At 54.8% G+C, this 138849-nt stretch overlaps 8 protein-coding genes across 9 annotated transcripts; 4 read left to right on the top strand and 4 right to left on the bottom strand.

The window, feature by feature from the left end:
• The first annotated feature begins 19826 nt into the window (after window positions 1-19826).
• On the top strand, window positions 19827-31599 carry FOXJ2 (forkhead box J2). Its single transcript, XM_038767996.1, has 11 exons — window positions 19827-19954; window positions 24465-24817; window positions 25370-25444; window positions 26169-26237; window positions 26712-26852; window positions 27204-27408; window positions 27937-28314; window positions 28589-28690; window positions 29300-29509; window positions 29917-30015; window positions 30141-31599. The coding sequence occupies exons 2-11, from the start codon at window positions 24479-24481 to the stop codon at window positions 30215-30217; spliced, it is 1695 nt and encodes a 564-aa protein (XP_038623924.1). The 5' UTR covers window positions 19827-19954; window positions 24465-24478; the 3' UTR covers window positions 30218-31599.
• A 1755-nt stretch (window positions 31600-33354) lies between these two features.
• Window positions 33355-38124, bottom strand: C3AR1 (complement C3a receptor 1). Its single transcript, XM_038767985.1, has 2 exons — window positions 38049-38124; window positions 33355-35093 (listed from the first exon to the last, which is right to left on the bottom strand). Exon 2 carries the CDS (start codon window positions 35090-35092, stop codon window positions 33728-33730), a length of 1365 nt encoding a protein of 454 aa, XP_038623913.1. The 5' UTR covers window position 35093; window positions 38049-38124; the 3' UTR covers window positions 33355-33727.
• Window positions 38125-43391: 5267 nt separating this feature from the next.
• On the top strand, window positions 43392-49219 carry NECAP1 (NECAP endocytosis associated 1). Its single transcript, XM_038767847.1, has 8 exons — window positions 43392-43500; window positions 46431-46531; window positions 46616-46720; window positions 46914-46995; window positions 47185-47293; window positions 47385-47568; window positions 47841-47940; window positions 48066-49219. Exons 1-8 carry the CDS (start codon window positions 43406-43408, stop codon window positions 48112-48114), a joined length of 825 nt encoding a protein of 274 aa, XP_038623775.1. The 5' UTR covers window positions 43392-43405; the 3' UTR covers window positions 48115-49219.
• A 14-nt stretch (window positions 49220-49233) lies between these two features.
• LOC119946456 (C-type lectin domain family 4 member A-like) lies at window positions 49234-59036 on the top strand. Its single transcript, XM_038767751.1, is given in 8 exon segments — window positions 49234-49414; window positions 51680-51805; window positions 53076-53189; window positions 54650-54751; window positions 56289-56405; window positions 57421-57572; window positions 57851-57966; window positions 58397-59036. Coding segments are annotated over 8 exon segments (1053 nt in total). The 3' UTR covers window positions 58542-59036.
• Window positions 59037-65777: 6741 nt separating this feature from the next.
• On the top strand, window positions 65778-70027 carry CLEC4D (C-type lectin domain family 4 member D). The gene is made up of 6 exons (XM_038767716.1): window positions 65778-65870; window positions 66180-66314; window positions 66786-66887; window positions 67688-67839; window positions 68913-69028; window positions 69874-70027. The coding sequence occupies exons 1-6, from the start codon at window positions 65846-65848 to the stop codon at window positions 70025-70027; spliced, it is 684 nt and encodes a 227-aa protein (XP_038623644.1). The 5' UTR covers window positions 65778-65845.
• Window positions 70028-71746: 1719 nt separating this feature from the next.
• On the bottom strand, window positions 71747-78794 carry CLEC4E (C-type lectin domain family 4 member E). The gene is made up of 6 exons (XM_038768052.1): window positions 78637-78794; window positions 77562-77654; window positions 77257-77355; window positions 76678-76829; window positions 75303-75418; window positions 71747-71921 (listed from the first exon to the last, which is right to left on the bottom strand). Exons 1-6 carry the CDS (start codon window positions 78713-78715, stop codon window positions 71750-71752), a joined length of 711 nt encoding a protein of 236 aa, XP_038623980.1. The 5' UTR covers window positions 78716-78794; the 3' UTR covers window positions 71747-71749.
• A 4544-nt stretch (window positions 78795-83338) lies between these two features.
• Window positions 83339-84410, bottom strand: LOC119946580. The gene has a single exon (XM_038767981.1). The coding sequence runs from the start codon at window positions 84191-84193 to the stop codon at window positions 83396-83398; it is 798 nt and encodes a 265-aa protein (XP_038623909.1). The 5' UTR covers window positions 84194-84410; the 3' UTR covers window positions 83339-83395.
• Window positions 84411-90956: 6546 nt separating this feature from the next.
• TSPAN9 (tetraspanin 9) lies at window positions 90957-135929 on the bottom strand. 2 transcript variants are annotated; one of them, XM_038768006.1, is made up of 9 exons: window positions 135893-135929; window positions 133418-133482; window positions 114389-114468; window positions 94890-95081; window positions 94267-94341; window positions 93754-93855; window positions 93489-93620; window positions 93253-93336; window positions 90957-92173 (listed from the first exon to the last, which is right to left on the bottom strand). In XM_038768006.1, the coding sequence occupies exons 3-9, from the start codon at window positions 114449-114451 to the stop codon at window positions 92102-92104; spliced, it is 720 nt and encodes a 239-aa protein (XP_038623934.1). In that variant the 5' UTR covers window positions 114452-114468; window positions 133418-133482; window positions 135893-135929; the 3' UTR covers window positions 90957-92101. The 2 variants fall into 2 exon arrangements, with proteins under 2 accessions (XP_038623934.1, XP_038623932.1); XM_038768004.1 differs by having other exon boundaries at window positions 133418-133544; window positions 135893-135912.
• Between the last annotated feature and the right edge of the window lie 2920 nt (window positions 135930-138849).

Here is a 138849-nt window from a genome sequence, read left to right as displayed (position 1 = left end):
ATGGGGAGGAGGAAGAGGGAGGGGCAGGGGCAGAGGTTCAGCAAAGTGAGGAGGGAGGGGGCAGAGGTATAGCAAGGCAGAGAAGGAGGGTGCAGGGTTGCTGGGGAGGGGGTGGTTTGCAGGGAGCAACGTAGGGATAGGAAATGTCCAATCCAGCCCCCAGATCCAGGTCTCTTGGTCTGCATGAAACTAGATTTGCGCCCCGGGCCTGTCAGCATTGTGGTTTGGGTCCATTGGCCTTGGACCACTCAGCCCTGTGTCCTGGGCCTGTCAGCCTTGTGCCCTTTGTCCTCCAGCCCTGGGCCACTCAGCCTCATGTCCCAGGCTCATCAGCCCCATACGCCTTGTGTCCCTTCCCAGGCTGGTCAGCCTTGTACCCTGGGTTGGTTGATTTCATGCACTGGGCTGGTCAGCCCCAGGTCTGTTAGCTTCAAAATGACCCTACCTCTCTGCCTTCCCCCTCTCCCCAGCTTACCTGCCAACCTCCCAGTTGTCCCTGACTCTTGAGTCTCCTGCCTTGGACCCCTTACACCCTACCCAATGCCTTGCTGGTGTCCCTGCCTTCTCCCTTCCCCATCTCACAGCACCCCTACCCATCTCTTGCCATCCCATTAGCACCCCTGCCCCCTTCTTCATTGTCTCGCTAATGCCCCTGCCCTCCCAATCCCTGCCCCACTGGGCCTTTGCCCCATTCTTTGACATCTCTCTAGTGCTTCTGCTCCCTCCCTTCCCATCTTGTTGGCACCTCTGCCCTCCCCTGCCCCGTCTCATTGGTGCCACTGCCTGCTGGCCCCCCTGCCCCTCCCCCACATCTCACCAACCCTCTGGCACCCTTGGTCCTTCCCTCATTAGTGCCCCTGCCACATGTTCTCCCATATAGCCAGAGCCGCTTTCCCACTTGGCCGAAGGGCCCGAGGTTGCCATGTTCGCTGCAGGCTCCTTCCCCTCTGGGGCCTGTTTGTTTTCATCTCCGATTGTTCTCCTGCGCCACCCGATCCGTTCTGCTCTTATCACCACCCCACTGGAGCCAGATAAAACGTGTTGACCGGAGGCACACCGTGCTCACCACACACCGACCCGGCCCGGAAGCTGGGCTGGGAGGGGGCAAGAAGTGGGGGATGGGGAGAGGAGATGGCCGCCCTGTAGGCAAGGCAAGATTCTTTTTGGTAAAAACCACCTGCTATGGGGGTCTGGAGGTGGGGCAGGAGCCCTGACTGCTCTTCTGAGATCTTGGAAGTGAAGGAGGTGAAACTACAAATCTGGGCCTTTGTGTGGAATGAGTTTGGAGGGTTTAGAAGGATGTTACCATCATCAATCAACCCTGCTACCTTTGTCAGACTGTCACCTTTAGGCTCACTATCACTACCATTCTCACAATCGCTGTCACCACCACCATTACAATGCTTCCTTGGCCACCATCACCACTAGCTTCATCCTCATCAGAGTTGAATGAGTGATACTTGTGTGAAAACCACTGTATTAGTACTTGGGAACATACTGTAGCAGAACTGCCAGTATTTACTGAGAGCACCTACTTGAATGTAAAACACTGTCCTAGGAGCTTGGGAAGGTAACAAAGAGGTAACTACTGTTTTATATTAGAATTACAAGGCATGATAGGTGCATCTGGATCTGTGCACGTGAGGACATGCGAGGGTCTAAAGGGGAGTTGGCAGGTGCCAAAGGTTTCCAGCTGGTCCTGGGGAGTCTGGGGGCCAGCACAAAGCCCAAGCCCAACTCCTGGGGTTAACACCTGCTGGAGAGAAGACCAGAAGACAGACAGCCCACACCTTGGGGCAGAGGGAGGACAGAGCATTGGGAGGGGCACCAGGGCACTGAGAGTTGATGGACCAGTCCCCCTCCTTATCCTCCAGAAAGTCAGCCATCACCTTCCCTATGGTGGGGACCAGCCCTGATGTGTGTCAGGGAGGGGGCCCAATCCTGGGGGAGAACCAGTGTCTCTGGGAAGATCAGGCCCTGGGGGAGAACCAGTGTCTCTGGGAGGATCAGCCCCTGGGAGAGAACCTGTGTCTCTGGGAAGATCAGGCTCTAGGGGAGAACCAGTGTCACTGGGAGGACCAGCCCCTAGGGGAGGATCAGCCCCACTGGGCAGGGACTCAGGAGCCAAAACCCAGCAAGCTGGAGTGTTAGAAGGCAGGTGCATAACAGTTCCTGAGTTCCTTCTGTGTGCAGAGCACTGTACTGAGTATCTGTGTGCAGAACACTGAACTGAGTGCTGGGGAAAAAAGGTGATGGATGAGATAGTGACATGATCCCAGTCTCCCAGGGGGCTTAAAATAAAGAGTGAGTGCCCCGGGGGCAGGAGGGAGGGAGGGAGGATGTTTGGCAACAGACACACCAGGAAAGAGGAAACAAAAACCCCAACCCCTCTCCCCCCAATCTTGCATTGCCTCCTGCCTCCAGGACATTGTTATCTGGATGTCCCACCAAAACCTCAAATTCAACATATTCCAAACAGAACTCCTCATTTTCCCACCCAAACCTTATTCTCCCCAAGACTTTCCTATCGCTGTAGATAACACCACCATCCCCCTCTCTCAAGCCTGTAATCTTGGCATTATCCTCAACTCATCCCTCTCATTCAATCCACATATTCAGTATGTCACCAAATCCTAACCGCATTACTTTTACAACATCTCCAGAATCCACTCCTTCTCCATTCAAACTGCCACTATGCTGATAATAATAATAATGATGATATTTGTTCAGCGCTTACTATGTGCCAAGCACTGTTTTAAGCGCTGAGGTAGATACAAGGTAATCAGGTTGTCCCACATGAGGCTCACAGTCTTAATCCCCAGGTGAGGTTACTGAGGCACAGAGAAGTTAAGTGACTTGCCCAAAGTCTCACAGCTAATAAGCAGCAGAGCTGGGATTAGAGCCCACAACCTCTGACTCCCAAACCCGTGCTCTTTCCACTAAACCACGCATCCCACCTTGACTGCTTTATCAGCCTCGGGTTGACCCCCTGGCCTCTAGCTTCTCCCCTCTCTAGTCCATACTAAGCACTTAGTACAGTGCCCTGCACATAGTAAGTGCTCAATGAATACCTTTGGTCGACTGATTAATTACTTTCCTCTCTGGAAAACTTTTCTAAAACATCATTCTGTGCACAACTCTCCACTCCTTAAAACTCTCCAGTGGTTAAGCACAAAATCCACACCCTAGGCTTTAAAGCACTCAATCAGATCCTTCACTCCTGCCTATCCTTACACCTCTCCCGCTGCACCTCACACACTTCCCTCCTCAAATACTAGCTTGCTCATTCATTTTCATCTCTCTTGCCATTGATCTCTTGCGCATGCTTAGAAATCCTACTGCATCACATCCAGCAGACCACAGCTCTTCCCATCCTCAGAGCCTTACTAAAATCACACCTCCTCCAGGAGAACTTTCATGATTCATTCATTGAGCACTTACTGTGTGCAGAGCACTGTACTAAGCGCTTGGAAGAGAACAATATAACAATAAAAAGATTGTTTGCCAGCTGTTAGGTAGGGACCATCTCTATATGTTGCCAACTTGTACTTCCCAAGCGCTTAGTACAGTGCTCTGCACACAGTAAGCGCTCAATAAATACAATTGAATGAATGAATGAAACTAAAAAGACACATTCCCTGCTCTCAATCAGCTCGCGGTCTAAAGGAGGAGACAGACATTAGTATAAATAAATTACAGATATGTACATAATTTCTGTGGGGCTGGGAGGGGGAATGAGTAAAGGGAACAAGTCAGGGTGATGCAGAAGGGAGTAGGAGAGGAGGAAAGCAGGGTTTAGTCAGGGAAGGCCTCTTGGAGGAGGTATGCCTTCAATAAGGCTTTTGGTGGGAGGAGAATAACTGCCTGTTAGATTTGAGGAGGAGGATGTTCCAGGCCAGAGGAAGGATGTGGGTGAGGGGTCAGTGATGAGATAGATGAGATCGAGGTACAGTGGCAAGGTGAGTATTAGAGGAGTGAAGCTGAGAGCAGACTGAGTTGTAGTAGGAGAGTAGGGAGGTGAGGTAGGAGGGGGCATGGGGATTGAGGGCTTTGAAGCCAAAGATGAGGAGTTTTTGTTTGATGCAGGGGTGGATGGGTAACCACTGGAGTTTCTTAGGGAGTGGGGAAACATGTCCTGAACGTTTTTGTAGAAAAATTATCCAAGTAGTAGAGTGGAGTATGGCCTGGATTGGAGAGAGACAGGAGGTTGGGAGGTCAGCATGGAGGCTGACACAGTAATCACGGGGGAATAGAATGGGTTCCAGTGCTTAGAATAGTGCTTTGCACATAGTAAGTGCTTAACATATACCATCGTTATTATTATTATGAGTGATTGATCACTCTCATCTCCCCATCCTATTTTCCTTTTACTGAAACCACAGTCCCTCTGAGTCTCTTAAAAATAATTTCAGAAGAACTTGGATACTCACCCCACCCTCTTCCTGAAAGCACTTTTGTGCACATCTTTAAACTTTGCCGCTTCCCTTTCCCTGTAAGTTATTTTAGCGTCCCCCCTCTGCCCCCGGCTAGCTAGAATGCGAGCTCCTTCAGGGTAGGGTTATCATATCTACCAACTTGATTGTATTGTACTAACCAGAGTGCTCAGTTCAGTACAATCAATACTGCTGATTGATTGATAAAAGGCAAGAGGCTATAGAGACAGGAGCAGTGGGACTTCAGGCTCCTCATAACTCTGACCACAGTCACAGAAGTCATTCCAGGCCAACGCTCTTCATGTGGCTGCTGCTGGCGGAGTCTTCCCAATCAATGAATCAGTGTCACATTAATTGAGTGCTTACTGTGAGCTCAGCACTGAACTGAGCGCTTGGGAGGATGCAACCTACAGAGTTGGTAGACACTTTCCTTGTCCACAGGGAGCTTGCAGGATCAGGAGCTGATGGGAATCCCAGGGACATGGGAGTGAGCAGCTTCTTCCTCCACCAGGCTGGGGGCCCTGGAACCTAGGAGCAAAGGGAGGGGTCCTCCCCTCCTCCCCCCCCCCCCCCATGCCACTCAAGCTCCAATGGGCGATGAGGCCACTGCTCCCATGTTCTAGCTTTGGGGGTGGCCCCATTTTCTCCCCCACAGCTATCTGGGCCAGACTCCAGCCTTGCTCCCCCAGGTCTACAACCAGACCTGGGGGCTTCCAAGCCAGGGGGCCTGGAAGAATTAATTATTGGGTGTTTCTGCCCCATTAGCCTAGCCCTCTCCCCCGACTTCCCCTGCAGCCTTCCCTTACCCATCTGCCTGCACCATCTCCCAGTCCTGAGGACCCCAGAGTCTCCCGGCATTTTGGCCTGCCCATCTGAGCTGGGACTCAGGAGCCCCAGTCAGTTGTGGGGAGGAGGGGTCTCCTACCTGCTCTGAGGTCCTGCTGGGTGAGGACCCGGGCCCTGACCCTGGGCAGGCAGCAGAGGGGAGGCTCAGACTCAGCGCTGGCATTGCCTGCCGGGGGCAAGGGTCAGAACAGTCTCTGGTGGGGAGTGGGGGGGAGGCTGTAAAATGGGGATTCAACATTGTTTCTCCCTTCCCCTTAGACTGTGAGCCCCATGTGGGACAGGGACGTTGTCTAACATGATTATCTTGTATGTATCCCAGTGCCCAGTACAGTGCTTGGCACATTATGAGCACTTAACAAATACCACAATTATTATTATTCTGATGGTGGTGGGGAGCCAAAGGGAGAGGGGCAGCCTGGTCAATCTGCAGCGAGCCGACTCTAAGGCCAGTCTCGAGCAAATAGCTAGTCCGGTGACCCGCCTCAACCCACAGCCACGAGCCGAGGGTCGGGGCCGGAGACCCTCCTGCTCCACCACCAGGGCCAAGTGGCCCAGAATGGCCCAGAAGTGGCCCACTTCACTTCTGTGGGCCTCAGTTACCTCAACTGTAAAATGGGGATTAAGGCTGTGCGCCACCCCCATGGGTTAACCTGATCGCCTTGTAGCCTCCCCAGCGCTTGGAACAGTGCTTTGCACATAGTAAGCGCTTAATAAATGCCTTTATTATTATTATTATTATGTCCCACCCACACCTCAATTGAATCATGTCCTAACTTGAATACTTCACCTTCCCACCCAAACGTCTTCCCCACACCTTTCCCATCTTCTAGACTGTGAGCCCGTTGTTGGGTAGGGACTGTCTCTATATGTTGCCAACTTGTACTTCCCAAGCGCTTAGTACTGTGCTCTGCACACAGTAAGCGTTCAATAAATACGATTGAATGAATGAATGAATGAATGAATGAATGAATGAATGCGGATCAAAGGGAGCTCCCCTGGAGCCACGCTGCCCCCTGGTGGTCGGGCCCCGAGCTGCCGCGCTGGACCAGATCGCCTGTAAATGCTCCGGCGCTGAGGGCGCAAGTCTCCAGCAAACAATCAATCAAAGGTGTTTATTAAGCACTTATTGTCTACAGAGCTCTGTACTTAAGCGCTTGAGAGAGTCAGTCAGTTAATCACATTTACTGAGCGCTTAATGTGTGCAGAAACTACACTAAGCACTCGGGAGAGTACAATACAACCATAAACAGACACATTCCCTGGAACGTTGGTAGACGAGATCTCTACCCACAAGGGGCTTAAAGTCTAGAGTGAGAGACAGATATTAAGATAAACTACAGAAAGGGGAAATGGGAGAGTGTAAGAATATGGACATAGGTGCCGTGGGGCTGAGGGTGGGGCAAATAATGATAATAATAATAATTGTGGTATTTGTTAAGCGCTTACTGTGTGCCAGGCACTGTACTAAGCACTGGGGTGGATACAAGCAAAACGGGTTGGACACAGTCCCTGTCCCACATGGGGCTCACAGTCTTAATCCCATTTTACAGATGAGGTAACCGAGGCCTAGAGAAGTGAAGCGACTTGCCCAAGGTCACATAGCAAATAGCAGAGTCAGGATTAGAACCCATGACCTTCTGACTCCTAGGCCTGTGCTCTATGACTACACCATAACTGCCTAAATGGTAAGTCCACAGGTGACAAAGAAGAGAGAGTAGGGTAAATGAGGGCTTAGTTTAGGAAGGTCTCTTGAAGGAGATGTGATTGTAATAAGGCTCTGAAGGTGGGGAGAGTGATGGTCTGTCTGATATGAAGGGGGAGGGAATTCCAGGACAGAGGGAGGTTGTGGGATGTGGCAGAGAAATAGATGAAATCAAGGTAGAGTGAGTATGTAGAGAAGCAGCGTGGCTCAGTGGAAAGAGCATAGGCTTTGGAGTCAGAGGTCGTGGGTTCGAATCCCAGCTCCGCCACATGTCTACTGTGTGACCTTGGGCAAGTCACTTAACTTCTCAGAGCCTCAGTTACCTCATCTGTAAAATGGGGATGATGACTGTGAGCCCCGCGTGGGACAGCCTGATCACCTTGTAACCCCCAGCGCTTAGAACAGTGCTTTGCACATAGTAAGTGCTTAACAAATGCCATTATTATTATTATTATGCTGGCATTAGAAGAATCGAAGTGCATAGCCTGGTACATCAGCGAGGTAAGCTAGGAGGGGGAAATCTAATTGCTTTAAAGTCGATGGTAAGGAGTTTATGTTTGATGTGGACATGCGTGGGCAACCATTGGCTGTCTTTGAGGAATGGGGAGACATGGACTGATTTTTTTTTTTTTAATGATCTAGGCAGCAGGGTGGAATATGGACTGAAGTGGAGAGAAACAGGAAGCAGGGAAGTCAGTAAGGCGGTTGATGCAGTAGTCAAAGCACAAGATGAATGCTTGAATCAGTGTGATTCGGTTTGGATGGAGAGGATAGGGCAGATTCTAGAGATGCTGTGAAGGTAGAATGGGCGAGATCTGGCCACAAATTGAATATGTGAGTTGAATGAGAGAGATGAGTTGAGAAGCAGCTTGGCTGAGAGGAAATATCACAGTCCTGGGAGTCATGGGTCCTGGGTTCTAATTCCAGCTCTGCTGATTGCTGTGCTGTGTGACTTTAGGCAGGTCACTTAACTTCTCTGTGCCTCACTTTGTCCAACTGTAAAAGGAGACTAAAGTATCTGCTCTCCCTCCAATTTGGACTGCGAGTCTAATGTGGGACATGGACTGTGTCCAACCTGATAACCTTGTATGTACCCCAGTCCTTAAAACAGTGCTTGACACGTAGTAAGTGCTTCACAGATATAAAATAATAATAATAATAATAATAATAATAATAATACTGAGGTTACAGACTTGAGAGATAGGGAGAATGGTATTATTGTCTATAGTGATGGCAAAGTTTAGGGGAGGGCAAAATTTGGGTGGGAAGATGAGGAGTTCTGTTTTAGACATGTTAAGTTTGAGGTGTCGAAGGGACATAAAAATAGAGATGTCCTGCAGGATGGAGAAAATGTAGGACTGCAGAGAAGGAGAGAGGTCAGGGCTGGAGAGGCAGATTTGGGAATCACCCTTGTAGAGATGGTAGTTGAAGCTGTGAAAGCGAATGGGTTCTCCAAGTCAGTGTAGATGGAGAATAGAAGGGGACCCAGAATTTAGCCTGGAGGGACTCCCACAATTAAAGGGTAGGAGGCAGGGGAGGAGCCTGTGAAAGACACTGAGAAGGAGTGACCAGAGAGATAGGAGACGAACTAGTATGAGAAACATCACGGCCTTGTGGAACCAGAGGACCTGGGTCCTAATCCCAGCTCCACTACCTGCCTGTTCTGGGACCTTGGGCAAGTCGATTAACTTCTCTGTGCCTCAGTTTCCTCAACTGAAAAATGGGGATTCAATACCTGGTATCTCTCCTACTTAGACTGTGGACTCCATATTGGATGGGGTTCTATTCAGTCTAACTTGTATTTACCCCAGCATTTAGAGCAGTGTTTGACACAGTGCTTATTAGCGCTTAACAAATACCATAAAAAACAACCTCAGGAGAACAAACCAGGCACCTCTCCCCTGGGCATTGGCCTCCTTCTGGGCACTTGGCCTCCCCCAAGAAAGGGCATGGGTTCACTCAAGAGCTTGGAGCACATGTGTGGACACAGACCAAGAATCCCAGGGTCATAGCATGGATCCAGCCCCCTTCCCATTGGGTCTCAGCCTGTAACACCAATATGGGCAGCAGCATCCCAACTCTGCGGCCCCCTCGGCGGGCCATGGCTGATGGCTGACCCTGCCCAGAGTTAAACAGCCCTGGTCCTTGGCTGGATCCTGGACTTGCAATCAGCTCCAACCAGAGTTTCAGTCCCTGACCCTCTTCTCCAATGGTATCCTAGAGCTGCGTGACCTTGCGCAAGTCACTTAACTTTTCTGTGCCTGTAGCTTATATTGGGATTAAGACAGTGAGCCCTATGCAGGACAGGGACTGTGTCCGGCCTGATTAACTATATCTACCCCAACACTCAGTACAGTGCAGTGCCCAGCACATAGTAAGCGCTTAACAAATACCATAAAAAAATCCCACACCTGGCACTGGTTGCAGGGGTGGGGGAGCCAGAAATAACCCCACTCATGACTGCAGAAATGACTTTACTGTGGTCACTAATAGACATGACTGTTGTTTTCCCCTTACTGTGTGCCAAGCAGTGAGCCAAGTGATGGGGAAGATGAAATAATCAATTTGGTCCTGGTCTCTATACCATCTGGGACTCAGATGGAGGGGAAGCGCTTAGTACAGTGCTCTGCACACAGTAAGCGCTCAATACATACGATTGATGATGACTCACAGTCTCAGAGCAGGAAAGCAGGGCTCTTATGCCCATTTAATAGAGGTGTAAACAGAGGCCTAGAGAGGGTTAGTGTCTTGTCAAGGTCACACAGCAAACCAGTGGCAGAGCTGGCACTAGAACTCAGGTCTCCTGACTTGCAGACCCATGCTCCTTCCACTGGGCTGTGTTGTCTCTTCATTATGTTGCCAACTTGTACTTCCCAAGTGCTTAGTACAGTCCTCTGCACACAGTAAGTGCTCAATAAATACGATTGAATGAATGAATGAATTACCCGGTCCAAATGTTAGTACGGTTACCATCACCCTCCTCTTCCTCCTCTATTATTATTACCTGTATTACTATTAGCAGTATCATTGTCATTATCTCCAATCATCATCATCATCATCACAATCTATTATTACCCATGTCATTATTATTATCATTTATGAGACTTGTTGAGCCTTCCTCTGTGCCAGCTCTGGTCCAAACACTGGGGATGGTTCAAGGATGCAACATCAGATGCAGAACTGCAAGCTCCTGGGGCTCCCAGGCCAGTAGAGGGAAAAAACCAGGCCTCCCAACCTAGATTCTGAGGCTTCCAGCCTAAGGAAGAGGGAGAACTAGGGTTTCCAGCCTAGGGGAGGGGGAGAGCTGGAGCTCCTGGCCTAGGGGACGGGGAGAGATGGGAGCCTGGAGATGGGGAGAGATGGGAGCTTCCAGCCTAACGGAGGGGGAGAGCTGGGAATCCTAGCCTAGGGGAGGGAGAAAGCTGGGGTCCCACCCTGGGGAAGGGGCGAGCTGGGGCTCTCAGACTAGTGGGAGAGAGGCAAAAGCTTGCACTGAGAGAATGGAACGCAGTTACTGATGGCACAGCAGACCCAGCAATGAAGCAGCAACGGCGATGACACTCCAGCCATCCTATGGGACACTGGTCTGACTGCCCGAATCCAGCCACTTTATTGGCCCATGTTGGGGAGGGGTGGTGGGGATCGTCTGGACCTCCTCATCCCTTCACCCAGTGACTGGCTCGTTGTGGGCCGGGAACGTGACAGTTTATTGTTGTATTGTACTCTCCCAAGCGCTTAGTTCAATGCTCTACACATAGTAAGTGCTCAATAAATATGATTGAATAAATGACTGATTAATTTTCCATGTATAGAATTCCAAGGTCCTGGTCAGTGCCCAGGCTCCCTCCTGGACACCCATACCCTCATGGTTAGAGATGAATCATCCCAGACCCTTGAATCTCCCCTCTCCATCCCTGACTCTCCCCTAGTGGCCCAATACGGACAACTGAACACACTTGACTCTCCTCCAGTGACCCAGTATGGACAACTCAACACACTTGACTCTCCCCCAGTGACCCAGCATGGACCATCCAACACCCCTGACTCTCCGGCAGTGATCCAGCACAGACCATCTAACACCCCTGACTCTCTTCAATTCAATTCAATCGTATTTACTGAACACTTACTGTATGCAGAGCACTGTATTAAGTCCTTACAGTGCTCTCCATCTCTGACTCTCCCCCAGTGATCCAGCACAGACCATCTAACACCCCTGACTCTCAATTCAATTCAATTCAATCGCATTTACTGAACACTTACTGTATGCAGAGCACTGTATTAAGTCCTTACAGTGCTCTCCATCTCTGACTCTCCCCCAGTGACCCAGGACAGACCATTCAACACCTCTGACTCTCTCTTCTCCAACCCTGACTCTTTCCCGGTGACCTAGCAGGGACCATCCAACACCCCTGACCCTCCCCTCTCCATCCCTGACTCCCTAAAGTGACCCTTCATGGCATTTATCCATGGATTTGAATCAAACCCCTCTGGACCTGCTGTTGTTTTTGGCTGCCCGCAGGAGAAACACATTAATTGAACAGATTCCCTTGCTCACAGCCTCTGGGAGAAGACAGGGTTTCCCACTGTTTGTTCTGACACTGCTCCCTACACCTCCAGTGGGGGGAAACAGCAGTTTGGTCCACCCCCGTCCCGGGTCTTGTACATTCCAGCCTCGGCCCCTCTCACGTCTGCGTCTGTCCACACTGCCGAGTCCTGACTCTTTCCTCTTGTGGAAGCTGCTCAGTTATTATTACCATTACTCAGATTAATTAGATGCTTGTTATGTGCAAGGCCCTGCGCTCAGCCCTGGGCAACACAAGAAAATCAGAATCAGTCATGGCCTCTGGCCAGCAAGGGGCTCCCGGCCCGCGAAGCAACATCTGGACACACGCTGGACGGAAGCCTGTGAACAACAATATAAACACGGCAGTAATCAACACACAAACTCAACAGCATCGTAGGGGGTAGTCCCCGGGCACTTTTCCCCCCTCCCTCCTCCCATGCCTGCCTCATTAATAATGATTAATAACTGTGGCATTTTTTAAGCCAGTCAGTCAAACGTCTTTCTTGAGTGCTTACTGTGTGCAGAGCACTGTACTGAGAGCTTGGGAGAGTACAATACAACAATTAGCTGACATTCCCTGCTCTCAATAAGCTTACAGTCTAGAGGGGGAGACGGACAATATAAATAAATAAATGAATTGCAGATAGGTACATAAAGTGTTTACATAAGCCAATCACTGTGCTAAGCACTGCGGTAGATACAATACAATCAGATGACACAGCCCCTGACCCACGAAGTGTTCAATCAGACTAAGGTAAGGGAGAAACAGTATTGAATCCCCATTTTACAGATGAGGAAACTGAGGCTCACCCAAGTTAAGTGACTTGCCTAAGGTCACACAGTAAACAGCAGAACTGGGATTAATAATAATAATGGTATTTGTTAAGTGCTTACTATGTGCCAGGCACTGTACTAAGCACTGGGGTGGATACAAGTAAATTGGGTTGGACACAATCACTGTCCCACATGGGGCTCACAGTCTCATTCCCCATTTTACATTTAACTGAGGCACAGAGAAGTTAAGTCTCTTACCCGACATCACACAGCAGACAAGAGGCAGAGTCAGAATTAGAATCCATGTCCCTCTGACCCCCAGACCTGTGCTCTATCTACTAGGCCATGCTGTCCTTCCTACCTTACATCTCTGATTTACTATTACAACCCAGCTAACACACTTCACTCCTCTAGTGCCAAACTATTCACTATGCCTCAATCTTGTCTAACCCATTGCTGACCCCTCACCCAAGTCCTGGCTCTGGCCTGGAAAGCCCTCCCCCTTCATATATGACAGACCATCACTCTCCCCACCTTCAAAGCCTTTTTTAAAGCATAGCTCCTCCAAGAGGCCTTCCTAAGTCCTCAGTTCCTTTTCTCCCACTTTCTTTGGCGTCACCCTTGCACTTAGATTTGCATTCTTTATTCATCCCACCCTCAACCCTAAAGCACTCATGCACATATCTGTAATTTATTTATATTAATGACTATCTCCCCCTCTAGACTGTAAGCTCTTTGTGGGCAGGGATTGTGTCTACCAACTCTTGTTATATCGTACTCCCCCAAGGGCTTAGAACAGTGCTCTGCACACAGTAAGTGTTCAATAAATACAACAACTCAGAACTCACTACATGCAGAGCATTGTACTGGCTGCCTTCTGTGTGCAGAGCACTGTACTGGCCACCTACTGGGTACAGAGCGCTTGCCACCTGTGCACAGACCACTATATTAGGCTCCTACTACATGCAGAGAACTGTACGGGACACCAACTGTGCACCAACTTTGCACGGTAGAGGGAACACAAGTTTCTCTCTTCTCCCTTCCGCCTGGCCCCTCCTTCTCCCACACTCTCCTCCATAGTATCTGGCGCTCTACTTCTGCCTCCACCTCCCCACTTGTGTCATTTCCCCAGTCCAGATCCAATCAATCAATCAATGGTATTTTATCACATTCCCTGCCCACAACGAACTTCAGTCTAGAAGGGGAGACAGACATTAATATAAATAATTTATAGTACAAAAATTACACCGCACCATGGTCCTCCCTCATCTTCAAGCCTTCTCAGACCCAGCCTCATCCTTGTCCAGGAAGCCTTCCCTGATTAACTCCCAACATGCCAGGCGCGTCGGCACCACAAAGGCTGCTAGGAGCTTTGTGCCCATGGGCAGCTATTTCTACATTCACCTGTGCACTCAATTATGTGCCTGGCTGCTTTGTCCTGATGCACGCTTGCGCCGGTTCCTGCTTCCCCAGCATACTTCCTGCTTCCCCCTCACCTTTCCTGCCTCTCCCTGCCTGCAGATAACGAGGGTGGTAGCCTCATGAGGGAAGAGAGCATTCCTCTAGTTGCCGTCAGCCTCTCCTGAGCTCCCTGCACAAAGTCCCACACAGCAGATGCTCAGCACAGGCCCTTGATCCCAGATGCTGATGTCAGGGGCCAGCTGGTAGTGGGCGGGGGCAGGCCTGGCTGTGGGAGTGGTAACTGGTGGGGGAAGCTCACACCCTCTGGCCTTGGCACTGGGCGCCCTGAGTGGTGAGGGGATCCAGGAGTCCATGGGGGTGATGACACATAACGATAATTGTGGTATTTGTTAAATGCTCACTATATGCCAAGCACCGTTCTAAGTGCTGGGGTAGAGGCAAGATAATCAGGTTGGACTGCGTCCCTGTCCCACAGTCTTAAACCCCATTTTACAGATGAGGTAACTGAGGCAGAGCCAGGATAAGAACCCACAACCCCCAGGCCTGTGCTCTAACCACTAGAACACACTGTTCATCCAATCCATCCCTCAGTCTCTCCAAGGAACAGGTTGTCCATGCAGCCCATCAGGTTGTGGGAGACTTGTCCCTTGGAGCCAGCCCCATAATAGGAGGTCCTCATAGGTGTGTATGTGTGGGGCTTGGACACCCCACTGCTTAGTCAGGTCTTCCCTAAGCCCTCCTTCCATTCCCGTCTGCGTCACCTTGACTTGCTCCCTTTATTCATCTCCCCTCCCAGCCCCACAGCGCTCATGTACATATCTGTAATTATTTATATTACTGTCTGTCTCCCCTCTAGACTGTAAGCTCACTGTGGACACGGAAAGTGTCTAATTCTTATACAGTACTCTTAGGAGCACTTAGTACAGCACTCTGACCATAGTAAGTGCTCAGTAAATACGATTGATTGACTGACTGACTGACACGTGCCCTAGCACTCCCTTTCCCAGCTGGGGGCTTTAGAGCCCAGGGGAGGAGGCAGGTTCAACTGTCCTAAGTAGGAAGAGTTGGTAACAGATCTGGGCTGGACCAGTCCAACCCGGTTCACCGGTGCGGAGGCTACCCAGAGAAGGGCTTCACGCAGGAATCAATCAATCGAATTTATTGAGTGCTTACTGTGTGCAGAGCACTGTACTAAGCGCTTGGGAAGTTCAAGTTGGCAACATATAGAGACAGTCCCTACCCAACAGTGGGCTCACAGTCTAAAAGTGGGCTCACAGTCTAAAAACGTTTGGCACCCCACATTTCCAAGACCACAGCCCCGGCCGTTTGGAAACGGGGCTGCAGCAGCCGTGGTCCCTGACTCAGTGCTCTCCTCTGCATCCCTCCAGGACCCCGCCTCCTCGGCGGGAGAGCCCCGCGATTACCCCGATTTACGAGAAGGTGGGGGAGGAACCCCGGCCTTATCCCTCGGCTGATTCACCACCCCCGACGCCCTGGGGCGGCCTCAGGAATCAGGGCTGTCAGAAGGGCCAGTACCTTGGCACCTGGGGGCGGAATTGGTCCTGGACCGGCGACCCTCCTGCCCCTCTGCCCCCGACCCCTCCTGCTCCAGCCCCCGTGGGGGTCAATCCATGCTCTTCCAGTTTGCTTTCTAAATCCCTACTGCTTCTGCAGGAATGACCCACTCCCCAGACCCTGCCCCTATTAGAGACCGGCAGACGCTCAGTCCCCGCCGCAGGGAGACAGGCAGCCCCTCAGGGGGGAAAACAAGGCACAGGGACCAGGGGAGGGGCAGGCCCCATCCCGCCAGGCGCATACCCCCAAGTCCCCTTCCCCCACTTGCTCTGCCAAACCCGTCTTCCCGAGCCAACCCAACACCCAGAGGGGCCCCGGCTCGCCTGTGCCTCAGTTTCCCCCTGCCCCTCCCCGCAAAGCGCGGGAAGGGGTTCTGCGAGTCTTGGGACCCCCCGAAGGGGAGGGGGCGAACGGGGCTTGCGACCCCTGGTCATTCTCCCGGGCCACGGATCCCGACAGGATATGACTCCTTCCGAGAAGGAGTGGGAGGGCCCAGGGCATTCCCTCCCATCCCCTCTCCCGCAATACAGTTTCCGGGTTTTCCGGGACAGCTGGGTCGGGCCAGGCCCGCCTCCTCGGGGCAGCCAATGGAAACCCCGGCCCTCAATTCTGACCAATCATCCGGCGATAAGGGAGGGGGACGATACACTCACAACCCCCTCCCCCAATTCCATCGCGGCCTCTTGTGACAGATCGCAACGCTGACCAATAGGAGACCCGAACGGGGCCCAACCTACCCTTCTCCCTGCCAATCAGCGGGCGGCGCTGGGAGCGGGTCAGAGAGAAGGCGGGAAGGGATAGGAGAGTTAAGGGAGGTGAGGACCGGGGTCATTAATAATAATAATAATAATAACGATGGCATTTGTTAAGCGCTTACTATGTGCAATGCACTGTTCTAAGCGCTGGGGAGGATACAAGGTGATCAGGTTGTCCCACAGGGGGGTTCACAGGCAATCCCCATTTTACAGATGAGGTAACTGAGGCACAGAGAAGTTAAATAATAATAATAATAATAATAATAATGATGGCATTTGTTAAGCGCTTACTATGTGCAATGCACTGTTCTAAGCGCTGGGGAGGATACAAGGTGATCAGGTTGTCCCACAGGGGGGTTCACAGGCAATCCCCATTTTACAGATGAGGTAACTGAGGCACAGAGAAGTTAAATAATAATAATAATAATAATAATAATGATGGCATTTGTTAAGCGCTTACTATGTGCAATGCACTGTTCTAAGCGCTGGGGAGGATCCAAGGTGATCAGGTTGTCCCACAGGGGCATTCACAGGCAATCCCCATTTTACAGATGAGGTAACTGAGGCACAGAGAAGTTAAGTGACTTGCCCCAAAGTCACACAGCTGACAATTGGCAGAGCAGGGATTTGAACCCATGACCTCTGACTCCAAAGCCCGTGCTCTTTCCACTGAGCCACGCTGCTTCTCTTCAGAAGCAGCGCTTAAGGGGTGGGGGCTGCCCCCATCCCCCTCTCCATCCCCCTCATCTTACCTCCTTCCCTTCCCCACAGCACCTGTATATATGTATATATGTTTGTACATATTTATTACTCTATTTATTTTACTTGTACATATCTATTCCATTTTATTTTGTTAGTATGTTTGGTTTTGTTCTCTGCCTCCCCCTTTTAGACTGTGAGCCCACTGTTGGGTAGGGACAGTCTCTATGTGTTGTCAACTTGTACTTCCCAAGCACGTAGTACAGTGCTCTGCACACAGTAAGCGCTCAATAAATACGACTGATTGATTGATTGATCTGGGGGCCACCTCTGCCCCCGCCCTACCCCTCAAGCCTGTTAGGTCTCTGACCCCAGTTGCATCCGAGATGAGTCGGACTTCTACCACCCCCCAACCCAGGGCCGTTCTGCACTGCCACCTCTGCCACCGCTGTTAGAGCTGGCCTCTCTCCCCGGCTCTTATCAATCAGTGGTATTTACCGAGTGCTTACTGTGGGCAGAGCACTGTATTAAGCGCTTGGGAGACCACTATAGAGTTGGTAGTCACGTTCCCTGCCCACAAGGATCTTACACCAATGTACATGTCTCCGTGTTCCATTGCTTTTCCTACCTGTAATTTATTTTAGTGTTTGTCTCCTCTGGAGACTTAAGCTCCTCCAGGGCAGGAATCCAATCTAGCTTTACTGAGCTCTCTCAAGGACCTAGTACAGTGCTCTTCACACAGACGGGACTCAGTAAACATGGTTGATTGATTTGATGGGCATCCTCACCCCTAACTCACCCCCTTCCATCTCTGAGCCTCTCTCTAGAGACCCAGCATGCACCATCCAACACTCCTGACTCCCCTCTCCATCCCCGAGTCTCCTCCCAGTAACCTCCCATCTCACCTGGCCATAACATTGCCTTCATGTTTCTCTCTCTCTTCCAACCCCTATATTCACTCAATCACCAAATCCTGTCAGATATATCCTCAAAACATCTCCGGAATCCATCCGAATGCCCACCGTGCTGGTCTGAGCACTGGCCTCACTGTATCAGCCTTCTGGCTGACTTCCTGCTTCCAGCCTCTCTCCACTTCAGTCCATACTTCACTCTTCTGCCCGGATTATTTTTCTTAAACATTGTTCTGCACATGTTTCCCCACTCCTCAAACACCTGCAATGGTTGCCTATTCATTTCTACATCAAACAGCAATTTCTGACTATTGACTTCCTGCTACATGTAATTTATTTCAGAGTCTATCTCCCTGAATAGATAGTAAACTCCTGGAGGGCAAGGATTGTGCCTACTCACTCTTAATTTTCCCAAACGTTTAGTTCGGTGGGGCTCAATAAACTGCTACAACTACGACTATTTCTAAGGCACCTGGGAACAGTTCTTGGACTTCGGCAAGAGGATTTGGGGGGGGAGGGGTTGGCTCCCTGCCCAGAGCCCCTCACCATGGAAGACTTGTTACAACAGCCCGGAGCAAGGATGAGGTGGGGAGACACTCTTTGGCCCCCGAGTCTTGCCCCCAGGGCTATACAACCGATGCAAACACCCACGGCTGGCGTTTCTCTCGGTTCGATGCACATTATCGGCCCGATCGGCCCAAAAGAGGAGGGGAGGGGGCTGGGAACAGGGACGATTATCCCTGGGCTCCCCCGGGTCGCTACAGTGGGTGAGGGACTTTGGCGCTGGGTTATTGTGGGATGGGAGATCCCGAGGGTCCGGGGTGATGGTGAGGTCCTGCGGGTCCAGGATGGTGGTGAGATCCCGAGGGGCCGGGTTGATGGTGAGGTCCCGAGGGTCCGGGTTGATGGTGAGGTCCCGAGGGTCCGGGATGGTGGTGGTGAGGGCCCGAGGGTCCGGGATGATGGTGGTGAGGGCCCGAGGGTCCGGGATGATGGTGGTGAGGGCCCGAGGGTCCGGGATGATGGTGGTGAGGGCCCGAGGGTCCGGGATGATGGTGGTGAGGGCCCGAGGGTCCGGGATGATGGTGGTGAGGGCCCGGGGTGATGGTGAGGTCCCGAGGGTCCGGGATGATGGTGAGGGCCCGAGGATCCGTGGTGACGGTGAGGTCCCGAGGGTCCGGGGTGGTGCGGCTGGGAGCTATGAGCTGTGCCCCGAGCAGCAGCTGCTAAAGCTGCCGCTGGCTCCGTGCGTTGGAGCCCTCAGTTGCAGAAGAGGATCCCCGTGCGGGCGATTTTGGCGGCGAGAGGCTGAGGGGTCGCCCCGAGTCCGGGCCGCGGGGGTGCCGGAGCCTCCTTAACCAGGCCGGGGTTGGGGCTGGGGCGGGGGCGGAGCCGGGGAGCCAGCGGGGCGGAGCCGGGGCCTGCAGCCGCCGCGGAGCCGAGCGAGGAACCCCGGAGTCCCGGAGCCCCGGAGTCCGCAGCCTGCTCACCCGGAGCCCGAGCGGAGGCGGCGGCGTCGTCGCGGGGAGCAGGGGCCGGGGGAGAGGAGCCCGGCGGGCCGGACCGGACCGGACAGGGGACCCGACCGGATCGGATCGGACCGGACAGCGGGGGCGGCGGCCTTGCGCCCCTGCAGCCCGTGGCGGCCGGACCGGCGGGGGACACCTCTCCCCGGGACCCCCAGGCCCCCGCCGCCCGGCGCCTCCCCTTCCCTGGGCCGGAGCCTCCGGCCCGACAGGACCTTTCCTCTATGGGGGAAAAGCGATCCTCCCCCTGGGCCGGGATTTAGGGGTCGCCCTGAAGGTGGGAGGAGAGAGAGAGGGGAGCTAGGGCCTCCCTTCCCCCGCAGCGCAGACCGGGGGACAGGGACCTTCTCCCAGGCCCAGTCCTGAGGCAGCCCCTCCCCTCGGAGCCCCCGGATCTGTGGGGAGGGGAGCTCGGTCCAGGTTGGCAGAAGCTTCTCCACGTCCTCCTTCTCCTCTTCCTTTTCCCTCCCCCCCCCCTTCCCCTCCTCCTTCTCCTCCTCCTCGCCCCCAGCATAGCAGCCAGGGTGTGGGGGGCGGGTCACCTGCCCCAAGTAGGACCTCCCTCCCCTCCTCCTCCCCCTCCCCCTCCCCCTCCCCCGCCCTCCCGGGGACACCCACCTGGCCCCGCCCCGGGGGCCCAGCCCACTGGGCGCGGACCAGGCTCCGAGGATGGGATCCTCGGCCGGCCGCTGAGCCGGGCCCCCTGCCCACCCCGAGTCGTCGCTACCCGCGGGCCCCCGGAATCAGGTAAGCGGTGCCGCCTGCCACCCTCCCTGGTTCCGGCCCCCTGTACGGGGGGCGGGGGTCCAGTTGCCCGGAAGAGGGGCTGGCAGATGCCCCAGCTGGGCGCCCTGGGCCCGGGGACCAGAGGAGGGCAACCCTTGCCCGGGGAAGGAGGATGGGAAGATGCAGGCCGGAGGGGAAGCCTCCCCCTACCCGCCTTCCTCGCAGCCCCAGGACACGAACCTGGGGAGGGGAGGTCAATCAATCAATCAATCAATCGTATTTATTGAGCGCTTACTGTGTGCAGAGCACTGTGCTAAGCGCTTGGGAAGTACAAGTTGACAACCTATAGAGACCGTTCCTACCCAACAGTGGGCTCACCGTCTAGAAGGGGGAGACAGAGAACAAAACATATTAACAAAATAAAATAAACGAGCTGTGCCCCGAGTCCCCCCGTTCTCTGCTCCCGGCTAGTCCCCAATCAATCAATCAATCAATCAGTCGTATTTATTGAGCGCTTACCGTGTGCAGAGCACTGTACTAAGCGCTTGGGAAGTACAAGTTGGCAACATACAGAGACAGTCCCCACCCAACAGTGGGCTCACAGTCTAAAAGATCCTGCATGGCTGCGTTGGAGGGAGGGACTCCCCTGAGAGGGACGCCCCAGCATCCAGCCCAGGGACGCATCCAGCCCAGGGAGACCGCCCCCCCCGCCCCCCCGCACCGCTGGCCAGCAGCCGTCACAGGTCAAGACATGTAGGGGGAGGGTCCATGGAGAGGGATCCCCATGGGCAGGGCCAGGACCCCATCCCTTCCAGCCCAGAGGTCGCGACCCCTACCAGCTCATGTTGGGCAGAGGATTCTGGTCTCCCACGGTCCCTCGGTTGACTGGCCGGTGGAGGAGGCTCCTTATCTTCTCCGGCCACCCTGGGCTTTGCTCTTCCACCCCCGAACAGTCCCGCGCCCCCTGACCCTTCTGCCCTGCCCCCCCATCCTGCACCACCCCCTTACGGGGCCACAGCCACACGGGTGTGGGAGTCTGGGAATATGTGTGTGGGGAGGGAGGTGTGTCCGTGTTTGTGCAAAACAGGTGTGAGGAGCTACATGTGTGTACGTAAGAGTGACAGGCCGGTGTGTGCGCCTATATTAACAGGCAGGCATGTGAACTACATGTGTGTGGGTGGAGTCACAGACAGGCGTGGGCAGCTCCATGCATGGGGAGCTCTCTGCAGGGTGGTAACTACAGTTGCTGGCTGTGGGATTCGGGTGGGGTAACCCCCAGAGGGGCACAGACAGGTGCCAAATGAGTGCCCTGCAGCTGGGCCTTGATCCTAGAGAGGGCTCTGGGCCAGTATTGGCAGAAGTCACCCTGCTGGCTCCCCTTGCCCATGAACCACCCAACGAAGGCATTGGGTGGCCCATATTGGGTCACTGGGGCAGGGATGGAGAAGGGAAAGTCAAGGATTGTTGGATGTTCTCTGCTGGTGTACCGGGAGGGCAGGGATGGAGAGGGGAAAGTCAGGGGTATAGGATGGTCTGTGCTAGGTGACTGGAGGAGTCAGGGATGGAGAGGGAAGCGTCAGGGGTGTGGGATGGTTCCTCCTGGGTCACATTGGGTCACTGGGAGAGAGTCAGGGATGAAGAGGGGAGAGTCAGAGTTGTTGGATGGTCTGTGCTGGGTCAACCGGGGGAGGATCAGGGATGGAGAGGGGTGAGTCAGAGGTGTTGGATGGTCTGTGCTGGGTCACTGAGGGAGAGTCAAGGATGGAGATGACTGATCCCTATTAGGATAGGTCTCCAGGTCACCCAGCACAAAGTTCCTCCCAGTGTCCCAGTGCTACTCTTAGAGACTCTCCTGGCTGGATGGGCCGGAGGGCTGAGCCAACGGGGAGGGGCTGGTGGCAGGTGTGGAAATGAGGAAGAGTAGAATAGAGAGGTGAGGAGATTCTCCGGGCTGATCATAATCCCTGAATCTTGTTAAGATCTTTCCATCTTTGACTGACTTCTCTGGCCTGGGTCTTCGCAGTCCCTGTGCTGTCCTTTGCACCCTCCCCCCTGCCCCTCCCAACCATTCTCTGTCGTGACCCTGTCCCACCACCATCTGTGGGCACTGTAGATTCGCTCTCTGACCCCTCGCCATAGCCAACCCCAGGGGGACTGTGCCTTAACTGGGCCTGGGGCTGTGGTGGGTGATACTTGGTCTGGGCCTGGGCTGGGTTGGGGCTGAGGCCGCAGCTGGGGTTGGGCTGGAGCTGGGGCCGGGATTGGGCTGGGTTGGTGGGGGTGGGACTGGCTCTTCTCCCGCCCCGGGGCCTGTCCAGTCCTGAAGCAACATAAGCCCCTGTCCCTCCCCTGCCCTGCCACAAATGTGTAGGGAGTGTAGGGGGGCAAGGGGAGCATGGGGACATGGGAAGCTTGGGGGCTTTTGAGCATGGAGGCACAGGGGCTGGGGAGCCTGGGGACTATATATTAGGTGGGGAGTCTGGAACAAGGGGGTGAGTGGCCTGCCGCCCCCCAGCCCCCGCAACCTCCCAGAGATCATTAAACCCGGCCACTAACCCTGAGCCTGAGGCAAGGCCCGGCAGAGGCTGGAGTCAGTGCCCCATCCAACTTACCAAGCGGAGCCTGAAACATAGGTCTCCCAGGGCCTGACCACTGGGCTGATGGAGTCAATCAATCAATGGTATTTATTGAGTCTTTACAGTGTTCAGAGCACTGTACTTAATACTTAGGGAAGCATCATGACCTATTGGCAAGAGCTCGGTCCTGGGAGTCAGAGGACATGGGTTCTAATCCCCGCTCTGCCGCTTGTCTGCTGTGTGACCTTGTGCAACTCACTTAACTTCTCTGTGCCTCAGTTACCTCATTTGTGAAATGGGGATTAAGACTTTGAGCCCCTTGTGGGACAGGAACCGTGTCCAGCCTGATTACCTTGTATCTAACTCAGTGCTTATAACAGTGCTTGGCACATAATAATGGCTTAACAAATACCATTATTATTATTATTATTATTGCTACTACTTGGGAGAATGCAATACAACAGAGCCCCATAAGGAGCTTACAGCCTAGAGGGGGAGACATACATTAATATAAGTAAATAAAGAATTAAAATTTGGATATGTATGGAAGTGCTTTGGGGTTGTGTGGGGTGGTCTTGAGTGCTTACAGGGAGCAATGGAAATGAGAGCATAATGGGGGAGGCTCCTGGAGGAGATGGAAGGAAGAGGTGACCCCCCCCACACACACCCTGGGTGAGGGAGACCAGTGCTGAGACCATTGGTCAACTCGAGGGCTGATGTGGGGATGTGGTGGTAGGGGATGTGAGGGCAGCGACGGGGTGAAGGCCGGGGCGGGGGGGGCAAGGAGACCTGGCATTTCGTGATGGGCAGTTTTTGTGTGGTGACCCCCCCCCCCCCCCCCCCCCCCACACTTTGGGAGTCCTCTCCCCGCTGCGATCCCTCTAAGCCCAGTGTGGGGCGAGGATGTGAAGTGGGGACGGGGAGGGGGGAGAGGAGCAGTGGGCATGCATGTTGGCAGAGACTTTGGCACCCACCTTGTGGGGGCACGGGAGAGTGGGGGCGGATCTGGGCTCCTTCCCCAACCCGGGTCCCAAGCGAGGGGCCCCGCCGGGCCCCTGCCCGAGTCCTCCCCACGCCTCGGAGCTGCCCAGCGCTGCCCAGTGCCGCCCAGTCCTCTTTCTCCGCCCCCGCCGGGGAGCCCGGGGACCCTCGGGGAGCCCGTCAATCTGAGAGGAGGGATGGAAGGGCGGAATGGGGAGGGAAGAGGGCGGGAGGCGGGCGCGGCGCCCGGGAGGGGCTATTTTTAGCCAGACTGTCGGAGCGCTTTGCTCGCTCCCGGGGCTGCCGTCTCCGCCCGGCCAGCCCGGTCAACCCGGCCAGCCCGGCCAGCCCTGCCCTCCTCCCCAGCCCGGGGCCGAAGCGCCAGGCCCCGGACGCTGCTTTAGCCCCGGGGGGCGCGCGGAGGCGGGGTGATGGCTGGGCCCGTGCGGGGGCCTGGGCGGGCCCGGGTGGGCCCGAGTGCGGGACCTGACCCGGCCGGTTCTGTGGGCCGGGGACCGACCTCGCCGGCCTTCCCCGGAGCCTGGTTGCAGCCGGCACCCTGCAAGCGTCCTGGGCCCGGGAGTCTGCACACGCACTCGGGTGCAATGCTTGCGCGGGCCGTGCCTTGTGCGGTGCGTGTGCGGTTTAACCTCCCGGCTGGGTGAGGCGGGGCCGTCCACCTTCGCCCAGAGCGGGCGAGGATTGGAGTTGGTGACTCTGTCACAGTGACTAAAAACACTCAGCCTTGGTGGGGGGGGCGACCAACTGCAAGGGAGGGGCGGGGGTCTTTGTCATCCCGGGGAGAGGGGGTGCACTGCAGGGGTAGGGATCTGTGACACCCAGGTGGTGGGGGGCCGAAGGGGCAGGGGCGGTCGAGAGGCTCAGGTGAAAACGGGGCAGGGGAATAGACACAGGGGACAGAGACGGGGGGGGGGGTGTCTCTCCCACCCCCTCACCACCCCCATCCCACACAGAGGCCAGCGACGCCATGGCTTCGGACCTGGAGAGCAGCCTGACCTGTATCGACTGGCTCCCCCAGCTGACCCTGCGCGCCACCATCGAGAAGCTGGGGGGCTCGGCGCCGGGCGGGGCCCCGGGCGCAGGGGGAGGCCGCAAGTGCACCCCCGGCTCGCCTCCGGACCCCGGCGCCGTGCTCAGCAAGGACGAGGTGGCCGTGCACCAGGACGGGAAGCCGCGCTACAGCTACGCCACTCTCATCACCTGCGCCATCAACTCCTCCCCCGCCAAGAAGATGACCCTAAGCGAGATCTACCGCTGGATCTGCGACAACTTCCCCTACTACAAGAATGCCGGCATCGGCTGGAAGGTGGTCAGCCCCGCCCACGCCCTCCGCACGCCCCCTGCCCCCCACCCCTCCCACGGCCACATCCCTTCTTCTCCACCTTCAGACCCCTCCCCCGGTCTTGGTCAGCATCCCCTGCCCCGGTCCTCTCTCCATCCCCCCCATCCTGGTCAGCCCACTGCCCCGGACTCCTCCACCCAGCCCTGCTCAGAGCCCCAGACCCCTCCCCCCAGCTCTGGTGGGACCCCTGGTCCTGTTGGCCCAGTCCCTGGGCCTCTGCCCCTGGGGGAGCCACTGGCCAAGCAGAGGGGTGTTGGCGAGGGATCCCACGACCGTTAGTGCCCTTCCCTGTCCTGCTGATGGCCCTTTTCCCCAGGCCCTCCGAGGTTCAGCTGGTTCGGCGTGTCAGTCTCAGTGTTTTGTTCCCCCTTTCCCTCCGCAGAAGTTGGGGCGGTTACTAAAGCAGCATCCCAGACCCCCACACCTTCCCTCACCCCTTGTTCCGGGACCCCCTCCGCCCCCCAGGGCGGTAGGGTGCCCCCCAGCCCCGCCTGACCCACATCTCCCCTTCCCCAGAACTCCATCCGCCACAACCTGTCTCTGAATAAGTGTTTCCGCAAAGTTCCACGACCTCGCGATGACCCCGGGAAGGTGAGGGACCCAGCGATGGGCTGGGGAGGGGGTGAAGCTGCAGGGTTGGGAGTCTCGGGGGTTGTGGGGCCACCTCCTTCATCCCGGGCCGGAGCTTCCTGGAGTTGAGGCGGGGGGTGTGGGACCCCTCCTGACTCTCAGAGGAGGCGTTTCTGCTGGAGCCCAGGGAAGAGGACAGGGCTGGCTTTCTGTTGGGGCACAGAGAGGGCAGGGAGCCAGTTCCGAGGTGACACAGCAGCGTGGGGCCAGGAGAGCAGGGCCTGGCAGTGGGCTGAAGGGGCTGGAGGGACGGACAGGGATGGGATGGGGGCAAGGGTCGGAAAAGAGCAGGCGGGTGTGGAGGGCCTGGGGCCAGCAGACTGGGATTGGGGTCCTTCTGTACCTGCTCGGAAGTTCTCACGTGTGATTGGAGATGGGGGAGGGAGGCTGGAGTCCGGTGAGACAGCTGTAGGGGAGACAACACTCTCACCCCCATAGCTGGGATGCCCCTACAGCTGGGCCCCGGGGAGGAGGCAGGGCCGGGAGACCTTCTGCCCCCGTCCTTGGACACCCTACTCCTCTAAACTTCACCGTTGAAATGGACTGCTTCCCCCACCCAAGGAGCCCCCGGCCCCCTCCACCCAGCCTTCCCACCCTCTTCTCCCCGCCCCTCCCCATCCACCCTGGACTCCCCTCTTCCCCAGTCAATGACTGCTTACTGCCCTGGGGGTGGGGCTCCTTCCAGGGCTCGTATTGGACGATCGACACCTGTCCCGACATCTCCCGCAAGAGGCGACACCCTCCTGATGATGATGTGAGTGCAGAACCCACCCGGGGGCAGGGGAGAGGTGGGGTTCTCCAGTCGGAGGAGAGGCAGCTGGGCCCTCAGTATCTGCTGGGCCCCCCCTCTCCCTACCTCTCACCTAATCAATCAACAGCATTTTGTATTGAGTGCCAAATACTACTGAGCACTTGGGAGAGTACAGCAAAGCTGGTAGACATGACCCCCGCCCTTGAGGAGCCCATAGTCCGCCGTGTGCAGAGCACTGAACTGAGCACTTGGGAGAGGACAGTAGCGCTTGCAGACATGATTCCTGCCCTCAAGGAACTTAGTCTAGCAGGGGAGACAGACACTAAGCAGTTTACAGACGGGAGGAAGACAGAAGGGGGTCTGAACACACGTTAGTACTGAGGAAAGGGGTATGTAAGACACATTTCATTAAGTGCTCTTGGAGGTTCATGAGTGCTTCTCTACTTGCCCCCCCCAACCCCCGCCCGCTCTGGTCAGCTGTGCCAGGACTCTCCTGAGCAGGAGGCCAGCAAGAGCCCGCGAGGTGGGGTCCCAGGCAGCGGAGATGCTTCTCTGCCCCCTGAAGGGAATGCCCAGATGCCCCTGCAGTCACCTCCCACTATTGCCAGCTACAGCCAGGTGAGAGGGGAGAGGGACGATCAGAGTGGGGAGGTGGGAGGAGCAGGGGGGGTGGGCAGAGAGGAGGGGGCAGCTGGGCAGGGAGGAGGGGTGGGAGCAGGGAGGAAAGGGGCTGCTGAGAGAGGGTGGAGAAGAGAAGGAAACTGATAGGTTGGAGGGATGAGAGAGATGGGAGGGAGCATTCAGGGGGAAGGAAGAAGGGCAGGATGGTCAGCATGGGCTGGAGAGAGGTGCCAGTCCTGCTGCCCGCTTCCTCAGCCCTGCCCCTCCCTTGATCCTCCACTGCCCCACAGTCCTCGCCCCTCCCCCAACTGTTGGCTAGAGTCCCCCCGCCCCCACCCGTTGTTGCAGGGCTCCGGATCCACAGAGGGCACGGGGGTGGCTGCAGGGGGTCCTGGCCGAGATGGGACAGAGGGACCCCCGCCCCTCTACAATGCCAACCACGACCTCAAGTTCTCCTACTCGGAGATCAACTTCCAGGACCTCAGCTGGTCGTTCCGTAACCTCTACAAGTCCATGCTGGAGAAGTCTTCCTCTTCTTCCTCCTCCCAGCACGGTGAGTCGGGGCAGGGGTGGACACGGGGGTCAGTGGTAGGGTTAGCGCATGGGGGGATGGTCGGCAGGGTCTGGAAGTCCTATGTGACCTGACATGTGACCTGGAGCTAGTCACCGTGCTCTGGGGAGGCACAATAAAGGCAGGAGACGAGGCCTTCTCCCATCGGGAGCTTACAGTCTCTGGGATGTTCAGGGCTTCAGTTTCCCCATCAGTACAAAGGGGATGACAAGCTCTGCTTCGCAGGTCCCTCTGAAAGGGCCCAGGCTCCTAACACTAACCCCCTTCAGTTGGACACGTCTGTGGTCCGACCCAAAACTGGGCGTGCGGATGGGGAGTGGTCGCCGGCCCTGGAAGGATATCTGGGCTCCTCCCTGCCCCATCACTGTATGGAAACCCAGCCCAGGTTACCATGGACACCGGGATCCTCACTGACTCTCACACTGCAAGGACCCCCAGTCAAGTGGTGATGGATCTTTCACCCCTACTGGCCACCTGAGCGCCCCCGCTCCCCATCCCGCCTTCCCACAGGCTTCTCCTCTCTTCTGGGAGACATGCAGCCCTCCAGCCACAACTACTACATGTACCAGCAGCAGCCCCAGCCGCCGCAGCCACCGCCGCAGCCACCGCCGCCGCAGCCGCCTCCCCCTGGCCCATCCTCGGTGGGGGCCGCCCCCGCCCTCCACACCCCGAGCCCAGATACTTGCCCGGCGCCCGGGGGGAAGCGGTCAGGCGTGGACGGCTACGGGCCACCCCCTGTGATGGCTCTGCACCCGGGTTCCCTGCCTCACCCCCACCCAGGGGGCTTCCACCCCCACCCGCACCACCCGCACACTCACCCTCCCCAGCCCCAGCCCCAGCCCCAGCCGCCGGCCCAGCCCCAGGCCCCCATCAACAGCTCGGGCTTCGGTGAGTAGGCAGGGAAGGGGGCGGGTGTGGAGAGCGTGGAGGTGGAGGTGGTGGGTGCTGGGCCAATGAGGAAGAGGGCACAGGAATCGCTGTGACTGTGGGACCGGTCTGTGGTGTTTGGGGGTGAATGGTTTGAGGCCTTGAGGGTTGCCCCCACAATGGACCCCCCAGGGGGAGGGGCACTGCCAGGACCTGGCAGACGGCAGAGTCCCAGTGGGAAACCTGATCTCTGGCTAACTCTGCTCCCGCCCGGCTCCGCCGGCTCTCGTCCCAGCCTTCCCCCCAGACTGGTCCTCCAACATCGACTCTTTGAAGGAGAGCTTCAAGATGGTCAATCGGCTCAACTGGTCCAGCATTGAGCACTCCCAGTTCTCAGGTGGGTCTGTGGCAGGTGGCTTGCCACTGGCTGCTCAACTTCAGACTCTGGGCCTCCCTCTCAGGCTTCCCGCACCCCTCCCGCCCAGAGGATGACCTGGCCCAGACCAGGGAGGTCCCGCAGAGGCTGCTGGGGGTAGTCAGGCCGAGAGGGAAGGGAGGTCAGGCTGATACTAAAGAAACACCCATTTTTGCAGAGCTGACTCCCCCTTTTTCCCAAAGCTGACCCCCGATTTCACGGAACTGACACCACAGTTTCACTGACCTGATCCCCAGTTTCACAGAACTGGCCCTCTAGTTTTGTAGAGCAGACCCCCATTTCACAGAACTGAACCTCAGTTTTGTGTAGTTGAACATCCCATTTCACAGAACTGACCCCACTGTTTCAAAGAGCTGACTTGCTAGTTTCACAGAACTGAGCCCCAGTTTTGTGGGGCTGACCACCATTTCACAGAGGTGACCGCCCCCCCCCCCCCCGCCTCCAAGTTTCATGGAGGTGAATCCCAGTTTTGCAGAGCTAACCCCCCAGTTTCAAAGAGCTGAACAACAGTTTTGTGGAACTGACCCTCGGTCTCACAAACCCGACTTCCTGTCACCCCTCTGCCCACAGAGCTGATGGAGAGCCTGCGACAGGCAGAGAGGAAGAACTGGAGTCTGGACCAGCACCACATTGCCAATCTCTGCGACTCTCTGAACCACTTCCTCACCCAGACCGGGCACCTGCCACCCCCCGGGGGCCCCCACCAGCCACCACCCTCCACCCGCCTCACTGACTCCTGTGCCCTCACTGGTGGCAAGCAAGACACGGCCCTGACCCAAGGTGCCGGGGGTGGTGGTTGTGGGATTCTGGGTCTGGGGACCTGCTATCGGGGCAGGGCAGAGCAAGGGTGGGGAGTGGTCATGGCAGGAGTAAAGCGGTGAAGCAAACTATGCAGGGAAAGGGTCAGAAAGGTGGGATAGAGGGTCTGTCCAGCTCCCTTCCAAAGTTCCCAAGTCTGGTCGGATCCTGAGGGGAGTGAGGCCTAGGCAGCTGTGCAGGAGACAGTGGATTTGTCTCCACGGCTGGGACCTGGAGATACCGGCCCCATTAACTCCATAGTTGGAATCCCAGGGCACCACAGCTGGAACCTGGGGTACCGTCCCCAGTGCTGGGATGGGGCTCCTGAGCCTGGGCTCAGCTCTCTGGTCCGTGGGAAGAACTCAGTCCTTCTGTCTGTCTCTCCGCAGTGAACTCCTATGGGCACCCTCAGGCCCCTCACCTCTACCCTGGCCCAGCACCTATGTACCCTGTCCAGAGCCAGGACTCTCCAGGATACAACCGCCCCGGTGAGAGCCCCCTCCCTTCTTTTCCCTCCCACCCCTCTTGCTCCCTGCTGTCCCCTGCCCCCGGGAGAGACAGGCCCCCCCAACCCCACTTCCGTCCCCTGAATGTCTCCGTTTCCTGCTCCCAGCACACCACCTGGCACCCCGGCCGCCTGGCCCCAACGAGGAGATCCACGACGACTTTGACTGGGACTTGATCACTTAGCGACTGTTCGTCGTGGCCCCACCCCGGCCTGGGGTGCTGGCTCATGGGGAAGGGGACCAGGGATGGCCCCTACTTCGCTCCTTCCCTATTACCTGTAAATAGATATATAACTCCCCCCCTCCCCACTCTCTTCTTCTCTGGAGAAGTCCCTGCAAAATGCTGCCATGATAAACTCCAATCTAGCGTCCTCTTCACCCTGCCTTCCCCTCCCTCCCTCTTATTCTTTTATTATTGTTATTATTATTGTTATTATTATTATTATTGGTTCTTATGCTGTTCTTCCCCTCCCCTTACCTGGACTAACACTAGCTCCCACCAATCTCCAGCCTGTAGGTTGGTTCCTAGGACCCTGATTGGCCCAGAGTGATGCAGTGCTGGGGTGGAACTAATCCCACTTCTCAGCTCAGGACTGGCTATTGCCTCTGCCAATCCTCGGGGCACCGTGGGGGATGGGGCATGCTAGCTGATGGGAGGGGGCTAGCTTTTGATTGGCTGCTCCCAGTCATGTAGAGGGGGCTTGGGGACCAGCGGTTGGAGGCGATTGGGTCAGGGAGGGGCAGGGGTGAGCTGGAATTCTGGCCAGGATGGCCTGGTCTGGCCCACCTCAGCCCACCCCATCCAGTAGGGAGTCACAGTGGTCCCTGGCTCAGGATTCTGCCCTGTCCAGCTGTCAGAAGGAGGGGGCTGACCCCGGGGGGGGAGTCTCCACCCTCTTAGGAGGGGTTCAAGACCAGAGAACCCTTTCCTCACTCCTCTTTATGGCCACAGGAGCCCATTTGCAGCTGCAGACCGCCCCCCCCCCCCACCTTCCCGCCCCGCCTAATTTGGGATCTGCCTCTCCTTTCCTACCCCCTCCTCCCTCCCTCTGCCTCCCCTCCCCAGGCTCCCGGGGATGGGATCTGCAGAGGAAATGAGGGGATCCATCGAGGTACGGAGGGGACCCCATCCCTTCCTCGCCCCGCTCTCCCATCCTCACTCAGTCCCCTCTGGTCAGAAGGAGAGGGAGCGGCAGTTGGGCAGGGGGGCGGTGTGCATTGGGGTGGGGGGTGGTCCCGGGGACCTGGCCCCTAGCAGATGTTTCCCAGATTGGGCCTGGAGGGGAGTAAAGTCCAGGCAGGCGGGCAGGGCCCGCACAGCGAGGTTTGGGGGGCACCCTCTCAACACGGGGTAGGGAGAGTGGCCCAGTGGCTCCCTGACCAGGAGGCCTGACTTGCTTTGTCCTGCTCAAGAGAGCAAAGGGCCAAGGATCGTGAGCCTTTTAAGGGCAAGTGCAGTGGCTTGTTGCATATGCAAATGTGTGTCACCATCATTCTCCAAAATAATAATAATTATGGTATTTGTTAAGCACTTACTATGTGCCAAGCACTGTTCTAAGCGCTGGGGTAGATAACAAAGTAATCAGGTTGTCCCACATGGGGCTCACAGACGTAATCCCCATTTTACAGATGAGGTAACTGGGGCCCAGAGAAGTTAAGTGACTGGCCCAAGGTCACACAGCAGACAAGTGATGGAGCGGGGACAAAAGGTATTAGCGCCCCGGGGTGGGGAGAGTTTAAGCTGGGACGTCAGGACTCCCGGGGTTCCCAGCGCCCTCCTTTCCTTCTGACTCTCCCAGCCCCTCTGGGTGACCCAAGGCAGGCAGCTTCTCTCACTCCCCACTCTGTGCCTCGGTTTCTCCTCCCCGCATTTCAGGGAGAGAAGAGCGTGAAGTGTCGTCGTTGTCATTGTCCTGGGTGATATGTGCGTGGCTCCGGGGAGCTAGCGGGGAGGCCCCTGTGCCAGGGGTGGGGCATCCGGCACAGGTCCCTCCCCAGCCCCGCCCCTGCCTCCCACCCTCCTGCGTGCCAGGCCCGCCGGAGCCTTCGCGTTGCCGCGGGCTGGGCAGGGACCGAGGTCTCACGAGTTTTATTTTTTTTGCATGCTTTCTTAATAAAACAAATGAATGTTTCTGGTTTCGCCCTCTGGCCGCCGCTGCGCAGCGGGCAGTGTCGGGTGGCAGGGGCCGGAGCCCAAGCTGGGGCCTTGATGGTGGCTTAGGGGGAGGGGGGGCCTAGTGGAAGAGGACGGGGAGAGGGTGCTTGCTGGATGAGGAGGGGAAGGGGATGCTTGGTGGAAAAGGCGCGGAAGTGGGCCCCTGGTAGATGGAGAGTGGCTGCATGGTGGGAGAGGAGGGGGAATCGGTGCCTGGTAGATTGATGGATGAGGAGAGGGAGAAGGTGTCTGGTGGAGGAGGAAGGAGAGGGGGCGTCTGGCGGAGGGGGAAAGGTAGGTCCCTGTCCGGGTGTTTCTCCCAGGTCAGCGATAGGAAAGGGTGAGGGGTTGGTGTGGTTAGGGTCGGGGGTGGCCTGCGGGTGGGGACTGAGAAGGAGTCGGGGGCCATCGAGAGAAGAATGGGAGGTTTGAAATCCTGCAGTGAGAGTCCCGCAGCCTTACGCCTTTGCAGGACAGTGCCAGAGCACCAGGTTCAGTGGTCTACACACAGCAGGCATCCAGCACAGTGCTCTGCACACAGTGGGCATCCAGCCCAGGGCTCTGCACATAGCAGATTCCAGCACAGCACTGCGCACACGGTGGACACCCAGCTCAACATTCTGCACACAGCAGACATCCAGCATATGATCTGCACACAGTAGGTGCCCGGTATGGCACCTGGTCCCCAGCAGCCATCCAGCACAGTGCTCCGCACAGAGTGAGTAATCCCCTCGGCCCCTGGCATCCCATCCATGCATCAGACAAGGAATAAACAGAAAAGTCAGGGGTTTGACCATAAGCAGCCGTCAGTACTGAGCAAGCTTACAGCAGGCAATAAGGGATATCGGCACAAGGTCAAAAGAGCATCAGATCATACCGAGTCACCAACTGCAAATCCCTCCCAGGTCCCCTTTTCTGGGCTGGGGTCCAGCTCCCAAGTGTGTGGAAAGAGTGAGCTGCTCCATAGCCCAGCCCCTGTGGCTTTCCTCTGCCCTCCAGAGAGGACTGCCTTGGCCATCCGACTCGAGGCTCTTAGGCTCAAGCTGTGCTGGGGCTGCCAACGATGGGACTGGTGTAGCTCAACCACATTCTCACACAGTAATGAGGGCCTCACCCTGCTTTCTCTCTCTCTCTCCCTCCCCTCCCCCCTCTCTCTCTCTCTCTCTCTCTTTGGGCAGAGCTGGGGACTTCAGGCCCCCTGCCTTCATGGGGTCAGACCTAAAGGAAACAGGTTTTCAGAGTGATGGGAAACACTGGGATTAAGAGAGAATGGTGGGTATGGAGTGGATGGTAATGCTGTTGCCTTGCTGGCCTGGGGCAGGGCAGACTGCTGGGAATGGGGAGGAAGTTCTGGGGTTTCCACAGCCCCTTGAAAACTCTAGGTCTTGGCCTTGGAGTCGCCAGCCCCTCTAGGTCCTGACCATGATTCCCCTGACAGTGGCTTTGCAGCCCTCTCTTCCCCAGACACAGCCTCCTCCCCACCCTTGTGTCCTATGGGATGGGCTCCCTGGGGAATGGGGAGGGTGCAGGCCCCTGGCCTCACACCTCCGTGCCAAGGGGATCTATGGACAGTGCAACAGCCTGGCTTGGGGGGCAGGTGGAGGAGTGGCTGAGCCCCTCGCTGAAGGCGGCCTCCAGGATGCTCCGCAGTGACAGCCGGGCCCGCACCCGGAAGTCCCTCGCAGCCAGTGCATAGAGTAGGGGGTTGATACAGCTGTTGGCCGAGGCCAGAGCTTGGGTAAGCGGATCCAAGGCTGCCACTGCATGATCTAATGGGGAGTCTGGTGTGGCCAGCAGGGACAGGACACCCACCAGGTGGTACGGGGCCCAGCAGGTGAAGAAGGCAGCCACCACCCTTGTGGCCAGCCAGAATGTACGGGTCTGGCCCACGGCGAAGCGGCTGCTCTGCACCCGGACCACAGTGACCGAGTAACAGGCGACCATGATGGCCAGTGGGACGAGGAAGCCCAGGCCCAACCGGGTCAGGGTCATGGCCACCAGAGGCCCTGGCACCTGGCTCTCAGCAGCATAGATTTTAATCAAGTCATCCCAAAAGTCCGTGTCAAGGTCAAGCTCACCAGGGGGCTGGCTGGGCATCTCTGTAGGGAGAAGGTCACCTCTAGGACTCAAGTCAGGATTTGGAATGGAACTGGGATGTCCAGCCTTAGTATCCAGAGGGTCCCAGGGCAGGCTGGACCCTAGCAGCCAGTCTGAGCCTGTGAGGAGGGCATCCCGAGCCCTGAGGGGAACATCCAGTGTTCCAAGATCATCCATCTCTGGAGTAGGAGGAGAAGAGTCGGAGAATCCCACCAGGCCGATGTCCATGAGGCCGGTGTCCTCGAGGCCGTCCAGAGAGGCGTGGTGGCCAAAGTTGTAGCCACAGCGCCAGAGGGGCCCATCCACATAGGTCTCCCGGTAGAGGAGGATGGGCAGGCAGAGGACAAAGGCCAGGACCCAGGCGGCCCCGCAGACTGCAGTGGCCAACCGTACCCCGCGGTGGTTCTGGCACCAGACCGGCCGCGTCACCAGGAGGCAGCGGTCCAGGCTGATGACCGTCAGCAGGAACACACTGGCAAACATGTTGAGGACGATGGTGGCCGGGACCAGCTTGCAGAGGAGCTGGCCGTGGGGCCAGTGGCCCCCGAGGGCCAGGTGGGCCAACGAGAAGGGTAGGGACAGGCAGCATAGGAGGTCAGCGGCCGTCAGGTGGAGGAACCAGACGGTGGTCACCGTCCTCTGCATCTTCCACCCAGCCACCCACATCACCAACCCATTGCCTAGAAGCCCCAGGACCAGCGTGAAGCTCAGGATGACCATGGAGAGCAGCTCGGGGAGGCTGTGGCTTTGCTGCAGGGGACTGTCTGGGGAGCTGGTGTTGCCCCAGGGCACTGACATCCTGCCCATCCTGCAAAAGGAACAAACATGGACTGATCCTGGCCGCCCACTGCTGCCCGGCCCTGTCCACCCACCCTCAGCAGCCCTGCTGCTCTTACTCCTCAAATCCCTAGGCTGAACAGAATCCTCAGGGTCAGTACATCCATCCCCCTGTCTGGTGGGGCTGGGGATTCTGTGCCCCTTCAGGGCCATTCTGGGAAGATATTCTTGGTCAGGCAGGACCTTGAACCTCTTTAGTGACAGTTTTTCTCAGATACCCAGGCAGGCCTTCAGGACGCCTCAGGACCGCTCTACCTCCATCTTTCCCCTCTTCTTTCATCCTCCCTTCTCTCCTTCCCCTTCTTTTCTCCATCAACCTCCTTCCCTCCCCCTCTTCCTTCCCTTTTCATTTCCTCCTACCCGCTTTATTTCTCCCCTTTTGCCCTCCTTACTCTCTGCTCCCCACTCTGCTCTCTTCACTCTTCCTTCGATCCACTTTCCCTCTCTCTTCTTCTCTCTACCTCCTTCTCTACCTTTCTTTCCTTTTCATTTCCTCTCTCCCCACTCAGCCCATCTCACTCTCCCCTTCTCTTCCTTCCTATTTCCAGTTCCTCTCTTAGTAAGTAGTGAGACCACTTCTCTTTCGTCCCTGCTTCATACCACGGATGTTCATCATGTGCATCACAACTGGTCACTTGAGAAGCATAAAACTGTAAACCACTTTGTAGATGTCCAGCCCCGTGCTCTGCACACAGCAGGCACCCAGCACAGTTGCTCTGCCCTCAGCAGATGCCCAGCTCAGTGTCCTGCTCACAGCAGACACCCAGCATAGCACCCCTCACATATTTAGTGCCAATACAGTGTTCTACAACCAGAAGGCAACCAGTACACTGCTCTGCATGTAGCAGGCACCCAACACAGCACTCTGAACACAGTAGGTACCAGGTAATCACAAAAATAATTGTGATACTTGTTCAGTGCTTACTTTGGACCAAGCTTTGTACTAAGCACTTGTAGCTTCGTGAGGAGGTATTGAGCCCCGTTTTACAGATGAAGAAGCTGAGATACAGAGAAGTTAAGTGATTTACTCTGTTATGTAGCGGGCAAGTGGAAGGGGAGGGATTAAAACACAAGTCCTCTGACTTCTTGGCTCTTCCCACTAGGTCACAATGCTTCTCTTTGCTGTGTGCAGAAAGCAGACCTGAGGTGGGGGTAGGGTGGAGGGCCTGCTTGGCCCAGATTCCCAGCGCTGGTGGCGACCCCAGCCCCACCTCCATGCCCGGGTCCCGAGCCCCAGCTCCATGCCCCATGCCCCGGCACTGTGCCCTAGCCCCAGACTTGGGCAGGTCCTGCTGGACTTCCTGTGCCATCAGCACAAGCCTCCAGCTGAGTCAGCGAAGTACAGGATTGGAGAAGTGGCAGCTGAGCCATCCAGCCCCCGCCCCCCGCCCTGCAGTCCCAGCCCAGGGGCTCCAACTGACCCTCATCCTTTCCCACCGCTCAGCAGGGTGCGGGGCAGAGGTTGGAGGGGGTGTGTGGGATGTGTGGGTGCGGGGAAGAGGTTGGAGGGGGGCGCTGGGTGTGTGGGAGCAGGGCAGAGGTTGGTGGGGGGCATGGGATGTATGGGCATAGGGCAGCGGTTGGAGAGGAGTGGGCACGGGGCAGAGGTTGGAAGGGGCGCGGGCTGTGTGGGAGCGGGGCAGAGGTTGGAGGGGTCGCAGGGCAGAAGTGGAGGGAGATGAGGGCTGGGAGCCGCGAGAAGGGAGAAGGATCCTGCGGCTTGTCAAAATTTCCTTAAGTCAACTCTGGAGACCTAACTGAGAAACTTCTGTGGAAGATCCAGGACACGGGCAAAGGGGACAACCCAGAGAGACCTCACAGAGAGACAGCTGGGTGGGGAGACCCTCACTGGCAGAGGCAAAGAGATAGAGGGAAGCAGCATGGCGTAGTGGACAGAGCACGGGCCTGGGTGTCAGAAAGTCATGGGTTCTAATTCCGGCTCCGCCACTTATCTGCTGTGTGACCTCAGGCAAGTCACTTAACTTGCAGCGTGGCTCAGTGGAAAGAGCATGGACTTTGGAGTCAGAGGTCATGAGTTCAAATCCCGGCTCCACCAGTTGTCAGCTGTGTGACTTTGGGCAAGTCACTTAACTTCTCTGAGCCTCAGTGATCTTATCTGTAAAATGGGGATTAAGACTGTGAGCCCCCCGTGGAACAACCTGATCACCTTGTAACCTCCCCAGCACTTAGAACAGTTCTTTGCACATGGTAAGTTATTAACAAATGTCACCATTATTATTATTATTCTCTGTGCCTCAGTTACCTCATCTGTTAAATGTGGAATAAGACTGTGAGCCCTATGCAGGACAGGGACTGTGTCCAACCCCATTTGCTTGTATCCACCCCAGTGCTTAGTACTGAGCCTGGCACACGGCAAACGCTTAAAAAGTACCATAATAATAATTATTATTATCATAGAGATAGAGAAGCCAGCGGGCAGGCGGCTGGACATACAGAGCCAGAGAGAAAAGCGGAGAGATCCACAGAAGCAGATAATGACAGACAGAGACAGACGGGCAGAGAGACGCACAGAAACAGAAACAGAGACAGAGAAATTGGTGAGGGGCCAGAGAGATACAGAGACAGAGAGTGACAAAGAGACGGCTGGGAGGAGAGACACACAGAGACAGAGGCAGAGGGAGACAGAGAAATGGGCGAGGTACAGACACAAAGACAGAGTGACAAAGAGACGGGCGGGAGGAGAGACAGAGAAACGGGAGGGGGTGGAGAGACACACAGAGACAGAGGCAGAGGGAGGCAGAGAAACGGGGGCGGGGGTGGAGAGACACCCAGAGACAGAGGGAGACACAGAGAGCCACAGAGAAGGGGCTCGGGAGGAACCGAGGCTGCGTGTGGGCCCCAAGGTGGGGGTGTGTGACCCAGTCCGGGGTCTGGGTGACTGGGTTGGGAGGGAGGGGTCTCTTACCGGTGGCCCCGGCAGGTGCCTGGCGAAAGGAGGAGGACTGGGGAGGAGGACTGAGGCCGGCGCCCCTCTCCTTGTTTGGCCCTTCGCTAAGCTGGACAGCACTGCGGCCACCCTCGGCCACTCCCTGTTTTAGGAACTTGTGGGTTCTCCTTTATCAGCTTCTCCGGAGAGCTGCCCCGAGGGGGAGACCCCCCCCCTCCCCGTCCCGCCCCCGCCCAGCGCCCGGCTCAAGGTCCAGATCAGCAGCGGGCAAGGGGTGGGGGGATCGGGGGTCCACCCAGCCGGGAGCCTCGTCCAGAGGTTTCAACCTTGCTGACCCCTGGAAGTGGCGGGGGTCCGGGGGAGGAGAGGAGCGGAGAAGCAGCGTGGCTCAGTGGAAAGGGCCCGGGCTTTGGAGTCAGAGGTCATGGGTTCAAATCCCGGCTCTGCCAGCTGTCAGCTGTGTGACTTTGGGCAAGTCACTTCACTTCTCTGGGCCTCAGTTACCTCATCTGTGAAACCGGGATTAAAACAGTGAGCCCCCTGTGGGACAACTTGATCACCTTGTAACCTCCCCCGGCGCTTAGAACAGTGCTTGGCACATAGTAAGCGCTTAACAAATGCCATTATCATCATCAGCGGAGGGGGGGCCCAGCTGTTGAAAGGAATGGCAAGTGGGGGCATCCTGCCTCGAGCCAGGGTTTCAGAGGGGGAGCCGGTCACCCCGGTGTCAGTGGGGAGATCAATCAATCAATCGTATTTATTGGGCGCTTACTGTGTGCAGAGCACTGTACTAAGCGCTTGGGAAGTCCAAGTCGGCAACACATAGAGACAGTCCCTACCCAACAGCGGGCTCACAGTCTAGAAGGGGTAAACAGAGAACAAAACCATGGGGTGGACATACGGAGCCAGAGGTTAGAGACACACATATTCTCTTTCTATCTCTTTCGCTTTCTCTCTTACTCTCTCACTCCTGACCATTGGGTTGGAGGGTCCCGGCCACGTGTCCCCTTCTTCCCTCTCCGGCCACCCCACAGCACCACACTGGCTCTATCAGCTCGCCCCGGGCGTAATAGCTTACCTTGTTTTATTTAGCCTTTTATTGTTTCATATGTTCTACATCTGATAAAAGCCAATCCACTTTTCTCCTGTTAAACTCTTGTTTCATATGTTCTACATCTGATAAAAGCCAATCCGCTTTTCTCCTGTTAAACTCCAAGTTCCTTCAGGTCAGGAACAGTTTCTTCTACTTTTACTGTACATTCTCAGGTCTCTTTGTACAGGCCTACCCTCCTCTTCTTCCTGTACCCCCTCTTCCTTCTCCCCTTCTCTTCCTTATTCTCCCAGCTACTCCCAATCAACCAATGGATTTTATTGAGCACTTAATGTGGGCAGAGCACTTGGGAGAATGCAATACAACAGAGCTGGTAGACAGGTTCCCTGCCCCAAACGAACTTTCGGTTTGGAAGGGGAAACAGACATTAATATAAATACATTACAGATATGTACATAAGTGCTGTGGGGCTGAAGGAGGGGTGAAAAATGGTTGCAAATCCTAGTGCAAGTGCTTCAAAGAAGGGAGTGGGAGAAGAGGAAATCAGGGCTCAGTCAGGGAAGGCTTCTTGGAGGAGATGTGGCTTTGAAGGTGGGGAGAATAAATTGTCTATCAGATATGAAGGGGGAGGGTGTTTCAGGACAGAGGTAGGACGTTCACAAGTTGTCAGCAGCCAGATTGATGAGACTGAGTTACAGTGAGTAGGTCGTCATTAGAGGAGTAAAGTGTGCAGGCTGGGTTGTAGTGGGAGAACAGTGAGGAAAGATAGGAGGGGACAAGGTGAGGCAAGTGGCAAGGCAATCCTGGCTCTGCCACTTGTCTACTGTGTGAACTTGGGCAAATCACTTAACTTCTCTGTGCCTCAGTTACCTCATCTGTAAAATGGACATTAAGACTGTGAGCCCCATGGGGGCCAGTGATTGTGTCCAATCTGATTTACTTGCATCCACCTCAGTGCTTAGTACAGGGCCTGGCACAAAGTAAGCGCTTAACAAATACCACAATTATTACTATTATTATTAGAGTTAGAGAAGAGACAGGAGGGCCACAGGATCAATTAAGGGGATGGAGCAGTTTGTAGATATAGGTAGCTTGGAGAGAGCCAGACTCTGCAGGCTGGGATGGGGGCATGACTAGATTATACAGAACCAAGAAATGGGAGGGCTGTAATTTATTTATTTATATTAATGTCTATCTCCCCCTCTAGACTGTAAGCTCGTTATGGACAGGACATTTATTGTTATATTGTACTCTCCCAAGCCCTTAGTTCCCCTTCCAGGGTCGCACCTGGAGAGTTTCCAGTACCCTATCAGTCTCGGCTGCGGGAGGGAGAATCAAGCAGAGGCCTAGCCATTCCATTCCCAGCTTGGGCTGTGGCTAGTGAGTGGGAGGCAACCAGCCTCAAGTCAAAACTCACCCATAATAATAATAATAATGATGGCATTTGTTAAGCGCTTATTATGTGCAAAGCACTGTTCTAAGCGCTGGGGGGATACAACATGATCAGGTTGTCCCACGTGGGGCTCACAGTCAGTCCCCATTTTACAGATGAGGTAACTTAGGCTCAGAGAAGTTAAGTGACTTGCCCAAGGCCACACAGCAGACATGTGGTGGAGCCGGGATTCAAACCCACGACCTCTGACTCCAAAGCCCGTGCTCTTTCCGCTAAGCCACGCAGCAGCAGCATGGGAGAGAGTCGAGGGCGGAGATTCGTGTTTACTGCCTGGAAGTTAGCAATGGTAAACCACTTCCATACTTTTACCAAGAAAACTAATGAATACGCTACCGGAACGATTGCGGATGGAGAGCGGGACATACTGGGAGAGATGTGTCCATGGTGTTGCTATGGGTCGGAAACTACTTGACGGCATGACAAGCCAAAGCCCTTAGTACAGTGCTCTGCACACATTAAGCTAGACTGTGAGCCCGCTGTTGGGTAGGGACCGTCTCTACATGTTGCCAACTTGTACTTCCCAAGAGCTTAGAACAGTGCTGTGCACACAGTAAGTGCTCAATAAATACGATTGAATGAATGAAGCACTCAATAAATACAATTGACCGATTGGATGGCAGGGTAGCAAAGAGCGAGACTTCAACGGTGGACACGAATCAGAATTGGAGGAACCTGGACCATTCATGTCTGCTGTGTTACCTTGGGCAAGGCACTTAACTTCTCTGAGCCTCAGCTACCTCATCTGTAAAATGGGGATTAAGACTGTGAGCCCCACGTGGGACAACTTGATCACCTTGTATTCCCCCTCAGCGCTTAGAACAGTGCTGTGCACATAGTAAGCGCTTAACAAATGCCATTATTATTATTATTATTCATTCATTCAATGAATGAACAAGAAGCAGCGTGGCACAGTGAGAAGCAGCGTGGCACAGTGGACAGAGCCCGGGCTTTGGAGTCAGAGGATATGGGTTTGAATTCCAGCTCTACCACATGTCTGCTGTGTGACCTTGGACAAGTCACTTAACTTCTCTGAGCCTCAGTTCCCTCATCTGTAAAATGGGAATTAAGACTGTGAGCCCCACGTGGGACAACCTGATTGCCATGTATCCCCCCCAGGGCTTAGAACAGTGCTCTGCACATAGTAAGCGCTTAACAAATGCCAACATTATTCAATCATATTTATTGAGCGCTTACTGTGTGCAGGGCACTGTACTAAGCGCTTGGGAGGTACAAGTCGGCAACATCCAAATAGACGCAGGAGTTTGTGATATAGGATGGCAGGAAAGGGGCCGGCGAGGAAGATTTGGGAAGCAGCATGGCTCAGTGGAAAAAGCACAGGCTTTGGAGTCAGAGGTCATGGGTTTGAATTCCGACTCAGCCACATGTCTGCTGTGTGACCTTGGACAAGTCACTTAACTTCTCTGAGCCTCAGTTCCCTCATCTGTAAAATGGGGATTAAGATTGTTAGCCCCATGTGGGACAACCTGATCACCATGTATCCCCCCAGGGCTTAGAACAGTGCTCTGCACATAGTAAGCGCTCAATAAATACGATTGATTGATCGTATTTATTGAGCGCTTACTGTGTGCAGGGCACTGTACTAAGCGCTTGGGAGGTACAAGTCGGCAACATCCGAATATTCGCAGGAGTTTGCGAGATAAGATGGCAGGAAAGGGGCTGGTGAGGAAGATTTGGGGTCCACCCTAATAATAATAATAATAATTGGCATTTGTTAAGCGATTACTATGTGCAAAGCACTGTTCTAAGCTCTGGGGAGGATACCGGGTGATCAGGTTATCCCACATGGGGCTCACAGTCTTAATCCCCATTTTACAGATGAGGTAACTGAGGCCCAGAGAAGTTAAGTGAGAAGCAGCATGGCTCAGTGGAAAGAGCCCGGGCTTTGGAGTCAGAGGTCATGGGTTCAAATCCTGGCTCCGCCACTTGTCAGCTGTGTCACTTTGGGCAAGTCATTTAACTTCTCTGTGCCTCAGTTCCCTCGTCTGTAAAATGGGGATTAAGACTGTGAGCCCCCCGTGGGCCAACCTCATCACCTTGTAACCTCCCCAGCGCTTAGAACAGTGCTTTGCACATAGTAAGCGCTTAATAAATGCTATTAAAAAAAAACTTGCCCAAGATCACACAGCAGACATGTGGCGGAGTCGGAATCCGAACCCATGACCCCTGACACAGTAAGCGCTCAATAAATATGATTGATTGATTGATTGACCTCTGACTCCAAAGCCCGTGCTCTTTCCACTGAGCCACGCTGCTTCCCTCACACCGTTCTCCCTGAGCCCCCACCTTCCCCGGTAGATGCCCCCCAAACGAGCCGGCGGCCCCGGGACGTTTCTTCGGCCTGAATTCCAAGATCATCATCATCAGTCGTATTTATTGAGCGCTTACTATGTGCAGAACACTGGACTAAGCGCTTGGGAAGCACAAATTGGCAACATCTAGAGACGGTCCCTCCCCAATAGTGGGCTCACAGGCTAAAAGGTGTTTAAAAGGTCCAAGATGGCCACAGGAAGGAGGAATCCCGGATTATCTGCCAGGTTCCAAGGTGGCGACTCGGGAGACGAGTGGGGGAGCGCGTGACTGCTTCGGTCCTGCCAGGGCCCCAAGGCGGACGGGCCGCGGGTGATGGTCAACAGGGGGCGCTGCCGGCTGGGGCTGCCAGATCCCAAGATGGCGGCCGGGGCTTCTCGGCCAGGCCCCAAGATGGCCGCCAGGCCGTGTGGGCCGGGGGGGGGGGGGGGGAAGAGACAGAGAGCGCGCGCGCGCGTCCGGAAGTGTCCCCGTGATAGCGCGGTCCCCCCCCCCACCCCCGGGCCTCCCCCTCTCCACCCCAAGGCGGGAGAGCCACCCAAGATGGCGGCCGAGGCGGAGTACGAATCCATCCTGTGCGTGAAGCCGGACATCAGCGTCTACCGGATCCCGCCCCGGGCCTCCAACCGGGCCTACAGGTGCTCCCTGCCCTGCCCCGGGATACCCTCCCTCTCCCAGGAACTTCCCCTCCCCCTCCCCACCCCCGGGAGAGCGGTACCCACCGCCCTCAGGGGACCGCGCCCCCATCCTCATCATCCACTGCTGGGTAGGGACTGTCTCCATATGTTGCCAACTTGTACTTCCCAAGCGCTTAGTCCAGTGCTCTGCACACAGTAAGCGCTCAATAAATACGATTGATTGATTGATTGATCTGTGTAATTGGCTCTCTTCCTCCCTTCAAGGCCCTACTGAGAGCTCACCTCCTCCAGGAGGCCTTCCCACACTCAGCCCCTTCCTTCCTCTCCCCCTCGTCCCCCTCTCCATCCCCCCCATCTTACCTCCTTCCCTTCCCCACAGCACCTGTATATATGTTTGTACAGATTTATTACTCTATTTATTTTACTTGTACATATCTATCCTATTTATTTTATTTTGTTAGTATGTCTGGTTTTGTTCTCTGTCTCCCCCTTTTAGACTGTGAGCCCACTGTTGGGTAGGGACTGTCTCTATATGTTGCCAACTTGTACTTCCCAAGCGCTTAGTCCAGTGCTCTGCACACAGTAAGCGCTCAATAAATACGATTGATTGATTGATCTGTGTAATTCGCTCTCTTCCTCCCTTCAAGGCCCTACTGAGAGCTCACCTCCTCCAGGAGGCCTTCCCACACTCAGCCCCTTCCTTCCTCTCCCCCTCGTCCCCCTCTCCATCCCCCCCATCTTACCTCCTTCCCTTCCCCACAGCACCTGTATATATGTTTGTACAGATTTATTTATTTTACTTGTACATATCTATTCTATTTATTTTATTTTGTTAGTATGTTTGGTTTTGTTCTCTGTCTCCCCCTTTTAGACTGTGAGCCCACTGTTGGGTAGGGACTGTCTCTATATGTTGCCAATTTGTACTTCCCAAGCGCGTAGTACAGTGCTCTGCACACAGTAAGCGCTCAATAAATACGATTGATGCTGATGATCTGTGGAATTAGCTCTCTTCCTCCCTTCAAGGCCCTACTGAGAGCTCACCTCCTCCAGGAGGCCTTCCCACACTCAGCCCCTTCCTTCCTCTCCCCCTCGTCCCCCTCTCCATTCCCCCATAATAATAATAATGATGATGGCATTTATTAAGCGCTTACTCTGTGCAAAACACTGTTCTAAGCGCTGGGGAGGTTACAAGGCAATCAGGTGGTCCCACGGGGGGCTCCCAGTCTTCATCCCCATTTTACAGAAGAGGGAACTGGGGCACAGGGAAGTGAAGTGACTTGCCCAGAGTCGCACAGCTGACAAGTGGCGGAGCTGGGATTTGAACCCATGATCTCTGACTCCAAAGCCCGGGCTCTTTCCGCTGAGCCACGCTGCTTCTTCTTATTTATTGAGTGCTTACTGTGTGTAGAGCACTGCACTAAGCGCTTGGGAAGTACAAGATGGCAACATGTAGAGACGGTCCCTACCCGACAGTGGGCTCACAGTCTAAAAGGGGGAGACAGAGAACAAAACCAAACATACCAATAAAATAAATAGAATAGATATGTACAAGCAAAATAAATAAATAAATAGAGTAATAAGGGCTGGTCGAGAACGAGACCCCCCTGGACCCCCTACTCGGTCCGCAAACCCTGCAACGGAGGCCGCGGTGCTTAGATAATCATTATTCATCCGTACTTCCTGCATCTTACCTCCTTCCCTTCCCCACCGCACCTGTATATATGTTTGTACATATTTATTACTCTATTTATTTATTTTACCTGTACATGTAAAATCTATTTATTTTATTTTGTTAGTATGTTTGGTTTTGTTCTCTGTCTCCCCCTTCTAGACTGTGAGCCCACTGTTGGGTAGGGACTGTCTATGTGTTGCCGATTTGTGCTCCCCAAGCGCTTAGTACAGTGCTCTGCACACAGTAAGCGCTCAATAAATACGATTGATTGATTGATTGATTTTGAGTACAGTCCACTGTACCAACCACTTAGGAAACCCCACAGAAGCACAAGGAGAGTGTATACCCACAAGAAGCTTACATTCTAATGGAAAAAAAGAGACGCACACAAAAGCAGTGGAATTAGAATAAATAAAAGTCAAAAGGTCAATCAGATGTCCATATGAGAGTCTGCTTGGCCCATCAATCAATTATATTTGAGTGCTTACTGTATGCAGAACACTGCACTACGCGCTTGGGAGAGTACAATATAACAGACGCCTTCCCTGACCACAGCCAGCTTAGTGGGAAAAACTATGGGCCTGGGAACCCGTTACTCACCCACACAGCACTCATGTACGTATTTGTTATTTATATTAATGTCTGTCTCCCCTTCTAAACTGTAAGCTCTTTATGGGCAGGGAATGTGTCTACAACTCCATTATTTCATACTCTTCATTCATTCAGTCGTATTTCCAAGTGCTTAGTTCACTGCTCTGCACACAGCCAGGGCTCAAAAGATACGATTGATTGACTGAATGAGGGGGTTGAAAGGGAGGATACTTTAGAGGCCTGCAAAAAAGGGTCCTGCACATGGGTTGTTAACAGTGACCATTGTTTAGAGTGGACAGGGGGGTGAGGAAACTCACCTCGACCCCCCCCCCCCCCCCGCTCCACCCAAATTCCAGGGATAACATTGCTGGAGAAATCTGGCCCGTGGACGAGGAATCATCCCTTCAAAACCTGTGGGCACAATAGACATTGGACGTCTCTGGCCACTTTGGGGGCAGGGGGAAGAGGCGAGGGTGTGGGTGGGGTCATCGGCCTGGAAGGCGGAAAATCGATGGAGGGCTAGTAGTATTAGATTGTACTGGGTGTTGTGTGCTGTAGTAGGTTCAGGGAAGTCCAGAATAGCAGAGTGATCGAGCCCCAGCCCGGGGTGGGCTTGCACTCTGGCCTGGCAGGCAGCAAGGTCGCTGACCCCATTCCTGGTCCCCAGGGCATCAGACTGGAAGCTGGACCAGCCGGACTGGACAGGTCGCCTCCGCATCACTTCTAAGGGGAAGGTGGCCTATATCAAGCTGGAGGACAAAGTGTCCGGTGAGATCCGGGGACAGGGGTCTGCCTGGGGAGAGGGTCTGCCCCCTGGGAGCCCCTGTTCACACCCCCGCTCCTCGTTTCCAGGGGAACTGTTTGCCCAGGCCCCGGTGGACCAGTACCCTGGCATCGCCGTCGAGACCGTGACAGATTCCAGCCGCTACTTCGTCATCCGGATCCAGGACGGCACAGGTGAGAGCCGAGGAGAAGCCAGCTGGGTCGGGGACAGTTCTGGTCCCATCCCCTAAACCACCAGAGAAGCTTGGGGAAAGCTCCCATCCACTCAGAACTCCAGTTACTTGGAGGAGGAGGGAAGGGGATGGGGTCCTGGAGGCCATGGCCGGAGGGTTGGCCTGATGGCAGCCCCCCGGTGACCTCCTGACAGGCCGCAGCGCCTTCATCGGCATCGGCTTCAGCGACCGTGGGGATGCCTTTGACTTCAATGTCTCTCTGCAGGACCACTTCAAGTGAGTGAGGGCTGGCCGGAGCCAGGCCCGGACCCTCCTGGCCAGCTCCCGCCCCCATCTCCTCCTGAGACTGAGCCTCGGGCCTGGTTTGGAGGGTGGTGGGGAGCCGATACAGGTCCGGGTGGGGAGGGCGGCTGGGGCCAGGGCCGGGGGCAGTACCTGTACCAGCTGCTGCCCTACCTCCCACAGATGGGTGAAGCAGGAGTCTGAGATCTCCCGGGAGGCTGAGAAGCCCGACACCCACCCCAAGCTGGACCTGGGCTTCAAGGAGGGGGAGACCATCAAGCTTAGTATTGGGGTGAGTGATTTCCACATGCCCTGCGCTGCTTGACACCCTCCATCCTGCTCCACCCCACCTGACCTCCCCCCACTGTGCCCTCTCCCCACAGAACATCACCACGAAGAAGGGGGGCCCCACCAAGCCTCGGCCCGTGGGAGCCGGGGGTCTGAGCCTTCTGCCACCCCCGCCCGGGGGCAAGATCTCCATCCCACCCCCTGCTTCCTCTGTGGCCATCTGCAACCATGTCACCCCGCCCCCTGTCCAGACATCCAGCCAGGGCGGGGGCGAGTCAGGTACACCAGCCGCCGGGCCGTGGGGGGAGACGGATCAGAGGGGTAGGTGGCTGGGTCCTCAGGAGGACTTAAGGCGGGGCTGGAGCCGGTGAATCCCCGGGGAGGGTCCTCTCCTAGTCACACTGGTGGCCCCGGGCAGGGATGGGGGGCTGTCCCGGGCAGGGATGGGGGGCTGTCCCGGGGCAGATGGGTCTCAGGCCCACAATCGGTGGGCCCACCCTCTGGGGCCCTGACCTCCCTTTCCTGCTGGCTACCTGCTCTTGGCCGCTCAGACATCCTGCTGGACCTCGATGCTCCAGCCCCGTCCACCAAAGCTTCAGCCTCCGTTCCTGCAGCCCCGGACCTCTGGGGTGGCTTCAGCACAGCTGCCAGGTAACGGCTGCGGCCGGACAGGGTGGCTGGATGGGGCAGTAGGTGCGGTTGGATGGGGCTGTGGGCTGGGCCAGGCTTTGGCCCATCGTGTCCCAGCCCCTGCCCACCCACTTCTGTCTGTGCAGCCCTCTTCCCAGTCAGGCACCTGAGCCGTCCGGCTGGGTCCAGTTTTGAGCTGCGGCTGGAGCAGCTGGGATCTGATGTCGTGACCAAGAGGCTCTGCCAGCCAGTGCTGGGGCAGGGGAGGGAGCCGCCTGCTCCCCCTGTCCTTCGCCCCCTCCAGACCCAGGACCACCATCTTACCCTCTTGTCTGTCTGTCCAAGCATCTCTCCCTGCATCCGGGGTCCCCCTGGGGCCCCGAGTGGGGACCAGGGTGTTGGCACAATCATCTCTACCCCTCCCCCATCCTCCATTGTTTCTGTAATTTATTCCTGGATTCTCTCTGGACTCCACAGAGCTTGGGGTGGGGTCTGAACTCAGATTGGGTAGGTCAGGGCTAAGATGCCACTGCCCTCTCTCAGACCCCCTTTCTGAGCAGGTCAAGGCTCTGAGGTTACAGATTCCACTGGGGCAGAGGGGCACCCTTGGCCCCGCCTCGAGCTGGGGACCGAACCTCTACCCTTCTATGTTTACAGACCCGGTCCTATCCTCATCCAGCAAAGAGGTTCAGGCCCGAACTTCCCACTCTTCCTCTATCCCTTTTACATCCCCAGTCTGCCTCTATGTCCTGAGGGTCACAAGGGGTGTGGAAGCCCCTATAGCTTAGAATTTCTCTGGCCCTGTCCCCCACCCCCGTTCCTACACAGGATGCTCCATTGTGTCATTCTGCGGTTGGGGGACTGTCGCAGAGAGCGCTCCTGGCTCTGAAATGGCAATGGTGGTGTCCTTGTCCCCAAATCTGCCTGGCTGGTGGTTTTCCCCTCCTCAGCCCAGGCAGCTCCTGTTCTCTCTGTTGTCTCTCTGAGCAAAGTCTGAGCCTCCCCCCCACCACACACACACAGGATGCTGACAAACAAGTTCTTGTTCTCTGCCCACTCAGCTGCCAGCGACACTGGTTCTGTTCCTGGTGGTCCCTGTAAGTCTCCCCACCCCCAGAAACACTACAGCCAGAAGCTCCCTGTCCCCCTCATCCCCCTGTGTTCTGTCTTCAAGTCCATGTCCCCCAGATGATAATATATTCTGTATTGGAACTGCTGCAACAGGGACAATGAAGTCAAATATCTGTATATAAAGCATAAGCTGTATTGGTGCAATAAAGTCGATAAAGCTGAGGAAAAACCCAGTGGTCGGTTATGTTCACTCTGCCTATTTGCGCCTCCCCTGCTGCTCCCACCTGCTGTGAAACCCCGTCCTCCACTTCTCCAGCCAGCGCAGAAGGCAAAAGACTGCCCAGGGCTCAGTACTCCCAGTGGCCCTTCACCAGTCCCTCCCACTGGAGGGGCTACTGGGTGCCAACGGCATCACCCCACCAGTGTACCCTTCTCCAATCAATCATTTATTGAGCACCGAACTATGCTGCCTAGTGAATATAATACAACAGAGGTGGTAGACGTTCCCTGCCTACAACGAACCTGCAGTTTAGAGTGAAGGGCTCATGGGGATGAGGTGAGGTGGGGTGGGGGAAAATTTACAAAGCCCAGAGCAAACTCCATGCCAAGACACCCAGCCAAAGACAAAAGAGCATGAGCTTTAGTTGGCCCCGTGGCCAGTCAGGCCTGGGTGCTGCTTTTGGCAGCGGTGCTTTGAGGTTCCGGCTCAGCAGGTCCTGCCCACAGGCTAGGCTGAGGCCCACCTCGCCCCCTTCTCCTGCAATGCTCGGGGCACCGGGGCTGTGCTCCTCACTCATTCATTCGTATTTATTGCATGCTTACTGTGTGCAGAGCATTGTACTAAGAACTTGGGAAAGTACAGTATAACAATAAACAGATATTCCCTGCCCACAACAACCTTACAGTCTAGAAGGGGAGACAGACACTAATATAATGTCTTGCAGAACTGCCTTAGAGTAGACTCTCAGTAGCTGCATCGCATGGGGGTGACCCCTGGCACTTACTCTCGGCCCAGAATCCTTCCAACGCCACAGCCTGCTCCGCCCAAGCCGGCTTGCCGAAGGTCTCAATCGCTAACGGCTTCCTCGCCCAATGTCCCAGTGAGTGTGAGTGTAGTGAATATGTACAGTGAGTACATACAGTGGGCATGCGTTGTACATGCAGTGAATTTGTAGTGGATGTGGGTGCTGAACCCGGAGGAGGTGGGTTCTGGTGGCACTGAGCCTGTTGCTCCATGCGGGTTTGTCACGGCCAAATTAGTTATTCTAATAGACTCATTCCCAACCCAGGACTACCTGCTTCTCCCGGCTCTGCTCCGGGACCCTGACCTGCTCCCAGGGGTTCCCCCTCACCTCACAATCTGTCTCAACTTCCCTCGGCAGTTGCCCTGGAGGTGCACAGTCCCTAATTCTTCCCACCCACTTTCAGCTCTCCTGCACCAGCTCCCACGCCACAGATTGACCTTCCGCTGCTCTAGAGAACACCCCTGCATTGTGGTTCTGGAGCTTCCCCCAATTTCCTGGCCTCACTTCCTTCTCTGTGATTGTCTGATTCATTCAATCGCATTTATTGAGCTCTTACTGTTTGCAAGGCACTGTACTAAACACATGGGAGAGAACGGTATAACAACAAAAAGACTTATTTCTGCCCACAAGAAGCTCATAGTCTAGAAGGGGAAACATACAGTGAGTGCCCTCCTGAGAGCTCACCTACTCCAGGAGGCCTTCCCAGACTGAGCCCCTTCCTTCCTCTCCCCCTCGTCCCCCTCTCCATCCCCCCATCTTACCTCCTTCCCTTCCCCACAGCACCTGTATGTATGTATGTTTGTACATATTTGTTACTCTATTTATTTTACTTGTACATATCTATTCTATTTATTTTACTTTGTTAGTATGTTTGGTTTTGCTCTCTGTCTCCCCCTTTTAGACTGTGAGCCCACTGTTGGGTAGGGACTGTCTCTATATGTTGCCGACTTGTACTTCCCAAGCGCTTAGTACAGTGCTCTGCACACAGTAAGCGCTCAATAAATACGATTGATGATGATGATGATTGACATCTCACATCAAAGAGGTTTCCCCCTGAGAAAGAGCCTGAGGAGCTAGCAGAAGCAGCATGGCCTAATGGATAGAGCATGGGAGTGGGAGTTTGAAGAACCTAAGTTCTAATCCTAGCTCCTTCACTTCTCTGCTGTGGTGACAGCAAGTCACTTGGGCAAATCACTTCACTTCTCTGTACCTCAGTTACCTCATCTGTAAAATGGGTTAAGACTGTGAGTCCTATGTGGGACAGGGACTGTGTCCAACCCGACTAACTTGTATCTACCCCAGGGTATAGTACAGACATATAGTAAGTGCTTATCAAATACCACAATTATTATTGCAACATACAAATCAATGAATCGATCAGTATTGGTTGGGCAGCTTCTGTGTGCAGAGCCCTGTACTAAGCACACGTGTGTGTGAGGGCAGGGGAACACAAGCTGGTGTGCCCAAGGTGGGAGTGGAAGGCTCGGGCTGGAACAGGGGTACTCAGTAAAGGGAGAGGCCATGGGGCTTCCTCAAATGTCAGCTTGTTCCCTTTTTCCTTTCCTTCCTGTTCTGCCCCCCAGCCCAGCCCCATCCTCTCCCCCGGCCCCCCAGTTTCCACACACTCTCCAGTTCCCGAACCCCAGCTGCCACCCGGGCTCCAGACTGAGCTTAGCAAGACAGGGTCGGCAGAGAGACCGGCTTGGTGCCCAGCATGGCCTCCGAGATCGTCTATGCTGAGGTGAAGTTTAAGATGGACACCCAGAAGCTGGGTGCCCCTCCTGCTCCAGGTAAGGAAGGAAGAACTCAACTCTCTCCCTCCCCACTGGCCACCAAGAGGGTGTTGGCCTGGGGGGGAGGGGATGCGAGTGGAAGCCAGGGCGAGTGTAGGAGTGGGGGGTGATCACAGTGGCCTGATCCTTAGAGAGGTTAGTATGGGCTCTGGATGTACCCCATCTTCCTGCATTAAGCAGACCCCAGGGAAAGATGGGGCCACATCTCCAGCCCCAGGCAGGGGGCCAAGGAGTGAGGGCAGCTTGAAGGGGAGGGCCTGGGCCATCAGCTGTGGGGTGCAGGGTATGGAACACAGAATGCAGGACACAAAAAAGTTCAGTTGGGCTGATTTCTCGGCCCAGCCATTTCCTGAGGAGGAGTCGAATGGAGTAGGGAGCCTGTCTGCATTCGTGCATGAAAGTGTATGTGTATGTGTGCCATGGATTTAACCATCTCCCCCGAGTGCTATGTGCGCTACACACAGTAAGCGCTCACCTGATACCACTGATTGATCGATAAAGGGAGATGGCGAGGACAAGGTGAAGATAGGCCCCTTGCTCCTCCCTGTCCCCTATTGGGACAATCAGAGCAGAGGGAGTGGGAGGCTCTCACTCTAGACTATCAGCTCGCTGTGGGTGGGGAATGTGTGTTTATTGTTGTAATGTGCTCTCCCAAGTGTTTGGTAGAGTGCTCTGCACACAGTAAGTGCTCAGTAAATACAATTGAGTGACTGACTGGGAAGAGGATCCAGGGTCAGGGGATCATGGAAGAGGAGTGGAGCTTAGTGGAAAGAGCCCAGGTCTGGGAGTCAGAGGATCTGGATTCTAATCACCACTTTGCCACTTGTCTGTTGTGTGACTCTGTACCTCAGTTATCTCACCTGTAAAATGGAAATTAAATCCTCCTCTCTCTGACTTAGACTGTGAGCCCCATGTGGGTCAGGGACAGTATCCAACCTGATTATCTTGTATCTACCCCAAGATTTAGTATAGTGCCTGGTATATAGTAAGCAAGTGCTTAACAAGTACCATTTAAAAAAAAAAACAGGAAAAAAAAAGGTTGATCTGGGGCCTGGGGAGGGGACTATGGGGGAAGGGGAAGGAAAGGAGACCATGGGGGTGGTGGGGAGCAGGGCAAGAGTGGAGAACCTGGGGAGATGGGGAGAGGAAAGGGCCAAAGGTCAGGGGATATGAGCAATAAGATGTGGGAGGGCTAGCTCAGGCGGGCCTATGGGGAGGGGGTCTCCTTGGAGATGCACCATTGCCCACACTTGATCCTTCCCCTCAGCTCCCCAGAAGGCGACCCCTCCGCCCCTCCGCCCCTGGCTGCCGGGCCTGCTCATGGCCCTGTTGCTGCTCCTGCTCTTGCTACTGCTGCTGTCCTTTCTCGTGGCGTTTGTCGGTAAGTTCTGCCCCCTGCCCTCACCGGGTACCTCCGGTAGGACCCTCAGCCTAGTGTGAACCCACCACTTGGTCACTGACAACCTGAGGGGACCCGTACCCAGGGATCGAGGGAGCTTGGAGGGCACTGAGGGCCTGGAGGAGGAATGAGGAGCCAAAGGGAGGCACCGAGGGGCAAGGGGCTGGAGATGGGATTTGGCTGGGGGGTACCAAGAGGCTGGTGGGGTAGAGTGAGGAGTTAAAGGAGGCAACAAGTGGTTGGTGGTGAGGAGTGAGAGCCAAAGGGCACCGAGAATAAATATTCTATTTATTTTATTTTGCTAGTATGTTTGGTTTTGTTCTCTGTCTCCCCCTTTTAGACTGTGAGCCCGTTGTTGGGTAGGGACTGTCTCTATATGTTGCCAACTTGTACTTCCCAAGCACTTAGTACAGTGCTCTGCACACAGTAAGCACTCAATAAATACGACTGATTGATTGACTGAGGGGCTGAAGCAGGGCGGGGAATGAGGGACGAAGAGGGGAGCTAGTGGTTAAGGGAGGATAGAGGGGCTGTGTTCAGGAAAACCTGGTCAGAGTGGTTAAGTCTTTAAGGCCTGGCCTAGTGGAAACAGCACAGGCCTGGGAGGTAGGTGGTCATGGGTTCTAATCCCAGCTCTCCTACTCGTCTGCTGTTTGGCCTTAGGGCAAGTCACTTCACTACTCTGTGCCTCAGTTACCTCATCTGTAAAATAGAGATTAAGATTGTGAGCCCCATGTGGGACAGGGACTGTGTCCAACCCGATTTACTTTTATCCACCCCAGGGCTTAGAACAGGGCCCCACACATAGTAAGCACTTAAATACCACAATTATTATTTTTGCTATTGTTATTATTAAGCCTGGCACAAACATTTGGATTACAAAACGTGGGGTGTTGGCCCATCACTTAGCACTTGCTAATGGGATGGTTGGCAGGCTCTGCCCAGGAGAGACAAAGCTTTCCTGTGGCAGCTGGGCTGGCTCTGTTTGGGTCAGTTCCTTTGCAACCAAGGCTTTAGGGCAGGAAAAGAAGGAGGGGAGAGGATAGACGAGGGGGTAACCTCCTTCTCCTACTTCTCTCCTTGCACATCTGGGGGTGCTCTCCCCTTCCCCACAGCCTAGACGAGGAGTCAAATATTAATATAAATTACACCTTGGCCAGGGCAGGCAGGAGTAAAAGCTCCAGAGCCATCCATTCCTAGCCCAGTCCATTCCTAGCCCAGCCCAGTACTACAGGAAGGTGGTTTCTGCCCCCAAAATGACCACACAGGAAACCCAGGACCAGAATTGGCCAGGTAGTAGAGCAGCGATGGAACAGGCAGGCACCAGAGCGGGCACAGATGCCAAGGGCAGATACAGGATCCAAGTGTTTGCAGCAAGTCTCCCTAAGAAGCTCAACCCTGTTACCACAGAGAAGGAACTGACCACCCACCTTTCCCCCCAGTTTTCTATCGCCGGTCCCACCTCTGCCGGGAAGACAGATCATCTAAATCAACTCGAATCCTGTCCGAGTTCGTCTGTGCCAAACAAAGTTCAAAGACTCCAGGTATAGTCCAGAGGGCCCAGTTCCAGCCTCTTGCCAGCATCTGGGGATCCCCTCAGGATTTGTACTCAGCTCCTCAGCCAGGCTTTGGGGCTGAGCACAGTGGAGACTCATCACTAACCGGTAGCCCAGCCGATAGGGATGGGGGAAGCACAGAGAGGTGGGTTTGTCCCCTAAACTTTACTAGGAGCTGGAGCCAGGCAGAGTGTCTACCCCTTGGAGCTGCTGGGTTGGGGGAAGATTGTCTGGATCGAGGCCCACCCTGGGCCCTGCCTTTGCTCCATCCTGGGAGTGGGGGGAGAGAGGGAGAGAGACTTCTACTGCTCAAAATGCCTCCCACCCCTTTCTTCCTCCTGTGTGTGGGCAATGCACCCACATAGAGACCCAGAGACAAAGAAGTGAGAGAGACCCAGACCAGGACAAATACTTCCCCCCATAACCAGCCATAAACCAGCATGTAGTGCAGTGCACTGTACTAGTAAATTCAGCAAATAGTGTTACTACTTCTGCAGATGCACACTCACACATCTTGCACTCTGGTGTGGGGGTAGGAACCGAGGCTACAGATGAGCAGCCAACTTCCATGGGAGTGGGGGGTGGTCTGAGAGGCCCAGTCCAGGCCCTCCAAAGAAGGAAGGAGGCACATCATTCATTCATTCATTCAACTGTATTTATTGAGTGCTTTCTGTGTGCAAAGCACTGTACTAAGCACTTGGGAGAGTATAACAATAAACAGATACATTCCTTGCCCACAATGAACTGCATGCTGCCCTGGAGGGGAGCTAGGTGCCACACAGACGGCTGAGGAGAGGGAAGCTAGGTGCCACACAGACAGCTAAGGAGGAGAAGCCGCAACAGTAGGGTGAAGGATGGTATGTACTGAGTGTCCACTGCATGCAACACCCTATGCCAAGCTCTTGGGAAGTCCAAAACCAAGAAGGAACACATTCTTTGACCACAAGGAGCTTGCACTTGCCTCATCTGTATCTCAGTTTCCTCATCAATAAATGGGAATTCAATACCTGTTCTCCCTCCTACTTAGACTGTGAGCTACATATGCTACAGGGACTATGTCCGTGGCTCAGTGGAAAAAGCACGGGCTTTGGAGTCAGAGGTCATGGGTTTGAGTCCCAACTCCCCCACGTCTGCTGTGTGACCTTGGGCAAGTCACTTAACTTTTCTGAGCCTCAGTTACCTCATCTACAAAATGGGAATTAAGACTGTGAGCCCCACGTGGGACAACTTGATCACCTTGAAACCCCCCTCCAGTGCTTACAACAGTGCTCTGCACATAGTAAGTGCCTAACAAATTATTATATCATCCGCAGTGCTTAGAACAGTGACGGACACATAGTAAATGCTTAGCAAATATGATAATTACAGGTGCACAACAAATGAACATGTCTTCAAAAGCACTGAAGGTGGGAGAGATTAATTAGTCATTGGGTCTGCAGCTCCCTGGGAACCCCAGCCCAGGTCTGGAGCCCACAGGGAGCAGGAGGTGGCTCTGGGTGACCTGGTCCCTCTACTCTTCTCTCAGTGTTCTCCTGCTCCTACATCGAGACCCACCAGGAGAATGAAGACCCGCCCTCACCTCACCAATTTCCCAAGAACCAGACCACATTGGACTGCATTACAGAAGGGTCAGAGGTAGAAGGTAGGGAGCAAAGGTCACAGATCCCCCCCCCCACCCAAGCTTCCTGGGGTTCCACCCCCTCGTCCCCACCACCTTATCACCTGGATGGTCTTGGACACAGAAACTGTATCAGATGGCAATGGACAGATAAACATGGGAAATCAGCCTCGGTTCTATAGAAGAAGAGAGGGTAACAGCTGGACTGGGTATGAGTAAAGTCAGGAGAGTCGAAGCTGAGGAGCAGATACAGATTTTGAGAGTGAGGAAGAGGAATACAAGAGTCCCCAGCCAGAATTGCTGTGAGGAGTTAGAGAAACTGAGCCTTAATGAGGGGTGGCAGAGGGCCCTGAAAAAGGGTAAAAAGATGGCATGAGGTCAAGTGACCAGAGGAACATCCATGTATGAGGACCCAGTGAGCGTGGCTCAGTGGAAAGAGCACAGGCTTTGGAGTCAGAGATCATGGGTTCAAATCCCGGCTCTGCCAACTGTCAGCTGTGTGACTTTGGGCAAGTCACTTCACTTCTCTGTGCCTCAGCTACCTCATCTGTGAAATGGGGATTAAAACCGTGAGCCCCCTGTGGGACAACTTGATCACCTTGTAACCTCCCCCAGCGCTTAGAACAGTGCTTTGCACATAGTAAGCGCTTAACAAATGCCATCATCATCATCAACCGGTCCCTGCTCTGGCAATACCCAACCCGAAAGTGCCTTGAAGTGCAGGAAGGACACAGTGACCGCTGGCCCTCGGCCAAGGGGATGGGGAGAGGGGCCGAGCTTGGAGAGATGAAACTACAGCCTGGCGTGCGAGGACCAGGAAGGATCGTCTTTCTGCCAAGGAGCCCTGGGCTGGGGTATGCAGTGGTGGGAATAGACCATGGGCGGACAGGCTGGGGGTGGGGGCTGAGTTGTTGGGGGGTGGAGCCGGTGACCTTCAACCCTCTAGGTCTAAGCCATACTCCCACTGTGTGTGTATGTACGTGCGCAGGTATGTGGGAGGGGCTCACACGGTGCTATGACCTGTCTGTACTCTCCACAGGAAGAAGCTGGGACTGTTGCTCCATAGGTTGGAGGCCTTTCCGGTCCCGTTGCTACTTCATCTCCACTGACAAAATGCCCTGGGCTGAGAGCCAGCAGAACTGCAGCCAGATGGGGGCCCACCTAGTTGTAATCAGCTCAGACACAGAGCAGGTGGGGCCCATAACCTGCCCCCACCTCCTTTCACCCGGCAGTGACCCTGCATGCTGTTGGGGGGAAGCAGAGACCCCTTATACATCACAAGGCACCAGGCTCCCATTGCAGGGATAGGCCCTTATCCCATTCCCTTTCCACGACAGGGACCCAGCACTGAGTAGGAATTCTGCCTCCATGGCTCTTCACTCCCCAGTTCTCAACCCCTTCCTTCTGCCACCCTGCCCGGAAAGGCCCTGGTTCTGCTCAATCCTGGCCCCTTTTCCTTCATCACACAGAAGTTCCTGGAGAGCATACTAGATAACCACGATGTTTATTTCCTGGGGCTAACAGACCTGGAAGGTAGCAAGGACTGGCGCTGGGTGGATCAGACGCCCTATAACAAGTCTGTGCTGTGAGTCTATGTGTGAGCGGGTGGCCTGGGTGGATGAGACAACATATAAACAGTATGTTGGTCCAGGGTGGTCTGGGGGTGCAGTAACAAATCTGTACTGTGAGTCTCTGTTGCAGCTGGCCTGGGAGAAGGGAGTGGGGTGGAGGGTGGCCAGAAACAGACAGCGCTGCTCAGATACAGAACTCCAGCACGTAAAGCCCAAGATGCCTTCAGCTTCTAGAGTGACTTTTCTGGGATCAGGCACTGGAGCAAGAGGATGGGGGAGTTGGGGATAGAGGCTGGGAGAAGATGACCTAGGATGAGAGTGTGGATGGGGGAGCACTGTTGGAGCCCCACACCTCCCAGATGAGACTCCCCACCCAACTCCAGCACCTTCTCCATAACTTGTCCCTGCAGTGTCCCCCCCCCTTCCCCCTTTGTCTCCCTACAGATTCTGGCACCCTGGGGAGCCTAATTACTCCTGGGAGCGCTGTGCCTCTCTACATTGGATCAACTACAGAGGTTGGGGCTGGAATAACATCCGTTGTAATGAAAAACAGAATCGAATTTGTGAGATGGGAGGGAGCCACTTTTGACTTTCTTCCTTCAGCCCTGGAGCGGGGACTGCCGGGGAGGGGAAGAGGGAGAGAGACCGCCTATAGGTGGACACAGGGATTCCCCCCCACCCCCACCATCTGCACCCTAAATCACACACACCTACAAATTCAACTCCAGGACAGTGTCACCCCAAGAATACACCCACATAGAATTTCTGGTTCATTTTAGGGTCTGCCAGGGTTATCTTGACTGTAAATCCCCAATAGCTGGAAGGTGGAAGAAACAAGACTGAGCTAGGATTTTCTCATCAGGACAGCTTCTGCCTGCTTCCATGCCATCTCTGTCTTGCTTTCTTGGGAAACCCTCTTGCCCTATCTACTCTCTTTTTCTAAATCATATGTCCATTCAGTTTTATTTATTGGATGCCTCCTCTGTGCAGAGTGCAGTGGGAAAACCCACCCTTGCCCTTGAGTTACAGTATAATGTAGGAGGTAGACAACACAGACTTGGGATCCCAGGGACACTGATTCTATCCTGCCTCTGCCCTTTGGCTCCTGTGTGGGCTTAGGCAAGTTACTTCACTTCTCTGTGCCTCAGTTTTCTCATCTGTCAAATGTGGATTCAATACCTGTTTTCTCTCCCTCTTGCACTGTGAATCCCCTTTGGGACAGGGCCTGTGTCCAACCTGAATATCTTGTACCTACTCCCACGCTTGGCACCTCATAACAGATACACAGTTATCATACATACTTTCAGTGGGAGCACAGAGGAAAAGTACATCAGCAGCTCGTAACAACCAAGGACCAGTTGGAAAATGAATAAACCAACAGAATTACCCCCAGCCTTATACTCTGCGTTTTCAGGTGGCTGTTGGCCTGGCAATGAGGGAGGTGAGGGATTAATCAGGGAAGGGTTCCTGGACGAAATGGGATTTCAAGAAGCTTGGGAATGGGGGAGAGGTGTGATCTGGTGGATATCAGGACAGAGGAAGGTCTAGAGGAGAGTAGGTAAGAGCACCACATTTCTCCCTTACACCTGCTCTGCATTCCCCCCCGGTCATCCCCGTGGGAAGCTAACCCCACCCCCACCAAGCTCCCATTCCTAGGAGGATTCCAAGGATGACAGAGCAGTTTCAGCAAGCCTAGAGCAGCCGGTCCCGCAGCAGGGGTGGACAGTGGATGGATGAAGCGCTCAGTTTGGCTCTGCAAAGGATCCAGGGATCGGCTTACAGCCAGTTAGCCCTAGCTCCCACCCCACAGCCAGGGACTTCCAGCCTCACAGACCCTCCCCTTCCCAAGAAAAGAAGAAGAGGGACGGAGTGAACATTTTATTCCGCGTTCCACAGTGGCTTCCAAAGGGCCGGGACTAGTCAGTGGTAGGGAAGGGGACGGTGCTGTTTCCTTTGGGGAACACTTAGATCTTGACTCCTGAGGTATCAGGCCCTCACCCCACTCCCCAGCTCAGCTCCTCCATGAGATATTGTGTGTACACATACAACACACTTCCAGGCTCACACTCTGCCCTGTTCCTGCATTCTCCTTCCCCCAGGCTCCCACTGTCTGGCCGGGAGGGGCCTTGTGTACACAGGGGCTGAGGATAGGCAAGGGACTCTGCAGACCAGGCCAGGGGGGCAGTTGGGTCTGTCTACAGAATTAAGGGCCCCAGCCAAACCTGCCCCCCGAAGTCGGGTCAGAAAGAGGCAGAGTCCCTGGTCAGCGCCCCAGCTCCTGCATCCAAGACTATCTCCCTGCAGAGAAAGGGAGCCCCTACCTCACGCTTCCTCAACCCTGCCCACCACACCCACTGAGACACACACACACACACACACACACACACAGCACCCCAGGTGGAGCCGGCTCAGATCCTCATAATAATAATAATACTATTTGTTAAGCACTTACTGTGTGCCAAGCACTGTTCTAAGCATTGAACCCACAGCTGTAGAAGACACAGTGTTTGGGGCCAAAGGAAACAGCATCATCCAGGGCAAGAAAGGAGAGGATGTGGGGAATGAGAGGGATGGGACCGGCCGGACACATATGGCAGTAGACCCGAGAGGGAAGGAGAGTGTAGGGCCAGGGTGGCGCAGAGTCCAAAGCCCACTCAGGGCGACGCAGTCCTGGACTGTGGTGCAGCCCGCCAGTGGTCTAAATCCCCTGCCGCATCACGGCCCGTAGAATGTCCACCTCTGAGCTGCTCCATCGTCATCCCATCAGATCTCCTAGGAATAGAAGTGACCAATGGGCAAAGGGGTGTGCTCCAGCCAGCCGCAGAGGTAGATATTTCTTTATTATAGTGTTGTACTTCCCCAAGTACTTAGTACAGTGCTTTGCACACAGTAAGCGCTCAAATTTGATTGAATGAATGAACCCAGGCCCTGCTTCAGGGGGAACAGGCAGAGGACAAATGTGTGGCCGAGACCAAGAGAGCCCGGGGAGAGGTGGCTAGGACTTAGTAACTACTCCAGGCCAAGGCTAGCATGGGGATTTTAAGGGAGGTAAGGGGTGTGTTGTGTGGAATTATCCTGCACTCCACGTACCCCAAACTTGACCCATCCCCAGGGATCAGCTCTTACCATGGTCCCACAGGGCTCCTCTGGAGCTAGAAGAGCATCTGCTTTCTGTCTGTCTGTCTTAGGAGGTGATAGTCCTCTGGGTTGGCCCATTGGGCTGGGAGTCACAGCCGGGGATCCTGTCCTGGATGGGGGAGACATGGGTGGCTGAGTGGCGTGAGGTTGGCCCCTTCACCCCCCACCATCCTCCCCACATACCCCACCCCAGCTCGAGTACCCATCAACTTTGACCTCCACCCCATCAGCTGCCCGCCCCCTGCTCCGTTCTTACCTTGAGCTGGATTTTCCAAGAAGGGCAATGTCTCTAGCAACGTGTGTGTGTTTGTGTGTGTGTGTGAGAAACATAATCCACCTACTGCACACACAGCCCAACTACTGCACACAGACTCAACCATATAGACTGCTGCCGTCAGCCCAGACCCTCCTCTTAGGGAGGGCACAGGCTCCCCACATTGCCCAGCCTGGTGAGGGGCAAGGGAAGAGTGATCACAATGAAGGGCTGGCTGCAAGGTGAGAAAGATGGGGAGCACTAGACACCTCCAACTGGATTTGAAGCTACTCAGCAAGCTCTAACCAGATGTACAGCACCCTCATTTTGCGGCCCCTCCAGCCACCTGGGCTATAGGTAGAGATAGCAATGACTGTACGAGAAATGGTTGTTGCCCTTGGGCAGGGGTTCATAGTCTGATAAACACACAGAAGTGGTCACCCTGCCCACAGGGGGGCTCACACACTAGACAGATGGGCAGGATGGTCCAAACTGTCTGTAAGCACTCAGTAAATGTGATCGACTGGCTGTACGAACGGAACTCACAGGCGCAGACTGACAGAGGTGGTCAGTGCCCTCGGGGGGCTCATATCGGTCTCACAGGTAGATGGCCATTGTGGCCCCTCACTCTGCACTCAGAAGGCTCACAAGCTCAGATCCATGGTCAGGATGGTCCAAATTGTCTGAAAGGCGCTCAGTAAATACGATCAACTGTACGAACGGAACTCACCGACGTGGTTAGTGCCCTGGGGGGGCTCATGTCTGTCTCACAGGCATATGGCCATTGTGGCCCCTCACTGTGCCCTCAAAGGGCTCGCCAGCTCAGACATGTTTAGGATGGTCTGAACTTGGCCACCATGGGCTCGCAGGGTCAGACCAACATACAGGTTTACTGCCCTTGGGAGGCTCACAGGCTCAGACCCATAGACATGATGGTCCCACTTCTGCCCTCATGGGGCTCACAGATGTCACGGTTTTTGGGGACGGCTTCCACTCAAGAGCCATATGCCCTCTCTGGGCTCACAGGCTCAGACCTACGAACGCAGTGATCCGAACTTTGCCCTCAATCTCATACAGATAAATGCAACCCCTCAGTTCTCATCTGACAGATACATGGATGCATTGGGCTAACATGCCTTCATGGGGCTCACACTCTTAGACAAACATATGCAAGTGTTCACTCCGCCCTTGTGGGGCTACCATCTGTTCAACATGTGGCCATGGTGGCCTTGACTCTGCCCTTGGGGGGCTCACAGGCTCAAGCCAATAGATGGGCACACTGCCCTCAGGAAAAACGCACAGTTTGACAGACATACAGATAGCATGGTCTGGATTATTCTCAGGGGACAATCTCAGACAGACACGTGGATGTATTCACTCTGGACTTAGGGAGTTCATTAACAGACAGCAGTGTGAGCCACATTGTGGCTGCAGGGGACTCACAACTTCAGATACGTTGACATGTTCAGTCTACCCTTAAGTAATTCATTGACCAATGTACCCAGAAATGGCGGGCCACCCACTTAGAGATGGATGACGAAGTCACTCTACCATTGGCCAGAAAACTCAGCAACAGATGAACATACCTGTCTTTTAAGTGACTCCAAGACACATGTTTAAATCTCTGAAACAAAAGGCTGACTTTTGGTTGGACCAGGGTCAGGAGGGAGCATCCTGCTTTCATGACCAGGGCTGCTGCCCCTCCAGTGGGTTAGTAACACTGATGTGCACACCACATATTTCTTGCCTAAAAGGAGCATACAACCTGATAGGGAGGCAGAGATACTTACCAGTGGTGGAATATTCAGCTGAGTTACCCAATACACTATTACTGACAGGGATCATATACCATGTCTGTGAGGCATCACTCCAGTCACCCCCAAACCTGGAGTAACAGTACTCGAGTTTGGGGAGGATGATGATGATAAGAAATGGGATTTTAGAAAGGTGCTGATGGTGGAGGGGGCACACTGGGGAGCTCCAGCAAGAAAATAGGGGAGAATGGAGCCGAGGCACGGAGAATTAGAGAAGAAATTGGTGGATCATTGCATTACAGAGAATAAGATGATGTAACAGACAGCATTTCTGTGGGGAATCCACAGCCACTATACCAGCCCACCCTTCCAGCACCCCCAACAGAGCAGGCCCTGGGCTCTTCTTGAGTCCCATAAAGGCTCATGGAAAGCAGCAGAGACCCACTCCCTGCCCTCCTCCTAGAGCTCAGACAGACAGACAAACAGACACACATACACACAGGGATTACAGACAGTGAGCATGCATCACCTCACATAGACCCTACATGCCCCTTTTGTCCGTCAGGTCAACAGTCACCCCCAAGTCAGGCCTGACCTTCCCCTCACCCCAAATCATCTAATCCCCAAACCTTCCCCATCATTGGCCTTCACCCTCCAAAAGCAGGACAACCCTCAGGTATCCCCCTCCCAAACCCCAATCAACAGTACCAAAAAAAATCAGCAATAAGCACATCAGCAAAATAAGTAGCCATCATAACCCCAACCCCACAACCTTGCAGTTCAAGCCTCCCCAAACTCCCTGGCCCCCCACCACCCCAACCCACTCAGTAGAACCAAACCCCTCCATATCAGCCCAAGGCCCCAACCCATAGCCCAGTTCCCTTAAGACCCTAATAAGTTCTGAACAATCTCAACCACCCCCATACTATTATTATTATTATTATCATCATCATCATCATAAACACAATAGCAAGTCATGACTCCATAGTAAGTAAAAACCAAGGGGGAGCAGCCAGTAGCCACAGCCCCCCACTGACCTGGGCCCTCAACGGAGAGCCAGGCTCTGTCTCCTTCTCCCTAAAGCTCCCCGCCGCCTACCAGGCCTTTTTATGAGGCAGAGAGAGACGCCAGAAGCGCCGGGCAGGGCAGCTGAAGCCTGAGGGGTTGCAGGTGTGCCTCATGAAGGGTGATTATCCCCATCAAACGCAAAATCCCATCCCTCACTTCCTCCCCCCTCTCCCCAGCCCCACCCAATTCCCTCCCAGCCTCAATCTCACCACCGCCTTCCTCAATCCCGCCCTGCCTATCTCACAGCTGAGTCCTATATACCGCTCTGTCTGCTCCCTTGGCTCTGAGCTGTACACTCCAACCTTCCAACTAACCATCCATCAATCCATGCCCACTATGTTCTCCTCCACCCTGCTTTGTGCTATGTAGGAGGAATCAAAGTTGATCCTCTGCAGCAACTGGAAAGGAGAAAACCTCTTTTTTAAAGTTGCCTACAAAGCAGCTCCCTTAATTATAGTTAATTAGAATATCTGCTAAACCCTTACTCTCTTTAGCACTATTCTCAGGGCTGGGGTGGATACAACTTAATGTGGAAAGCAGCATGGTCTAGTGGAAAGAGCAGGGGTCTTGGAGTCAGAAGACCTAAGTTCTAACCCCAGTTCTGCTACTTATTTGATGAGTGAACTTGAACTAGTCACTTAACTCCTCTGCCTCAGTTTCCTAAACTGTAAAATGGGGGTTAAATCCTACTCACTCCTGCTTAGACTGTGAGCCATGTGTGGGACAGGGACCATGCCTAACCTGATAATAAGAAAAATGACAACACTTGTTACACAAGCCCCGGGCTTACAGTATAGAAGTGGGGAGACAGACATCAAAGCAAGTAAACAGGCATCAATATAAATAAATAGAATTATAGATGTAAGTGTTGTGGGGCCGGGAGAGATTACATAGAACCGAATCGCCTAAACATCCCCTCTGCCCCAAATCTACTGCCTTTTCTGGCTCTGGGTTCCTGGACCACTGTGCATCCATTTAACTCTTGCAGTGTGTGTCTCTGTGTATCTCTGGGGTTGTCTTCGGATGTGTCTCTAGCTATGTCTCCAGGTGTAACTCCTGAGTGGTCTCAGACTGTGCATCTAGGAATGTGCCCAGCTCTGTGCCTAGCTGCGTCTCTGAGGCTGTCTCTTGGTGTCTCTTCCCTGGCTTTTTGTGGCACCCCCAGACTGCCCCAAACAACAGGGGCAAGGCAAGTCAGCAGAGATTGGGTCTGCCAACCCTATTGTATTGTACTCTCTCAAGCCTTTAGTACAGTGTTCTGCAGCCGGAAGGAGCTCAATAAATACCACCTATTGATAAGCAGCTCGGGCCCCACTATGCCCATTCTGAGAAGGGGTGGGGTGACCATTATGCCTATCACCCCAAAATTTGCCCAATTTTCCCTAGGGGGTGGGGCCTCTGAGCTCATTTCCCCATACTCACTGCATGTCTGGTGTGGGTTTGGTGTCACAATTTCCCTTCTGTCCCCTCCTCCTCCCCGCCTCCTCACCTCCTTCCCCACAGACAGAGCCCGAGCCCAGCCCAGCTAGACTGAAGAATTCTTCCCAGCTTTATCCTGCAGCCTCCTGTCCCTCGTCTAGCTGTGAGACCCTACCTTGGGAACACGACCCGTGTCCGCATTCTGGAGACCCCACGTCGGATCAGACAGTCCCAAACAGAGCAAGTGTGAGGGTCAGGGCCATGGAGCTCCCTGCAGGTTCCCAAGGTGAGGATTCCCCTACCCCACCAAGGTGAGGGTGGGGGCGGTGTCAGGCTGGGACTTGTTGACCCCAGATTGCCAAGGAGGAGGAGGAGGAAGGGGAGGAACGGGTGTCAGGGGGTCCAAGGATGAGGTGGGGGGTGGGGGATGAGTAGTGGGCCTGGGGAGCAGGGCTTTGGGGTGGGACTTGGCAGGGGTGTGGGATTAGGTGTGAGCTGCCATGGACCCCTGGCCTCTTCTGGAATCCTTTGGGTCTGCTTGCTCACGCTCTGCCTGAGCCAGGCTGGCCAAGATCCCCCTGCTTGGGCCTTTCAGACATCTTCGAAAGGAGAGACTCCCAGACTATGGTGCAATCCACCTTCGCCTCGCCCACCCTTCCTGCCAGCACCATCATTGTCACTGGAATTTCCATCCTGCTGCTCACTTCCTGTTTCACTGCCAGCTGTCTCGGTGTGTTGTGACCAGCCTCATCCTGGAGACCCTTTCTCCCCCTCTGCCTACTCCCTGGTCCCAAGATCTCCTCACACCCACTCCTGGGCTCTCCCCTACCCTGCAACCCCATCTCGCTGTATCTGCTTGATTGGGTCTCCCTCTTCCTACTGCTGAAGATGTGCGGGTGGATGGCCTCCCTGTGGGATGTGAATGTCCAACTCTCCACCCTGGGAGGGCCGGGCAGGTCGAGGCAGGTCAGCTGGGTCCGGCATGGGGGCACTGAATAGGGGATGGAAGAGTTTGCCCCAGCTCTGCCGCTCCCAATCCCAGCTCCAGCCCCTGTCTGCAGCCCCCACTCCCAACTGCAGACCCCAACCTGGCTTCCACTTGCAGTTCCCACTCTAGCCCCACCCTAGTCCACAGCCCCTTCCTCTCCCCAGCCACACATGCTCAGGGAAGGCATCACTGACCTGTCTGCTTGCCCTCCAGTGACCCAGAATGGTTTCGCCCAGCTCTGTAAGGACTCCAACGGTCTAGCCCCTCTGAACCACACCCAGTTGTCCTGCCTCAGAGAGCGTCCCCAGGTGGAAGGTACAGTCACTGGCAGCGGTGGAGTTGGGGGGGGGCACACTGCTTCCATGAGTCCTGAGGACTCAAACTCATAGTGGTATTTCAACCAATCTGACCTTCCCAGGGTGGAGTTGGCAGTGAGATGGACCAGTCAGTTTTTGCTCTGGAAGGGGTAGGGTTAAGGGTTGGGGCAGAGGTCAGGGTCAAGGGGTGGGGGCATAGGTCAAGATCAGGTTCTCCCCACTGACCTCTTGCCCACATCCTCCCCCTGGCCTTAAATTTCCTCCCCCTTCACATCCAACAGACACCATGTTTCCCACCTTTAAAACCTTAATAAAAATCCCATCTCCTCCAAGAGGCCTTCCCCACTAAGCCCTCATTTCCCCTATTCCCTCTCCCTTCCTTGTTACCTAGGCATTTGGGACACTACCCCTTGAGCACATGATGTCCATCCCACACCCAGCTTCTCAGCTGGGATACATTACTTACGTATATATCCTTTTACTCTCCCATTTCCCCATCTGTAATTCATTTTAACGTCTGTCCCTCCCCCCCCACCGCCCGCCCGCCCCTTGACATGATATGCTCGTGGGCAGGGATCATGTCTAGCAACTCTACTGTATTGTACAGTGCTCTGCACATAGTAAGTGCTCAATAAATACCATTCACTAACTTGACTGATTGACAGACATGTGCACAACCGAGGGACCACACCCCAGGGCACGTCCCCTCTGAGGGACTGTATATAGCTCAGAGCCCAAGTGCTGAGGACAAGTCCCGCCAGTTAAGAACTCCTTCCTGTTGACTTTCCCCCTCCCCAGGGCGAATGTGGAGCTGTTGTCCCCAGGACTGGATACCTTTCCAAACCAGCTGCTACCTCTTCCCCACTGATGTCCTGCCCTGGGATGAGGCCCAGAGCAAATGTTTGAAGCAACAAGCCCACCTTGTCGTCATCAACACGGAAGCAGAAAAGGTATCCTGGTGACCCTGGGGTATTCTGTGCTGCTAGGTGTGTGTGTGTGTGGGGGGGTTACGGGGGATGGCACTGTGCTGGGGATGAGCTCCATGCTGAGGATGGGGGAGACACTGTGCTGGGGGATGGGCTCTAGGCTTTTGGAGTCAGAGGTCATGGGAACAAATTCTGACTCCACCAATTGCCAGCTGTGTGACCTTGGGCAAATCACTTAACTTCTCTGAGCCTCAGTTACCTCATCTGTAAAATGGGGATTAAGACTGTGAGCCCCCTGTGGGACAACCTGATCACCTTGTAACCTCCCCAGCACTTAGAACAGTGCTTTGCACATAGTAAGTGCTTAATACATGCTATTATTATTATTATTATTATTATTATGTTCCTTGTTCTCTCTGCTCTACCCACACCCATCTCCAACCTGTCGTTCACTGGAGATTTCCTTCCCCAAGCAACTGCTTCCCCACCTGCAGCTCTCCTCTCCAAAGCCCTCCTGAAATCCCACCTGTTCCAGAAATCCTTCCCTGTCTTATCCTCATTTCTCTAGTCATGTCATTCCATCAACACCTTAGCACGTTTGAATAGCTCTTAATTATTTTCATAATGAATGCATTGCCTTCCTTTAGATTTACTGTGCTCACTCTCTCATCTACTTATTGTGTGTTTGCAATTTGTCTCCTTTTTTCCCATTTGCCTGGAAGCTCCTTGAAGGCAGGGCTATCTTTCACTTATACTACATGTGCACCTATTTCAGGAACTCTATTATATTGTACTCTTCCAAGTGTTTAGTACAATTCTCTGCAGATAGTAAACTTCAATAAATGCACTTAATTGATTGATTACAGCACCCAGTTCATTGCTGTGCACATACTGTGGGGGTTGTGGACAGTAGGCATCCAGTCCAGTTCTCTGCACATGGCATGGGTACAGATATGCATGTATGCACCCCTCCATACAAACAGCCACACAAACCAAACACCCAAACCCAAACCAAACACCGTTTTCTAGGAGGGATTTGGACACTCAGACTTTTGCAGTTTGAGCCACCTGGTAGGGTTTCTGCTTTCTTTCCTCAGAATTTCATTACCCAAGGGAAACCTTTCAACTTCAGCATCCACCTGGGCCTGAAGAAATGGAAGATGGAGAGCCAGTGGAGGTGGGAGGATAAGACACCGTACAACCCAGCTGACACGTGAGTGGCCCTGGAAGGAGGCAGGAAGGAGGAGGCAGGAGCAATTGAGGGAAGGATGTGGGCAGGACAGGTTTGGAGGAGGAAGATAATCCATAAACCAGAGTAGGTGCCTAAACCAGTGCTCTGCACATAGTAGGTGCCCAGTACAGTGCTTGGTACACATTAGGGGCCCAGTACAGTGTTCTGCATTCAGTAAGTCCCTAGTACAGTGTTCTGCATGCAGCAGCTGCCCAGTAAAGTCCATTGCAGTGCTCTTCACTGTGTCTGACCTGAATAATTTGTATATCCCCCGTGCCTAGATCAGTGCTTGGCACATAGTAAGTGCTTAACAAATACCATGATAATAATATGCTCCTTTCTCACTAGGAGCAGTGGCAATCAGATTATTATGGGCTGGCCCAGGGCCATTATTGACACCTGTCTACATGTTTTGTTTTGTTGTCTGTCTCCCCCTTCTAGACTGTGAGCCCGTTGTTGGGTGGGGACCATCTCTATATCATCATCATCAATCGTATTTATTGAGCGCTTACTGTGTGCAGAGCACTGAACTAAGCGCTTGGGAAGTACAAATTGGCAACATATAGAGACAGTCCCTACCCAACAGTGGGCTCACAGTCTATTGTTGCCGAATTGTACTTCCCAAGCACTTAGTCCAGTGTTCTGCACACAGTAAGCGCTCAATAAATATGATTGAATGAATGAACGGTTTGGGGAAACATTTTGGGCAGTGCAGGTGGTGCGCAGGGGAGGACGTTGTCTGGGGGAGAGCGGAATGGAGCGCTTTTCCTCCACCTTTTCTCATCCTCGAACCCGACTCCCGTCCTGACTGCGTGTCTGTCGTGCAGGTTTGGGCTGGAGGGCGACCTTGCGGAGGGCGACGGTGCCAGGCGCTGCGCTGGCCTCACCCTCGGCCAGCCGTCCATCAGATGGCGTTGGAGCAGCACGGACTGTGCCGCCGCGGCCCATCGGATCTGCGAGATGCCCCGAAGAAGCTTCTGAACACACGGGAAAACACACACACACAACACACACACACACGCCCCGCCACCCAGGACGGTGAGAGGTTATGTTATACTCTCCCAAGTGCTTAGCACAGTGCTTTGCACACAGCTTTCAATAAAAATGAATGAATGAGAGAGAAGGGGACAGGATTCAGAACTGTGAAAGGGAAGGGGAATGGAGTTGTGAGTTAGAAGGGGAAGGGGTAGAGTTGTGTGAGACGGGGCAGGTAATGAAGAACTGGGAGGAAGAAGAGGAGTACGAGAAATGGGGGAGAGACTGTGAGCCCACTGTTGGGTAGGGACTGTCTCTATAAGTTACCGACTTGTACTTCCCAAGTGCTTAGTACAGTGCTCTGCACACAGTAAGCGCTCAATAAATACGATTGATTGATTGACTGAGAGGGGCTTCCTTCTTGATGCAGGAGCTGGCTGGCACACTCACTGCTCATTGGCTTTACCAACACACAGTAAGAGAAGTAGCGTGGCTCAGTGGAAAGAGCCCGGGCTTTGGAGTCAGAGATCATGGGTTCAAATCCCGGCTCCGCCAATTGTCAGCTGGGTGACTTTGGGCAAGTCAACTTTTCCTCTAGACTGTGAGACCACTGTTGGGTAGGGACCGTCTCTACATGTTGCCAACTTGTACTTCCCAAGCGCTTAGTACAGTGCTTTGCACACAATAAGTGCTCAATAAATACAATTGATTGATTGATTTACCTGCTCACTTGTTAACCTGAAAGATGGAGGAAACAGATGGGCAAACTCCAAGCTTGAGGTAACCGCGCTTTAATAAGTTATAAAACTCTCTGTCAGAATTTCACTATTTATTTTACATATTAAATGGGACATTCCGTTATTCATTTCAACTACTTTATCCTGTGATAGCCATTCTCCCATTGACCATTTGCTTATCCTTATTCCTTCTCCCGCTCTGTGTGTCTGCTGGTCTCCCCTTTTATTGCAAATCCCTGGAAGCCAGAGATGGCATTCTGGCTTCTGGAATACTCTCCCAAGTGCTTTAGTTCAGTGCTCTGCACCCAGGAGATGATGACTCACTAGGAGCCAAGCATTGTGCTGAGCGCTGGGTCAGAGATGGGAAAGTCAGATGGGACCCAATCCCCACCCCTCACGGGGCTCACAGTCCGAAAGGGAGGGAGCAGATCTTCCCTTTCACAGATGAAGAAACTGAGGGCCCAAAGAGATTAAGTGATCTGTCAGGGCAAGAACTGGGATTAGAACCAGGGTCTCTTTGCTCCGAGTCCCCGGGGACCACCCTGCCTCCCATTCAACCATTGGGAAGTTGGTTGAGAAGCAGCATGGTGTAGTGGATAGGTCGTGGGTTCTAATTCCACTCCCCCACCTGTCTGCTGTGTGACTTTGGGCAAGTCACTTCACTTCTCTGTGCCCCAATTACCTCATCTGTAAAAATTGGGGATTAAGAATGTGAGCCCAGTGTGGGATAGGGACTGTGTCCATCGTGATTAACTCGTATCTACCCCAGTGTTTGGCAGATAGTAAGTGCTTAAGAAGTACCATAATAATAATAATTATTATTATTGTTAAGTTTTCCCAGGTACCCAAGCGTTCATGACATGCACTCAGCCCTGACCAGAGCGTCGGGAGGGAAGAAAGGAAGGGAAGAACTCAGATTCCTGAGGACAGAACAATATGTCTACCAGTCTGCCAGTCCCACCCCCCCCCACCCCCATCCCTCCCAGGTCGCTCACATTCCCTTTTTCCCGGCAGAAAGGGTCTGGGCTGGCATTTCACAGATTCTGTAGTGGAAGGAGAAACAAGTCACGTCATTCCAGGTCTCCTTGGCACTGGGAGAGTCTCTTGTGGTGGCACAATCTTCAAGTCCCAAGATGTTGTTGGGTTCCCCCAAGTCCCAGAAACTGCATGGGCACAGATGAGGGAAAAGGAAGGCAGGTGGAGGGAGAGGGGAGAGAGACAATCCATCAGTGCCTAGAGAAGCAGCGTGGCTTAGTGGCTAGATCATGGGCCAGGAGTCAGAAGGGCCTGGGTTCTAATATTGCTCTGCCATTTGACTGTTGTATGACCTTGGGCAAGTCATTTCTCTGTGCTCCAGTTACCTCATCTGTTAAATGGGGATTAATAATAATAACAGTTATTATTATTAATATCAGTTATTTGATAATAACAATAATAATGGTATTTGTTAAGCACTTACTATGTGCCAAGCACGGTTCTAAGCACTGGGGTAGATACAAAATAATCAGGTTGTCCCATGGGGGGTTCACAGTCTTAATCCCCATTTTACAGATGAGGTAACTGAGGCACAGAGAAGTGAAGTGACTTGCCCAAAGTCACATTGCTGACAAGTGGCAGAACCGGGATTAGAAACCATGACCTCTGACTCCCAAGCCCGTGCTCTTTCCGCTAAGCCATGCTGCTTCTCAGTTAAGCACTTACTATGTGCCAGGCACTGTACTAAGCACTGGAGTACTTACAAATAAATTAGGTTGGACACAGTCCCTGACCAGTATGGGGCTCACAGTCTTAATCCCCATTTTAAAGATGAGGTAACTGAGGCACAGAGAAGTGAAATGACTTGCCCAAAATCACGCAGCAGACAAGTGGTGGAGCCAGCATTAGAACCCATGACCTTCTGACTCCCACATCTGTGCTCTATCCACTAAGTCATGCTGCTGATGATTAAGAATTGGAGTCCCAACTGGGACAGGGACTGTGTCCAACCTGATTTGCTTGTGTTCATCCCAGGGCTTAGTACCGTGCCTGGCACAAAAAAGGCACTTAACAAATACCACAGTTATTATCATTATTATTATTGTCAGTGCCATGTGCACCGAGCACCTCCTCAGCACCAGCTGCAAGATTTAGTTCTTGGGAGAGCCGTGCAGCAGATGCACGTCCCTGTCCTCCAGGAGCTTCCACTCTACTGTTGGGAATGGGCAGGTGAAGTGAAGAGGTTGATGCCACTTTGCGATGGTCAGGGGAGGGATTCCAGAGCCCCCTGCCTCCATCCCTTCCCTCAGGGCTCCAGGACTCCCATTCTTCCCCAACTTCTTCCCAGTCCATCCTCAAGGTAGTATTCCCCACCCCCAGGGAACACCTATATTAGCCCCATCAAGTCCCATCAAACCTAAGACATCTCAGAAAGTTCCTGCTACAGCTTTGGGTTAGGTATGCCCCCAAATCCACCTTGCCTGCTTTGCAGCCCTGACCCCAAACAATCCTCTCCCACTTCTACTAGGAAGTCCCCAAACTCGCCTCCCCTCTGCTGCCCAGGAGCTCCCAATCCTGCTTCCCTGACATCTGCCCGGAAGCCCCCAAACCTCCTTCCCTCCCAGTCTGCCCTAGAGCCCCCAAATCTGCCTCTCTGTCAGTCCAAGAACTAGGCAACCTGGGGAGGGAAGGAGGGACTTGATCTAGCTGGAACAGGAACACCCCTGCCTGTGCTCCTGACCCTGGCCCTGACAGCTCAGCTCCTCATGGAACATGGCCATCTGCCACTCTAATAATAATAGTAATAATAACAATAATAATGATTATGGTATTTTTTATGCATTTACTACATGCTAAGCACGGTTCTAAGCACTGGGGTAAATACAAGGTAATCAGGCTGTCCCCCGTGAGGCTCACAGTCTTAATCCCCATTTTACAGATGAGTTGGCGGAGGCACAGAGAAGTTAAGTGACTTGCCCAAGGTCACACAGCAGATAAGCAGCGTGGCTCAGTGGAAAGAGCCCGGGCTTTGGAGTCAGAGGTCATGGGTTCAAATCCCGGCTCCGCCAGTTGTCAGCTGTGTGATTTTGGGCAAGTCACTTCACTTCTCTGGGCCTCAGTTACCTCATCTGTAATATGGGGATTAAAACTGTGAGCCCCCCGTGGGACAAACTGATCTCCTTGTAATCTCCCCAGCGCTTAGAGCAGTGCTTTGCACATAGTAAGCGCTTAATAAATGCCATAATTATTATTATTATAAGTGGCGGAGCGGAGATTAGAACCCACGTCCTCTGACTTCTAAACCCGTACTCTTGCCACTAAGCCACATTGCTTCTCCATTGTACTTCCCAAGCAATTAGTACAGTGCTCTGCCCACAGTAAGCGCTCAATAAATCCGATTGGATGAATGAATGAATGTCACTTCCATGTCAATCCATCAAACCCCAGGCCCCCCCAACTTCTATGTCAACCTAGCAAACCCCATGCCACCCCAAGGCAGGAGTTGGCTCAGGGATACAGTCCTCTTCCTTAATGTGGATTGTGGCTACAGGTCTCTGGGACATCACTCATTGCTGCTGTCATCCCAACCAGACAGCAATTCCTACTAACTGAGGGCAGAGTGTGGTATGCAGGCTTCTGGACTCCTACAGGATTGGGGGTGGGAGAGAGACCAGAATTTAAGCTGAAGGGAAGTTGGAGACTGGATGCCTGAAGCTACATTCCCCAGGGATTGGATCACCTCATTTTCCAGAATCCTTTGGGGAAAAAGACCCAATCATCAAGAAAGGCAAAGTCTTTAACTTCAGGAGAGGTAACCTGTCTTGCCTCTTGGGCCAAATTCTGGCAGACTTGGGTGCACTGCCCTAGTGCTGTCCAGAAGACACCCACACTCAGAACTGTGTATCTCAGGCTGCTTGCTGCTCTGTTAATGGTTGCTTTGTAGGTCAAAACTGTACATCTAGAGTGGGTATAATTTGCCTGATTTCACTCTTCCCCTTTACCTCTCCCTGAGCATGAAACTAAGACGAGTCTGAGCTCTGTGAGTGAGAGAACTGTCTGCCAATTCCCTGGACATCCCTTCCAGTGCCCCACCTCCGCTCCCTCCACCGCCTCCCTCCCTCCGTGGTAGACCAGCACCCCCCAGCTGTTCTGGGCAGTGCCACGGCTGAGGGGCCCAAAGCCTTTGTCCACAGCACCATGACTTGTGTGAAAGCATCACCTTCTATTGGCCGAGGATTTTGTATTCTCATTTTTCCCACTTCCACTATCTAGGAAACTGTCATCTCCAGGGGCCTTTTCCTGCCTTGTTCACCGCTTCTCCACTCCCCAAGGCCACTGCCAAATTCCACTGTCCATCTTGGGTTCTCTCTGGCCCCCCGGAGCCTCCCAGATCCCATTTCCAACTTGGCATCTCTGCCCCCATCCATCTCTCTTTCCTCCACGCCATCTGCCAGCCATGTTCCACTCAGCACCCCACACAACCCTGTGAAGACACAGGTGAGTTGAAGTTGGGGGAGGGAGGAGGAGCATGAGGGAGGTTGAGTCTGTCCGGTCAGAAAGTCTCTCACCTCCAAGATGGGTCATAGGCCGTGCCATCCACCCATGTCCATTTCCCTTCGACCTGCTGGTCTGTCAGGCCCAGGTAGAATTCTCTCCCGCTAGGCTTTGAGTGGAAAATGAATTCCTACAAGGCAAGAGATGGGCGGATGAGGCGAAATATTGCATTCTCACCTGGATAGGTCTCCTCTGACCCCTCCTCAGGCACCGAGGTGGGCAGAGCTGGGAGACAAGCTTGGAGAAGGTTAGAGTTAGGGTGGGGTCTTGGAAGGTCACTAAGTTCAGACCTTCAGATTGGAACTTGACTTAAAGAGTTCCCACCAGAGAAGGTTAAGGTTAGGGCCTGGGGCAGAGGTAGGGGCAGGGAAGGAGTTCCCTCCAGGGAAGGGTGGTCCCACATTTGCCCATTGTTTTTCCACTCCAATCTTCCCCACCCCTCCTGGCCAGGAAACCCTGCCTCATCCCTCCTATTACCTCCTCCCTGGCTGCCCCCCACCTAACCGCAACATGATTGGAGTGTATAATAATAATAATACTAATAATAGTATTTGTTAAGCACTTGCTCTGTGCCAGGCACTGTATCAAGCGCTGGGATTGATACAAGCAAATCAGTCCCTTTCCCACAAGGGACTCACAATCTTAATTCTCAGATAAGGTAACCGAGGCACAGAGAAGTGAAGTGACTTACCCAAGGGCACACAGCAGGCTAGTGGCAGAACTAGGATTAGAACCCAAGTCCTTCTGACTCCCAGGCTCGGGCTCTACCCACTAGGCAATGCTGCTTCCCTGTTTGGTGTCATATATATGTATATATACATATATGTATATATGTTTGCACTTTTTTTTACTCTATTTATTTATTTATTTATTTTATTTGTACATATCTATTCTATTTATTTTATTTTGTTAGTATGTTTGGTCTCTGTCTCCCCCTTTTAGACTGTGAGCCCACTGTTGGGTAGGGACTGTCTCTATATGTTGCCAATTTGTACTTCCCAAGCGCTTAGTACAGTGCTCTGCACATAGTAAGCGCTCAATAAATACGATTGATGATGATGATGATGATGTCATCAGTGGGGGTCTAGCACAGTGAAGTACACTCCTCTGCCCACCCTAATGCTGGTATCACCCTTTCCTTCTGGACACCCTCATGAGGTGGGCTGGCGGAATGACATTGGGCTGAACCCGGGGGTCAGATGGCTGGATGGTCAGGATTGACCCCACTCTGACCTAGTACTCTTTCCACCAGGTCCTCCTGGGACCTGCTCCCCCAAACACAAACTTCCTGGTAACTGCTCCCCGAGATACCAAATCACTCCAGTAACATTTCCGCCAAATGCCAGCTCCCCTGGATCTGCTTCCGCAAACACTGGCTTTCCCTAGTACCTGTTCCTCCAGCGAATTGATGACCACCAGCTGGGCACCCATCCCGGTGCAGTTGAGGAGACTGGATGACCAGGTCAAGGTGTCCGAAGAGAAGAAGTAGCAGTGGGACTGGAAGTGCTTCCAGCCCCTAGGGCAACAATCTTGGATGGACCCTGGGAGCAGGCCCAAGGACCATCATTGCGGCCCTTCCCGCCCTGGGCAGGGGGCACAGAGGGACCCCATGCTCCACTGTCACCCATGGGGAGCTGAGCCCGGTCAGGGACAGCATCAGGAGCACAGGCAGGGTTGTTCCTGCTCCAACACTAGCCTGCAAATCAGAGCTAGGTCAAGCCAAGGGAGGTCCCTCCCTCCTTCCCTCCCCATAACCCTCTACTCTCTAACTTCTGTCCCCAGGTTGCCTAACTCCTGGACTGACAGGGAGGTAGGTTTGGGGGCTCTAGGGCACACTGGGAGGGAAGCAGGTTTGGGGGCTCCCAGGCAGATGGCGGGGAAGTGGGTTTGGGGGCTCCTGGGCAGCAGAGGGGAGGCGGGTTTGGGGACTTCCTGGTGGGAGTGGGAGAGACAGATTTGGGGGCATACCTGACCCAGAGCTGTAGCAGGAAATTTCTGTGAAGATGTCGTTCAGTCGCAGAAGGGTGCCTTCTTCCTTGCAGAACCGGGAGAAGGCACGTTGAGTCACTGGGATGGACGGACAGGAGGGTCCTGGTCTGTGGCCTACTGTTCTGTCTGCCGCCCCTCCGTCCCCTGCCTGCCCCCCATGTGTCTGCCACCCACCCCCTGCCTGGCCCCTGCCCTCCCTCCACCTGTCTGCTGCCCACTCCCTGCCCAGCCCCTGCCCTCCTCTCCCTGACCCCTGACCAATGACCCAGGCCTGCACAACCTACCAAGGCACCTGGCAATGAAGCAGGCGCTGAGCAGCAAGATGGAGACCATGGTGGCGGCCCATTGGCTCCACGGGGGGCAACAGCAACCTCGGCCTGCAGGTGGAACAGAGGCTGCTGGGCTGGGGATGACTGGGGCTCCTAGGGTTTGACCCTTTCCAGCCCAGGGTCCAGAGCTTCAGGCCAGGGAGCACAGTGTCCCACCACTCAACCTTCCTTCCAACACACGTACACACCCCTCCCTCCTCACACTTAGCACGGCCTACAAACAGGACATCAGACAGAAGTTTTATCATCGTCACCATTTTTATCATTTATACATTTCTACTGCATGTGGAACACAGTCCTGGGTGCCAGTCGTGTGCAGGGTGCTTTACTGGTTAACTTGTGTGCAGAGTGCTGGGCTAAGCATATGCTATGTGCAGAACACTATACTGGGCCCCACGGGGTACAGAGTGCTGTGCTTGGTGCTAGCTTTGTGCAAGGTGCTGGAGAGGAGTGGAAAATGGTTATTGGGTCAGCAGGGTGTGGGGTCACCCTCAGGACCTCCACTCTAGAAGGCCAAACTGCCTGGCCAGTCTGCACCCAGGAACTGCCATCCCGTCTCTCCCTCCTCCCCACGTCCCTGCCACAGGCTCCTTGGGGCCCGGGAAGGCCCATACAATGGAATGGTCCAAGGAGCCCACACAGTTGCCCCCAGCCAGTCAGAGCCCAGAGCTGGATCTGCTGACCCCTCCAACCCCTTCTTGCCACAAGCCTTGCCCTCTCCTACGGCTCCACCTTTTCTAACTCAGTATAGTGCTTTCACACAGTAAGTACTCAATAAATACAACTGAAAAAATGAACTCAGTTTTTCTGCTTTCCTTCTCTCTGCACCTCCTCTTTCAGCCTTGTCACTTTCCCTAACCTCAGCTCCAATTCTCACCTCGAGCCTCATTCTCCTCCTCCTCCACCCTCCATTTCTCCTTTCTTCCTCCTCCCCCTTCTTCATCTCCCACCCTCCTTCTCCTCTCCATTTCCCATCCTCCTCTTTCTCCTCTTTTGCTCCCTCCTCCTCCTAGCTCCCTCTCCAACTCACCTAGGCGTCCGGAGAGTCGGGAAAGAAAATGTCCATTGTCATTCCAGTTTTGTGGTCCAGCTCCCCCAGGTGGGCTCATCCTGACTGCCAAAGATAATCTGTCTGTCTGTTCGCCTGCCTGCCTGTTGTCTATCGGTGACTCCTCTCTCTCTCTGTCTTCCTCTGTCGTTCCCAGTGGGTCTCTGGCTCTTTCTCTTTCAGTCTTTCTCCTCCAAGGTACTGGACAGTGCTGGTCTCCAGCCCCAGGCTCGGCTCTGCTCTCCAAGGGGGTCTGCGTGGCCGGCCGGGTGACAGGAGCCTGGGGTTGAATTCCCCCAGTTTCATAAGGAGGCACAAGGGGCCGGATGGCCCAGCAGCCACAGTTTCCTGTCCTTGGGACTGTACTCAAAGGGGAAATGGAGCAAGAGCTGGCAGACCCCACCCACGCAAAGGCCAGAGCTTATACAGTGCCTGGAACATAATAAATGCTTAACAAATACCATAAAAAAGGGGGAAACTCACCTCTTTCCATTTCCTCAAAAGAATTTCCCTTCTTCCCCATTTCAGACATTGATTTCCTCCTGGGTTGGTGAGTCAGGTAAGGACTGGTCCAGGGCAGCTCCACCCTAGGCAGAAACCCTGAGATCCCTCGGAGCCACAAAGCTCACAGCTGCTCCCCTCACCCCCAGCCCCACTGGACCGGCCCTTGAGCTGACCGCAACTGGTCCACCCTCATTAACGATGGTTAATAAGGCCTTCCCCGGGGACACCCCAAAACCAATCCCTTGTCCAGCCTGAGGGGCCCAGGGGCTCGGTCATCCCTTCCTTTCAGTCCTTGCTGCCACTTTTGCCCCACCACGGGGAAAGGGACCTCCATCTGAAAGGAGGAGGCTACTCAGGCTTTTGGAGTCTTGAGCTCCCCCCAGCTCCAAAGGCCTCCTGGGAGGCCAAACACTTGCTACAATGCTCTGCACACAATAAGCACTCAATAAATACCATTCACTGATTAGTGCATTAACTGAAAGCATTTTTATCATTCCAACTTGTGCTTTTACAGCATCTGAGTGTTATTTCCCCATATGAAGAGAGAAGGCATTCCAGGACAGAGGCAGGATGTGGATGAGGGATTGGCGGTGAGATAGAGGAGATCAAGGTACAGGAAGTAGGTTGCCTGGCACATAGTAAGCGCTTAACAGATACCATAAAAAAAGGGCCACATCCGGCTCCTCGAGCAGTTCCACCAGCGTCACTTATGGACCAGGACTCAATACCTAATGGTGAGGTGAGATCATGGACAATGAAGTTCTGGAATGGACTCAGTCACCCAGCGTTGAAGCTCTGCTCACCTCAACACAGCTTTGCTGGGGAGGGGAAGTGAGAAGAATGAGTGAAGGTAGGAGACAGCTGCTGGTTGGGAAGCTGAAATTAAGAAACCAAAAGTCAGGAGGGCAGATGAAGCATTTCAATAAGAATAATAATAATAATAATTGGGGTGTTTGTCAAGCACTTATTGTGTGCCAGACACTGTATTTAGCGCTGGTACAAGCAAATTGGGTTGGACACAGTCCCTGTCCCATATGGGGCTCACAGTCTGAATCAACATTTTACAGCTGAGGAATCTGAGAAGCAGAGTAATGAAATGACTTGCTCACCATCACACAGCAGACAAGTGGCGGAGCCTGGATTAGAACCCACGACCTTCTGACTGCCATGTCTACTCTATCCACTATGCCCTCCTGCTTCCCAGGTCATGGTAAAACAAAGCATCAGACTGGAATGCATCCCAGCTGAAAACTGCGAGTCAGTGGCTAATGGTAGGACAATATGGTGTGCTGTTATAAAGAATAATTATAATCATAATGATTATGTTATTTGTTAAAGTGCTTACTATGTGCCAAGCACTGTACTAAAAGCTGGGGTAGATACAAGATAATGGGGTAAGAAACAATCTCTGTCCCATGTAGGGCTCTTAGTCTTAATTCCCATTTTACAGATGAGGTAACTGAGGCCCAGAAAAGTGAAGTCACTTACTCAAGGTCACATGGCATTCCCGTGGCGGAGCCAGGATTAAAATATAGGTCCTCTGACTCCCAAAGCCACGCTCTTTCTGCTAGGCCACGCTGATTCTCATGGAAATAGAGACAAGAAGCTGTTGCTATTGAGGCACTGTGCACAGTGTGATGCAATGATATCTCATGTCATGTGGAGGGTCCATAAAAGCAAGTAGCCCAGGTCGTTGGGTTGAGGGGTTAGCCTGGCCCAGGCAGCACTGGAGCAAGGCATCTAAAGCCAATGGAATCTCAGACAGAACTAAGTTATGTTAATTTGTGTTGAAATAGTACCTTTGGCTCTTTGAGCACCAACTACTCGGTGGCTGCCTTTCGTTGGGCTCTTTTGCACAAAAAGGTTCCCGATCCCTACTCATAATGTTAGAAGCAAAATTTTATTCCTAAAATTTTCATTGCAGAGCAAAACTAATTCATTGCCAGTTGACTAATCAACTGGTAGGAATAGATTCTGTCCTCCTTGCAGAAACAAGGAAACATAATAGGGAGATGTGTCTCCCCACTTAGGAGAGAGTCAAGCCCAAAAAAGGAAAGGTTCTTTTCCTCTTTGATCTGCAGCTGCTGATCCTGTCCTGAAATGTCCCAGTGAGGAAGACTCCTCCTCCTCCTCCTGCAGCTGACAATGACTCCAACTGTGTCAACCCTGGAGCAATATAACTCCAGGCAAAGGGAAAGATGACCACATATCCAGATCTAGATGTAGATTTTCCTCATCCATCTCTGTCGTATAATGGCCTGAAATGTGCTCAGAACAGCTGTATCCACAAAAGCATACAGGGCGAGTTCTTTTATCCCCTATAACCTCCATTTAACCATTACATATTTCTTCCGTTAAGATACACACTCTCCTGCAGCAGTCAGCATAGCCATGCCGGAAATGTATCTGGAATGAAGTAGTGAAGGGTTTAACCTTCACCCACTGTTCTAATCAGCTACCTGATTGACATGGTGGTATCCGTCAATAGCATCATCTTCAAATCTGAAGGGCAACTATAAATAGCGATGGCTCAGAATGCGAGGGGAGGGAATATGCCCTGCTGGGAACATCTGGCAGGAAAAATTCCTTGGAATGTTAAGTGACCCAGCAACCAGGCCTGGTAGGTCTCCTGCAAACTTGGAACCACTAGGCTACGCGAACTACTAATAACCCAGCTTTCTTCCCCTGGCTCTTGAGAAGGAAAACCAAAGGTCAAGCAAATAGGAATCACAGGTAGCCTGGACTACTGGAAAGCACACTAACTTGGGATTCTAATCTGGGCTCCACGACTAGCCTGTTGTGTGACCTTGGGTGGGTCACTTAACTGCTCTGGACCCCTGTTTTCCCATCTATAAAATGGAGATTAAATACCTGTTCTCCCTTCCCCTAAAACCATGAGCCCTGCATTGGACAAGGATTGCATCCAATGTGCTAATGCTGTATCTACTCCAGCACTTAGCACAGTGCTTGACACTGAGGAAGGCCTTAAAAAATGCCCCAATTCTTATTAATGGTAGGGAAACTGAACAGAAAAACTTGGATTATTTTGGGGTGAAATTATAATGGTGACAACACAGCTATCAGCTTGTTTCCCGGCATGATTCTGAGTTCTGGGGCTCCCCGGACCCGTGACCTCAAGCCGGCACCCCGCCTGCCCCCTCAGAGCAAAAAATCCTGCTTCCAAGATCCTAACCAACCTTTCCCCAGCTCCTCATTCAACACCTGCCCCCCAGATGGTCAGTCTTTGCAGAGCCGGAAGGCCGACACTCTGCTTGTCGGAGTCGTGGCAACTGCCACAGTCTGGGCAATTCCAAGATCTCCGGACCATGCTGCCTCAGAGTCAGCTCACTTTCCCCTGTTTTCTCCAACTCCTCTTGTTTCCCAAATTCTGCCAGCAAGGCACAATGGGGGCGTCCCGTCGAGCCGTTTTTCCAGCAGACACCCGGCAAGATGGAGTTGCTTCCTTTTGTCCTTGGATCCTGGATCTGGGCTCTTTTTTGCCAAGCTGCCAAGTGTCCCAAGCTTGCGAATTCTCCAACCGGCTGCTGCCAGAGGTGGCCAGGTAATAAACGGCCCCAGAAGCAAAGGAAAGAAGACTGTTGGCTTTTTCTCTATTGAATCTTCTGAACGTTTAATACAGTGTTCAACACACAGTAAATGTTCAGTAAAGACTGCTCTGGATTGACTGATTGATTGAGGATCGGAGCCACACTGACCTGCAGAAACTGCACACAGCTCTGAAGCCACTTCCAAGAGGCTCAGGTTGCTACTGGACATGGCCCAAACAAGTGGCCCGTGGCTAACTCCCTGTGACTTGAAGGGGATGTAGCCTCAATCAATATTTATTGACCACATTCTTTGAAGAGAGTACTGTACTGAGCACCTGGGAGAGTACAGTACACCTATTAGGCATGATCTCCACCCTCAAGGAATTTAGTCTCTAAGTGAGGGAGACAGACATTAAAATTAATTACAGGTAGGGGAAGCAACTGGGTTAAGGATGTGTACACCCGTTAGGATGCGGGGGGTGGGGGTTGGTGACAGGACTACCTAAGTGCTTAAAGGATGGGACTGAGTGCAGGAGAAAAACAGTTTGGAAGGGACAGAGGATAGACCCGAAGTGATGAGGAGAGTGGGGGCGAGGGGGCTGAGCAGTGGCAGGGCAGAAACTGGAAAGAAAGCACAATCTGTAGGTTTTATTAGGGGATTTCAGTCCAGCCCTGTAGGGAAAGGCCCATCAGCAGACATGGCCAGCGCCAGGGCTTAGGATGTGGGTCTCCAACGGCCGGCAGCAGTGCCGATGGTGACGGCTGCCCCCGCGAAGCAGGAAGCGTTGGATGCTGTACAGGAAGAAGAAGATGCAGACAAGGATGATGACCCCAGACAGCGTGGCCAGGAGGATAACTGACATGAGCTTCTCTGCCGTGCCCATGAGCTCACAGCGCAGGGGGCCCGGGCAGTGCACTGTGTGGCACCAGATGGACCCCCGGGACACCAGCGGTCGGTGGCTCTGCAGCAGCACCACCAGGAAGATCAGCTGCACCAGCAACTGCAGCAGAAAGTAGGCCAAGTAGGTGGCCAGCAGTGTCTTCTCCTGGTGCAAGTTGATGACCGTCTTCTTCTGGCAGAGCGAGGCCTCCTGGATGGCGGTCAACGAGCCTGTCTCTTCGTCCCCCCCAGGCACCTCTGGTCCGAGCCCCTGCCGACCCTGGGCCTGCTGGTGCAGCATCTGCACGACCAGGAATTCCATGGCCAGAAAGATGGATAGGAAGAGGAAGCCCACCAGGTGCCAAACCCCCAGGACGGGCTGGTTGAAGTGGCTCTCGAAGCACTCGGCCAGGCAGGCGGCCGACGGGTCCCCGTGGCACTGGAAGTCGCTGGCCAGATCCTCCCAGGACACCTGGCCCACATACACAATGCACACATAGAGCCCCACCAGGCAGAACCACAGCCTCCGGCCGATGTAGTAGCTGGTGGGGTCGGCTGTCATGGTCCGGATGAAGGGCTCCAGGCCCCCGACCTGCTTGCTGGGCATTGTGGAGACAACGGGTGGCCACGATGGGCAGCAGCGATGGGAGGGAGGCAGGCGGCAGTACGAGGGTCACCAAGGACAGGAGGAAGGCTGGGAGAGGCACCTGCTGTGTAAGCTGTTGGAGGTGGGAAGAGACAGAGAGACAAATAGAAATACAGAGCCAGAGAGACAGAGAGGGAGAGTGAGGCGGAGACAGAATGAGAACTAGGGAGACAGAAACACAGTCAGGGAGACAGAGACAGAGAGATGGAGGCGGAGAGAGACAAAGAGGGGTGGAGAGACAGAGTGGGAGACAGAGACAAAGACATAGGAAGACTGCACCCGAGGGGTACAGCCAGAGACACAGAAAGGGAGACAGTGAGAGACAAAGAGGGATGGGGAGACAGTCGAGAGACAAAGAGAGATAAAGATAGCGATAGAAAGAGCAGAGAAGGAAGTGGGAGATAAATAGAGGCAGAGAGACAGAAGGGAAAAAGATACGGATAGAGATTGGCGAGAGAGTGAGTCTCCTTTCATTCATTCAGTTGTATTTACTGGGTGCACAGCACTGTACTAAGCTCCTTTCCGTCTATGGTTCTGGCCCAGGATCTCCCTGTCCTGGTACTGGCTCATAAGCTCCTCGAGGGCAAGGGCCTTTAACTTTGACTTTTGTGGTAACTTCCCAAGAGCCCAGGAGGGCCAGCTCTGTGCCCACCGCCCCGGGGCACTTGGGAGCTGATACCACCGGGCAGAGACAGTCCCTGAGGCTTGGGGTGGTTGATGGCCTAACGAGGTGGGCGAAAGCGGAGACCTAAAGGGTTCGGTCTCCGGCAGGTAAAAAGGTGGGATAGCCGGCTCCCAAAGGGACAGAGTCGAAGCCAGAAGGAGACAAAGTTACTGGAACCCCACGACTGCGGTTGTTTGTGCATGGCAGCGGAGAGTGGGGAGGGAGTAGGCAGGAAAGGCCTTCCGGAGGAGGAGAAGGCTTTTAGGAAGCTTTGGTTGGCGGGAAGGATCCACTACATCGGTTCCCTGAAGGCTCGATTCCCTGTTATGCCGAGGGCTCCCGAGGTCGGAGTTTCTAGTCTCCCGCAAAGGCCTTCGGAAGGGGGAGACTGGCGGACTCTGCGCGGCAAAGACAAGTCCGAGGCGGGCCGAGAGTCGGAGCCTAAGGCGGCAAGGACTCAGGTGTCCTGAGCCCGTCCCCGCCCAGCCAGGACCCCGGGATCGTGAGCTGCCCCTCCGGGTTCTGCCCGAGCCCCCTCTCTCATCCTCCCAACGGTATCCCGGGGACCCCTCTCCCCGACTAGGCCCCAGCCCCCGCCGGCGCGACCCCTGGGAAGGGTCCCCGACACTCACCTCCGCCTCACCCTAGGCCGCAGGTCCAACCGTCCACCCCAACTGCCGTGGAACCCGCGGTCGCTCCCCCTCCCCGCCCCTCGGGGGGCCGGGCCCAGCCCGCTCCGACCTCCCCGGTCCACGGAGAAGCAGCTTGGCTCAGTGGAAAGAGCCCGGGCTTGAGAGTCAGAGGTCATGGGTTCGAATCCCGACTCTGCCACTTGTCAGCTGTCGGACCTTGGGCAAGCCACTTAACTTTTCTGTGCCTCAGTTACCTCGTCTGGAAAATGGGGATTAAGAATGTGAACCCCACGTGGGACAACCTGATCACTTTATATTCCCTCCCCCCGCGCTTAGAACAGTGCTTCGCACATAGTAAGCGCTTAACAAACACCACCATTATTATTATGATGAGCAGGACTCCAGCGCCCCAGGCCGGGCTCCAGGGCTGCCTCTCTTCAATGAACGAACTGGGATCACTGCTGTGTGACGGTTTATCAATTCTCGGCCCTGCCTGCTCACTCCGTATGGGGGTTCGTTCTTGCTAAAGTGGCTCCCTTTTTCTCTTGAGCCCACGGCAATCTGTGTCCGCCCATCTCTCTTTTTCCACCGTGAGCTCCCAAGAGCCCAGAACCACGTCCTGCCCCTATTAGAGCGCCAATACAGCGTCCCCACTAATCTCCTCCATTCTATTCTCCTTCCCTACTGTGTCCTCTGCAGTTGAGCCCGTACTCCCCAATGATAATAATTATTATTATGGTACTTGTTAAGCACTTACTATGTGCCAAGCACTGTTTTAAGCACTGGAGTAGATATAAGCAAAACAGACTGGGTACAGTTACTGTCCCACATAATAATAATAACAATAATGGTATTTGTTAAGTGCTTACTATGTGCCAGGCACTGTACTAAGCGCTGGGGCGGATACAAGCAAATCGGTTTGGACATAGCTCCTGTCCCGCATGGGGTTCGGTCTTAATCCCCATTTACAGATGAGGTAACAGGCACAGAGAAGTGAAGTAACTTGCCCAAGGTCATGCAGCGGACATGTGGAGGAGGCAGAATTAGAACCCAGGTCCTTCTGGCTCCCAAGTTCCTGCTCTATCCACTCATCCACGCCGCTTCCCTGGGCACTTTGGTACTCATCCCATTCCCCCACCCCTCGGCATTTAAATACATTATGCTCTTCTGTCCGCCCTACCTGTAATTAATATTTTAAGGTCGGTCTCACCCCTTAGACCGTCAGCTCCTTGGGGAAAAGAATCACATCTGCTACTTCCAGGGTGCACTCCCAAGCGCTCAGTACAGTGCTTCTGCAGCGTGGCTCAGTGGAAAGAGCACGGGCTTTGGAGCCAGAGGTCATGGGTTCGAACTCGACTCTACCACATGCCTGCTGTGTGACCTTGGGCAAGTCACTTCACTTCTCTGAGCCTCAGTTCCCTCATCTGTAAAATGGGGATTAAGACTGTGAGCCCCACGTCGGACAACCTGATCACCTTGTATTCCCCCAGCGCTTAGGACATAGTAAGCGCTTAACAAATGACATCATTATTATTATTATTCTGCACACAGCAGGCGCTCGGTCAATTTCACTGATTGAGTGATCGATTGCTTGGCTGGAGGAGGACCGAGTTGCAGATTCTCCGGGGCTCAGCCCAGCTCGCAGTAATAAAATAATAATAATAATAATAATAATAATAATGGCATTAATTAAGCGCTTACTATGTGCAAAGCACTGTGACCAGCAGAGTCAAAGCGTGGGGCGTAACAAGCGGCCGGAGGGTGTGTGACCTTCCCAGACTGAGCCCCCTCCTTCCTCTCCCCCTCGGCCCCCCATCCCCCCGTCTTACCTCCTTCCCTTCCCCACAGCACCTGTATATATGTTTGTACATATTTATTAGTCTATTTATTTTACTTGTACATATCTATTCTATTTATTTTATTTTGTTAATCTGTTTGGTTTTGTTCTCTGTCTCCCCCTTCTAGATCGTGAGCCCACTGTTGGGTAGGGACTGTCTCTATATGTTGCCAACTTGTACTTCCCAAGCGCTTAGTCCAGTGCTCTGCACACAGTAAGCGCTCAATAAATACGATTGATTGACTGATTGATTGATTGACCCTGCGGCTCCTTCCACTCCTTGGGTCCTGCCAGGGGAGGGCAGGGCAGGGCAGGGCAGGGCGGAGCGGCGCGGCCCGGCCGCTGGCCGCGGTGCTGAACTGACCCGGGCTCCCAGATCGCCCCCCATCTCGCCTGTCTCGCCGCTGACCCGTGGCTCGGTGGAAGGAGCCCGGGCTTGGGAGTCAGAGGTCATGGGTTCGAATCCAGGCTCCGCCACATGTCTGCTGTGGGACTTGGGCAAGTCACTTCACTTCTCTGAGCCCGCTACCTCATCTGTAAAACGGGGATTAAGATGGGGTGGTCCAGTGGGGGGGGGGCAACCTGGCATCTTGTATCTGGTACCCCCTGCCCCTTCTTCCCACCCTAACTGCCACCTTCAATTGCCTTTCCCCCTTCTAGACTGTGAGCCCGTTGTTGGGTAGGGACCATCTCTATATGTTGCCAATTTGTACTTCCCAAGCACTTAGTACAGTGCTCTGCACACAGTAAGCGCTCAATAAATACGATTGAATGAATGAATCTACCCCAGCACTTAGAACAGTGATCTGCACATAGCGCTTAACAAATGCCATTATTATTATTCTTACCACCTCTGGCCTGGAACACCCTCCCTCCTCAAATCCACCAGACAATTACTCTCCCCCTTCAAAGCCTTACTGTAGACACATCTCCTCCAAGAGGCCTTCCCAGAGTAAGCCCCGCTTTTCCTCATCTCCCACTCCCTTCCGCGGCACCCTGACTCGCTCCCTTTGCTCTTCCCCTCTCTCCCCGACCCATAGCATTTTTGTATATATCTGTAATTGTATTTATTTATATTGATGTCTGTCTTCCCCGCCTCTAGATGTGAGCCCACTGTTGGGTAGGGACCGTCTCTATATGTTGCCAACTTGTACTTCCCAAGCGCTTAGTACAGTGCTCTGCACACAGGAAGCGCTCAATAAATACGATTGAATGAATTCTCTTGCTGAATTGTACTTTCCCAAGTGCTTAGAAAAGAGCTCTCTGCACACAATAAGCGCTCAATAAATATGACTGAATGAATGAATGAGGGGGTCTCCTGGCTACCACCCACCTTCCTGGAGCAGATCAGAGCAGGATAGGGCTCTGAAGGTGAGGAGAGCGGTGGTCTGTTGGATGTGAAGGAGGGGGCTGCAAGCAGGAAGGACGACGAAATAATAATTACGGTACTTATTAAGCGCTTACTTTGTGCCAAGCACTGTTCTAAGCATTGGGGTAGGTACAAGATAATCAGGTTGGACACAGGACCTGTCCAACATGGGGCTCACACTCTCATCCCCATTTTACAGATGAGGGAACTCAGGCCCAGAGACATGAACAACTAGTGAACAGAGAAGTGACAACTAATGGGTTGAAGGGGATGCTACTCTCCCAAGCGCTTAAAACTGTGCAGTACACACAGTAAGCACTCAATAAATACGATTGAATGAATGAAAGTGAAGAGACTTGCCCAAGGTCACATAGCAGACACGTGGTGGAGCCAGCATTACAACCCAGATCTTTCTGACTTGCAGGCCAGTGCTCTATCCACTAAACCACGCTCCTAATCGACTGGCATTGAGGCCTAGAGGTCAATAGCCCTCAGCCACCTCACCAAGGCCACATTCGGGGTTAGCCTGAGCCCGCAGGTCACACTGAGCCTCCAAACAGCTCCTCTCAAGCCAGAGCTGGATCGAAAAACACCAATCCACAGGTCTCCAACACCATGGTGATTCCGACACACGATCCCTCCACTCCCCACACCCTCAACACGTTCTCAGGCCAGAAAGGAAGGGCAGAGGTGAAAGGTGAGAGCAGAAGGTCATGATGGGACTGCAGGCTGGTCCCCTCGCCAGTCTTCACTGGTAGCCCTGGGCCAAGCCCAGACCAGGCAGGATCAGGGGCTCAGGATTCTCACCCCCTGCCATCCATGTTCAGGGTATTAAATCCCCCCTCAGCGGCTGGGTGGAATATGCAGACGGGGCAGAAATGGTTTTGAGATCCCCACATCCCGGTGTGCCCCAAGCCTGGGGAACACACGGCAGAGGCTGCACCTTCTTGTCCCACTAGGCAAGGTCCCTCTGACCATCCCTCTGACCATCTACACCTGAAAGAAACACCGCACAGGAGAACTCCCCTAGTCTGGCCTCAGTCCAGGTGGACCCTAACTCCATGGACTCCGGGCCACTCGGGGCATACCAAGAAACAGACAGACCCTAATCCCATGGACCCTGGGCCACTCAGTGCACTCCTGGAACCAGGCAGACATGACCCAAGCCCCCCTGGTGCTGCAGCAATACCCTTCTGTGTGTGCCGTGGAGGCCGACTTGGTTCCATCTCGCTTGCACGGGTGCAGACCGGATTTCCCTGCCACACAGACCTAGCCACCAGGTTGCAGAATGTGATTCAGGTTGTGGGAGGTGGGGCATTCCAGGGATCCCTGGCTGAAAGGGTCGGTGGACAGAGGAGATCAAAGCACGAGAGGGTGGGTTGAGGCTGGGGAACGGCAGAGTTCAGGGGTCAGAGATCCTTTACAAAAACAGATTTTAAGAGGAGGCCAGATACCTCTGTTGTGCAAGGCTTTTTGCTGCTGGATTTAATAGAAATAAAGAATTGCATTGATAGGCATAACCTCCCCACCCCTCCAAAACGCTCCCTACAATTTGAGCTAGAACCAGCCCCATGCCAAAAAATCACCTCACCACAGTCTCTCCAGCTAGCCTCTCTGCTCAGGCCCCCATCACATCACCCCTCCTTCCCACACCAACCTCAGCCTCTCACCAGGGGCTCCCACAACTGGGAAAGGGCAGAAAAGGCAAGTGTTGACAGTTAGGGGGACATCTTGGAGGACTCAGATAAAATAGAATGGGAATATTAAAGGGGAAAGGCAGAATTTGAACTCACCACCCCAAGCTGGGTTTCCAGGGCAGTGTGTCCCCAGTGAGGCAGTGCTCCTACTCCACCAAAACCTGGCTGCTTCCTCCCCCTGGGTCCACAACCCCCACCCCCCTCCCACCACAGCCTCTAGTTTGCCCTTGGGGGAAGGGAAGCCAACATTAAAGGGCTGTGTGGTCAGATAGAAAGGAGGAATAGGGGATGGGAGGCAGAGCTCTAGGGAGCGCCCTGTAGTAGAGAGCTGTGTTGCTGGAAACAACCCTCCCCTGAGACCATTAATCCAGAAAGGTGTCTGAACCGTGGCGACAGGTGATCATCACTTGGGGAGGGGGGCATCCAGCACCCCAAGAACTTTGGGGATGGGGTGGGAGGTAGGGGCTTCTCAACTGGCCCTGCATCTCCCTAGACCTCCTGCATCTTGGCCCCCCAACCCTACCCTGTCCTCCCAAGCCCTACTGCTCCCCCCACCCTCGGTAACGTAGTTCTTGAGCCCAAACCCCCATTCAGGGGTCATGGGCGGGAACAAGGGGCAGGGGGCTCCAGAGGAGACAGGGCAGCCCCCCACACTTGACCTTTCCTTTGGAAAGCAAACAAAGAAAAGCCCTCTTCCCTCCCTCGACAGTGAGGGTAGATGAAGACGGGGGAGGAGAGTCCAGGGGAGCAGCAGAGTGGAGAGGTCAGAGTGTCCCAGCAGGAACAGCCAGGGGTGAGAGAAGACTCCCGGAAACACGGACGAAGGGGAGGAAAGGAGGCGGCATAGAAGAAAGACAGAAAGTCCTGGTCTCCCCTTTCCCCAGCACAGGTGGATAGAGTGGACCGAGCAGTGCACCTGGTCATCTTTCCTTCCTCCCGACCAGATCTCAATGGCTGACTCAGTGTCCTGCGCCCTCGCTGGCCGGCTGCCCTCCAGACAGACCCTCTCCCCCCCCTGGTATCCCCCTGTCTTCATGCAAGAGGGGGTGACAGGTGTTTGTTGGGTCCAGACAGGTGCCCCATCCCAGCCACTGACCAGAGAAATAAGAGAAATCAAGACATATAAAGTTGTAAGTCACAAAGCTAACCCTAAACGTAGCTCGAGGACCGGAAGACCCCCGGAATAATTGCCATCAGAATAAAATCTTAAAAAACGTGAAGCTAGGGAGTTAATGGGGGTCCCAGCCCCAGCCTTTGGGGGCTCGCGGGGGAGGGGGCTCCTCTTGCTCCCAAGTACTCCAGGTGGGAACAAAGGAGGAGCCGGGGCACGAGTGTTCTGAGAAGGGGGACCGGGCTAGAGACCTCTGTCTCTGGGTGTTCTGTGCATGGCGGGGGACTTGGGGTCCAGTTCCTCCCGGCCCCCGACTCTTCTTTGGCAAATGAATGGTGGGAGAGGTCAGCGGCCCACAGGCCCCTGCCCTGCTCCCAGCCCAACCCAGGGAGGAGTCCGAGGGCGGGGCAGGTCCCGGCCAGCTGGGGTGGGAGGCAGAGGGGATGCCGGCCGGCTTGGGTGGAGAGTGGGGCAGCGGTCCGGAGCGGGCAGGGAGGGAGGGTGGGGAAGGCACCCGAGCTCAGATCCTCTCCTGGCACGGGGGGTTCTGGGCGGACTCTCAGGCGTCGTATTTTTTCCCGGTGCGATGGATCTGCTGGAAGAGCGTCATGGAGAAGGCCATGCCCAGGACCTGCCGGAGAGAGGGAACAGCTGGAGCCACACCGCTCAGGCCCGGTGAGCCGATGCGTCTGTGTGTGTGTGCATATGTGTGTGTGCGTGCGTGCGTACATTTGCACACACGTGTGCAATGTGGAGCTTCCTTCCCTCAGAATTTGGGAGAGGGACCGGGACAGCTGGGAAAACTCGGGCTACCACAGCCTTGAATACGCTGCAACTCCCATCAAGGACTCTTGGCCCCTCACTGGGACTCCTACTCTGGATTGGGCCGGCTGCCCGAGTGACAGCGGCCAGATTTTAGCCATGGTGGGGGAGGCCAGGGGACAGGAGGGAGGCTGGGAAGGAATCACGGGAGGTCGGGAGGAAGGGCTCAATTATGAGGGAGAGGGGTGGTAGAGGGCAAGATTCTCGCCCTTTGTCTGCTGCTAATTCAAGATGGGGTCGTAACTGGGAATGGGTGTTGGGAATGGGGTCAGGGTGTCAGAAAATCTTTCCCTGAAAAGAGAAGTAGATTTGAGAAGTAAAATTAGGAAGCAGGACCATTCTAGGGTTGGTTGGGAGTTGAACCAGGATTGTGAGATGAAGTTTCCAGTGCCTAATCAGTGTTGCTGGTGTCTTTACTCGCTTCAGTGGGGGATGTCAGAGGTCTGATTGAGACATGTATAAATAACAGAGATGGTTAACAGCTCCCGTTAACCCTCCTGCTAAAGTTGGGCGGCCCCAGGCACGACCCTCTCCCTGACACCGCACTGTCCAGCCTGGACCAATTGAACCTGCTTGATGATCTTCCCTAACTTGTCACATGAAGCTTTGCATCCCACCAGCCACCTCATCTGACCTCCCCTCGCCCCTGGGAGGTGGGTGGAGAGGGTGGGGCAGAGAAGGAGACTGAGGTCCAGAGAAGGTGGGTGTGACTTGACCGAGGTCCCAAAGCACAGGCTGGGGGTGGAACTGGAACTCAAACCCGTGACTTCTGATCTCCAGCCTGGGCATTTTCCACCAACCGTCCAGTGGGGGACAGGGAGGGGAGCATAGCAGGGACTGGTGGGGGGTGAGGAAGGTGGGGTCCCCCACCCCTCCGGGGGTTCATACCTGTGTGATAAGGATGCACATCCCGACTGTCCCCAGCACGTGCCTGTTGTCTTCAAACCACATCTTCACTTTCTCATAGCAGCCCTGGCAGGAGAGCGAGAGTCCCTGCCACTCTGCCCAGTCCCTGCCACTTCCTCCTCCGCTCTAGTCACTGCCCTCCCAGCCCATGGCCTGCTTCACCCTCCTCCCCATGCCACCGCCCCTGCCCCAGGGCTTCGGCCCCACCCTTGCCTTACCGTTTTCCACACTAGTGTGGTGGAATTGCGCCCACAATCCTGGGAGTTCTCCATGCAGCAGCGGTCGGGGACTGTGTTTTCCCCCAGCACCGGAAACCAGTCTGTGAAGTCTGTGACACCACAGCACCGCATCTTGTGGGGGTTGGGGGTGGGGGATGAGGTCAGGTGCCAATTGCAGTCCCCTGGTCATACCCCCTCCTTCCACCAGCCCACCCCATTCCTCCCCTAGCCCCACCCATGGCCCCAGTCCCAGGCCCGCACCCACCTCCGCCTGGATGATGTTCCAGGCATTCTTCAAGCCCACGTTGTTTTCCGTGTTGTACAGCTGCAGCCCCTCCTTCAGGTCCCGCTTCGCATTGTCGTTCACCTTTCCGGGGCGGGAGGACATTGGTCAGACCCAGGGGTCACACATGGCTGGGTGCTGGTTGTGGAGGGGCGGTCAGAACCCCGGGAGAAACAGATTCCTCGGCCTTCTCTGTGCTGATCCCAACCTACTGGTTGGGAAGTTTTGCCTTGGCTGGTTCTCACTTAGATCCCTCTTGCCGCTGAGTGCAGGCTCATTTGTTCTGCTCTCAAAGGAGTCCTATCCACTGCCCCATCCACCCACAGCTTTCTGGAAGATCAGGAAGGTGGAGACCCCAAGGCTCAGGCCCCACAGGGTCTGCCAGTTCCAGGAGGAAATGGATCCTGCCCTGGCTCCAAGTGGTAGCTCCAGTCCCAGACCCTTGACCTGATTCCAACCCCTAAACCCGACCACCGATTGCATGCCACACCTCACCGTGTCCATGTAGACGAAGAACAGGGTGAGGAGAATCAGCTCTGCCAGGAGGACGACCAGGAGGACAATGAAAAACTGCAACAGAGGAATGGAGCGGGGTGACCAGGGGCCTCTGTGCCCAGAGAGGGGGCTGCCCTGCCAGGGTCTCTGAATCCTGGGGTTAAGGGGCAGGACCAGCTGGCACGACGGGGGCAGTTGGGTAGGAGGCAGAGGGATGGTCAGTTATTAAAGACAGGGCAGGCTTGGGAGTCAATGGCGAGGGGGAAGGGGATGGGGAGGGAGGGCGTGGGCAGAGGAGAGGCCATGAAGGGGAGGATGTGTAGTGAGAGACAGATAAAGGGAAGGTGGAAAGGAGCAGGGAGTATGGGAGGGGAGAGAAGGATGTGGGGAGAATGGAGTGGAAGGAATTAGAGGTGCAGGGAGAATATGCGGGGAGAAAGGAGGGCAGCAAGGATGGAGGGGAGTGACTGAGGGGTGTGGAGAGGATCTGAGGGGAATGAGGGACACGGGGGCACAGAGGAGCAAGGGATGGTATGATAGATACGGGAAGGGTGTTGGGAGGATGCGAGTGGAAGGAAGGGCACGGGGAGGGTGGCAGGGTGACGGCCCACTCCCTCACTCACACTAAGCAGCAGGCATTTGTTTTCCTTGATGGCCCCCAGGCAGCCCAGGAAGCCGGTCACCATGACGACAGTGCCAAGAGCGATGACCAGGTTGGCGGCCGACAGCGAGGGGAAGCTGGGCGAAAAGGTGGCGAAGTTGCCTTGGGACACCGACAGCCAGATGCCAACGCCGAGTAACCCACAGCCACACAACTGAAACAGAGAGGGCGGCGCAGGCAGAAGTGGGTGCGGGAGGTAGTGGAGGGACAGACAGAAGTGAGCACGGGGCAGGGGTGGATGTGAAGTCAGGGTGGGCACAGGTGGCCTCCCCACTCACACCCCATTCCCTCCCCTGGGGGGGCTCCCCCAAACGTGCAGCACCTGCAGACTCGTGACCGTTGCCCGGGGCCGCCACCAGGGGGCGCAGCAGACACCCACCCACCCCCCACCCCCTCAGGCGGGTGCCAACTTCATTCCCTTCGTCCAGTGTCCCACCGTCTCCCTCCCCCAGCCCGCCCCGCCCTGCGCCACTGCCCGATTTTCTCTATTAATCAATCACACAACGCCAAGTCCCTGTCCGCTGGGCGGAAGATGGATGGGGCACAGACCAGATGCTGCAATGAGCTAACGACACAAGGGCCCCATTGCTTCAGAATGGCTCATTCTCCCTGCCCCAGCCGGACACACAAATTCAGGGAGGGGCGGAGGGGGAGGAGGAAAAACAGGAGGAGCGGGCCAGGATCCCCTAGGTCTGTGCACTGCCGGCCTCACCTCCAGCCCCAACCCTGCCCCCTTGGGGTCTGGCCCACTCCACGGGCCGGAGAGAGGGGCAGGGTTCTATGCAAGGTCCCCCAGTGGGGTGTAAGAGTGCCAAGTCAAAGCCAGCCCCATCCCAGCCTACTCTGGAGAGAGCTAGAGGAGTGGCGGGTTGGGGAATCAGAGGGCCCGGTGGGTGGGCGTGGGGCAGGCAGCGAGAGGGGAGCTGAGACAGCAGAGATGGGGCTGGTGGGAGGCCCTACCCCTGCCCTGGACCCGCGTGGGGATGGGCGTTGTGCCACTTCCTAGGGAAGGGGTAAAGCAAGCACGGCCAGGCGTCCCCCTCCCAACCCAGTGGGTGCAGGGCCAGTCTGGGCTGGAGCCGGCCCTGCAGGCAGGCAGGGAAGGCCAAGGGTCAGTCACAGAGTTGCACTATCCACTGCACTACACTGTATGCAGAGTACTACGCTGGGTGCCTGCTGTAGAGCGCTATTCCGAACATCCCATGCATTGCGTGGTGCTGGGTGCCGGCTGTGTGCAGTGCAGAAGGCTGGGCACCTGCAGCGAGCGAAGCACTGGAGTTTGGTCGTTAGGTGCAGAAGGCGTCATGCTACAACCCTGTGGAACTACGACTGACTACAGAGCAGGACCCTGTAGGGACCCCGGCTGACTCATCAGAAGGCTAGACCACCCCCTACCCTGTGTCTATGGGTGCCGGGCCTGACGTCTGCGTCCGCAAGGAAGCCTCCCGCACCCCTCAGACCTCACGGCCTCTCCAGCGGCCCCCACCTGCCTCTGAGGAAATGAAACCAGCTGAACCCTCGAGGCTTCAAATGCGGAAGGACACACGCAGGTGGGGGGTTACATGAGCAGGGTTTGGGGGGTGGAAAACACAGCAATGAGAGCGGAGAAACGATCCCAGCATTTTCATAGGAGACCTGGAGAATTAATCTGCTCCCACTTTTGCTTGTTTGACAAAGAAAAAAATGGGGGGGGAGGCGGGAGCGAGCAAGCGAGGGAAAAGGGTAGCAAGGAAGGAGGGAAGGGAGGGAAGAAAGGGAGGGAAGGGAGGGAGCGAGCGAGGTGGGGGAAGGGAGGGAATGAGCGAAGGAGGCGGGGAGAGAGCGAATGAAGTGGGGAGGGAGGGAGGGAAGCCCAGCAGAAGACAAGCATCTGCACTCAGATTCTCCGCTGCCACCCCCTTGCCCCCACTGATGGAAGCCCCGAGGGAGAGGTCACCCCAAGGTGGGTCGGGGGAGTATCCAGTCTCAGTCCAAAGATCCTGGGGCCTTCCCACCCCACCTGACCCAGACTTAGAGAAACCAGGCTGAGAGGAGATCAGTACACATCTAAAAAAGGCTTGCTAGGGCTAGAGTGCTGGGCTGGGCAGGAAGAAGACTGGCAGGGCAAAGGGAGGACGGGCAGGGCAGGGGGAGGATGGGCAGAATAGGGGTCATCATCTATTCATAGCGCACGCACAAGCGCGCGCGCACGCGCACACACATACAGTCACACACGCCCGCATGCACCTCCGGCCACCCGGAGACCAGACCCGAGGGGTCACAAGAGTCCTGTGCAGGGGCCAACCAGGCCCACGTGTAACAGTTCGGCCCTCGCGTGTGGGCACTGTCTCTCTGATGGTTGTGGGGTTCCCCCAGAGCTTCCACTATGTGCACCCCTGGCTCCAATGGCACTTAGCACCTTTAGCCCCTCCCACCAAGCCTCCCGATCCACCCCAGGGCCCAGACTGAGCCCCCTCCTTCCTCTCCCTCTCCTCATCTCCCCCGCCTTACCTCCTTCCCCTCCCCACAGCACCTGTATATATGTATGTTTGTATGTATTTATTACTCTATTTTATTTGTACATATTTATTTTATTTATTTTATTTTGTTAATATGTTTTGTTTTGTTGCCTGTCTCTCCCTTCTAGACTGTGAGCCCGCTGTTGGGTAGGGATCGTCTCTATATCTTGTCAACTTGTACTTCCCAAGCGCTTAGTACAGCGCTCTGCACACAGTAAGCGCTCAATAAATACGATTGAATGAATGAATGACTTGACCGCTGGGGTCACAACCCATCCTAGGGGGGTCACAGCTCTTCAAGTTCTTCCCTCCCTGCAGTTTCCCTTCAACTGCGAATTTGGCAGCATTATCTGCGTGCAGAGTGCCTAGCTGAGTACCCGCCGGATGCAGGGTGCTGGGCTGGGCAACTGCTGAGCACAGGACACTGTTCTGGGTGCCTGCTGTGCTGGGTACTGACTGCATGCAGAGCACTGGACTGGGGTAGAATAAGCCATGATGGTGCCCTACAGCCCCGAGCTGCAGTGTGGAAGGGCAGATGAGGGCACAGGGCCCAGTAGTTGCCCCCCAAATCCCGCATCCCCACCAGGGCCCCTCATTCTGGGACCCGGCCCTTCTCTCACCCCGCCCCCTCGGTTTAAAATAGCCAGGCAGTGGAACCTGGCCGAAGCCCTACTCAGGCCGCTGCCACTACCCGCCGATGGAAGGTTTTATTTCCAGCCCTGGGACTGTGGCCGGGGGCCACCGGCCGACCATCAGCTGACTCCAACATCAGGAACCCCTTCCCACCTTCCAGGGCCTGCCAGGCCAGCCTGGCCCCCTCCCCACCGCAGGGCCCAGCCCCTTGTAGCTCCTTTCCTGGAGGTTCGCAGCAGGGGAGGGGGCCCAGAAGGGCCGGCGGCAGCAGGGGCAGCTATATAAGGGCCAAGGGGGCTGGCTGGGGGCCGAGGCCATGCACGGCAGCCTGGGACTGGAGCCCGGGCAGGGAGATTCCAGGGCACGGGGGTGGGGGTAGGGGAGCGTGATGTCACCTACCAGCTGGCTCAAGGGTCCCACGGGCTGCATGCCCTGCCTCAAGGTGATGTCACATTCTCCCAGGGATGGCAGAAGGGGGAAAAAGGGTCCCCCAGACCAGTCCCGCTCAGAGCCTCCTGTTAAAGGACGGACCCCCGGGGCTCATTTGGACTCAGCCTGAGCCGGTCTGGACCAGAGGGTGACAGCGTCCGGGGGAGGGGGTCATGGAACACAGAGGGGCACAGAGTCCGGGGGGAGAGGGTCATGGAACACAGAGGGGCACAGCACCCCCAAGGCTAGTGAGGGAGATCCAGGTCTTGCTCTCTCTCCCTTTCCCTCTCCTCTTCCCACCTTTTCCCTCCTGAGACCCTTACCAAAAGCAAGATGCCAACCGCTGAACAGCCCGGGCAGCAGCCAGTGGAGGGGGGGGGGGGAGGGACAGATGGAAAATTGGGTGCCTTGTGGGGGCAGGGAGGGGGACAGAAGCCTCGGGAGGTGGGGAGGGCTGGGAGGCAGAGGTTGTCTCTCCTCTGCATCGGTCAATGCTCAGTTCACAGTGCTGTGCACACAGCAAGCGCTCAATAAATACGATTGATTGATTGATTCACTACTGCTACCCAACCACTACTTGGCACTGCCCCCACCCCTGATCCCCATCAGCTCCAGGACCTGCTCAGTCCTGCTCTGCAGCTCTCACAGACACTTGCACCCCGAGGCACCAGGCACCACGCACATATACACTTACACTTATGCCCTCGCACTTGTGCACACAGGCACACACACATACACACCCACACACACCCCTCTTGAGCTGACCTCCCCCTACACCCATCCCGCTCCAAAGGCGGCGGCTTTGGCAGTTGGGCAGTCACATTCCCAGGCTTCTCTGGACCCACGCCCAGGAAAGAGAGCTGGCGCTGACTAGGGAGCCGGGGTCACCCTCTCCCCGGGAGCACGGGGCCCTGACTGCCCCCGAGGGCGGCACTCTGCCCTCACCTCAACCCCCCCACCCCCTGGCCCAAGCCCCATTGCTGGGCTCCTTGCCTCCCAGCCCGGGGCCACTGGGAAATGTCCCCCAGTGCCTGCCACCCAAAGCCCAGGAGGATGGGCTGCCATCGGGCATGGAGCCAAGGGGCCCCTTGGCTGCTTTCCTGGTGGCTGGCAAGCAAAGGGTGAGTCAGCTGCAGAGCGTGGCAATGAGCCACAAGCCTCACAGGCCGTTCGCCTTGGCTCACCAGCCGGGAAAGGGACCCAAGGACCACAGAGGGCCTCGGAGCATGGGGAGCCTTGGAGCAGGGAGGGCCTTGGAGCCCAGGGGACCTTGGAGCAGGGAGGGGCTCAGAGCCCGGGGACCTTGGAAACCTTGGAACACAGGGGCCTCAGAGCACAGGTTCCACAGAGCAGAGGGACCACGGAGCCTGGAGGCCTAGGAGCCCCAGGGTCGGTCACAGGGCCTCTGATGACAGAGCCAGCTCTGAGACCCGGCTGGACCCAGCTGATATTCGTGTCTCTGAACACCTGACCGGAGGGAGCGAGGTCACAGAAGGACGGGGAGTCAGAGGGGCCTGATCCCGGCTGGGCTCTTCGTTCATACCCCTTGGCTCACACTTCTTGCCCCTCCTGGCCTTAGTTTCCTCCTCAGGACAACGGAGCCTGTAACTAAGGGTCAGCCTCTTTGGGGGCCCACTAACTCCCTCCATAGGGGACATGTTTGGAGGGGACCTGTAGCCCAGAAAATCAGGAAGTTCTTTCCAAGGTCTAACCTCAGTCCCTCCTGCGGCAACGGGGAAGTCCTCCCACCTCATCCTGACCACAAAGGGCACCGGCCGCAGCTGCTCACCGCATAGATTTGTAGATCGGTGCTGGTCCGGTGCTCTTACCACCACCACTCCCTCCTGCCTTCTGGTCTCCAATCTCGGGAGCCCAAGCCCCAGCTCCTGGAAATGCCAGAGACAGCCTTGCCCCTTCCAGTGTGCCAACAAGGGCTCAGGAAAACCCCGGAGCGCTGCCCCTGGAATGGGGCAGAGTCACTCTGGCATGGGGCACAGTGTCATGCTGGCACAGATTAATGGGCTCACAATGGCATGGGGGCACAGGTTCACAGTGGCACAAGTCCATGGGCTCACACTGGCATGGGGACACAGACTAACGCTGGCACTGACTCCAGCTGGCGCAGACCCTGGGCTCGAGGATTTACTAGGTGTCCCTGCCCATAGCGCTTGTGCCAGCCCCGCCCCCTGCTACCCCCCAGCAGGGACCCTGCCCCTGGCGGGCATTCCCCAACCACACAGGGCTGCATCAGAACACTCCTCCCTTTGCCTTTTTTGGGGGAGGGAGCTGGGCCTGGAATGATCCTCCTCATCCACCTAGGCGCCCCTCCCCACCCCCCAACTTCTCCTATGTTCCTTGATCCCTCCCCATCACTCTCTCATCCCCCCGATCTGGCTCTGGACACCACCACCCCTCCTAGTAAATGTGTGCACACACACACGGACTTCCCCAAAGCACTCTTCCCAAGTGAATGAGCCCACATCCTCCTTCTTCAAATGGGAAGATTGAGGACAGTGAACTCTCCTGGAGTCCCCACCTACCTCCTGGGACAGTGCCTGGCTGGCCACCCTTCAGCAGCAGCCAAAAGCCGGATTGGCCTGGCCTGGCTGGGAAATGGGCAGGGAGCCAGCCAACGGTCCTGGGAGGTGAGGTCAGGGGGTGGGGGGCGCTCGGAGGCCCGGGGGGGCCGGGGCAGGACTATTTCCGGACATGCCCATCCTCGCTAACGTGGATTCCTGTCTACTGAGGATCAGCTCCTGTCATAAGCCGCTCTGACGGCTAGATCCGGCTCTTAGGGGCCTGAGGGAGCTTTGGGGAAGGGGTGTAGGGGGGCTTTATTGGGGAGGGGTGGGGCTAAGTGAGAGTGGGACCATGTGAAGGGGTGGGGCCGGCAGGGGGAGGACAGAGCCAGGACCGGAAAGGATCAAATGTCCAGGAGGCAGGAACTAGGGGATGGACGCTTGCATTCTTCCTAGGGGTCCGGCCCAGAGCTTTGTCCGCAGTGGGCACCCAGCCAAGGGCTCTGCCCACAGGTGTGAAATACACGATGGTAATTCATCCTCTCTATCAGACCACAGGACTGAGCGTTAGGTCGCGAAAGCCACCCACATCAAGGCACAAGCAATGGTGATTCTTCGGATTTAAGGTGCTCACGCAGCTCCCCGGCTCCTACCTATTCTCGCTTTGCTCCCACTACAACCCAGCCCACATACGTTGCTCCTCTAACACCAATCTACTCACTGTGCCTGGATCTTGTCTCTGGCCTTCAACCCCTGCTCACGCCCTACCTCCCCCTTCCTATTCTACAAGCCACCACTCCTCCCTCCTTCAAATTCCTACTAAAAATCTCATCTCCAGGAAGCCTTTCCTGACAAACTTCTCATCTCTCTCCTCCATCCTCTCTCCCGCATCACCTATACACTTGGGTCTGTACCCTCTAAGCACTTGGGTACTCAACCTCCACCCCGACTCCGACCCTCTCTGAGCCTCATGATCCCTGCCTGTGGAAAGGGACAAGAACCTCAGCCACTCCCCGACCTGTCTTCACTCCAAGGCCAGCCCAAGTTGACAGGCTACAAGCCCACGGCCCGGGGACCAGGACCGAGGCCAGAGTCATCCAAAAAAGCAATGAGAGCCTAGGGATGCTTAGGGGTGTTGGGTGAAGAGGGAGGGAGTGGCGGGGGAAGGACAGGACTGGCATGATGGGGGAGGGGGAGATTGGCAGGGGAACCCAAGCCGCCAGGCTGTGAGCAGGGCAGGAGAGAGAGGCAGGAAAGGGGCAGGGAAGAGAGAAGGGTGGTCCCTGGCCTCCAAAGAGAGGTGGGGGGTTCCTCTCTGTCCACTCCCTGTCCCCGCGAAAGACCCTCCCGCGGCAGTGGCCGGAGGAATCCCGGGCGCGCGACCAGCCCAGGGCCTCCGGGAAACCCGAGCTGGGGACCATCTGAGAGTCACCGCGGCCCCGGACGGACCGGCGCCCGAGCCGGACATCATCTGCTCCGCAGGCCAGCTGAGCGTCCCCACCCCCGGGGCTGGGAAGAGAAGGGGGTGGGGGCGCTCAACTGAGACCAAATGACACCCGGAACCCGGAGCGGCCGGTCGGCAGGCATCGCTTCATTTCTCGGTCTTGTTCCATAGGTATAATTCCCTCTAATCATCACACAGGCAGAGGAAGGGAGCCTTTTAGATAAAGAGCCCCACGGGGAATGGGGACCGGGTCCTCTAAACTTGTTGTGGGCAGGGAATATTATGTCCGTTATATTTCTATGTTGTACTTTCCCAAGCGCTTAGTACAGTGCTCTGCACATAGTAAGCACTCAGTAAGTACCACTGATTGATTTCCCACCTGGGTGTTCTCACAGCGCTTAATGCAGTGCTCTGCACACAGTAAGCGTTTAATGAATACTACCTTTACTCCTAAGAGGGAGGGAGGAAGGAAGGGAAGACACCCTAATTCTATGTCTATAATCAATCTATCAATTGTATTTGAGCACTTACTGTGTGCAGAGTACAGTACTAAGCACTTGGGAGAATACAAAACAACAGTTGGTAGACGTGTTCCTGCCCACAAGAAGCTTACAGTCCAGAGGGAGGAACTCTGAGTCTACTCCAGCCTCACTAGCTGCACGCCACCATGGTTTAGTGGAAATAGCCCAGGCCTGAGAATCTGGAGTCCTGTGTTCTAATCCCTGTTCCGCCACTAATCTGCTGGGTGACCTTGGATAAATCACTTAACTTCTCTGGGCCTCAGTTTCCTAATCTGTAAAATGGGATTCCCCCTCTTAGACTGTGAGCCCCTGTGTTGAACGGGGACTGTGTCCAAACTGATTATCCTGCACTGACCCCAGAGCTCAGTACAGTGCTTGGCACATACTAAGCATTTAACCAATACCAAACCCCTCTCACACACCTCAAATCCCTCCCCTTTTCCCCCAGATCCACCAGAGCTCAGCCCTTCCCACCTTCAAAGCCCTGCTAAAACTCAACCAACTCCCGTCTGCCCTTTCTAATTCCTTCAGGTGCCTCACATAGGTAATAATAATAGTAGTAATAGTAATAATAGTAGTATTCGTTAAGCGCTTACTCTGTGTCAAGCACTGTACTAAGCCATGGGTTAGATAATAATGATGGCATTTATTAAGCGCTTACTATGTGCAAAGCACTGTTCTAAGCACAGGGGAGGTTACAAGGTGATCAGGTTGTCCCTCGGGGGGGCTCACAGTCTTAATCCCCATTTCACAGATGAGGTAACAGGCCCAGAGAAGTGAAGTGACTTGCCCAAAGTCACACAGCTGACAATTGGTGGAGCTGGGATTTGAACCCATGACCTCTGACTCCAAAGCCCGGGCTCTTTTCCACTGAGCCACGCTGCTTCTCTACAAGATAATCAGGTGACACTTGGAGCTCAAAGATTAAATAGGGTATTGAATCTCCATTTTGCCAATGAGGGAACTGAGGTACAGAGAAGTCCTCATTTATCTCTATCTGCCTTCCCTCGGACTTTGCGTTCACAAAAATGTGACTGAACAATCCATGTGCTAATTCGGATTCCACGGTTTGGTAGCATTTTTGCTTCCCCGTAAGGGGGCATCTCCCTGTGGATGGGAGATGGGCCTCGTACCTCTGTTGTGTTTCCCGAGTGCCCAGTTCAGTGCCCCGCAACCAGCAGCCCTGCTCAGATGAGGGGCAGCGCTAGGTGTACGGGATGAGGGCCAGCGGGAGCAGGGGGAGGTGACGGCAGCGCCATTCTTTGGGCAAAGCCTCACAAACTGGGTGATCATTCCTCAACACAGCCATTTTTCATTTGTAAGAGAAACAGGTGGGCATCAAACCGTCAAGGCCTGCTGAAGCCGTCAAAAGCTCACAACAAATGAATGGGTGGGGGTCACCAGGCCAATCAGCCCCCCGCCTGATCCTCACCATTCCCCAGGTCCCCAAGATCCCCAAAGTGTGTAGGTGCAGGCAGGCAGGGGAGATGGGATAGCGGCGGGTTTGGCTACCAGAGGGTGTTCCTACTGTGCCCCCCCACCGCAACCCCACCCCACCTAATCAGCCACAGAGAAGAACAGTAATAATAATTGTGGTATTAGTAAGCTCTTACTATGTGCCAGGCACTTTACTGAGCTTTGGGGTAGATGCAAGCTAATCGGATTGGACACACTCCCCCGTCCCACTTGGGGCTCACAGTCTTAATCTTCATTTTACAGACAAGGACACTGAGGCACAGAGTAGTGAAGTGATTTGCCCAAGGTCACACAGCAGACAAATGGTTGAGTTGGAATTAGTTCCCAGGTCCTCTGACTCCAGGCCCGTGCTCTTCATGTGAAGAGTCTACGCGTCATCACCCGGTAGCCTGCCCTGTGAACCTGATGCCGACGGGCTTTTCTTGATGGTCAGGACTTGTTCTCTGCAGATTCGGGTCCTGTATGGCTTTAGAAGTCTGAAGTTTTCTCACCCCTGCCGTCAGCAGAAGCATCTGAAGCAGCAGAATCGAACTACCCAGTGATCTGCTAAGTGCAGTTCAGTGAGAAGTTAGCTGGCATAATTCATCTTCTAAACTGTGAGCCCGCTGTTGGGTAGGGACCGCCTCTATATGTTGCCAACTTGTACTTCCCAAGCGCTTAGTACAGTGCTCTGCACACAGTAAGCGCTCAATAAATACGAATGAATGAATGAATGCTCTTTCCACTAGGCCATGCTGCTTCTCTTGAGGGGAGAGGGGAGGTAAGAGATGAAGGAGGAGATTGGAGGGGAGAGAGGGCGGGGAAGGAGAAGGAAGGGGGAAGGGGCGGCCCACAGGGCTGCCTTCTGTCGAGCAGCGGGCACAGCCGCCACCTAGGGCAGAGGTACCAGGGTGACCAAGCGGCTACTGATTCGGACTGACAGCAGCCCACGCGGCCACTCGCTCACTCACCTCCCGTCGCCGACCCGGCTGCAAAATCCTCTGAAGCTTTCAGAGGTCATCGTGTCCATCCCTCAGCCTCCTGGCCAGCTGGTGCCTAAACTAACCCCCGGCACCCTCCAGGATCTACGGGGTCTCCGAGAGTGTATGGGAATGCATGTGTTGCGTCTGTGTCAGTGTGTGGGGGCAGTGGGTATGTATGTGCATTGTGAGCTGTGTGTAGGTTGTGAATAGTGTGAGTATTCGCAGAATGTGCCATGTATGTAGGGTGTGTATGTGCAATGCGTTAACTGTGCTGTATGTAGACAGAGAGCAGTGAGTATGTGCAGTGTGTTACTCTTCTACTACAACCCAGCATGCACACTTTGCTCCTCTAATGCTAACCTTCTCACTGTGCCTCTATCTCCTCTATCTTGCCGCCAATCCCTCGCCCACGTCTGGCCTCTGGCCTGGAATGCCCTCCCTCCTCAAATCCAACATACAATTACTTTCCCCTCTTTCAAAGCCTTATTGAAGGCTCATCTCCTTTAAGAGGCCTTCCCTGACTAAGCCCCCCCTTTCCTCTTCTCCCGCTCCCTTCTGCGTTGCCCTGACTTGTTCCCATTGTTCATCCCCTCTCCCAGTCCCACATTTATGTACGTATCCGTCATTTATTTATTTATATTAATGTTTGTCTCCCCCCAACTTCTAGACTGCAAACTCGTCGTGGGCAGGGAATGTGTCTTTTTCTGTATTGTATTCTCCCAAGCGTTCACTACAGTGCTTTGTACCCCATAAGCGCTCAATACATGTGATTGAATGAATGAATGAATATGTAGGGTGCTTTTGGTGTGTATGCATAAGTGCAGTGTATGTGTGTTGTGTGTAGGCAGTAAGCAGAGTTAGTAATCTTTTTATGGTAGGTAAGTGCTTACTATGTGCCAGACATTGGGGTATACACAAACTAAAAAAATAGGACAGTTTTAATCCCCAATTTTATAGGTAACTGAGGCACAGAGAAGTTAAGTGACTTGCCCAAGGTCAAACAGCAGGAAAGTGGCAGAGCTAGGATTAGAACCCAGGTCCTTCTGACTCCCACGCCCATGCTACAGCTACTAGGCAATGCTGCTTCTCAATTTGCAGTATATATAGTGCGTGAGTATGTGAGTGTGTGTAGGTAGGGTGCAGTGCGTGTAGGTTGTGCATGGTGTGTAGTTGGGAAGAGGGGATATATCAGGTTGGCTGGGGGATAGGTGGGTGGAGGGGATGCTCCGGGGCCTGGGCTGAGAGGGTATCTTGCAGGGAAGGTGCGGGTATGTGTGTATGTGTGTGTGTGCGTGCGGGGGGCGGGGGTAGGGAAGGGGTTAGAGAGAATTCCGGGCTCTACCAGCGGATCAGCGAACCCGAGTTCCAAGTCACTCGACCGGGGCTGCGGAGCGGGAGGAGTCCAGGAACTGAAGTCAGAGGAGATGGGGAACAGCGTGCTGCCTGCGTGCGGTGGGGGGCATTGGGGGAGAGAGGGGAGGGGGAATCACAGGAGAGTGCAGGAGTCGGAGAGCATGCGGGGAGGAGTAGGGAAGAGCAGAATGGGGGAAGGGAGAAGAGGATGGGCGCGGGAAGGGGGAGGAGGACCCCCACACTGCACGTGTCTCCCGGAAGGCAGAATTGGAACAATCGTAATTAGGATTCTGACACCACATGCCTCGGCTCCCAGGCTTCCAGCTCTGAGCGGTGCGGTACGGTATGGTGCACTCCCACACTCCCGCGTTTGCCTAATACAGGAGTCCACGCCATTGTGGGGTGGGAGTGCCACTGGGGGCTGCTGCCACCCGCCTCCCCTCCACTGCAGCTCCTCTGGGCCCCAGGGGCCAGGTTGGTAGCCAGGGACGAGAGGGGGCAGGGGACAGGCCCGGGGTCACACAGCACATCCCAGGACCGGCCCTAATGGCCCAAGTCAGAAGAGACCCAGCCCACCTCCCAGGGCCAGCCCTGCTCTGGGCCTCAGTTTCCTCCTTCATAAGTGGGGGATGAGACCCTGTCCCTCTCGCTGAGCCAGTGAGCCCCAGCCTGACTAACTCTCTGGATCCCACCCATCCCTCAGCACAAAGTGCTGGACAGATAGGGAAGCAGCATGGTCTAGTGGAAAGAGCACCGGCCTGGGTGTCAGAGGATATGGCTTCTAATCCCAACTCTGCCACATGTCTGCTGGGTGACCTTGGGCAAGTCACTCCACTTCTCTGTGCCTCAGTTACATCACCTGTAAAATGGGGATTAAACCTGAGTCCCACCTGGGATAGGGACTGGGTCCAACCTGATTACCTTGTATCTACCTCAGTGCTTAGAACAGTGCTTGGCACTTAGATGCCACAATTATTATTATTACAGTAACAAAGCTCTCGGCAGCAGGAAACAAGGCCGGCGCCCCTCCTGTGTGCCCCCGCCCCCCTCTGTGCCCAGCCAAGTCTGGAGAGGGCCAGAGCCCCGGGCTCTGAGCTCAGCCCTGCCCAGCCCAGCCCTGCCACAGGGGTATGCGGCCGGTGGGAGGCCTTAAAGGATAGGACAGACGCAGGGGCGTCTGCAAGGCTGAGCATCACTGACCTGACACCAGTCACCAAGGATCCAGCCCGGCCCATCAAGCCTGCCGGGACCATCTGTCCCCGGGCAGTCGGGTGGGGATGGGGAGCGGGGGGGGCCACAAAGCTGCAGCTCTTTGGGGACCTCGGACCCCTGCACACTCGCCCGCTTGCTGCTGCCCGGGGACCCTCGGAGAACTGCCCCTACGGTCAATGCCTCTTCGATGAAGCTCCCCCCACTTCACCCAGGCGCCCCGGGCAGCTCCAGAAGAGCCCACATTGGCATTCTTAGATGGTCCTTTCTACCCACCATTCTTGTACATTACACAGGTCTGCTCAATGGAGCACATCCGGTTCCCTATTCATCCCGACACAGTTGGGCCTAGTGGAAATAGCATGGGCCTGGGGGTCAGAGGACCTGGATTCTAATCTCCTTTCTACCACTCACCTGCTGGGTGACCTCAGACAAGTCAGTTAACTTCTCTGTGCCTCAGTTTCCTCATCTGTACAATAGGGATTCAATATCTATTTTCTCTCTCCCTTAGACTGTGAGCCTCAGTGTGAACCTGGGACTGTTCCAACCTGATTATCTTGAGTTCAGTGTGAGTACTAGTGTGAGTTCAGCATATACTACATCTTCAGTACCAGTGTGAGTTCAGCACTTAAATACAATTATTATTGTTGTTATTTACACCTGGCAGACTGCCACCTTCCTTAGCTTCAAAGCACTACTAAAATCACATCTCCTCCAGGAAGCCTTCCAAACTTATCTCATCTCCACACTTACAATAGCTGTGCGACCTTGGGAAAGTCATCCAACCTCTCTGGGCTTCAGTTTCCCCTTCTGCAAAACCTGGGAAGGTAGAGAGTGAGGGACTGGACTCAGGAACGCAGGGAACGTTAGGGTCTCCCCCAGACTGGCATTTGAGGAAGGGGCTCATCTTTCAGATTCTGGGACAGGGGTGGAGTTGGGGTGGGAAAGGGGAGGGAGGGAGAGAAGCAGGTGTCCACCCAAGGAAGGCCAGCTGAGTGGCCACCAGGGAGGGGCACACTACCCCCCCCCCCCCAACCCCCTGGCAGGGCAACAGAGGCCCGGTCAGACCCTCAGCCCTGCTGGGACACAGGGGACCATCAGGCAGACTGACCCAAAGCTAATTCTCCACCCAGGTGCTGGGGGGCACTGAGACGACCACCCCCCTTCTTCAAGTTCACCAGAGAGTTGGGGGGTAAGGGGCCACCCCCCACCTGCCAGCCTCCCTGGTCTAGAAGCTGGAGGAATGAGGGAGGTGGAAGGGAAAGAGGGACCAGGGGACAGGGGCAAGTGGGCCGTTCTGAGCTTCTAGAAACCAGGAGGGCAGCTCCGGCCTGCCAAGCCGGGTTATTTTGGGGCTTTGTGCTGATGGAACGGACAGCCTGGTCCTTCCTCTCGCTCCCTCCCCCCGCCAGCCCCCCTAGACACCCAGGACCTAAAATAAAAGCCTCAGGTCACCCCCAACAGCTCCTTGGCTCCTGCCAGGATCGGGGAGGGAGGGGCTGGGGGAGGGGGCAGTGAGGCTGCAGAGTTGGAAGAGGAGAAGCAACTTGACTACTGCAGCCTCCTTGCTGACCTCCCTGCCTCCTGTCTCTCCCCACTCCAGTCCATATTTCACTCTGCTGCCTGGGTTGGTTTAAAAAAAAAAATTCGGTCCACATATCCCCACTCTTCATGATGGATGGATGGTTGGTGTTGTCAATCCATCACCGCATGAAACGGAAGTACCTCACCATCGACTTCAAAGCACTCAATTATCCTTCTCCCTCTTGCCTCATCTCACTGATTTCCTACTCTCTCAGCCCGCACACTCTGCTTCTATAACACCACCAACCTACTGACTGTACCTCCATCTCAACAAGCTCGCCGACGAACCCTTGCCATCCTTGGGTCTGTAACTCCCTCACCCTTCTCCTCTGACAGTCCACCCCACTTTCAAAACTCTCCTAAATTCACATCTCTTCCCAGAAGCCTTCTCCCACTAAGCCCTCATTTCCCCTACTCCCTCTCTCTCCTGCATTACTTATGCAGTTGGATCTGCCCCCTTTAAGCACTTGATATCCACTTCACCCCCAGACCCACAGCATTTATGTACAGATCGGTAATTTACTCTAATGGCTGCCTCCCTTTCTAGACTGTAAGCTTCTTGAGGGCAGGGATCACATCTACTATTGTGCTCTCCCAAGCGCTCAGAACAGTGAACTGTTCACAGTAAGTGCTCAATAGATACCACTGATTGAGGGGCAGGGGTGGAGCAGACAGGCACCTCAGCGCCCACCTCCCCTGATTCCTGGAAAATGCCCCAAGCTATGACCACAGGAGCAGCCTGTAGGCAGGCTAGGAACAGACTCCTCCCATGGTTCACAAGCAGGAGGCCCAGCACCCAAACAAGGCAAACTTAGTCCAGTGCTCTGCTCACAGTATGAGTTCAATCAGTACCACTGACTGACTGATTGATCCTAGAGTGACACATCCCCCTTCATCTTCTCCCCACTCCACCCTCACTGGGCGGCAGATTATCCTGCATATAATCCGAGCCTGTGAGGAGGATTCAGAAGGGTTCTCTCTCTCTCTCTGTCGACAGGTTTAGCCCTGTGTTAAGGCTTCCCACTGGGGATGACCAGCATGTGGTGATGCCCCCCCACCCCCCACCCCCAGCCTGGTTCAGCAGCTGGGAGAGACCAGGATTTGGGGGAGGGTAACTGTGGAGTGGTAAGTGGTGCTCCTGAAATCTGCCTTGCCCTGTGTAACGCACTCAGGGCACCTCGGACACGCCCAGGTTCAGCGGGAGCCCTGGCCAGAATCTGCGGCCTCTTCTCCCGGACAGACTGACCACAGCCCCTTGGGCTTCCCAGGAATCGGCAAGGCAGACCATCCCCTCCCTTCATCCTCTCCCCAGCCCCGGACAGGTGGGGGAGAGAATGACTCTTCCAATGCTGACCTGGAACTCACTGCTTTCCCCATGCTCAAATCACACCTCCTCCAGGATGTCTTCCCTCATTAATCAATCGCTCCTCTCCCCACTCTTATTTCTACACAGTAAATCCCTCTGCTAGATTGTAAACTCGCTCCTAGATAGCAATGATGGTGTCTGCTAATGTGATAATAGTGGTATTTGTTAAGTGCTTACTATGTGACAAGCGCTGTACTGGGAGGGATTCAAGATAATCAGGTCAGGCAGTTCTTTTCCCACACAAGGTTCAAGGCTAAAGGGGAGGAAGAACAAATACTGAACCCCCATTTTACAGATGAGGAAACTAGGGAACAGAGAAGTTAAGTCACTTGTGCAAAGTCACATAGCAGGTAAGTGGCAGAGTCAGGGTTAGACCCTCTCACTCTCCGGCCCACTGCTCTTTCCACTAGGCAACACTGGTCCTGGCACTACTGCTCGTACTCTCCCAAGTGATTAGTACAGTGTTCTGCATACAACCGGCGCTCAATAAATGACAGATAAAAGATGGGGAGGTCGCAGGGATGGCGAGAAAGGGACATCAGGGGCTGAAAGAGGGAGGGTGGGGAACAGGTCTCTGTGGCTGTGGCCCCCTACCTCCCTGTACAGGGGAAGGGGCCCTAAGCTTCCTTAGTTCCGTCTGGTTCAGACGTTATAATCTCCCAGAGAAACGGGACAGATGGCAGGACCGCCCAGCCTGGGTCAGCGAAAATCTCGGAGGAGAAAAGCACAGGAGGCCAGGCGGGGTGGGGAGAAGGGCTGCTTCAAGAGGCACCAGGTGCCCCGCAATGAAGTGGGCACAGCAGTGGGCAACCAGTGGCCAGAGAAGTGAGGGGCTACCACACCACCACCCCCAGGGAGAAGCCACGGACCAGTGGGTTGCGGGGGTAGCGGGGATTGGGCGCAAGCCTGAGTCACAGGATTCCAGCAGTGCAATGAAGGGCCTCTCCTGGGGTCCAGGTGGAGGAGAGGGGGGCAGGGTTGGGAGCCTCACCACTATAGATTCCCTCAACGGAGGAGGCAGGAGACATAAAGACACTCCAGGCTGGTCACTCCAGGCTGGTCTACGGGAGCCGGCTGTTAGCTCGGGGGCGCTCAACTGGAGACAGTCACTCCAGGGGCTGGGTGACTCCGGGCCAGTGCAGGGCTTCTCTGGATCTTGGGGTCTGCCACAGAGCTGGGACCAGCCCTGAGGAGTTCCCAAACCAGATCTCCAGTACCCAGGCTGCTGTCTGAGATCCCCAAGCTCTGAGCAGGGAGGTGGGGGTGGTGAGGAAGGTGGGGGGGAACACAATCACTAGACTCCCCGACGAGATCATCATGATCACCATAATTGTGGTATCTGTTAAATGCTCACTAATTGGCCGGCACTGTCCTAAGCACTGCGGTAGATAAATGACAATCAGATCGGACACAGTCCTCGTCCCACTTGGAGCTCACGGCCTCAGTAGGATGGAAAACAGCTACTGAATTCCCATTTTACAGATGAGTTAACTGAAGCACAGGGAAGTGAACTGTCCAAGGCCACCCAGCAGGCAGAAGCATAGAGAAGTGAAGTGACTTGTTCAAGGCCACCCACCAGGAAGGTGGCAGAGCTGGGATTAGAAGCCGTGGCCTTGGACACGCAGACCCAGGCTCTTTCCGACAGGCCATATCCGCTTCCAGGCTCTCCGCCACCCCTCCTGGGCTCCAGGCCCGCTCTCTCCAGTTCACTCCCTTTGTTCCTCCTAAGCCAACCTCTTCCCCATCCCCGACTCTCGCCTCCCCTGCTTCTGTCCCCTCGCTCATGCTGCTTCCCCAGCCAGGAGCTCCCTCCCCTTCCGCAGCTTGCCCCCATGGTGAAACCCCAACTCCTCCAACAAGCCCCATGAGGAGTACAAACCCCTCAGCCAGAGCCGAAGTCTGTGGATCCATTCACCCCTGCCCTCAGCACTTCCACTGGTCCGTTTATTCAATTGCACATTTTCAATTTTCTATTTTGATCACTCTAGTCGGGAATATTTCCACCTGTCTTCTCGCTTAGAGCGGACGCTCTTCGTGGGCAGGGAACATGCCTCTTATCCATGCTGTACTTTCCCAAGTGCTCAGTAGGGAACACGTCACCCTGCGGACACTCGGTAGGGAGCACCACACTCCAGGAGAGCTCAGTAAATGCCGAAGTATCCCAGAAGGTCCCGGAGGGTGTGAGGGTCTCAGGGAGAGGAAGCGTCAAGCTCAGATGCTACTTCTCACCAAAAGCTGGGGTGGAGGGACTGTGAAAGTGCTCAGGGTGAGGGCCCTCGCTCCCCTCCCCACCAGAAGGCACCAGGAGTAGATCCCCACAGTCAGGACCTGGGGTGGGGGGTGTTCCCTGCCCCTCACCCATACCAAGGGGACAAGCTTTCTCCCTTCCCCCACTTACCAGGGAGAAAAGTGGGTCAGAGCAGAGAAGCTGGCAGAGACCCAAGGCTTCACTGTGGGGGTAAGAGGGGCGTGCCAGCCGATACTCTCCCCCGGGTGACCCTCCTGCCCGTCCCCTGCCAAAACTGGGTACTGACCGACTTTCTCTGTCCCTGACCTTGTGTGGGCGCTTGGGGTGGGGGGGGGGGGGTCGTATGGACGGCACAACTGGCCCTTTAAATCCTCTCTCTCTCTCTCTCTCTCAAACATTTCTGGGCCCTCCCTGTTCCCCCCTCCCCCGGGACACTGCTCCACCCCCAGGATGGGCACGAGTGACCCCAGCAACAGGCTGTACCGCCTATCATCCTGGCATCAAAACCTGAACCCGTCCCCCACAAGCCCAAGCCAGTGTAAGCCCCCCAAGAGTGTCACTCCCCCTGTCCCACACGGGCCCCCAGCTCCGACCCCCCCCACAGTCCGACTCTGCCTCTTCTTCCGTCCCATGGCTCGCTGGCCTTCCCAGCCAACGCTGCGGCCCCGAAAGCGGCCAGACCGCTCCTCTGGATGCCGGACACAGTCCCCGATCACCCCCACCCACCCGGCCGCCCAGGCCCCAGTTCACAGCCTAGAGGGGTAGGCTGAAAACTTTCCCAGGCCGAGGAGAGGGGGAAGGAGGGGTTGGGGGAGGGAAGGAGAGGGGAGAGATAGAGGGGGGCGATGGGGGTGGGGGACAGGGCAGGAAGGGGGAGAGGAGGCAATGGGGCGTGGCTCACTGGTAAGAGCACGGGCTTTGGAGTCAGAGTTCATGGGTCCAAATCCCGGCTCTGCCAATTGTCAGCTGTGTGACTTTGGGCAAGTCACTTAACTTCTCTGTGCCTCAGTTACCTCCTCTGTAAAATGGGGGTGAAGACGGTGAGCCCCACGTGGGACAACCTCCCCAGTGCTTAGAACAGTGCTTTACACATAGTAAGCGCTTAATAAATGCTATTTTAAAAAATGTGGGGGGCGGGCAGGAGGGGACAATTGCGGGCAGGGCAGGACAGGGCAGGGCAGGGCAGGGCAGGGCAGGGCAGGGCAGGGGGAGCACTCACCCAGAAGAGCAGGTTGAAGAGGAACATGCTGTATTTGAGGCAGCAGAGGCAGCCCCGGGCCATGCTGCACCTCCGGAACTCTAGGAGCAAAGCGAAGGACAGGTCCAGGTAGAGCACCACGAACCGGCCGCTGCCCCGGCCGCTGCCCCGGCCGCCGGTGCCGGTGGACTGGGCCGCCTTGAGCCCTCCGGGCTCCGGCCCCCGGGCCCCGGCCGGGCCGTAGAAGGCTCCGGCGGAGAAGGCTCGGCCGCAGGGTCGGCCGGGCCGGGGGGCGGAGGAGGAGGCGGAGGCGGAGGCGGAGGCGGAGGCGGAGGGGGCGGGGGCGGCCCGGCTCCGGTCCGAGTCCCCGCTGTCCAGGGACGGGCTGCGGCGGCCGGACGAGGCGGCGCTACTGGGCGTCCGCATGGCGACGGGGCAGTGCGGCGGGGCCGGGCGGACCGACGGGGGGCATCGCTCGGGGGCCCCGGACACACGCTCGGCCCCCTGCGGGGGGCGGCCCGCTCCGCCTCGGCTCGGCTCGGCTCGGCCCGGCCCGGCCCGGCCCGGCCCCGGGCGCTCCCACACGCCGCCCCTCCGGCCACCGACCCTCCCGCCCTGCTCGCCCTCCTCCTCCTCCTCCCCGGCTGGCTGACTCGCTGAGCGGCGGCCGGCGCTCTGAGATCAGCGGCAGCTGCTGGGCATTCCCTCGGAGAGCCCTGACCTCACTACCGTACCGCCCCCCGCACTGCCCCGCCTCCTTTCCCTTCCCCCCATCCCGCTCCCTCCTCCCCTTCCCCCATCCCGCTCCCTCCTCCCCTCCTCCCCCATCCCGCTCCCTCCTCCCCTTCCCCCCCATCCCGCTCCCTCCTCTCCGCCCCCCGACCCCCCATCAGGGCCCCGCCTCCTGCTCCATCCCGGCCCGCTTCTCCCTGGCTCCCCCCAGCACTCTGAGGATGGCGGGGGTGGGGTGGGGGTGTCTGCCCCCCAATACCTCTAAGGGTAATAACGATAATAACAGTATTTGTTACTATTAATAATGATGATGATGATGATGATAGCATTTGTTAAACGCTATGTGCCAAGCACTGTTCTAAGCACTGGGGTAGACACAAGAACAGTGCTTCGCACATAGTTAGCCCTTAACAAATGCCATCATTATTATTATTATACACGGCAATCAGGTTGTCCCACAGGGGGCTCACAGTCTTCATCCCCATTTTACAGGTGACGGAACTGAGGCACAGACATTAAGTGACTTGCCCAAAGTCACCCAGCTGATAAGTGGCAGAGCCGGAATTAGAACCCACGACCTCTGACTCCCAAGCCCGGGCTCTTTCCACTAAGCCACACTGCTTCTCTACCATTCATTCATTCAATAGTATTTATTGTGCACTTACTGCATGCAGAGCACTGTGCTAAGCACTTGGGAAGTACAAGTCGGAAACATATAGAGATGGTCCCTATCCAACAACGGGATCACAGTCTACCAGTGTTAAGTGCTTATTATGTACCAGGCACTGTACTAAGCGCTGGGGTGGGCACAAGCAAATCGGGTTGGACACAGTCCCTGACCCACATAGGGAGTCTCAATCCCCGTTTCGCAGATGAGAAACCTGAGGCACAGAGGTGTTAAGTGACTTGCCCAAAGTCACCCAGCAGACAAGTGGCAGAGCAGGGATTAGAACCCATGACCTTCTGATTCCCAGGCCTGTGCTCTAACACTGTACCATACTGCTTCTCTATCAGGGCTGCCCCCATTGTGACCCGCTGGCAGGGGGGTGGGCACAGCAGGACAGGGCTGGAACCTCTAGGAATGTCACAGGCTCCTGAACTTGACAAGCCGGAAGAGGAGGGAGCACTGGGGTTTTGGTGGGGCTGGGGGCGGTTGGGGGAAGTCAAGGAACTTGGTCCTGGCCAGGTCCGTTGGTGATGAGAGCCCGGGTAGTGGCTGGGAGATCATCATTTTACACACACGCACAATATGTGCACACATTTGACATGCACAAATGTATACCTTGCACACATACACAAAAATGCTCGGTTTTGTTGAGTGCTCACCTTGTGCCAAGCACTGTGATACAAGGTAATCAGGTTGAACACAGTCCCTGTCCCAAATGAGGATCACAGTCTAAATCGGAAGGAGAACAGGTACTGAATCCCTATTTCACAGATGAGAAACCTGAGGCACAGAGGAGTTAAGTGACTTGCCCAAGTTCACCCAGCAGGCAAGTGGCAAAGCCAGGATTAGAACCCAGGGCCTCAGACTCTTAGGCCCCGGGCTCTTTCCACGAGGCCGCTCACCACTCCCACCCACCCTCGTGCTCCTGCAGTCCCACTCGTGCCCAACATGGTCCCCCAGGGTGACTGAGTCCCACCCTGACAGGAAGCACTGAGCTCTGCGCTCTGGTCAGGGCACATCGGGTCAGGGCACACTATCAGCTTAGGGCCCCAACCTCTCTCCCTCCACCGAAGAGATGCCCCAACTCCAGCTCCTGGCTCTCAGCTCCATGGGGGACTTCAAGCCGGGCACCTAAACCCATTCCCAGCCTCAGTTTCCTCACCTTTCTCCCCTCCCCATTTGGAGCAAACCCAAGCTACCGGATGCCCAGCCAGAAGCTGCGGGTTAGGAGCGTGTGATTGGCGGAAATACGTGGTCTGCAGAGGCAACTCTACCCTCCGCTCTCCCCAGACCCAAGGTGCAGGTGTCTGCAGGTTAGCAGCCTACCTTAACCCGCAAGCCTGGCGTAAGGAAGCAACTCCGGCTTGTGGGCTTGTGCGGTGCGGTACGGGACAGGGGTAGTGTGGGGCGGGGTGGGGAAGGGGAGGGTCCTGCGGCAGCCCCGAGAACCGCAATAAGCTGATTGCTTTCGCAGATGCCTCCCCGGGCCCCCCAGACCTCCCCGCAGTCGGGTACTGGGCTTTGGTTTCTCAAGAAGAAATGAAGTGAGTGCAGGATTCCCCAAGGGAGGACTCTCAGCTGCAGCATCTTCCTACAGCGGACAGTCATCCAGAGAGCAGAAAATGACCAACTCTTGCCCTCTCCCTTCCTTCTTCCTCCTTTTCTCCCTCCCACCTCCCCAGTCTCCAGAGTCCAGGGGTACGGTGGAAGACGGGGGTCTCTGCCAGGTGCTCCCCAGACCTCCTCTCAGCCGGGTACTGGGCTTTGGTTTTTCAAGAAGAAATGAAGTGAGTGCAGGGTTCCCCAAGGGAGGACTCTCAGCTGCAGCATCTTCCTGCAGCGGACAGTCATCCGGAGAGCAGAAAATGACCAACTCTTGCTCTCTCGCTTCCTTCTCCCTCCTTTTCTCCCTCCCACCTCCCCAGTCCCCAGAGTCCAGGGGTATGGTGGAAGGCGGGGGTCTCTGCCAGGTCTCTGCATGAGCGTGCACAGACGCACGCGTGCGCGCACACACACACACACACACACACACACACACACACAGAGTCAGAATGGCTCATCCTCAGTCCTGTCCCCGCCCACCATGGGTTTGGGGATGGAGGACCATCCTCCTCCCTTTCACCCCGCACAGGGCCTGAAGACTATGGCCTGACTCCCAGCAGCAGAACGATCTCTCCCAGGGGGAGTGGGGTGGCAGACCAACTGACAAATGTGGCGGGGTTGGGCGGGTGTCCGGTCACTCCTCGGCCCGGGGTCCGGCCGGGCGTTCCTGCCTGCCGAAGGGGATGGAAACCCAAGCGGGCTCTGCTAAACCGGAACCGAGAATTTAACTAAGCCAGCCCCCTGCTTCGGGGTTCCTCAGCTGCTCCTTGCCCCTTTCTCTACCCGAAAGTCCAGCCTGAGGTTCAGCACTGGACACAGCGTAGTCAATCATATTTATTGAGTGCTTACTGTGCACAGAGCATTGTACTAAGCGCTAGGGAGAGTACAAAATAATACCACAGACACATTCCCTGCCCATAATGAGTTTACAGTCTAAAGGGGGAGGCAGAAATTAATATAAATAAATTACAGATATGGACATGAGTGAGTTTGTTGTGGGCAGGGAATGTGTCTGCCATTATACTGTATTCTCCCAAATGCTTGGTACAGTGGTTTGCACACAGTATGCGCTCAATAAGTACGATTGAATGAATAAGTGTTGTGGGGCTGGGAAGAGGGATAAACACAGGGCAACGCAGGAGGAAGTGGGAGAAGAAGAAAGGAGGGCTTAGTCAGGGAAGACCTCTGGGAGGAGGGCTCAGCACCTCACAGCAGAGCAGGAAATGACACTAGTCTCCCTCTTGGGCCCCATCCCCAGGAACTCGGGGTGTCTTTCCCATTTAAAGGGGATTTACACCAGGGGGTGTCCTAGGGGTTACCCCTGACCTGAGCCCCTGTGCTAGGTCACTCGCCTCAGTCCCCCATCCCATCCCCTCAGTCCCCCATCCCCTCAGGGAGGCCCACGAGATCACTCAGTCCAGCCCCGCTTGGCCAGAACCCATGCCCAACGCCTGCCCTCTCTATATTCCAGCTCTTGCCCCTGCCATGGTGAAGGGGCTGTGGCTGCAGAGAGCTGAGGGGTCACAGGACCCTCCTGGCAGGCAGAGGTCAGGTCAGCGCCAGACAGGGTCAGAGGTGCTCCTAGAGTGAGTTCGCCCATCCCCCTGCCTCCTGTCCAGGTGGCCCATATGGGCAAAAGAGACAGTCATTACTCGTCATGAGAAGCAGCGTGGCTCAGTGGAAAGAGCACAGGCTTTGGAGTCAGAGGTCATGGTTTCAAATCCCAGCTCTGCCATTTGCCAGCTGTGTGACTTTGGACAAGTCACTTAACTTCTCTGTGCCTCAGTTACCTCATCTGTAAAATGGGGATTAAGACTGTGAGCCCCCCATGGGGCAATCTGATCACCTTGTAACCTCCCCAGCGCTTAGAACAGTGCTCTGCGCACAGTAAGTGCTTAATAAATACTATCATTATTATTATTACTCCACAATATAAGAAGTTCACCAGTGTCTAACCTCACCCTCTCTGGCTTCTCCCTCAGCCCGCTCACTCCTGCTCAAACACCTAGAGGGCTTCGTCCACCTTCACCTCTGACCCTTCCCCTAACCCAACCTTAAAGGTTCCTGGCCTATTTCCTCCTGGGATGTGGGGCACATCCGCACATTCACACGCTCACCAACATATGCACACATGCCCTCTTCCTCCCGGCCCCTGACCCCCTCGGGCCCCAGAGGAGTGAGGGGAGGAGGTGGGGGGTGCACAGGATGGATTGCACAGCTGTCTGCTGCCAGATCGGGAGGCCCTAGGGGAGGCCCAAGAGGGAGGAAAAGCTGGAGATATTTCCCCACAGATCTGTGCCGAGTGAGACTCCGGGAGGAATATTTTTGGGCGCCTCCAGGGGCTCGGCTTCACTTCCGCTAGTGCTCAGTCTGAGGCGCCACCGGCCCCGGCCCCATCACTACCTGTCCGTCAGCGTGCCTCCATCCGGGAGCCCTCCACACCCCCACGACAGGAGAAGCCTATGTCCGTCAGTCTGCCCGTCCAAGTCCCCTCCTTCCCCTGGCCTCTTCAGCCTCTCGGCCGGCCCCTCACGGCTACTGGTTACCACGCGGTTACCGTACTCTTCCGCCTACAAGTCGCACGGTACTGACAACGAGCAGAAGTGATTTGGGACGGAGGTGGTCCGGAGGGCATGTGGGGGTGGAGAGTTGCCTTGCTTGGCCCATGACTCCATCTGGGCTGTTCTGTCAGTCCAGGGCTTTGCCAAGGGGCAGAGCACCAGGAGATTAACGCTTCTGGGCACAGATCCGGGAACGAGGCTTGGACTGCTCTCCTGGGGAATGCAGAGAGACCGGGCTGGGGGTGAAGGGGGTGGCAGGGGTGCAAAGAGATGGGCTGGGTGGGTGGGTGAAGGGGGTGACAGGGGTATAGGAAGATGAGTTGGTGGTGAAGGAGGCATAATGAGAAGGGACTGGCAGTGAAGAGGGTGGCAAGGGTTCCAGGAAGATGGGTTGGAGGTAGAGGAGGCATATAGGGATGGGGCTGGGGGATGAAAAGAGTGACAGGATTGCAGTTAAATGGAGGGAGCGTAGAGGGCAGGGTTGGAGGTGTAGGAGGTGTGGAGGGATGGGGTTGGGGGGAAGAGGGTGGCAGGGAGGTTGGAATACAGGTTGGGGGGAGGAAGGGGCAGACCAAAGGGCTGGAAGGGGAGCGGGGGGCCGGTGCCTGGTGGGGGGGGTGCTCCCACAGCAAGTAGCCCCAAGCCCGGCCCCACGTTCTGACCTGGCAGCCCGATCCGGCTCCTCTGCTGCCAGGCCGGGCTTCCAGCAAGGGCTTTACACAGGGGCTCCCTGAGGGCAGCTGAATGGGCACCGTGCCACTGCAGGTCACAAACCCAACAGAGCCCCTGCCGCCTCCCCAGACCTTGTGCTCCAGGGCTCCATCTAACCCTGGCCCTCCCGCCCTGAGAGGCCACCCTCAGGGTTGGGGCAAGGGAGCAGCCAGCAGAAACCTACCCCCCTCTCCTTCCCTGGCAACCTCAGAGGTTCCAGGGTGCAGGCCCCCGGCCCCCCTCCCCAACACCCACCCAATCCTGGGTCCTCTCGTGCCCATGAATAGCAGAACTCCTGGGTACAGCAGCAAAGGGTGACCTGGAAGCCACCAGTGTGCCACGGGGCATGGCCCACGCAGATAGCATGCTGATGGGATGGGTACGTAAATGCAAGTGCCAGTCCCGTTGGCCACTTGAGGTATTTTCCCAGAGAGCATAAGGTCCTTTCCCACCCCCGCCTCCACCTAAGAGAGACACTTCTGGCCAAGACTCCATCCCAGCCGGACCCCAGGAATGGGTCCCCATTTTACAACCGTGATCACTGAGGCCCAGAGATCCCCTGCGTCCAGCTCTCCCTGGGTTTGGCTCCGGGAAACCGCCCCCCGTGACGCGAATACAGCCTCACAACCTGGTGGGTGGGCTGCGAACCCCTGGACCCCGCGCCCTGGGCCCCATTCTTAACTCCTCACTCCCGGCTTCTCCCCGGAGACCTTGAGAGAGACGGATGGACGGACGGACAGACGGACGGGCTGATGGAGCCGGCAGCTGCAGAGGGATGGCAATGGCAACGGCAACAGCTGGCGGTGGGGGCCGTGGGGGGTGGCTCCTTGCTTGCTGCCGAAGCCCAAGGTGGGGAGGGGGGAAGGGGCAGGGAGCGGGAGGGGCGGCAATCTCCAAACCTTCTCTTTTTATGGCCAGCCTATTCTCCCTCCCCCTCATACTGGGAGTCCTGGGAAGGACAGGGACTGGGTCCCCTCTGCCTTTCTTGTATCTACCCCAGGGCATGGCCATAATCAAAACAATAATAATGTTAATAGTATTTCTTAAGTGCTAACTGTGTACAAAACACTGGGCTAAGAGCTGGGGTAGGTACGAGATAATCAGGTTGGATCCAGTCCCTGTCCCACCAGGGGCTTATAATAATAATGAAGACATTTGTTAAGAACTTACTCTGTACAAAGCACTGTTCTAAGTGCTGGGGAGGTAACAAGGTGATCAGGTTGTCCCACAGGGGGGCTCACAGTCTTAATTCCCATTTTACAGATGAGGTAACTGAGGCACAGAGAAGTTAAGTGACTTGCCCAAAGTCACACAGCTGACAATTGGGTCATGGGTTCAAATACCGGCTCTGCCAACTGTCAGCTGTGCGACTTTGGGCAAGTCACTTCACTTCTCTGGGCCTCAGTTACCTCATCTGTAAAATGGGGATTAAGACTGTGAGCCCCCTGTGGGACAACCTGATTGCTTTGTAACCTCCCCAGCGCTTAGAACAGTGCTCTGCACATAGTAAGTGCTTAATAAATGCCATTAAAAAAAAAATTGGCGGAGCCGGAATTTGAACCCATGACCTCTGACTCCAAAGCCCGTGCTCTTTCCACTGAGCCACGCTGCTTCTCAGCCACGCTGGCTTATGGTCTAACGGGGAGGGAGAACAGACATAGAATCCCCATTTTACTGATGAGGAAAATTAGCACAGTGCTTGGCACATAGTAAGCACTCAACAAATAATAGAGTTATCATTTTAATTAACGAACCCAGCTCTGGGCCTCCCAGGGACAGATGGCCGAGGGGAGGAAAAATAGGGCATTCCCTCGTCCCAGACCAGCTCCTGGGCTGAGCTGGGAGCAGAGCAAGCACACGTGGCCAGCAGGTGGTGAGACTGAAAGAGGGACTTCCCGGGAACCAGGTCGGGAAACCAGGGTGAGGCTGGTGGGGAGGTTCCTTCTGGGTCTGGGAAAAAAGGAATTTATGCTCTAAAATCACCTGCCTACTTGTTCTGTTTCGCTGACTGTCTCCCCTTTCTAGACTGTGAGCCCCTTGTTGGGTAGGGACCGTCTCTATATGTTGCCAAATTGGACTTTCCAAGCGTTTAGTACAGTGCTCTGCACACAGTAAGCGCTCAATTTATTTTATTTGTACATATTCTATTTATTTTATTTTGTTAATATGTTTTGCTGTCCATCTCCCCCTTCTAGACTGTGAGCCTGCTGTTGGGTAGGGACCGTCTCTATATGTTGCCAACTTGGACTTCCCAAGCGCTTAGTACAGTGCCCCGCACATAGTAAGCGCTCAATAAATACAATTGAATGAATGAGTGAATGAATGGGGCCAGGACGGGGGCGTTGGAGGCGGACGGCCCTGGGTGCCGGGATCAGCCACGGCTTGAGAAAGATGGAGTGGGGATGGATTGGGAGACCCAGGTTAGAGGGGGGGAGGCGGGGAGGGGCTGGGGGGAGGGCAGCTGGGGGCTGGAAAGGATACAGCAGTGGCTGATTAGGAGGGAGAAAGGGAAGGGAGATGGAGAGGGTCTCTGGTCTCCCCCTGCCCCCTCCGCTGGCCCGCTGGGGGACCCTCCGGCCCAGCTGTTCCCACGTGGCTCGGATGCCAAGGACGCCGGACATTCCCCGGTCTGGGGCACCATGGCATGACTGGCCTTGGGCCACAGCAGGGAGACGCCCACAGCCCTCCCCCACCATCTGCTTCCGGCCTAGGGGCAGAAGGCCCCAGCCCCAGAGTGGCCGGGCGCCCGGACAGAGAGAGGGATACTGTGTGAGATGTAGTAGGTCTGGATCACCCCACCCTTCCTAATCCCCCCCGCACTGACCTCCAGCCACTCCCTTCTCCCACACCGGGTCAATTCCCCGGGGCTGAAGGGAGAGGCCTTTCAGGACAGGGTGTAGGACTCCAGCAGCCCCCACTTCCACACCACCTCTCCTGGTCTCCCCTGGATAGGGCTGCCAATAGCCCCGAGACTCAGTTGCCCCAAAACAGGATTGCCACACACCCTATGACTTGGTTTCCCTAGGACAAGGACCCTGCTCACTCCATGACTAGGTTTCCCCAGGATAGGCCCAATGCTCACCTGGGACTCAGTTTCCCCAGGATAGGGCTGCTGGGGTGTAGGGCCTTGGGGGAGGGAGGATGAAAGGGGATGGCCCTTTGCTCTTTCGGGGGTACAGCACTGAGCTGCAGATCCGATTTTCACAAATGGATTTACTAGATTACATTCCTCACCCGGGCAGCTGTCCCTGTCAAATAAATAATGGCCGGCTTACATTTATAGATCACCGCCCATCCTGCGCTCGCCTGCATCTGGTGGCCGGGGCCTGGGAAAGGAGGACAGTTGGGGGTGGGGGCCAAGGCAGGGGGATGGCTTGGCTGGTGGGGGGGGGGGGGGGCAGATGGCGACAGACTCCGGGTGCAGGGTAACACGGGGTTCGTGAGCTCTAATTCAGGCACTTAGTACAGTGCCCTGCACACAGTAAGCACTCAATAAATACGATTGAATGAATGAATAATGTATGTTCCAGAGCACCCAGCACAGCACTCTGCCTACAGTGGGTCCCCAGTGCAGCACTCTGCCCACAGGAGGCATCCAATACAGTGCCCTACACCCAGCACAGAGCTGTACCCACAGCGGGTGCCCAGTGCAGTGTGCTGCCCACAGAGGAATCCAATACAGTGCCCTGCACACAGCAGACACCCAACACAAAGGTATGCCTATTGCAGGAGCCCAGCACAACACTGCAACCATCGGGATGGTAAGAGAGTGGAGGCCCTGGAGAAGGTGGAGTAGAAGAAGGGGGCCGCTGGGGAAGGAAGAAGAAAGCTCTAAAGAAGCAGCTCTTCCAAAGCCATGCCCCTGCAGCATCCAGAACCGAGTGGGTTCTCCGGCCAGAACCCGAAAGTCACACTGGGCTGTGCTAAAAGAAGCACTTAGAAACCCAGGGTCGCCAGTCAGGCGAGGGGCAGGACCACTGTACAGGAAGTGCATCTGGAAGGGGAGGGAAGTGGGGGGAGCAACTGCTGGCTGCCTGCTCCCCCCCCCCAACCCCGCCGCAGCCTCTGCTCTGGCTCTGTTCCCAGAGCAGGACCCCCCCTCCGCCCCACCGCCCCCCATGGGGTCAGAGCCCGATTTCCCAGTGAAGGAATGTGGCAGCTGAGACCACCTGGAAGGGAGGGTGGAGGAGACCAGGAGACACTGTCAGCCCTGCCCAGCGGGTCACCCCACCCGGCTCCCTGCTCCTCTCCCACCTCCCCATCCAAGCGAAGAGGGGGTGTGGGAGGAGCCCTGTTACACTGTACCCTCCCAAGCTCTTAGGAAGCGCTGTACTAAGTGCTTGGGAAGTACAAGTTGGCAACATATAGAGATGGTCCCTACCCAACAGCGGGCTCACAGTCTAGAAGTACAGGGCAGTACAGTGCTCTGCACACAGTAAGCGCTCAATAAATATGAGTGAATGAATGAATGAGCGAAGCAGGGCAGTGTGGTAAGAGCCCTGTCTGTCCCTGTCCCCCTCCCTGTCCAAGCAAAGCATGGCTGTGTGGTAAGCGCCCCGCAAGGGCTGTGCGGTAGGGTAACCTGAGTGGGGCAAGGTAGCATAGGAGCCCACATCCAGGGGGCCACACACACAACCAAAACAACCAATGTCAGCCACACTCAACCAGTTTGGGATCCAGCTATCCTGGGTTCTCCACCTCATGCTGCAGCATAAACTTGGGCAAGTCACTTAGCTTGCCTGTGCCTCAGTTTCCTCATCTGTAAAATGGGGATAAAATCCTACTCCCTCCTACTTAGATTGTGATTCCCATGTGGGATAGGGACTGTGCCCAACCTCTACCCCAGTGCTGAGTAAAGTGCCTGCCACATGGCAAACATTTAACAAGTACCAGAGAAGCAAAAAATAAAAAAGCCACCACTGACTGACTAAGTCCCACACAGCCCCTATATATTGCTCCACATCCACAGCTGCACAGACATGGGGATTTTTAAGAAGGTCCGCCTGACCTCTGGGAGACTGACCGATTGACCTGGGCTTCCACTGGACGGCAAGCTCCATACCCCTTGGGGGCCCCCGGGTCCCCCGGAGGACACGCTTAGTACAGTGTTCTGCACACAGTAAGTGCTCAATAAATACAACTGAATGAATGACACGGACGTGGACCTGGACCTGTCCCGCCGTTGACCCCCGGCCCACGTCATCCCCCTGGCCTGTAATGCCCCCAATCCCTCTGCCCATCCGCCAAGCTAGCTCTCTTCCTCCCTTCAAGGCCCTACTGAGAGCTCATCTCCTCCAGGAGGCCTTCCCAGACTGAGCCCCCTCCTTCCTCTCCCCCTCCTCCCCCTCGTCTTACCTCCTTCCCTTCCCCACAGCACCTGTATATATGTACATATGTTTGTACATATTTATTACTCTATTTACTCATTTATTTTACTTGTACATATCTATTCTATTTATTTTATTTTGTTAATATGTTTTGGTTTTGTTCTCTGTCTCCCCCTTCTAGACTGTGAGCCCACTGTTGGGTAGGAACCGTCTCTAGATGTTGCCAACTTGTACTTCCCAAGCGCTTAGTACAGTGCTCTGCAAACAGTAAGCGCTCAATAAATACGATTGATTGATTGATATTTATTTTACTTGTACAAATTTATTCTATTGATTTTATTTTGTTAATATGTTTTGTTTTGTTGTCCGTCTCCCCCTTCTAGACTGTGAGCCCACTGTTGGGTAGGGACTGTCTCTATATGTTGCTAATTTGTACTTCCCAAGCGCTTAGTACAATGCTCTGCACACAGTAAGCGCAGTAATCAATAAATACGATTGACTGATTAATTGATTCATTGGCACAGCCGGAGCCCTGCGCTGGCTCAGCGGCGCCACCTGCCGGGCACAAAGCCTGGCACCGCAAGATCGGGTCCCCGGCCCCCGAGGCCTGGGATGCCGCCGGCTCAGCAGCGCCACCTGCAGGCCACGAAGAGCCTGGGATGCCGCCGGCTCAGCAGCGCCGCCTACAGGCCACGCAGAGCCTGGAATGCCGCCGGCTCAGCAGCGCCACCTACAGGCCACGCAGAACCGGATCCCCGGCCACGGGGCCTGGAATCATCCTTCCGGTCTCACCAGTCCGTTATGCGGGCATTATCCTTGACTCCTCTCTCTCATTCAACTCACATATTCAATCCATCACTAAGACCTGTAGCTCCCACCTTCACAACTATTCTAAAAATCTGCCTTTTCCCCTCCATCCAAACTGCTACCGCATTAATAAAAGCACTCATCCTATTGTATCAGCCTCCTGTCTCTACCCACTCCAGTCCATATTTCACTCTGCTGCCTGGATCATTTTTCTTTAAAAACATCCAGGTCGTGTTCCCCCTCAAAAAACCCCAGTGGTTGCCCATCCACCTCCGCATCAAACAGAAACCCCTCACCCCTGGCTTTAAAGCAGTCAATCACCTTGCCCCCCTCCTACTCTCCTACTACAACCCAGCCTGCACACTAAGCTCCTCTAATACTAACCGTGCTTAGAGAAGCAGCATGGCTCAGTGGAAAGAGCCTGGGCTTTGGAGTCAGAGGTCATGGGGTTCAAATCCCAGCTCCGCCAATTGTCAGCTGTGTGTCCGCCAACTGTCACTTCTCCGGGCCTGTTACCTCATCTGTAAAATGGGGATTAAGACTGTGAGCCCCATGTGGGACAACATAATCACCTTGTAACCTCCCCAGCGCTTAGAACAGTGCTTTGCACATAGTAAGCGCTTAATAAATGCCATTATTATTATTATTATTATTATTCAATCTCATCTATCTTGCTGCCAATCCCTTGCCCAAATCCTGCCTCTGGCCTGGAACTCCCTCCTTCAAAGCCTTATTGAAGGCACATCTCTTCCAGGAGGCCTTCCCCGACTAAGCCCCCCCTTTCCTCTTCTCCCACTGTCTCCTGCGTTGCCCTAGCATCCTTTGTTCATGTTGTCTGTCTCCCCCTTGTAGACTGTGAGCCCGTTGTTGGGTAGGGATTGTCTCAATTTGTTGCCAAATTTTACTTTCCAAGAGCTTAGTACAGTGCTCTGCACACAGCCTGATCACCTTGTAACCTCCCCAGCGCTTAGAACAGTGCTTTGCACAGAGTAAGCGCTTAACAAATACCATCATCATCATCACACAGTAAGCGCTCAATAAATACGATTGAATGAATGAATGAATGAATGAATGCCGCCGGCTCGGCAGCGCCACCTGCAGGCCACGCAGAACCTCGCCCGGCAGGACCTGATCCTCAGCCCCCGGGGCCTGGAATGAGTCTGCACGGCCACTCGCACACTAACAACTCTACATTATTTATATTTATGAGCTCGCTCCTGCCCGTCGGCCATGTTCTCTGTAACACTGCCAGCTCCTTGGGATCATGTCTGTATGTTCTTCTATGTGGGTCACACAGTAACAGCAAAGGGGCATCGGGATGGAGGGACAAGCGGCGGAGCCGGGATTTGAACCATTTGGACCCATGACCCACATCCTCCAAGCTAGCTCTCTTCCTCCCTTCAAGGCCCTACTGAGAGCTCACCTCCTCCAGGAGGCCTTCCCAGACTGAGCCCCCTCCTTCCTCTCCCCCTCCTCCCCCTCTCCATCCCCCCCAGCCTTACCTCCTTCCCTTCCCCACAGCACCTGCATATCATCATCATCATCATCATCAATCGTACTTATTGAGCACTTACTATGTGCAGAGCACTGTACTAAGCGCTTGGGAAATACAAATTGGCAACATATAGAGACAGTCCCTACCCAACAGTGGGCTCACAGTCTAAAAGGGGGAGACGGAGAACAAAACCAAACATACTAACAAAATAAAATAAATAGAATAGATATGTACAAGTAAAATAAATAAATAGAGTAATAAATATGTACAAACATATATACATATATACAGGTGCTGTGGGGAAGGGAAGAAGGTAAGATGGGGGATGGAGAGGGGGACAAGGGGGAGAGGAAGGAAGGGGCTCAGTCTGGGAAGGCCTCCTGGAGGAGGTGAGCTCTCAGTAGGGCCTTGTATATATGTTTGTACGTATTTATTACTCTATTTATTTATGTATTTTACTTGTACATATCTATTCTATTTATCTTATTTTGTTAATATGTTTTGTTTTGTTCTCTGTTTCCCCCTTCTAGACTGTGAGCCCACTGTTGGGTAGGGACCATCTCTATGTGTTACCAACTTCCACTTTCCAAGCACTTAGTACAGTGCTCTGCACACAGTAAGTGCTCAATAAATAAGATTGATTGATTGACCTCTGACTCCCAAGCCCGTGCTCTTTCCACTGAGCTTCGCTGCTTCTCTAAGCACTTCCTATGTGCCCAGCATTGTAGTAAGCACTAGGATAGGTACACGATAATCAGGTCAGATACAGTTTCTGTCCCACTGGTGGCTCACAGTCTAAGTAGGAGGGAGAACAGGTACTGAATCCCCATTTGACTAAAGAGGAAGCAGACACAGAAGTGACTTGCACAAGAGCACTCAGAGGGCAAGCAGAAGTGTGGGGATTAGAACCTAGGTCCTCTGACTCCCCCAAGTGTGTCATTTCCATTAGACCATGCTGGAAGAAGATTTTACTAGGCACCCACTGTGTCCAAAGCCCTCTGCTGGGAGCCAGATCATCATCAATCGTATTTATTGAGCGCTTACTATGTGCGGAGCACTGTACTAAGCGCTTGGGAAGTACAAATTGGCAACATATAGAGACAGTCCCTACCCAACAGTGGGCTCACAGTCTAAAAGATGGGGGCAGAGCGTTTCCCTGGGCGACTGCTGTGTGCAGAGTGCTTGGCTGGTTGCTTGCTCTGTATAGAACGCCAGGCTGGGCACCAGCTGGGGGCAGAGCACTGGGCTGGGCACCTGCTGTGTGCAGTACGGTTGGCAGAGTGCTGTGCTGGGCATCCGGTGTGTGAGGGTGAGGGAAGGTGAGAGGCTGGGGCTGAGGCTGGAGGAGAAGTCTCAGCAGCTCCTTCACTGGATCTCCCTCACCCACAGCCCCATCCATCCATCTGTCCATCTGCCTGTCCGTGTCCTCCAGATCTCAGCTTTTCTGCCTCATCACCCCATCCAAGAAGACGGGGAAGGGGGGGGCGAGGACTGGGGACCACACTCCCCCAGCCAGGCCCACTCACCCCCCACCCACCAGGAGACATTCCCCCCCACCCCCAGGATCCCGGAGGCTGGCACAGCTGGAGGCTCCCTCCCTCACTGACCGACAGATCTCTCTATTGTCCAGCCCAGTGGCCAGGGCTGAGTCACCACCCGCTGTATTGTCCCGTGGTCCCGGAGGAAGCTCCCGCCCTGAGGGCAGGAAATCTGGTGCTGCTCAAGCCCACCCAGCCCCCAGCCTCCCACCCCTTGGGGGTCTCCCACCAGCCAGAGACCAAACAGGCAGTCCAGAGCTCACTCTGCCCCAACCCGCTCTGTCGGGAGCAGAGTCCTGGGCTGGACAGGCCAGAGGCACTGGCCCAGTGGGCAGGGGAGGGGTGGTATCTCTCCTGCCCAGAGACTAGCGATGAGCCCAACTGGGAACCTGAACTCCTGGGGCCCAGCCCAATAATGCTACTGATTTGCTGGGTGACCACGGGCTGTTCTGCCCCTCCCCAGGCCTTAGTTTCCACTTCTGTAAAACAGAGCCTGGTCCCTACTCCTCCCCCACATTGGAAACTGATGCCCAACCCTAAAGCAGGGACACAGGCCTCTCTCAGGGGGCACTGCCCAGCTCCCCCGGGGCCTCCATCTGACCTCAACCCAGGGCTACAAAGTCCCAAGCCCCAGAGGAATAAGTGGGGGCTGAGGAGGCCTCAGTCCTGGAGCCCTGCCCAGACCTGAGGGGCCCCACAGGGATTCAGAGCCAGCTGCCCTGGCAAGGCTGCCCCCCCGGAAGATGTAACGGGCGTTAATCAGAAACTTTCCCCCTTTGATCTCGCAGGCGGCTGGATGTCAAGACCAGCTGCCAGCTCTCCCAGCCAGAAATTCATGCCCAGCACCCTTCCCCTCCACCCTGCCCAAGACCCCTACCAAGGCAGTTCCCAGGGTGGAGAGTGTCCCCGATGCCCCCTGCTCCGTGCCCCAGAGGACTCAGGGGGCTCAGGACAGTCTGACCAGTCCAGGCTGTGGGTCCAGCACGGTCTCAGTGGGCACAGAGCCTGGCAGTCCAGTACCCAACACTGCCTGTGGCAGTGCCCAAGAGACGGGAGTCACGGGGCCAGGAGAAAACACACCGGGGCAAGTCACTGAGCAATGTTATCGCTGGTGTATGCAGCATGGCCTCGTCCCCACACGCACCAGCACCAGGCTTACCACCGCACGCTCACACCAGCACCAGCCCCAGCTTCTGCCCACACAGCTCCCTGGGAGGGTGGGACCGGGATCCAGAGTCGGGACCACGGCAGGACTCCAGGGGGGGGACCCCGTGGGGCCAAACGGCAGGGCCCCTCAGAGCTGGGTCTGGACAGCCTCTCCCACGCTCCAGCAGCAGGACTGAAGCCATCCGGACACTAGAACTCTCCCTCCACTCCTCCTCCTCTCTCTCTTGGGCCCAGAACTGGCTCCAGCTACTATGTCAGCATTGTTATCTCGGGCAGTTAATTTGGTCATTTAATGTTGGGTTTCACTGCTATTGCTCTGTGTGCCTGTTTACCCCCTTTAGGTGGTGTCTGATCTGTTGACCTCATAATAAACACCACTGCCCCTCAAAAGTCTACCCCCTCCACCTGTGCCTCTGACCTCCTCCCTTATGCCCTCCCTGTCCACCACCTTCAATCAATCACTCATTCTCCCATAGCTCCTTCCCCTCCCCTGGGTGCTTTCAGGCACTCCCCCGCATTTACCATCCTGAAAACCCCTCTCTCAACCCCACAGACCTCTCCAACAACACCATGCCTCCTACCGCCCATTCCCAACCAAACTCCCACGACGGGCTGTTTTTGACACCCACTGCTTTCACTTCAATCAATCAGTAGCATTAACTGAGTACTTTCTGTGTGGCACACTATGCTAAGCACTTGGGAGAGTACAATACAGTTTGGTAGATATAATCCCTGCCCTCAAAGAGGGTATGGTCCCATCTCTCCCCTGGAAGGGGAAAATAGACACTACAATCAATTATTGGTAAGAGGAAGCAGAAAAGTCTAAAGATATAGGAAGAACAGCAACATGAGGCTGGGTAGGTGCTTTGTTCATGGACAGGGCTGAAATGTCAGTTGGAGGAAGAACACGGTTAGGATATAAAGATTCACCTTTTCCAAATCCCTCCTTGACCCTGTATAATCAAGTTTTTCCTCCTTCTAGTACTGTGTTCTCCACCTACACCCACTCCCTTAGAGAACTCATTTGCTCTAATGGCTTCAACTACCATCTCTACGCAGATGAGTCCCAAATGTCCTCTCCAGCCCAGGCCTCTCCTTCTCTGCAATCTCACATTTCCTCCTGCCTCTGGGGCACCTCTACTTGGATGTCCCGCCAACACGGCAAATTTACCATGTCCATAACAGAATTCCTCATCTCCCCACCCAAACCCTGTCCTCTCCATGATGATGTCTCTGATTCACAAGCCTGTAACCTTGGCATTACTTTCAACTCAGCCTTCATTCAAGCTGCACCTTCAGTCTGCCACCAAATCCTGGCGGTTCTATCTTCACATCTCTAGAATCCACCCTTTGCAGTCCATTCAACCACCACGACATTGGCCCAATCATTTGTCATATCCCATCTCGTCTACTGCATCAGCCTCCTCACTGACCTCCCTGTCTCCTGCCTCGCCCCTCTCCAGCCCACACTCCACTCTGCTGCCCTGATTTTTTTTTAAGGATCGTGCTGAGCACATTTCCTCATTCTCCAAAAGCCTTCAATGGTTTCCCGTTTATGCCCACATCAAACAGAAACTCCTCACCAATAGCTTTCTCAATCAGTTCTTCCCACTGTACCTAATCACACTTCTGTCCCACTAAAACCCAGGCTGCACACTTTGCTCCCCTAATACCAAACTACTCACTGTGTCTTGATCGCCTCTCTCTTGCTATCAACCCCTTGCTCACACCCTCCCTCCTGCCTGGAATTCCCTACCTGCCAACAGACCACCCCTCACCCCATCTCCAAATACCCACTAAAATCATATGCCTCCAGGAAGCCTTCCCTGAATAATCTCCCAAACCCCAACCCTTTATCACCAATGGACACTTCAGCATTTCTACATTACTTAAGCCCTTGGGTACTCCCCACCCCTCACCATCGCGCACACTCTGTAGCACATAGGTACGTATCCTTAAACTGTATTATTTCCCCCTACCTCCGATTTATTTGTCTGTCTTCCATGCTAGAGTGTACGCTCCTTGAGCACAAGAATCGTGTCTGCTAACTCTACTGCGCTCTCCCAAGTGCTCAGTACAGTGCCCTGCACATAAGAGATGCTCAGTAAATGCTGACAGACTTTCGGCAGGGCCCCGTTTTCCCCAGGCCCTTAGACTTTTGGCCTGACTGCACCAGACTTTCCAAAAAGGATCGCAAGGCAGAGAGGTTGAGGATGGGGGTCCCAGAGTCCCCCCCTCCCAAAGGCTGGGCCCCACAATAATGACATCATGGTGAATTCCCCCAGGGTCCATCCCGGAGATCCCAGGAGGCTGAGTTGGCCACCCCTGCTTACTTGCTCGAGCCCTCGGCCTCCTCCTTCCGGGCCATAACCCTCCCGTCCTTCATCCTCACCCCGACCCCAAAGGGCCCCACCCAGTCCGTCCCCGGCCCCCCCGCACTCACCTGGCCTCACTGGCCAAGGGCAGACACCAGTGCTGGGCTCCAGGGGTGGTAAACCAGGCTCCGTCCTGTGGACAGAGGACCACACGTCAGGGCCCTGGGAGCCGGGATGACCAAGAAGACACGGCCCCTGTCCAGATCAGATGGAAAACAGGATGTCCGATGACCCCAGGCTGCAAAGGGCTGCTCTCTGTCCCTCTGTGAGGAGGGCAAGGCAGCCTGCCCAGGGACTGGACCACTTGGGCAGTCCAGGTTGGCTCCCTGGTTCACCGACGTGAACGTGAACTGGGTTCTAATCCCAGATCTACCACTTGTCTGCTGTGTGACCTTGGGCAAGTCATTTAAATTCTCTGTGCCTCAGTTACCTCATCTGTAAAATGGGGATTAACACTGCGAACCCCATGTGGAACATGGACTGTGTCCAACCTGATAAGCTTGTATCTATCCCAGTGCTTAGAACAGTGCCTGGCACATGGTAAGTGCTTAACAAATACCATTTAAAAAAAACCAACAAACTGTGCCTGTGTTCACTCCACAGGGTGTGGGTGTGAGAGCAGGAAGAGCCTCATGCCTACTACCTCCACCGGACGCTCGGTGCCCAGCATGGTGCTCGGCACACTGTGGACTCAGCTCCTGCAGGGTAGGGATCGTGTCTATTAATTCTACCGTGCTCTCCCAGGTGCTCGGCACAGTGCTCTGCACACAGCAGATCGTAATCTTCTGGAGGGCAAGGATCACGTCTACCAATTATTATATTCTCCAAAGTGCTCAGTACAGTGCTCTGCCCACAGCAGAAGGTAAGCCCTTGGAGGGCAGGGATTATTTCTATTAACTATATTGTACTCAGAGAAGCGGCGTGGCTCAGTGGAATGAGCCCGGGCTTTGATGTCAGAGGTCATGGGTTCGAATCCCAGCTCCACTAATTGTCAGCTGTGTGACCTTGGGCAAGCCACTTTTAACTTCTCTGTGCCTCAGTTACCTCATCTGTAAAATGGGGATTGACTGTGAGCCCCACGGGGGCCAACCTGATCACCTTGTAACCTCACCAGCGGTTAGACCAGTGCTTTGCACATAGTAAGGGCTTAATAAATGCCATCATTATTATTATTATTATTATTACTCTCCCAAGCGCTCAGCCCAGCCCTCTGCACACAGTGGGAGCTCAGTAAATATTACTGATTGATTGACGGTTTTAGCGACCCTAAGGCAGACCATCGCCGCCCCCCACGACCCCAACTGGGGGGGGTCTGTGCCCTGGGACTGGGAGGGGGGAGAGTAGGTAAGTCGGGAAGGGCAGGTCAAGGGCAGGGCCCTCGGGGGTCCTCGGGCTTTAAGCCCGGACCCTCTGCCCTCCTGGACTTCAAGGACCTGCCTTGCCACAGCTGCAGGACTTTGGGGTGAAGGGGTGCGGGGCAGGGGGCCCTGCTCGCCCCCTCCCCGCCCCCCACTCGCAAGTTCGATCCGGCCTCCCCCGGCCGCGCCGTCTTTTAGTTTTGTTTTGATTTTTTCCCCCTTTTTTTTTTTTTGTTTGGCACCAGGAAAGTTTTCTAACTCCAGAATGGAGAGGTGGGGCCGGGCTTCAGATTGAGCCGCCACGACGTCACTCAGGGGGCCGAGGCCTCCGCCCGCAAATCCCATGGCCAGAGGGGGAGGGGGCCCACCCCGAGACCCCCCACCCCGTCGGAGAGCCGGGGGGGCAGGGGAAGAGAACCCCGACAGGGGGGATCGGAGTAGTAAAAATATCAATCAATCGTATTTAATGAGCGCTTACTGTGTGCAGAGCACTGTAGTAAGCGCTTGGGAAGGACAAGTTGGCAACATATAGAGACAGTCTCTACCCAACAGTGGGCTCACAGGGCAGCTTCCCCCACCCTGGAGTTCTCTCCCCCTCTATTCCTCTCTCGTCTACACCGCTGTACCCCCCCACCGGAGAGACTGCCCGCTCCTTGCCCTGCGGCTCCCTCCCCTAGGCCTGCCATTTCTCGACTGGGAGCCCACTGTTGGGTAGGGACCGTCTCTATATGTTGCCAACTTGGACTTCCCAAGCGCTCACTACAGTGCTCTGCAATCAATCAATCGATCAATCGTATTTATTGAGCGCTTAAGCGCTCAATAAATACGATTGATCGATTGATTGACTCAGTCCAGTGCTCTGCACACAATAAGCGCTCAAGAAATACGATCTGAATGAATGAATAAATCGTCCGGGCCCTCTCCTCCTCACATACCGGTCCCACCGAGGAATCTCTCTCTCTGTGTCCATGCCACCCCGCGGATCCTCCCTTTTATCGCCTCCCCCCTCTCTATTTTTTTTTTGATGGCATTTATTAAGCGCTTACTATGTGCAAAGCACTGTTCTAATATTCTGCTCCCCCCTTTCCAAATACCGCCCCACCAAATTGGGGGAAAGGCTGGGGGGCGAGGCCTGCACCCCTGCAACTTTCCCCAGGGTCCGGCCCGGGTCCCGGGAGCGCTCACCACGGGGGAGGGGGCTGGGGGGCGTCCAATATCGTCCGGCTTCCACTCTGCCTCCCACTCTCGCCGCCTCCGCCAGCGGAAACGGGGGGCGGAGCCGCTCACACCGAAAGTCCTCACTTGGGCCTTACCGGGGCGGGGCCTCGGGAGGGGCGGGGCCTCGGATAAAAATAATAATAATGCTGGCGTTTATTAAGCGCTTACTATGTGCGAGGCACTGTTCTAAGCGCTGGGGAAGTACAAGGCGATCAGGTTGTCCCACGCGGGGGGGGGGGGCTCACAGTCTTAATCCCCATTTCCCAGTTGAGGTAACTGTGGCCCAGAGAAGTGACTTGCCCAAATAATAATAACAATAAAAATAATGATGGCATTTATTAAGCGCTTACTATGTGCGAAGCACTGTTCTAAGCGCTGGGGAAGTACAAGGCGATTAGGTTGTCCCACGCGGCGGGGCTCACAGTCTTAATCCCCATTTTCCAGTTGAGGTAACTGTGGCCCAGAGAAGTGACTCGCCCAAATCATCAATCGGATTTATTGAGCGCTTACTATGTGCAGAGCACTGTACTAAGCGCTTAATAATAATAAAATAATTATAAAATAATTATGAAATAATAATAATGATGATGGCATTTATTAAGCGCTTACTATGTGCAAAGCCCTGGGGAGGTACAAGGCGATCAGGTTGTCCCACGCCGGGGGGGGGGGGGGGGGGGCTCACAGTCTTAATCCCCATTTCCCAGTTGAGGTAACTGTGGCCCAGAGAAGTGACTTGCCCAAATAATAATAACAATAAAAATAATGATGGCATTTATTAAGCGCTTACTATGTGCGAAGCACTGTTCTAAGCGCTGGGGAAGTACAAGGCGATTAGGTTGTCCCACGCGGCGGGGCTCACAGTCTTAATCCCCATTTTCCAGTTGAGGTAACTGTGGCCCAGAGAAGTGACTCGCCCAAATCATCAATCGGATTTATTGAGCGCTTACTATGTGCAGAGCACTGTACTAAGCGCCTAATAATAATAAAATAATTATAAAATAATAATAATGATGATGGCATTTATTAAGCGCTTACTATGTGCAAAGCCCTGGGGAGGTACAAGGCGATCACGTTGTCCCACGCAGGGGGGCTCACAGTCTTAATCCCCATTTTCCAGTTGAGGTAACTGTGGCCCAGAGGAGTGACTTGCCCAAATAATAATAACAATAAAAATAATGATGGCATTTATTAAGCGCTTACTATGTGCAAAGCACTGTTCTAAGCGCTGGGGAGGTTACAAGGCGATCAGGTTGCCCCAAGGCCGGGGGGCTCACAGTCTTAATCCCCATTTCCCAGTTGAGGTAACTGTGGCCCAGAGAAGTGACTTGCCCAAATCATCAATCGTATTTATTGAGCGCTTACTATGTGCAGAGCACTGTACTAAGCGCTTAATAATAATAAAATAATTATAAAATAATTATGAAATAATAATAATGATGATGGCATTTATTAAGCGCTTACTATGTGCAAAGCCCTGGGGAGGTACAAGGCGATCAGGTTGTCCCACGCCGGGGGGGGGGGGGGGGGGGGCTCACAGTCTTAATCCCCATTTCCCAGTTGAGGTAACTGTGGCCCAGAGAAGTGACTTGCCCAAATAATAATAACAATAAAAATAATGATGGCATTTATTAAGCGCTTACTATGTGCGAAGCACTGTTCTAAGCGCTGGGGAAGTACAAGGCGATTAGGTTGTCCCACGCGGCGGGGCTCACAGTCTTAATCCCCATTTTCCAGTTGAGGTAACTGTGGCCCAGAGAAGTGACTCGCCCAAATCATCAATCGGATTTATTGAGCGCTTACTATGTGCAGAGCACTGTACTAAGCGCCTAATAATAATAAAATAATTATAAAATAATAATAATGATGATGGCATTTATTAAGCGCTTACTATGTGCAAAGCCCTGGGGAGGTACAAGGCGATCACGTTGTCCCACGCAGGGGGGCTCACAGTCTTAATCCCCATTTTCCAGTTGAGGTAACTGTGGCCCAGAGGAGTGACTTGCCCAAATAATAATAACAATAAAAATAATGATGGCATTTATTAAGCGCTTACTATGTGCAAAGCACTGTTCTAAGCGCTGGGGAGGTTACAAGGCGATCAGGTTGCCCCAAGGCCGGGGGGCTCACAGTCTTAATCCCCATTTCCCAGTTGAGGTAACTGTGGCCCAGAGAAGTGACTTGCCCAAATCATCAATCGTATTTATTGAGCGCTTACTATGTGCAGAGCACTGTACTAAGCGCTTAATAATAATAAAATAATTATAAAATAATTATGAAATAATAATAATGATGATGGCATTTATTAAGCGCTTACTATGTGCAAAGCCCTGGGGAGGTACAAGGCGATCAGGTTGTCCCACGCCGGGGGGGGGGGGGGGCTCACAGTCTTAATCCCCATTTCCCAGTTGAGGTAACTGTGGCCCAGAGAAATGGCTTGCCCAAATAACAATAATAATAAAAATAATGATGGCATTTATTAAGCGCTTACTATGTGCGAAGCACTGTTCTAAGCGCTGGGGAAGTTACAAGGCGATCAGGTTGCCCCAAGGCCGGGGGGCTCACAGTCTTAATCCCCATTTTCCAGTTGAGGTAACTGTGGCCCAGAGAAGTGACTTGCCCAAATCATCAATCGTATTTATTGAGCGCTTACTATGTGCAGAGCACTGTACTAAGCGCTTAATAATAATAAAATAATTATAAAATAATAATAATGATGATGGCATTTATTAAGCGCTTACTATGTGCAAAGCCCTGGGGAGGTACAAGGCGATCAGGTTGTCCCACGCCGGGGCGGGGGGGCTCACAGTCTTAATCCCCATTTTCCAGTTGAGGTAACTGTGGCCCAGAGAAGTGACTTGCCCAAATAATAATAATAATAAAAATAATGATGGCATTTATTAAGCGCTTACTATGTGCAAAGCACT

Source organism: Tachyglossus aculeatus, chromosome 27, assembly GCF_015852505.1.
Source record: "Tachyglossus aculeatus isolate mTacAcu1 chromosome 27, mTacAcu1.pri, whole genome shotgun sequence".
NCBI classification, from domain to species: Eukaryota; Metazoa; Chordata; class Mammalia; order Monotremata; family Tachyglossidae; genus Tachyglossus; species Tachyglossus aculeatus.
This window is presented reverse-complemented; position numbering and strand designations above follow the sequence as displayed.

What these genes read in the sequence shown, in the direction of transcription:
- FOXJ2 (XM_038767996.1), top strand. Translation starts at nt 24,479, where the DNA reads ATGGCTTCGGACCTGGAGAGCAGCCTGACCTGTATCGACTGGCTCCCC. An exon ending in TGAGCACTCCCAGTTCTCAG is followed by an intron (nt 28,691 to 29,299) that starts GTGGGTCTGTGG and finishes CTCTGCCCACAG; the next exon opens with AGCTGATGGAGAGCCTGCGA. An exon ending in TCCAGGATACAACCGCCCCG is followed by an intron (nt 30,016 to 30,140) that starts GTGAGAGCCCCC and finishes TCCTGCTCCCAG; the next exon opens with CACACCACCTGGCACCCCGG.
- C3AR1 (XM_038767985.1), bottom strand. Translation starts at nt 35,092, where the DNA reads ATGGGCAGGATGTCAGTGCCCTGGGGCAACACCAGCTCCCCAGACAGT.
- NECAP1 (XM_038767847.1), top strand. Translation starts at nt 43,406, where the DNA reads ATGGCGGCCGAGGCGGAGTACGAATCCATCCTGTGCGTGAAGCCGGAC. An exon ending in CCATCAAGCTTAGTATTGGG is followed by an intron (nt 47,294 to 47,384) that starts GTGAGTGATTTC and finishes CTCTCCCCACAG; the next exon opens with AACATCACCACGAAGAAGGG. An exon ending in CCAGGGCGGGGGCGAGTCAG is followed by an intron (nt 47,569 to 47,840) that starts GTACACCAGCCG and finishes TTGGCCGCTCAG; the next exon opens with ACATCCTGCTGGACCTCGAT.
- CLEC4D (XM_038767716.1), top strand. Translation starts at nt 65,846, where the DNA reads ATGGAGCTCCCTGCAGGTTCCCAAG. An exon ending in AGAGCGTCCCCAGGTGGAAG is followed by an intron (nt 66,888 to 67,687) that starts GTACAGTCACTG and finishes CCCCCTCCCCAG; the next exon opens with GGCGAATGTGGAGCTGTTGT. An exon ending in CCGTACAACCCAGCTGACAC is followed by an intron (nt 69,029 to 69,873) that starts GTGAGTGGCCCT and finishes TCTGTCGTGCAG; the next exon opens with GTTTGGGCTGGAGGGCGACC.
- CLEC4E (XM_038768052.1), bottom strand. Translation starts at nt 78,715, where the DNA reads ATGAGCCCACCTGGGGGAGCTGGACCACAAAACTGGAATGACAATGGA. An exon ending in CTGCTACAGCTCTGGGTCAG is followed by an intron (nt 76,830 to 77,256) that starts GTATGCCCCCAA and finishes GCCTGCTCCCAG; the next exon opens with GGTCCATCCAAGATTGTTGC. An exon ending in TCAATTCGCTGGAGGAACAG is followed by an intron (nt 75,419 to 76,677) that starts GTACTAGGGAAA and finishes CTTGCCTTGTAG; the next exon opens with GAATTCATTTTCCACTCAAA.
- LOC119946580 (XM_038767981.1), bottom strand. Translation starts at nt 84,193, where the DNA reads ATGCCCAGCAAGCAGGTCGGGGGCCTGGAGCCCTTCATCCGGACCATG.
- TSPAN9 (XM_038768006.1), bottom strand. Translation starts at nt 114,451, where the DNA reads ATGGCCCGGGGCTGCCTCTGCTGCCTCAAATACAGCATGTTCCTCTTC. An exon ending in ACAAATGCCTGCTGCTTAGT is followed by an intron (nt 94,342 to 94,889) that starts GTGAGTGAGGGA and finishes CCTCTGTTGCAG; the next exon opens with TTTTTCATTGTCCTCCTGGT. An exon ending in TCTTCGTCTACATGGACACG is followed by an intron (nt 93,856 to 94,266) that starts GTGAGGTGTGGC and finishes CGCCCCGGAAAG; the next exon opens with GTGAACGACAATGCGAAGCG.